Source organism: Bos javanicus, chromosome 21 (assembly GCF_032452875.1).
Source record: "Bos javanicus breed banteng chromosome 21, ARS-OSU_banteng_1.0, whole genome shotgun sequence".
Lineage (NCBI taxonomy): Eukaryota > Metazoa > Chordata > Mammalia > Artiodactyla > Bovidae > Bos > Bos javanicus.
Window position 1 is genome coordinate 5,501,489 of NC_083888.1, and position 121,896 is coordinate 5,623,384.

Below are 121,896 nucleotides of genomic sequence, written 5' to 3' on the forward strand. Positions count from 1 at the left end.
TTTCTCTTTTTCCATCACCCTCTTGGTCTACCCTGAGACTTTCTGAATCAAATCAAGGCAGCGTATTCTGGCTCAGCCTTCTCTGACCGAAAGTTCACTGTGTTTCCTTACAAACCAGGATGCTTCATCTTGAGAATCTCTGAGAAACTCACTCAGCTGATTACAACATTGCTAGACTTTTGGCAGAACATATGTTTATCCATTTAATTATCATTATTAAGTTTCTCTCCCACTCAAATTTTTGGTTTTATGTATTATATCATTTTTGGCTGAGTGTACCTAACTGGGAGGCGTGGGGGGGGGTGTTGGTACATGGAAGGGTAAAAAGATATAATTTGTTCTTCTTGATTATCATGCTGTGTACTTAAACGTTCATTTTCTCCCAAGGACAACTATCTAAGAGCTACCCATGGCACTAAGCAAATATTCCTTTCTTGAAATCAGTTTTCTTTTGTTTCCCTCAAAAAGTCCCTTCTATTGTTTCTGCCCTCCTCAAGTCTTACTCACACTCAATCACTTCCTACTGGGGTTATAAATAGTTTTTGTTTCACCACTGGTCTAAAATGATGTCTTTTGAATATCCCAGAAACCAGACAGAGAGAAGAAAGATTGAATCTCAGCTCTGGAAAGTAAAATATTAGTCATCTGCTTTACTCACTTGTGAAACATGGTGAAGGATTAAAGTCCAACTCGCTTGTCCAGATTTCCAAAGTTTCCATAGTCCCACTTATTCCTGTAATTCAAATCAACTTCACCTGTTACAGACGCCTTCCTTTCTTTGGTGTATTTGCATTTCCGTCGACTGTTTCCAAGCCACTGGCAGGGGAGACGATGGGGAGCTGTGGCTGACTCTCCTTGAGAATGATGGTGTATTTGCATTTCCGTCGACTGTTTCCAAGCCACTGGCAGGGGAGACGATGGGGAGCTGTGGCTGACTCTCCTTGAGAACGATGGGCCAGAGGAGGATCTGTGCTGCTGCCTCCCAGGACTTTCTTGCCTTTGGGGTACCCTGTTCTGAAAGGACCCCCATATTTGATTCTGCTGTAACCTAACACACCCCTTTTTATTTTGCTCACCACCAATCCTCACAATAGCTCAGTTGGTAAAAAATTTGCCAGCAATGCAGGAGACACCAGCTCGATTCCTGGGTCGGGAAGCTCCCCTGGAGAAGGGATAGGCTACCTACTCCAGTGTTCTTGGGCTTCCCTTGTGGCTCAGCTGGTAAAGACTTCGCCTGCAAGGCGGGAGACCTGGGTTTGATCCCTGGGCTGGGAAGGTCCCCTGGAGATCTTGGAAAGGCTACCCACTCCAGTATTCTGGCCTGGAGAATTCCATGGACTGTGTACATCCATGTGGTTACAAAGAGTCGGACATGACTGAGCAACCTTAATCCTCACCAGGGCCCCCTGTTGTAAGTTTGCTCCACAGGATGTAGGTGCCAGTCCAGAAGGCAGCAGCCAGGACACAGTCCACAGTGCCAAGGGCCAATGCTGTTGCCGATGTGGTTGACATGTCTCCCATGTCTGGGATCCTGACGGTTTTCTCTTCTCTTTCTGCTCTATTAAGTTGTCCTCAGGTGGCGCTAGTGGTAAAGAACCCACCTGCCAATGCAGGAGATGTAAGAGATACAGGTTCGATCCCCTCATTGGGAAGAACCCATGGAAGGAGGGCATGGTTACCCACTCCAGTATTCTTGCCTGGAGAATCCCTTGGACAGAGGAGCCTGGAGGTCCCTGGGAGGGGGCTCCAGCCCCAGAGGACCACATTTCCTGTCTCCCTGGCATCCAGGTGAGGCCTTGTGACTGGGTCTTGTGCCAGTGGCATGTGTGCAGCCATGCTATGTGGTCACCTCTAGGTTAGGTTCTTAAGGAGCAGATGTTACTTGCCTGTCCTCCTCTCCATCTGCTGGTTGGACAAAGAGCAAATCTAGGGATTTGTTGTTATTGTTCAGTCACTAGTTCATGTCCAACTCTGTGACCCCTTGGAGTGCAATACACCAGACTTGCCTATCCTTCACTGTCTGGCAGTTTGTTCAGATTCATGTCAATTGCGGAGAAGGCAATGGCAACCCACTCCAGTACTCTTGCCTGGAAAATCCCATGGACGGAGGAGCCTGGTGGGCTACAGTCCATGGGGTCGCTAAGAGTCGGACATGACTGAGCAACTTCACTTCCACTTTTCACTTTCATGCATTGGAGAAGGAAATGGCAACCCACTCCAGTGTTCTTGTCTTGAGAATCCCAGGGACGGGGAGCCTGGTGGGCTGTTATCTATGGGGTCACACAGAGTTGGACACGACTGAAGTGACTTAGCAACAGCAGCATCAGCATGTCAGTTGAATCAGGGATACTAATCTAACCATCCCATCCTCTGCTGCCCTCTTTGCCTTTTGCCTTCAATCTTTCCCAGAATCAGGGTCTTTTCCAATGAGTCAGCTCTTCGCATCAGGTGGCCAAAGTATTGGAGCTTCAGCTTCAGCATCAGTCCTTCCAATGAATATTCAGGGTTGACTTCGTTTAGGATGGACTGGTTTGATCTCCTTGCAGTCCAAGTGACTCTCAAGAGTCTTTTCCAGCACCACAGTTTGAAAGCATCAATTCTTTGGCCCTCAGACTACTTTATGGCCCAACTCTCACATTCATACACAACTACTGGAAAAACCATAGCTTTGACCATATAGATCTTTGTCAGCAAAGTGATGTCTCTGCTTCTTAATAGGCTGTCCATGTTTGTCATAGCTTTCCTTCCAAGGAGCAAGTGTCTGTTAATTTCATGGCTACAGACACTGTCCACAGTGATTTTGGAGCCCAAGAAAATAAAATCTGTCAGTTACCATTTTTTCCCTTTCTATTTGCCATGAAGTGATGGACCAGATGCCTTGACCTTCACTTTTTGGATGTTGAGTTTTAAGCCAGCTTTTTTACTTTCCTCTTCCACTTTCATCAAGGGGCTCTTTAGTTCCTCTTCACTATCTGCCTTTAGAGTTGTATCATTGTATCATCTGCATATTAGAGGTTCTTGATATTTCTCCCAGCAATCTTGATTTCAGCGTGTACTTCATCCAGCCCAGGATGTCACATGATGTACTCTGTGTACAAGTTAAATAAGCAGGGTGACAATATACAGCCTTGACGTATTGCTTTCCCAATTTGGAATCAGTCCAGTTCTAACTGTTGCTTCTTGACCTGCATACAGGTTTCTCAGGATACAGGAAAGGTGGTCTGGTATTCCCATCTCTTTAAGAATTTTCCACAGTTTGTTGTGATTCACACAGTCAAAGGCTTTGGCAGAGTCAATAAAGCAGAAGTGGATGTTTTTCTGGAACTCTGTTGCCTTTTCTATAATCCAGCAGATGTTGACAATTTGATCTCTGGATCCTCTGTCTTTTCTAAACCCAGCTTGAACATCTGGAGTTTCTTAGTTCATGTACTACTGAGGCCTAGCTTGAAGGATTTTGAGCATAATCTTGCTAGCATGTGAAATGAGCACATTGTGTGGTAGTCTGAGCATTCTTTGACATTGCTCTTCTTTGGGATTGGAACGGAAGCTCACTTTTTCCAGTCCTGTGGCCCCTGCTGAGTTTTCCAAAGTTGCTGATATGTTGAGTGTAGCACTTTAACAGCATCATCTTTTAGGATTTTAAATAGTTCAGCTGGAATTCCATCACCTCCACTAGCTTTGTTCATTGTGATCCTTCCTAAGGCCCACTTGACTTCACACTCCAGGATGTCTGACTCTAGGTGAGTGACCATGCCATCACGGGCATCTAGTTCATTAAGACTTTTTAAGATACAAGATGGAAGCGTACTGGCCCCTGGCAAAACACATGGGGGAAACGTTGCCCATTGACCAACAATGGAACTGTTAGGCACTGAGACATGAAGTCTGCTTTGGAAACCCAGCACCAAGTGGTGGATCCTATGTTACAGCAGCCAGTGTTCCCACCCCTCCCCCATCTGTGGCCTCTCTGGAGCTGCCACCCACTCTCCCGTGGGGCCAGCTTCCCACAATGGTTGACACCAGTGCCCCAAGGGCCAGCCACATAGGCAGTCCAGAACCTCCAAATCTTCTGGCCAAGGGACCGCTCCTGTCCCTTGAGGGCTCTTTCCAGCCAGTTCTCTGTCCCCACAGAGATATGCAGGGTGCTTCCATAGCATGGTGAGGCGGGCCCAGCCTGCCTCTGTTTCAGTTCTCACACCTGCTAAACAAGGTAACAGCCTCTAACCCACAGGGAAACTGTGAGGCTTTCAAGGTCCAAGTCCCTCCAAAGTACTGGGAGCAGAGTGAGGGCCTGGGAAGCCTTGACTCTATCCCACCCGCTGTCCACTCCCCTCCCTGAGGAAGAAATTCACACACAAAACTTATGCTGTCTGCTTGAAAATCACCTGGAGAAGCAAAGGGGTCAACCCCGCCTAAAACCCCAAGCTAGCCAAGCCAGACCAGGCAAGTCATCTCCTGCTGTGCTCCTGCTGTGCATCCCCTGCTCCTCCATGCTGTGCATCTCCCTGGTTAGGGAGCCGAGCAAGTTCCAGGAAGGGCAGGGGACTGGGACTTGTCAGGAAGACCATCCAGGCTCATCAAGCTCTCAGCCCCACCAGGAGTCCCGGAAGGGCCACAGGTGCTGCGTGGAGCCTGGGAGCCCCTGGCACCACATCTGGGCTTCCTGGTGACAGGAGGAAGATTTCCAGAGCTCGGCGCCCAGCCCTGCAGGGCTGTGGATGCCTCCGGCCCAGATGCAGAATCAGCATCGCCCCTTTCCTTGTCTCCATGCGGTCTGAGCCTCAGCTCTGGAAACCTACCGCCGCTTCCCCGCAGCTGTGCTAAGGGAACCTGTTGCCTGTCTCCCCAGCCAGGGTCCAGCTCTCGGTCCTCTGGACCCAGCTGTCCCCTCTCCGGCCTCACCCTCCATGCCTCCTGTGCCCCGGGCAGCCCTCTCTCACACCCTGAACTCAGCAAGAACACCCGCCGGGACCCAGGCCCGGGTGCTTGTCACCTGTCATCGTTCCAAGGCGCTGGCCTTTGTGGAAATCTTTCCACCTGAACAATGCTTTCCAGAAGCCCTCCCACTCCTCCAGAAGGTAGGCTCTCAGCAAAACACAGCCATGAAATTTTTTAAAGAATGGGATCAGGGACAGAGGTCCTGATAATGCAGGACCTCTACCCTGCATTAAACCCTGAACTTCTGAATATTAGCCGAGAAAAGCTCCATTTGGAGGAAAGCTGGTTAGGTTCTGACACCGTGGAGCTCATCAGCAGAAACACCGTTTCTTTCTGAGATGTCCCCAGTTAGGAGCAGGAATTCACACCCTGGATGACTGTTCTTGTGTGCAAGGTTTGACTTTATGCCTCCAGTTTCTCAAGTTGCAAATGACACAGAGAGGACACTCTGAAAGGACATGCCGCAGGGTTTGTGAAAGAGCCTGGAAGGAGGGTAGCACTGAGCACACATGGTGTGACGCATGGTAGTTTGGAGGAAATTGCCTTGCAAGCCTTGATCCTAGGACTGCATCCTCACCCTTGCCTCCTGGACAATCTTTTTGTCTCTTTCCCCCTCATCAGAGGATGATGTCTGGAGGCTTCTAGAGGATGGACTGTACTGTCAGGAATTGCCTTTGCAACATTTTAATCACTGTCTCTTCATCAAGTGTTGTAACAGATGGTTACTGAGCATTCATTGTCTTAAAACTGTGTTAAGTGCCAAGTACTGCATAAATAAGGCACAAGGGCCCGTGTCCATGAGGGTTACGGTATGAAGTTGGAGAGTCCCACAAGCAGGAACTAAAGAGCAGATAGGGACCAAAGGGACCCCACCTACTCTGGGGGTCAAAGAAGGCTTCAGGCTTAGGCCGGCAGGATGCCCAGGCGTGGACCAGGGGCAGAGAGTGTGAAGTGGGAGGGGCCAGGTGTGGACCAGGGGCAGAGAGTGTGAAGTGGGGAGGGGGTCTGGTGTGGACCAGGGGCAGAGAATGTGAAGTGGGGAGGGGCTCCAGGTGTGGACCAGGGGCAGAGAGTGTGAAGTGGGGAGGGGGGTCTGGTGTGGACCAGGGGCAGAGAGTGTGAAGTGGGGAGGGGGGTCTGGTATGGACCAGGGGGAGAGAGTGTGAAGTGGGAAGGGCCAGGTGTGGACCAGGGGGAGAGAATGTGAAGTGGGAAGGGGGTCTGGTGTGGACCAGGGGCAGAGAGTGTGAAGTGGGGAGGGGCCAGGTGTGGACCAGGCGCAGAGAGTGTGAAGTGGGGAGGGGCCAGGTGTGGACCAGGGGCAGAGAGTGTGAAGTGGGGAGGGGGGTCTGGTGTGGACCAGGGGCAGAGAGTGTGAAGTGGGAGGGGCCAGGTGTGGACCAGGGGCAGAGAGTGTGAAGTGGGGAGGGGGTCTGGTGTGGACCAGGGGCAGAGAGTGTGAAGTGGGGGAGGCCAGGTGTGGACCAGGGGCAGAGAGTGTGAAGTGGGGAGGGGGTCTGGTGTGGACCAGGGGCAGAGAGTGTGAAGTGGGGAGCGGGGTCTGGTGTGGACCAGGGGCAGAGAGTGTGAAGTGGGGAGGGGGGTCTGGTGTGGACCAGGGGCAGAGAGTGTGAAGTGGGGAGGGGGGTCTGGTGTGGACCAGGGGCAGAGAGTGTGAAGTGGGGAGGGGGTCCAGATGTGGACCAGGGGCAGAGAGTGTGAAGTGGGGAGGGGGGTCTGGTGTGGACCAGGGGCAGAGAGTGTGAAGTGGGGAGGGGGTCCAGATGTGGACCAGGGGCAGAGAGTGTGAAGTGGGGAGGGGGGTCTGGTGTGGACCAGGGGCAGAGAGTGTGAAGTGGGGAGGGGGTCCAGATGTGGACCAGGGGCAGAGAGTGTGAAGTGGGGAGGGGGGTCTGGTGTAGACCAGGGGCAGAGAGTGTGAAGTGGGAGGGGTCTGGTGTGGACCAGGGGCAGAGAGTGTGAAGTGGGGAGGGGGTCCAGGTGTGGACCAGGGGCAGAGAGTGTGAAGTGGGGAGGGGGTCTGGTGTGGACCAGGGGCAGAGAGTGTGAAGTGGGGAGGGCGGTCTGGTGTGGACCAGGGGCAGAGAGTGTGAAGTGGGGAGGGGGTCTGGTGTGGACCAGGGGCAGAGAGTGTGAAGTGGGGAGGGGGTCCAGGTGTGGACCAGGGGCAGAGAGTGTGAAGTGGGGAGGGGGTCTGGTGTGGACCAGGGGCAGAGAGTGTGAAGTGGGAGGGGGTCCAGGCCACGCAAGACCGCAGCAACACTGGACCCAGAGAGGGTTAGCGAGATTGAGTGCTGCACCCCAGGAGGTGACCTGGATGCACGGGGAGAACTCAGCACTGGTCAGTGGGAGTTTGAATGTCACCCCAAGGGCAAAGTCAGGATGCACACCTGGCATTCGAGTGTTGCTGGGTCAGCTATGGATGTCACTAACTCCCAGATGCCATCAATTTAAAGCCATCTCAGAAATGCTGAAGTGTAAAATGCTGTACATATTATGAGAAGTGTAAGTCTCAGAGCCTGACAACTTTTTTGAAGTCCAGAAAGTATCCACAAGAGGGTTTTGAGGACAAAGAGAGCCCATGGGCTTCCTGAGGGGGCTCCACCCCCACCACAGAGCTGCCTTTCTCCCCCAGTCCACAGCACCCCGAAAGTCTCCCCTGCGCCATCTGCCCCCACCCCCCTGACTGTGATGCGGCGGCTCCCCTCAATGCTCAGCACCACTGATAGTCCCTGCTTGCATTTTACCCACATTTTTAAATTTTTATTTATTTTTTATTGAAGGATAATTGCTTTACAGAATTTTGCTGTTTTCTGTCAAACCTCAACATGAATCAGCCATAGGTATACATATGTCCCCTCCCTTCTGAACTTCCCTCCCATCTCCCTTCTCAACCCACCCCTCTAGGGTGATACAGAGCCCCTGTTTGAGTTTCCTGAAACATACAGCAAATGTTTCAAAATCACAGTGCCTCTAACAATCAATGTAGACATTGAAGGTGATGGTGTTTTTCTCCCTGAAAAGCTGTTAAGCTGACGGTGTATCTTATAGTCATTTACAACCCAGCCTTAGACTAGAATATTTGGTAATCCACAGGCCTAACAGATTATGCTGTGCGGACTGTGATTTACTAAAAAAATAAATAAAATAAGGCATTCATGCTTGTTTTTCTTTTTAAATACTGCTGTCTCCAGCTCGTCTCTCCTTTTTGTAAATGTGCATGGGAGCTACTTATAAACAAGTTTCAGCTTATCTTGGGTAATTCCTGTTAAAAAGAAAACAACTGAGGAATATCTGGATGGTTACAGGAATTAGAATCCCAGATATTTTAGAGCATGCATTTTGCACCCACACCAAATGGTCCAGCTTTTGCAGAGAAATGACCACAGCAAAGCAAAGCTGGGCATTTGACCGGCTGCAGTCTGCTCCACTTGCTGCTGGACATTTGATGGTGCTGTGTGACACACAGCAGCTTGTAATCATCACAGTAGTCCCACGACTCCTGCTTGGTTGTGGAGCCTGAGTCTTGGGGACTGAGGGGTCTGCCTGACACCACAGAGGCTTGAAGGCAGAAGCATATAATCATGCAGAAGCACAGAGATCCCAAGGGCACACAGTGTCCTCGGTGATTTAACCCACAGTGCAAATCAGCTTTCCTTAATCCTCTTCCCGAGAGAAACTGGCTTGTACGATTCACCTCCCTGCTGCAGAGTATGTCTGTGTCAAGTGGGTCCCCGGGCGAGGGTCAGCTCGCAGGCCTGTCTGCCTTCTCTCCGTCTCTGCCCCCAGCTCATTGCTGGGAACGCCCCCTTGGCAGGCCTCCTCGCTTTCTGCCCCTTCCGGAAGGTAGTGAGGTCCACGCAGAAAGGTCAGCCTTGTGTGTCCAGCACTTCTCCGCCTGGAGGCAGAGGGCTCAGGAGCAATCTCTTTTCACCCCTGCAGGCTAGGGCCTGGGGCCCATCAGGGTGGTGTTGGGAACACTTCTGTCTGATGCAAGGACCTGGAGTTGGGTAGGGGGGCCCCCACCTTCTCCCCAGCCCGGTGTGATCCCTCAAATCCTCACATGAACCTCAGACAGAAATGGGTGCCAAAAAAAAAAAAAAAAGAAACGGGTGCCAGTGTCTAGGTCAGGTGGGCAGCAGTCTGCTTGTTCCATGCCATGCCCGTTGGGGACCTCAGCCAGCGGCCAGTTGGGCAGTCCTGAACTTGGCCCCTCTCTTGGGCGGCCTGGACTCCAGGGTGATTATCAGTGTCCACCTCCCTTACTTGACTAGGCGAGGCCGGGGGAAGCCACAGAGTCTGCCAGTCCCTCCAGAGCGGCCTGCGCCAACTTAGCCTTTGCCTCCCCGACCCCCAGTCTTCTCTTCCGACTGCTGGGGGGCAGGGCTGCTGGGGATGCAGCACGGGGCACTGATGGGGGTCGGGCAATTCCAGCTGCTCTTAGGAGGCCTTTGGGGTGCGTCCTCTCCGAGCCACACAAGCGTGGCCTTGTGCCAAGCCCAGCCTGGGATGCTAGAAGAGGGTGCTGGGGAGTGGAGCTGACTCTTCTTAGGCAGCAGCTTGTGCGTCCCCCCTCCCATCCTTTCCTCACCGCAAGGAAGCTCAGGCATTGCAGCTCCACTGTTTCACAGCCTCCCGTCACTTTGCTGGGCAAACGTTGAAAGGTGAGAACTCACCTTTCCTGTCTCAATCCAGTGTCCAAAGACACTGGGAGCTCACCTCAACAAAGGAGGCCCCAGGCAGGCGGCTTAACATGGTGAGAGTTATAGGCTGAGTTGCATGTCCCGCTCAAATCCCTATGTTGAGGTTCTAACCCCCAGTACTCCCCAGAATGTAACTTATCAGGAAACAGGGGCTTTGCAGATTGAACCAAGAGGAGGTCATTAGGGTGGGCTCTAATCCAGTATGATTGGTGTCCTTATGCAATGGGAAAACTCGGATGCAGAAAAACACACATTCAAAGGAGGACACCATGAGAAGATAAGAGTGGAAATCAGAGCAGTGTTTCAGACAAAGAAGGACTGCCAGGATGGCCAGCAAACCACCTGAAGCTGCGAGCGGCCTGGAAAGATGCTCTTCACAGACTCCAGAAGGAACCAACCCTCCTGACACCTGGATCTCAGACTTCTGGCCTCCAGAACTGGAAGACAGTACATTTCTATTGTTTATGCACCCAGTCTGTGTAAACTCACACAGTGACCAACATCCAGGATTCTTCAGAAAAGTTGCAATTCCAAATGTTCTGAACCTGAAACCTCATAAGCTGCTAAAATGTTGCAGAAGTTCACATTTCAGTTAGAAAATATTCTTTCTCAAGCTCTGCCTCCCAGATTCCTTTAAAGCATCAAAACCCACTAAGGGACCATACATCTTGATTTAGGGTTCAGAAAATACAAACACCACTGATACAAGCCTGCCTTGTCAGGACTGGCTTTGCCCAGAGGGGAGCAACATGTTCCTCCTGCTCTCCACACACAGGACGGTGTCAGGGCTGGGCCCACCCTGAGGGAGGCCTAGCAAGTCCTTGTGGGGCCCACAGACCACTGACTCTTCTCAGCAGAAGGCTGGAAGCCCTGTCAGAGAGAGCCAGCGTGCTCGGACAGTGATGCTACCAGCTTGAGCTGCCAGGTCGTGCTCTCACAGTCTATGGCGTCAGCCGACAGGCTCCATGTTGTCCGTCACTGCCTGTCTGTGCTTCAGCAGGTCTCAACCCCACTGCTGTGACTCAATGCACCACAGTGACAAGTTAGGGTAATTCTAGTAAAACCAACCTCTGGTTTTCTAGGGGGATGGGGGAGGGGTGCGGCTTTTATGCACCATTAAGTTTCTCAAGCCAGACCGCTATGGGTTTTGGTTGGGTGCTGCTACTTGGCTTAGGTAAGGACATACTTGACTGTCCTTCTCCAGATGGGCTGAGAAGGAACCCAATGCCCTGGCAACATGCACAGCACTGCTGCTGCTGCTCCTAAGTCACATCAGTCGTGTCCGACTCTGTACGACCCCATAGATGGCAGCCCACCAGGCTCTCCCGTTCCTGGGATTCTCTAGGCAAGAACACTGGAGTGGGTTGCCATTTCCTTCTCCAATGCATGAAAGTGAAAAGCGAAAGTTAAGTCGCTCAGTCATGTCCGACTCTTCACGACCCCATGGACTGCAGCCTACCAGGTTCCTCCGTCCATGGGATTTTTTCCAGGCAAGAGTACTGGAGTGGGGTGCCATTGCCTCCTCCAATGAGCAGCACAGAATGTCCAAAAGCCTCAGTGGCCTTCGTCTGAGTGGAGAACACCATTCACTGTGAACTGTGCTCAGGTGGCTTCCATCAAAACCCAACCAGTGGTAGCATGTCATCCAAGTTCCGGGTCAATCGTTAGAAATGCCCCCCGGGGACGTCAGCCAAGGGCTCAGATAGACCAAATGCAGGGCAGTACATTTCTGGGTGGACGTGTGTGTGTGTGTGTGTGTGTGTGTGTGTTTAAACACAAACAAGTCTGAGTCACAGAATTTAAAACCTAAGGAAGAGAATTTTCAGGTAAGTCTCCTCAGCTCTACCTCTATGGGACCAACCAGCTTCAGTCATCCATTCACTTTTTTATTCAGTGTTTGGCCTAAGAGATGAAACACATGATTAGAGAAACAGAGGCAGTGGCGGGTCGGGGAGTGGGAGAAAAAACCACCATGTTTAAAGCAACGAGGAACAAACCCTCCCTCCAAACCCAAACAAACAGGCCTGGCCAGGCCGTCCCTCCACAGGCTGGCCTGCTGCCTCACCTCACTCCAGCTCAGAATAAACAAGTTGGGAAAGGAAATGCGAGTCGGGTGCAGTGCTGAGCATCCCCAAATACTATCTAGTTCCTGGAAGGGACACAAGCCATTCCCAGCCTCCGCTAAATGGCCAGATGTTTTCCTCATTAAGACTTTCCTAGGGTAGAAATGATCCTTGCCTGTTAAATGCAAGATTAGTTGGCTTTCTGTGAGGCCTAGGAGCTGTCTACTTTCAATTGCCTTTAGAGACAAAACTCTTAAAATGTCTTCTGGTACACAGCATCATCTATGAAATATTTACCCTGACTCCAGCCTAGCTGTCAGACTGACCTCCAGCTTACAGGAAATATCAACAGTAGATGATGAACAAGCTAAATGACATAAACAATAAATAGTCACACAAATCCAGATTATGAAGCATTCTCTGAGGCAACTCTTCTAGACTCTTTACTCAATCTCAGGAAACTAAAAATCAATAATAGATAAGGTAGTGTTCTAGACTAAAAGAGACACAGTTAAATGTGATGCATAAACAGTTTAATGCATAGATTAAATTCTGATTAAAAATATCAAAATAGTTACAACAGACATTCTTGTGGTAATTGAGGAAATCAGAATATGGTCTAGATATTACATTTGCTATTGTTCAGTCGCTTAGTTGTGTCTGACTCTCTGCAACTCCATGGACTGCAGCACGCCAGGCTTCCCTGTCCTTCACTATCTCCCAGAATTTGCTCAAACTCATCTCCATTGAATCAGTAACACCATCCAACCATCTCATCCTCTGTCGTCCCCTTCTCCTCCTGCCCTCAATCTTCTCCAGCATCAGGGTCTTTTCTAATGAGCTGGTGCTTCACATTGGGTGGCCAAAGTATTGGAGCTTCAGCATCAGTTCTTCCAATGACTTTCAGGGTTAATTTCTTTTAGGATTGACTGGTTTGATCTCCTTGCAGTCCAAGGACACTCAGAGTCTTCTCTAGCACCACAGTTTGAAAGTATCAATTCTTTGGTGCTCAGCCTTCTTTATGGTCCAACTCTCATATTCATACATGACTACTGAAAAAACAACAGATTTAACTCTACGGACCTTTGTCAGCAAAGTGACATCTCTGCCTTTTAACAGGCTCTCTAGGTTTGTCTTCCTCAGCATCAGGGGTCTTGTCCAGTGAGTCAGTTCTTTGCATCAGGTGGCCAAAGTGTTGTAGCTTCAGCTTCAGTCCTTCCAATGAATATTCAGGACTGATTTCCTTTAGGATTGACTGGTTTGATCTCCTTGCAGTTCAAGGGACTCTCAAGAGTCTTCTCCAAAAAAAAAAAAAAAAAAAAGAGTCTTCTCCAACCTGAACCTGATGCTGGCAAAGATTGAAGGCAGGAGGAGTAGGGGATGACAGAGAATGAGATGGTTGGATGGCATCACCGACTCAATGGACATGAGTTTGAGCAACCTCTTGGAGCTGGTGATGGACAGGGAGGCCTGGCATGCTGCAGTCCATGGGGTCACAGAGTTGGACATGACTGAGCAAGTGAACTGAACTAGGTTTGTCATTGCTTTTCTTTCAAGGAGCAAGCTTCTTTTAATTTCATGGTTGCAGCCACTGTCTGCAGTGATTTTGGAGACCAAGAAAATAAAATCTGTTTTATTTTTTCCTGTTTCCATTGTTTTTCATCTATTTGCCATGAAGTCATGGGACCAGATGCCATGATCTTCATTTTTGAATGTTGAGTTTTACGCCAGTTTTTTCACTCTCCTCTTTCACCTTCATCAAGAGGCTCTTTAGTTCCTCTTCCCTTGCTGCCATAAGGGTGGCATCATCTGCATATCTGAGGTTATTGATATTTCTCCCAACAATTTTGATTTCAGCTTGAGCTTCATCAAGCTTGGCATTTCACATGATGTACTCTGCATAGAAGTTAAATAAGCAGGGTGACAATATACAGCCTTGATGTACTCCTTTTGCAACTTTGAACCAGTCCATTATTCCATGTCTGGTTCTAACTGTTGCTTCTTGACCTGTATACAGGTTTCTCAGTAGGCAGGTAAGATGGTCTGGTATCCCCATCTCTTTAAGAATTTTCCAGTTTGTTGTGATCCATACAGTATTCTAGCACTGTTAAGAAAGTTCTGGGATCCACAACAGACTTCCCAACCTGGGGGTCTGGGAAAGGGGACTGAGAATCCTTAGGGAATCTGACTTTGAAGTCAGTGGGATTTGATTACAGACCTTCCACAGGACTGGGGTAATAGAGACTCTTGGAGGGGACAGAAGGAAAAAAAAAAACAACAACCTTGTATGCACCAGGACCCAGGGGAAAGGAGCAGTGACCGCACAAGAGACTGAGGTAGACCTGCCTGTGTTTGGGAGTCTCTGGCTGAGACTGGGAAGGAACACAGCCCCACCCATCAGCAGAAAATTGGATTAAAGATTTACTGAGCATGGCCTTGCCCACCAGAGTAAGACTCAGTTTTTCCCACAGTCAGCCCCTCCCATCAGGAAGCTTGCACAAGTCTCTCATGAGGGCAGACAGAAGGAAAACCACAGTGACAGAAAACTAACCAAAAAGATCACATGGATATGACATTAGAATACGGATCACCATTATTTTCTTAGGAATGTTGTTGGCATATGTTTATATTGAATAATGTCTTTATTCTTGCAGGGTAGAGTATTTAGAGGTGAATTGTTATGATGTCCACAACTTTTAAATGATATGTGTATACACATAGGGATAAAGCAATGATGTTACAATCTTCACAGTTGTTGGGTATACACGGATGTATTCACCATAGAATTTTTTCTACTATTTTAAGTGAAGACATTGATGTTAAAAAGCTGGTGGGAAAATAAGCAAAATAAAAATACAGAGAAAACCAAGAGAATAAAAATAAATAAAAGGTAAAATATTTTTAAACTAAAATTTTTTTTAAAAGGATGGCGAACTGGCTGTAATTAGAAGACACATTCCACTACTTCCCTTCTGAAAAACAGTGGAGAAAGAATTTCTGCAAGCACATATACAGGATTTCACTACAGCAGTTATCTCTCAGTATCTGTGGGTGACTGGTTCCAAGACTCAGAAGAAAGCAAAATTCAGGAATGCTCACATCCTTTGTATAAAATGGCATAGTATTTGCATATCACTGACTGCACATCTTCCTCTATACTTTATTTATAATATCTAATACAATGTAGATACTAGGTACATAGTCATCAGGACAGTGTCAATGCTATGTACAAAATTGCTGGTGAGTAGCAAATTCAAGTATTGATTTTTGAAACTTTCTGGAATTTTTTTCTTCCAACTGTTTTCCACCCATGATTGGTTGAATCTGAAGATTTGGAATCTGAGGATACAGAGGGCCAACTGTACTAGTGAAACAGGAAAGAGCAGTGTTATAAAATCCCAGGGCAGGTCAGAGGTGACTTCTGAGGATGAGGGACGGGCACAGATGTCAATGAATGCTATTATTGGTGTTCTAGTTCTTCGGTTGTGTGGAGGCTAGTATTTATTAATAAATGCATACATAAAATGGGCCAGGCACAAACCAAAGATGGTAGCTCAAATACCAAGTGAAATCAAATATTGCCCAGTTCCTGTACTTGGTTATGTGAAAATGTTCTCATGTAGGAGTTCAGTCCTCTGGACACTGAAACAAGCTATTATACTCATTATTTGAGTATAATAATAAATAGAAACATTGTTATTATACTCAGTGAGTATAATAATAAATAGAAACATTTCACTTATTTATTCAGTCTACAAATATTTACTAAGGGTCTGCTATATTCCAGGTGTATAATATGTATTATAGTATTTAGTAAGAACTAAAGAGCCTCTTGATGAAAGTAAAAGAGGAGAGTGAAAAAGCTGGCTTAAAATCCAACATTCAAAAAACAAAGATCATGGCATCTGGTCCCATCACTTCATGGCAAATAGATGGGGAAACAATGGAAACACTGAGAGACTTTACTTTTTGGGCTCCAAAATCACTGCAGATGGTGACCACAGCCATGAAATTAAAAGACACTTGCTTCTTGGAAGAAAAGCTATGACCAACCTAGAGAGCATTTTAAAAAGCAGAGACATTACTTTGCCAACAAAGGTCCATCTAGTCAAAGCTGTGGTTTTTCCAGGAGTCATGTATGGATATGAGAGTTGGACTATAAAGAAAGCTGAGTGCCAAACAATTGATGCTTTTGAACTGTGGTGTTGGAGAAGATTCTTGAGAGGCCCTTGGACTGCAAGGGGATCCAACCAGTCCATTCTGAAGGAGATCAGCCCGGAATATTCACTGGAAGTCTGATGCTAAAGCTGAAATTCCAATACTTTGGACAACTAATGCGAAGAACTGACTCGTTGGAAAAGACCCTGATGGTGGGAAAAATTAAAAGCAGGAGGAGAAGGGGATGACAGAGGATGAGATGGTTGGATGGCATCACAGACTCAATGGACAAACTCAGAGTTTGAGCAAGCTCTGGGAGTTGGTGATGGACAGGGAAGTCTGGCATGCTGCAGTTCATGGGGTTGCAAAGAGTTGGACACCACTGAACAACTGAACTGAACTGATAGCATGTGTTATACATATACATATATAAATTACTGCTAATTTATATTCAGTTCAGTTCAGTCACTCAGTCATGTCTGACTGTTTGCGATCCCATGAATTGCAGCACGCCAGGCCTCCCTGTCCATTACCAACTCCCGGAGTTCACTCAAACTCAAATATATAAATTACTGTCTGCTATATTCTAGGTATATTGTATTATGTAGGTAATATATACAAATACTTGATATACATTTACTGAGTTGCTGTTGTTTAGTCACTAAGTTGTGTCCTACTCCTTTGCAATCCCATAGACTGTAACCTGTCAGGCTCCTCTGTCCATGGAGTTCTCCAAGTAAGAATACTGGAGTGGGTTGCCATTTCATGAGGGTCTGCATAAATCAAAGGCTATGGAGATAAAAGAATGGGTAAATACACACCTGTATAAAAATATAATAAATAGAAATAAGACTAAATCTCATCTCTGTCTAAAGTAACTAGGACTATTCTGGAAGTTTAAGGAAGCCCAAGAAAGGGATCAGTGAGCAGTTCTACTTCTTCCTGTGGTTCCTTATTCGTGGGAAACACAAGAATCGTCTATTTACCTATGTGTCCATCAACATGTCCATTCAGCTAGGCAGAGACTCAATAGGTTTTGAGCTGCTGCTGCTGCTGCTAAGTCACTTCAGTCATGTCCGACTCTGTGTGACCCCATAGACGGCAGCCCACCAGGCTCCCCCATCCCTGGGATTCTCCAGGCAAGAACACTGGAGTGAGTTGCCATTTCCTTCTCCAATGCATGAAAGTGAAAGGGAAGTCGCTCAGTCGTGTCCGACCCTTAGCGACCCCATGGACTGCAGCCCACCAGGCTCCTCCGTCCGTGGGATTTTCCAGGCAAGAGTACTGGAGTGGGGTGCCTTCGAGCTGCTAGTATTTGTCAAATACTGTTTTTAGTGCTGGGGCTGTATCAGTAAATAAGATAGGCAATGCCATTGATTTCATGGGGTTCACAGTTTAATGTAGACAATTAAAACACACATTAAGCAAATTTCAGAAAACAAAAGCTCTTGATGATATAGTGATTGAGAAGCAGATTGGATACTTTGGATTCTAGAAAGAAGTTAGCAAGAAACAGACAATACAAAATAGTTTCTGCTATAACCCCAGTCCCTGGAGAAGCACCTGGCACATGGAAGGTGCTTAATATACATAAAAGGAAAAAAATTGAATGCAGAATGTTATTAAGCCATTAACAAGAATTAGGTACATCTATACATCCAAACATGGTAACATGAAAGGGTCTCTATGAGTAGAGATAAACTGCAGAGAGATCATTTTTGTAAAACTAAATTCATAGGGAAAGACCTGTTAGAATTCATACTGCATAGTTACCACTGGGAGGAAAAGAGAAAGGACTTCCAGTTCTTACTTAATACATATTTATTGTTTACATTTTAAGGGTGTACACTCATTTTGAAATACCAAGGACTTTTTGAAACACACACAAAATTATTGTATACATCAGGAGAGACAACCTGGAAATGTAGCATGAAAACTGGTAATTTGATCCAATCATGACAACTTACACCAGATAGTCACTTTACCGGCGAGGACTCTTCAAACTTTTGGGTAAGCAAGCTCACCCACACTCAATGCCACCAGCCAGGCTCCCTGATGCCCCAGGGCCCATTATGTGTTCAAGAAAATACCGGTGTGGAGCATGCTACACTTTCTATACATGCGTATGTGCTATCTCAGAAAAAAGGAGCAGGACGCACAGTGTAAAACTAGAAAATAAAGAAAACCATTTCAAGTTTCTAAGTACAGCGTCTGGGTGGCACTGTTGAAATAAAATTGCCAGGATCTACTGTATTTAAATTATCCAGATTGTCACCTTGAAGGAAGACTAGCGACTTTGACTTGAGCAACTCTCAATCCAGGTGAATTCTCTTACGAGTTTACAACCAAGACAGACGGGAAGGACGAGGCTGTCCTGGTTTCTCCGTATAGAGAGACCTGCCGTGTGGTAGGAATATCAAACACCTGGAAACAAAGGCATCTCGTGCCTTTTTGTGGAAGGATTAAAAACTAACAAGCATGCGCTCCGTAAATTCTCCTGTGCAGTGGTGGCCCAAGAGCCCCACCACGGACAGCTGCACACAAAAACAGGTGGCTGGGATGCAGGCAGGAGAGTGTCCAGGGGTGAGGGCTCCCTGACCCTGGAGGCTGAGCAGGGCAGTCACGGGGCTCCAGCTCCTAAAAGATCCTGTAATTTTCAGTTGACTAATGGAGGGGGGAATCAACATGTGAATCACCTTTCAAGTATTTAATTTAATTAGACAAGGAAAATGAGGCTTCTTTAAAATTCTTCCTTGGTATTAACTTCTGTCACAAAGCAGCCTAGCGTAATTGGTAAAAGTGAAAAAGTGATTACTGAGGCTTAAGCTTATTTATCACAGCTGTTGCACTTTTACAAAGTGAGTTTTATGGTGTTAAACCCTTCGCCAGAGCGGTTTGGACCCGAGCACGGATTCCAGTGTTTTCAGAAAGCACCTCTAAGAAGCTGCAGTAACAGTCTGGGTGGGGACGAGGAAAGGAACACCCACCGCAGGCTGCAGCCCGTGGCCGGGCCCGTGGCCCGGGTGCCTATTTTCCCCCGTCCTGTCTTCTCTGCCATTTTAGAATCAGACGGTCGTGGCAGGTGAAGGAGCTCTCAGCTCGGTTCCTCTATCTTTGGCAAACAACTTGCCCAGCATCATACAACCAGTTACCAGCAAAGCCAGTTAAACCTGGGCCATGTGACGCCCAAGTCACAGACCTTTTCTGTCTCCGGCAAGCTAATCAGAAAGAAAGGGCAGCAGCATCTCGGGAGCTGAAACCAGCAGTGCTCCTCCCCAGAGCTCTGTCTGGGGCTTTCCTGTGGCCTCCCTGCTTTCTCACTGCACTGGTCACTTGCATTTCCCTCTTCTCCCCAGAGCTTTAAACATTGGGAAGGCAGCTTCCTGACCCCTCCCGCTTCGATCACCAGAGGGCTGACTGCAGCGGTAGGAGGCACCAGGTCCAAGTGACTGTGTGTCAAGAGAGACGCCTCTCCACACTAACAACTGAAGAATTTTAGGAGGCACTTTCCTCAACTCAATGGACCAAACTTCTACCTAACAAGTGGTCGTTAGCAACGAGCCAGTCTCTGTGTGGGAATCCAAAAACTGAGGACAAAACAGACCCAGTCTGCAAAGAATCTACCATCAAGGGGGCAAGAAAATGACTTTTCTTTTTGATTATTTGGTAAAATGTTAAATGAAAGCTCAGAGAATAATAGCACAAACACCCATGAACTCATGACCTAGACATCTAGATTTTTGTCATATTCATGTGGCCTCTACCCAAGCCAGATCCCAAATACATAAAACCAATATCACAGCAGGCCAGGGTCTTTGTGACTCTGGACCACCAGGCTGGGGATTCCCCTGCATCATCCTTTAGGAAAAGACTGCTGCTGCTGCTACTGCTGCTAAGTTGCTTCAGTCATGTCCGACTCTGTGCGACCCCAGAGACGGCAGCCCACCAGGCTCCCCGTCCCTGGGATTCTCCAGGCAAGAACACTGGAGTGGGTTGCCATTTCCTTCTCCAATGCATGAAAGTGAAAAGTGAAAGTGAAGTCGCTCAGTCGTGTCCGACTCCTAGCGACCCCATGGACTGCAGCCCACCAGGCTCCTCCGTCCATGGGATTTTCCAGGCAAGAGTACTGGAGTGGGGTGCCATTGCCTTCTCTGAGGAAAAGACTAGATTAGACATATTGGGAGATACAGGGGTTGGAGAATAGGACTGGTAAAATCCTTCCAAGAATTCAAAGGCCCTACATATTTCATGAAGCCTCTTCACCTGGTAAAGGATCTGGCCCTCTAACTCTGCCTCAGCCACTGCACCCTCCTTAGAAGTCCACGTGGCTGGCAGGGCACAGGCTGCCTGCAGTCACCATTCCAAGACCTGCCCAGCCAGGGTTCGGAGCGTGGAGTGGGCTGAGATCCCCTCAGGGAGGTCCTCACTGGGACGCCACTCTGCACTGTCCTTGCCTCGTCGGTTCCAACCTGTCTCTCCCCACGACGGCCGTCCTCTCCTCAGGACTGTAACCTGGGCCGCTCCTTACCTGTCTGTAGGAGGCACTTGGGACATTTCCTTTTCTTCAAGTTCTCTGTTTTTCCACTTTCCAGTGATAACAATCAAACCTATCATGTTGTAAACAATAAAATGTGCAAGTTTTCTATAATAATTACACCTCGTTAAAACTTTTTTTTTTTTTTAAACGTAACTGATTCTTCTTTTTAGCGGGCAGAGGACATCCCAGGATGACTCCATGTTGGTGGCTCTCAGAGTGGCTCCTGGGCCGGGAGCAGCCGCAATGGGTGCAAACCTACACTCATCTCCTAGCTGATTCGTTTGATTTCCTTTTTTAAAGTAGGGAATGACAGCTTAGCCCCAAGAAGCCCAGGCTGCATCCACGGGCTGGGTAAGGGTTCACGGGTGCTGGGTTTCCCTCAGGCCACCCTGGGACCTCAGGCTGCACCCAGCCTGACCACCTGCCATCAGCACTTCGGAAAATGCTGCTTGTCCTTCTCACATCTGTGGGATGCACTGTTGGCCGCCTGCCTTGTAGGCAGTGCCGAGGCACATGCTGGCTGGAGCAGCCAGAGTCAGTGTCCCCCACCCCCGAGCAGGCCAGGGCTGTCATGATTAATGTTTGGCAGACATATTATCTACAAGCTGCTAAACTAGGTTGAAGAATAATAACAGCAGGATAATAGAACTACAGGCTACTGGTTTTGTCTGTGCCCAACTTAAATTAGGCAGTTCAAAAGATAATTAGAGACATAAAGGCCTAGACATACAGTCAGCTTGTCATGTGGTAGGAAAGATTTGTAATCTTTGATCACATAACACATAGAGAGCTATTCAAGGCTACCCATAAACTTGCTTGTTGTTCAGTTGCTAAGTTATGTCTGACTCTTTCTGACCCCATGGACTGTAGCACACCAGGCTCCTCTGTCCTCCACTATCTCCCAGAGTTTGCTCAAATTCATGTTCATTGTCCATTGTTGTTCCATGTCCAGTTTTAATTGTTGCTTCTTGACCCACATACAGGTTTCTTAGGAGACAGGTAAGGTGGTCTGGTACTCCCATCTCTTTAAGAATTTTGTTCATCCATTGAGTCAATAATGTTATCTCATCCTCTGCTGCCCCCTTCTCCTCCTGCCTTCAATCTTTCCAGCATCAGGGTCTTTTCCAATGATTCAGCTCTTCACATCAAGTAGCCAAAGTATTGGAGCTTCAGCTTCAGCATCAGTCCTTCCAATGAATATTCAGGGTTGATTTCCTTTAGGATTGACTGGTTTGATCTCCTTCCAGTCCAAGGGACTCTCAAGAGTCTTCTCCAACACCAGTTTGAAAGCATCAATTCTTTGGTGCTCAGCCCTCTTTATAGTCCAACATTCTTACATCCATACATGACTACTGGAAAAACCATAGCTTTGACTAGACAAACCTTTGTTGGCAGAGTGATATCTCTGCCTCTTAATATGCTGTCTAGGTTGGTCATAGCTTTCCTACCAAGGAGCACGCATCTTTTAATTTCATGGCTGTGGTCACTATCTGCGTGGTTCTGGAGCCAAGATAATAAAGTCTCTCACTGTCTCCACTGTTTCCCCATCTACTTCCCGTGGAGTGATGGGACCAGACGCCATGACCTTAGGTTTTGAGTTTTAAGCCAGCTTTTTCACTCTCTTCACCCTCATCAAGAGGCTCTTTAGTTCCTCTCCACTTTCTGCCATTAAAGTGGTATCCTCTGCCTATCTGAGGTTGTTGCTATTTCTCCCGGCAATCTTGATTCCAGCTTGTGAATCATCCAGTCTAGCCTTTAGCATGATGTACTCTGCATATAAGTTAAATAAGCAGGGTGACAATATCCAGTCTTATTGTTCTCTTTTCCCAGTTTTGAGCCAGTCAGTTGTTCCATGTCTGGTTCTAACTGTAGCTTCTTGACCTGCTACAGGTTTCTCAAGAGGCAGGTCAGATGGTCTGGAATTCCCATCTCTTTAATTTCCCACAGTTTGTTGTGATCCACATAGTCAAAGGCTTTAGTGGAGTCAATGAAGCAGAATTCCCTTGCTTTCTCCATGATCCAGTGGAGGTTGACAGTTTGATCTCTGGTTTCTCTGCCTTTTCTAAACCCAGCTTGTACATCTGGAAGTTCTCAGTCCACGTACTGCTGAAGCCTATAAAACAAGGGGACTCATTTCACATGTGGCTTCTAAGAATCACTAGAACTTCTATACACACAACCATGGACAAGTAGGTAGGCGGTTTCTGTAACATCTCATATTAACTGTTGGATTTTTCTCATTCTCTCCTATTTGCCATGGAAGAGCTTAGATTTAATACTCAAATGCACTGATTCTAAGGGAGTCTCCAAACCAGCAGTATGTACATTATCTGTATTAGAATCGCAGATTCTCAAGCTCCATCCCAGCCCTAAGGCATCAGAAACTGTGGAAGGCTCGGCAATATTTTAACTAGTCCTCCAGGGAATTCTGATGCCCACTCAAGTTTGAGCCCCACGCCCAGTAATGCACACAGTGGCGCCCCAGAATTCCACACCCCGGGAATTGTACACATTTTGAATTTAGAACGTGGAGGTCCTCAGTCACGCACAGCCCTACCCAGTCTCCACACACCTGGGCTTCCCACCGCAGCCCCACTTCTGCTCCCAGGCACACTCCTCATCATCTGGGCTCCCATGCTGGCTGGCTCTGGTGCTGGCATGATGCTGGCCCCTTTCAGATGATCCAAAAATATGTGTTGAATGGGGAAGCAGTCCTCCACTGATCATTTCCAAACTTCACCTGACTTTGTAAACATCTCAGTAAAGAACACGAGGGTGGAGTCTGTGAAGGTTGTGTCAGGAACCTCCCAGCAGCACTAGGCTGGAGTTCGGCTGCATCAGGAAGACCAAAGAATTGCTCTCAGGAGCTTTATTACCGTTACCAGGGTCCAGTCTGACTGGTGGAACAGCTCAACTTATCTATCATGTAATGATGAGCTTCTACTAACCAGGCATTTTATTTCTGTCCATTGAATCCACTGAAACAGGTGATTGAAGAACATTTTAATTTATAAAAATTTTAGATGAAGAAGGTAGTAATGGTATTAGTTAACCTCAGGTCAGATCAGTTTTTTTTTTTTTTCTGGAACCTGCTAATAACTTCCTAAACATCAAGCATTTCCATGAAACTAGGCAGTTAATTATAGGCTTTATGCGTAAGTGCTTCTACAGAATAATATATGGTTTAGATGTTCCATACTGGAGCCTGTGTACTTGCCCTTTTATCTTAATGCACGGAAGTGTCAAGAACAAGGGGTTACATACTTCGGGGACTCAACCTGCTCAAGAGTGGGAACCGAGTTGCCATCCCCTGGTCCTGCTTGCCGTGGGCCCCTGCAGGGCCCATGCTGGCAACAGGGACCCTCTGGGTGGCCTCAGGCAGATGAGTAACATCAAGGCTCACCCCAGGACCCTCCAGGTTGCTCCTGTTCCCACCCCAGCCCTGAGACAACATGGGAGCCCGCAGAGGACTGAGGGCGTGGCGACCGGAGGCTGGCCCAGCCCACACCCCTGCTGCCAGGCCGCAGACAAGGCTGGCAGCCTCTCCTCCCGGGTCTGTGGCATGGGACCTCCAGGTCCCCTCCAGCTTCACAGGTCTCTCTGCCCCTCCTTCTCACTGCAGGCAAACCCTGGTCCAGGACCGATATGGAAACAGTTAAGCAAGGAAATGACAAGGTGGGGGAGAAGGGCGCCCAGGGAGCAGCCCCCAAGCCCTAGCTGTCAGGGCCCGAGAGGGACTCTGCACCCTGGAGGCAGGAGGTCTGCACTACGCTTGTCACTGACCTCAGTGTGGCCCTCGGGCAGGACCCCAAGGTGGTGGGTGAGCTGCCCTTGGCACTGGGCTGGCAGGTAGACAGATGCTCAGAACTGCTCCAGGGGTCAGCCTGTGTGCTGGTTCTGACACTAGGGAGCTACATATCCTTCTGAGGACACGCCGGCCCAGACCCTCCTCCCCAGAAAAGTCGTGTATGCACACACACATCTGCACACCCTGAAGGGGGTTTCCTAGTTCTGCATGAAGAACTTGAGGAGCAGAGGCACAGAGGAAAAACAGCAGCTGGTAGCTGTGATGAGAGGCAGGGAGTCTGGGGAAGGGGAGCCTCCTGTTGGGAGGCTCAGGGAAGCTCCTGTAGCGAGGAGACATGAAAACCTGGGCCCAGCAGAGCTGGGGGGAAGACCGGAGTGGGAGGACTCCAGGTCAGCCTCCTCACTGTGAAAACGACTAAGACACCCACAGAGCAGAGGGGAGGTGAGAACTGAGCGAGAGTAAGTGCAGAGCAGCAGAGCCCATGCAACAAGTCGAGCGTCGGTTCCCTTCCAGCTTTCTTACCTGGCCCCAGGGCTGTGAAGGGGCTATCTACCTGCCTCCTTACTCCCCAAACATCTGGGAACCACTGCCTGCCTCCTCACAGGTCTTGGTCCTGCTGGGCCACAAAGCCTAAGGCAAGGCCAGATCCCTGCCTTCCAGACGCTTCTGGTGTGGCAGATGGACACGCAGACTATGTTCTCCCCTAGAAAGAACTGCAGGGTGACCCCTTCAACTAGGACTGGAAGGGAAGGGCATCCTCACAGCTGGGACAGGAATGTCTTGGAGAAGCCGCCCCAAGGGACACCAGCTTGGGATAGGCTGAGTGCCCAGCAGGGTGGAACCCCTCCTCTCCTCCCACCAACCACAGGACTACCAGCTTCCAGGTACTCACACCTGGTATCAGCCCCCTCCATCACCTCCTTAGCTTCCCATCCCCTCCGGATGTGACCAGCCCAAGTTATTTTAAGTCCACAGGTGGCCCTCAACACAGAAGCCCTGCTACAGCTGACCTCTCTGCAGAGGGGCCACAGGCCCATACTCCTCCCTAGGGAAGAGAGAGCCATACTCTCCTCTCTAACACATTTCTTTCATCAGAACCTCATACTGCCAATCTCAGGCATTCTTTCTAAGCCACACACACATCTCTCTGGGCTAGATGGCATCACACACCTGTTATTTACATGTTATGGAGCAGATATACCTAAGGACGGACTTAACAGGAATCAGGACAAAAGACAAATGTTCTGAACAGGCTCCAGCAAAGTTGCTGCTTCCTAGGCCACGCTGGGTTAGGACACGGTAGCAAAGCTGTGCAGGCTCAGGCAAGGCAGTGTCCCGTAGTTTTTAAAGGGCCCAAGGCAAGGCTGCTACCAGTTCCGCCTGGCTCAGAATCAGGCTCCTGGCGCACCTTGTCTGTCATCAGACTGTGGCCATGGACCTGGTACATTCCTCCCGAGGGGCCCGCTCTACCCACACAGAGAGGCAGGAGGCAAGGGACTTGCATGTCTCCATCACTGGTATCACATCCGAGGGTGGAGGCCCTAACCCCCTCCACCTCACGCTCTAGAAACCCCTGCCAGGGGTGGGGATGTATGGTGACTTTGCCTGGGTTCAACAGGAAGCTGGAAGAGAAATGACTACCTTGATACTGATGTAGCCACTGTAATGTTAACCATAAGACCTCAGAATGTTCTATGGATAGTATATTTGAATCAGTTACCTCAGCCTCAAGGACTGCTAAGTCAGGGTAAACTAACAAATGACGTCCTCCGTCGGCAGGTCCACTTAGCTCACCACATCTAAACAAACAAGTCTTACTTTCTATTTGCTGGAGATCATTATCTGACAGATAAATTGATCAATCAGCTTCTTACAGGAATTTCAGCTGAGGCCTCTAGGTAAGAAACACCTATTTCGAAGTGTACACAACTGCTATGTAACACAAGGATATTATTTATTTCAGTTCCACTTAATTCTAAGTCAAAACGCCCAGGTTCCTCTCTCTACTCCTCTCTCAACAGAAAAATACACTGTGAATGTGAGGGATCATAATATATGATGAAAAGATGGTGGTGGATCAATCTCTTAGCTGCCTGTAATGAAAACTGAAACAAACAAACAAGCTGAGTATAAACACCTCTGGCATCTCTGTGCAGCCTCATCCACGCAGTTACTCAACCTGCCTTGTAAACACAGAATGAATCAGAACCAGAGGCTGGCAATGCTGTTCCTAAGGGTGCCCCGCAAACCTAATTCCTTACAGTCAAGATTATTCAAAAAGGCATAGTGAAGCCCAAGATGGAACTCTCAGCAAGTGTTTTGTAGGAAATTAAGTCTTGTGGATGCATGGGCTTTAAATCCAGAAGGTATAAAGTCATGAGCCCTGCCAACTCTCGCCAAAACGTATCTAATTCCATCACTGCTGTTAACAAGTGACCGAGTTCCGTTCCACAGAAACACCTGACGTGAGTGAGGGCTGAGCCGCCGGCAGGCCAGGATCGCGAGGACCCCGGGGCTGGGGAGCTGGAGCCGAGCCTTCACTGCCCGCCACTGGGGCAGGGCCACAGCTCCCAGCCACCTCAGTCCTCCACCCGTAAGAGAAGGGCTCCCCTGCCTGTAAAAAAAAGGGTTTGGACTGGATTAACTCACGTGAAGAATACTGACTGAGCGCCCACTACGTGAGAGCACCAGGCAAGCACAGCAGAAAGGACCAACGGTGAGCCGCCGTAGCCAGCAGGGCTCCTCCGCTCCCCAGACAGGGAGGGCATCCACGCCGCCCATGGGAGAGGGCGAGGGCACACCCGGGGTGACGGGCCGGGAGCTGCACCTCAGTCCCCACAGGGCCGCCCGGGGACACGAGGGGGTGCAGCCGTGACCCGTGGAGACACCTCAGTGCGCTGGACTTGCAAGGGGAGGCAGGGGAGCCTTCAGTGGCTCAGCGCACTGTGGGGGCCCCGGGAGGGGGGACTCCCGGCGGGAAGAATGTCTCATGACCAGAGTACCGGGGCTTGTTTGGAAGTCTGCCACCCTGGTGCCCGCATGTCACGATCACGGGGGTCCACGGCTCAGGGACCACGTCACCGAGGGGAGGGGAGGGGAGGAGAGGGCTGAAAGGTGGGGGCGCAGGAGAGGAAGGAAAACACAGTCCTGGCAGGAGGTGCCCGAGATCTGGAGCCGAGAAACGCTGATGCTGCCGTCCACAGGGCCCTGGGCTCCTTGGAGGCTCGAGGAAATAAAGTAACTGGCTGATGACCAACTGCCACATGTACCTATGGCTCTTCCAGCAAATACTGTGTGAGATCCAGGCAAATGAGGCCCAGGATCTGTCCTTAAGGAGCTCGCCGAGCAACGGACTTAAAGAAAAGGACTTCTTCAGAACATCGGTGGTAAAAAAAAAAAAAAAAAAAAAGAACGTCGGTAATAAACAAGGAAGAAACGCAATTTGTTCTCTCTGGTGCTACCCAAGATGGAAAACGGATGTAGCCCAGACTTATTAGTCTTCTTAAATGGTATTGCACTATATTTCCTAATGATATTAAACTGCATTCCCATCCATGTAAGGAGAGAACTCAAAAACTTAAAAAATGCAACGGGGTGAGGCCATGCCTTGTGCACGTGTGTGCTTCACTAAAGGGTTAAGGGGACAGAAGCAAGAGAGGAAAACTTAGAAAACCTCTAGAGAAATATAAAATGGTCATGTACAGTAAGTCCACCCCACAAGTGTTTTTTTTTTTTTTTCAGTAAAGAAAAAGAAAATTGAGTGGTGACCTGACCCAGAACTATCAGAGGAAGAAAAGCAGCATTAGTTCAAGACTGAGAAGCAAGAAAAATCTGAGTCTGTTTGCCAGATAAAATAGGAAGTATCTGCAGCTGGATTCCCTCTGTGTCGGTCACAAAGCGTCAGTCTACTCATCACATAACTGAGCTGCTCAGCTTCAACTGATCCCCTTGTCCAAATGCAGCCATCTCACTTCTGATTCATAAAACACTATTTCACAGCAAGTGAGTCACTTAATGACTACATAATGTAACATAAATTACTTTTATGCATTTAAAACAATTTCCTAATTACAAGGAAACATAAAAAAAGGTTCCGAGTGTGATTTTTAAGATGCTGGAACAAACCAAGATTTAATATAAAATATAATGACTACACATGATTACATGATTGTTTTTGAGGCCGCATCTGCAACAGAGGAGAAATATTTTGCTTTAATCTGATCCTTTACTTCTAATGGTTTATGGATCTTCAGAATTGATAAAGCACTTAGCCCGTGGATGCACAACTGAAACGCAGCTCAAGACACTCTGGGCACAGGCGAGTAAGAAATGGAAGCAGCAGCCCTTGGTGGAAGGCACTCACAGGAGGGCTTTATGCACTGCAACACCACCGCCACTTCTGGGTTTTATTCACACGATGATGATCTCTCACAGGACTTCAGTCTTATCAAGTGGATTGAGCATTTTAACTGTCACTCAAACATCAGTTTTTCTGGAAGATAAATATCTACAAAATGTACCATGCTCTTAGAGAAATTTAAGACTTTGATCACTATATATCAGCAGAGCCATATGCTGGTTGACTTTTTGCTTTTTATCTAAGAATTAAGAGACCTTACTATAAACCTTACAGGTAATGACAAAATAATGATAAAATAAAGACAAACTATCTTTGTATCTCAGGAGTCTACATTAACCTAAATAACAGTATCTGGCAGTGGATATTTAAAATCTTTACTGGTATTGAAGCTAATATAAATTCTAACATCAAAATTTGTAAGATGTGTCATGAGAACACAAAGCCACATTGTTACATAAATACAAAGTGATACAAGTCCACTTTCTTTTATCTTTGAAACCCAACTACATGGGACATGGAAATTTTTTTTTATATCAACTAGATAATCTGTTTTATCAATAGCTAGTAAGCTATTTTTGTAAATTGTCTTTCAGCTGAAAAAACAATACACTACTTACATCATATTGGAAAAGGAATGACCTCAAGATTTCCAAGCAACACAGCTATTTTTCACATCTGAACTCCCCTGCTGATCATTAGGAATAGTTTCAAATGTCCCATTCTTGGCTTCCATTTGTGCCAAATCCTGGACAAGTCTGTAACAAGGCCATGGCTGAAAACACTGCGCTTCTGCACCAGCTGCTAAGTCGTCTGCCCTCCCTTCTTAGCACACCGTCACTCATTAGTCTGAGGCCTCTCCTAAGTCAAGCTGTGCTATGGGATACAGAGGAAGTATGAAATCAAAGTCGTTTTGTCATATCTCTTGCAAGCTAATAAACTACTTCAAATTCATTGTTTAACTGAATATACTGTTCTGTGCTTAGAGATGCTGTGGTCCAAACTCTGTCCTCAGTCAGAAGAGGCAGAGGTGAATCTGGCCCCAAAAGGCTCAGTGCCGGATCAACACGCAGAAGGGATAGACAGTCTTTTGTTAGAGGGTATTTGAAGAATGTGTTAAAAGGCAGGGCAGGGGTGGGGGGATTCTTAAACGATCTGAAACAGTGCTGTTTCCTGTATTACATTCTTACCCAATTCTTAATTATCTAAAATGCTGAGGAACAAAAGACAGAGTTCACTTTCTTTTGACCAAATAGCTGGAAGTGTTAAAAAGTTAAGGCAGACTAGAAATAAAACACAGTTCCATTATGTTTTAAACCAGATTTAAGTGTTTTTTTTTTTTTAATTCAAACTGACCCAAAGCAAAACTTACATTACAAAGGAAGAACAAAATACATTATGATATAACACACTAGGAGTTACATGAGAGCTAATCTGTGGGCCAAGGGCCTCATCCCAATGACACTCTGGGCTGCTGAGCAATTCTGCACCAAAGTTAGAACCTCAGTTTTTGTATGGTCCACTGTGGTAATTAAACTACACATTCTCGTCTCGTAGGGTGTGTATCTGACAAATCAAGCTAGACTCCCTCACGCTCCAGATGTGTACTCTTGCTACTGCCAGAACACTGAATTCTCTAGCGGAAATGCTGCTCCAAGCATGACTGATAATGAATTAAAAAAACAAAATTGTCAAGTCCTCCAAACTAACAAGTGTGGATTATTCTGTAGTAAATAGTTTAGAAATATGGAAATTAAATAATCTAAAAAACACCCTTACTCTGCTGTACATTTATAAACACAAATATTTACACACACAAAAAAAATCTTCCGTTTGCAAAAGATGAGGTTTGCAGTTCATTAATGATCATAATCTTTTATGAGCTGGTGTCTTTGGTGTACTTGCCAAATATATTTTTATAAAGGTTTAGTAACAGGCTTAAATAATAAATTTCAAAAGGAACATAGAAGGATCAGTGACAAATTTGATACTATTCTGAACATTTCAGTCAAGATTCTGGAAAAACCAGTTGATTTTCTGAAAACATTTGTTCTCATGTTACTACAGAGTGCTTCTCTGCCAATCAAACTGGAGAGCAGACCTGCACATTCATCCCTGTATTCCACCAGTTACCGACTTTGAGACATTTTAGTTATTGTTAAAGATGATATGTGATTGGGATTCTAGTAACAACAAAAATAAAACATTCTTTTCAAGTTTCCAGAAAAATCAAACCTCAAACAAATAATGGAATTATACACTTCTTCATTAAATAGAAATTCTGATTCCAGGAAGAACTCTCATAATTTTTTTTTTTTTTCCTGAAGTCTAAGCAGCAATATAGAACAAAGAATTTACCTTCATCTTATCTTTTTACTTGGAATTTCCTGACTCTAACTCAGTGGTGAACTTAGTTTTGGAGATCTCTGAATGGCTGGGGAAAGAAAATCATTTTAAACTAACTGAATACATTAATAGACACATGAGGAGATGAGCCCTGTGCGAACATAACAGTAACATCACTGCTCAAAGTACAGGATTCTGCCTGCCCTCCCATGTCCTTGCCTCCCTGGCCCGGGTTCAGTGAGCAGCAATGCCATCCACTTCCGGCCATGCCAGGTCCCCGATGCCAAAAGTGTGTCTTAGCTCTGACCTGGTTATCGGTTTCCAGAGGACACAGCTCAGCTCCTAGCTTCACAAGGACGTTCTCTCAGAAGATGACTTTTTGGAGATATTTTTATGGAAAAAAAGTCAGAACACCCATTTCTATCTATCACATCCCAGTTACAGTTTTTGGATGGTTGCAAAACTGGCCACACTCTGAGTGGTTCCCTGCAGAAGAGGCTACGTACCCCATTCGTGATCCCTCACATCACCCTCTCCCCGAAGCTCCCCACTGTTCAGAAACCTGCTCCCAGCCCAGGCCCAGCAGAGCAGGCATCTGATGCCAGAGCTACTCCACATCCAAGAGAATAAATTTTGTGCTTGAGGAAGTATCACTGTCGGCTCTGAAAAAGGATAAAGCCAGAGGAGATTCCTAATTCTACTTAGTTATACTTTTCAGGTGAAATAACTTTATATTTGATGACTTAAAACTAGAAACTCAGACAACAGAAGCCCTTTATTTTGTAAACTTCTGATAATAAATTTATTACTGGTGTGTAAATATTCTGAAATTTCCCAAAGCACTAAGAACAATACTGGGATAGTTTTAAAGCTTCTTCTGGAACTAATACAATGTCACATCAAGCACAGGGCTCATTTCCAAGGGCATCACCACAGATTCCTAATACCTCTGGAACCACTCTTACTGACACTTTATCATATTTATGTTTATACTGCAAACATATGCCGATCAACCCAGAAAATAACTGTTCTGAAGAGCGTCTCTGTGTATAACTTTAAAATAGATAGGAAATGCTTAATTAGCATATTAGAAATTAACCAGACTTACAAATGTGCACCCATTATAAATTTTACCCTTTAGACATTTTATTTCAACTGGGAAGAAATAAACACCATGAAACCATCCCAAATTATTTATCCATTAAAGCCAAATGATTTAACAGTATTTTGGCTATTTTTAAGGAATACTCTACCACCAGGACATGAAATTTTCTGCTTAAACTGAAGTAAAAGACAAAGCTTAAAATGGAAATTGCAACTGACTCTATGTTCTGCAATTAAAATTAAAGTGGCAGTTCCTGTTCTCACAGGCATGTCAAAGCCAGCTGTGGAATGAGGAACATCAAGTGAAATAATGGATAAAATACACCAGAAAGAGTATTGCACTGGAGGCACTATTTTAAAAACAGAATACACGGGCTTTATAAAGTTATTTTCTTTCCCATTAATTGTTTTAAAAGCACAATTCAACTAGAGACAGAAGTTGAGACTCAACGTCTCCAGGTAGTGTACTACAGCTGTTAAAAAAGTAAGTTAGAAACGAGCACACCAACAAAAAGCAGAGGGACTGGGTTTAAGTCATCCAAAGCTACGTTAATTAGAAAAAGAACAGTTTGAAACAGCCAATTTGTACTCATTAAAATGAATGAGGTGACAGCATTACTTAAAAAATTTCTTAGGGCATTTTCCAGTAGAACCCTGGATGCCCTGGGTGAAACTGTGCCTCCAAACTGTAACAAGTGCTCTGCTGGTTTATAATATTGTGCACGCCAATGAAACTGTAAATTTGGAAAGGGTCAATTCTCCACTCCAAACCTGCTTGTGTCATTTTGGAAAAACAACTGTTTTAAATGCAATATTGTATAGAAAGCTTGGACCTCTTAAACTTGGACCAAGAAACCAAATTAAGACCTTCAAGCATGTGGTGTGTGTGTGTCTGTGTGTGTGTGTGTGTATAAAAAAATCTCTCCCCTACAATGAAAACCAACCAAACAAACAAAAAAAAACCTGTAAGTGTATACCTGCTTTCTGACTTCACAGCAAATCAGAAATTGCATAGGATATACTTTGTGCAAGGCAAAAAGCCTTTTAAGTATCTGGAATATAACTCCTAATCTTGCTCACAGTTCTCTGTGTATCAGATATCATCAAATTTGTGTTTTAAGTAGTCTTTCATGACCTTGGCAATTGGTAGTTCATCAAGTAGTTTTAGGTTTTGAAGGCCTATACACTGTCGAATTTTAATTCGGCACAGGTCCTGCAAGTTTCTGGGCTGTCCTAAAAAGACAGAAAAAAGAAAATGTTACAAAGCTGCAAAACATAACATTTAAGGAGGGCTTTAAGGTTCTGAGAGGAGTATTTTATTTCACTGGGAAGTACCTCTCTGCGGACTTTACATGCAAAGGAGCAGAGAGACGAGCTAGGAGGATGCGTCCTGGGTTCCATTACATGGCATCTCACTGATCCTTTTCACAGCCCTGGATGGTGGGTAGTTTCACTTCCATTTTACAAATAGGGACACTAAGGATCAGTGATTTTAGTCAACTGCTCAACATCAGACGACCAACTGAAGTGTTTGAGACTCAGACTTAAACAGTTCTTCTGATTCTCAGCCTGGTATTCTTACCATTACAAATCGGAATGTCAGTTCTTGTCCCAGGTAGGCCTCTAATATGCGGGTTGAACCTGTGTGAGCAAATCCCTCTTCTGGGCCTCAGTGTCTCCACCTGAAAAGTGAGGGAACTGAGTTCCTCCTATCAGCTCCCTGTCCAGGGCACGGAACCCAACCCCAGGGAGCTCTCTCAGATGAGGTGTGCCCCTCTGTTCCCCATGATTCCAGACACAGCAGAAGCAGAACCCTGCTGTGGGGAAAAGGGAGCAGACTGGGAGGGAGGGCAGGGAGGTAGAAGAGGCACAGCAAGCTATCCTGAATTTCCATGTCTTCAAACAAGCCATCCTGACCATCTGCCAATATAAACCTATGCTATGACTGAACTCAAAAAAGAAAAAAAAAAATTACACATTGCAATTTCTTTCATCTTTGAATACTGTGTTTCACCAAAACAATAAAGATGACCACAAACAAGAGCAAAAATTCTTTGCCACAGAGCCTCAGTGTTCGGATTCACATAAATGTCTACTTTCATATTCAATGGCAATAATGATACAAATCAACATGGTTCAATGTGTACTCTGTGCCATGTAGTCTCATAGGCTCCTGACATACACTAACTTGTTTTTATCCTTTTACAAGGGAAGTACTTTGATCATCACCCCCGTTTTACAGACTGCTTGCATCTCCAACATTAAATAACATGCTTAAAGTCAAGAACAATGCCATACTTCAGCAGTTCTCAAACTTTTTGGTCTCAAAACCTCTTTACACTTTAATTACCATGTAAGAAGTTAAAACAGAAAGTTCAGAAATACATATTAATTCATTTACAAATAATACAGATAAGCCTATTACATGTTAACATAAATAACATTGTTATGAAAGTAACAATATTTTCAAAAATAAATGAGAAGAATGGCATTCTTTCCATTTCTGGAAGTTTGTAAAGGTCTGGATGAATGGATGGTAGCTGAAGTCTCATGTACGCTCTTATATCCAATCTGCTGTGATGAAACCACATCATCCAGTCTCTGGGGAAGTTCACTTATTCTCATAAAGGAAGGAATGTGGAAAACACAAATAATGTCTTAGTATCACAAGGAAAATCATTTTGATCTCGATATCCTGAAAGGGTCTGGTTAATTCCAGGAGTCCCCAGGCCATACGTGGAGGACTACTGCTATACTTAGTACTTATTACTTGGATTTTACCTGTTTACAGGGATCACCATCATTCAAAATTATAACTGAAAAAGGGTCCTTAAAACTCAGACTTCTGCACTGTAGGGCCTGTATGATCATGCGCTTTCCAAGAGGCACTAAATACATGGTCTCTTAACAGAATCACAGCTGAAGCTACTGCTTTCCTAAGAACGGCTGTAAGCCAGACACATGTATCTCCATGGATGTCTGCCTGAGGATCTGTGCCAGGCTGCTGTGCGCACTCGTGACTCTCTTAGTGAGGCTATATCCTCCTCACCATCCAGATCTCTGCTAAAAAGGCCACTTCATTAGAGCAGACGAGGTCAGGTTCCCTATCAGATACTTTCTGAGTTCCGTTTCTCTGGAGTGCTGAACGTGGCTATGATTTCACATTTATTCGGTGATTACCCATTAATGCCCATCTTCTTCCTTACATGTTCCATGAGGTTAAGATGATTTCTGGCTGCCAACGCCTGACACAATCAATACTCAACAAATACTAGCTGGACAAATGAATACTTAATAGGCTTTTCCTAAGAGTATAAAACAGTCAACTAACTCACTGCAAAACACACCCATGTCAACAGCAAATCATTTCTTAATCTGTTTTGAAATATTTTTCATCACCATTCACGGGCTACCTTTAGGAAGAGAATAAATTATCAGTCATTTTTCAACAAATGCTTAAACTATTTGATCTACAAATGCAAACCAGAGTATGAATCATATTTGAATCTTTTTTTAAAGAATTTGATTTTCCTAAAAGATGGTAGGTCTTTTGAAGTACAATATTAATGAAAAGAACCACCACAATGTATTCAAGGCGAAACAGATGAGATAAATTGACATATATAAATATACATGTATACTTAAATGAAAACATATCATCTAACAATGTGGAAAAATTATATTATTATATTATTGGAATTTGCTTAGCTAAGGTAGGAAAAATGGAGACAAAAGGTCTTCTTTTGTGGAAGATTACACTCTCCAAAGATGACGACAGTATCTCCAAAGACCTCACGCTCTTCTTTAACAACGTGACTGGATACACCAGTGTTAAGAGATGGTATCTGGGCTCCCTCTCCTAGAAACTGGGTGGGCTTCTGACTATGGTGAAACTAATAAATCAGAGCTCCCAACTGGCTCTTGAGACATTCACTCTTGGCACACAACTACCACCAGGCCATTAAGTCTACAAAAAGGAGCTGAGGTCACCACCCAATAGTCCAGGCTGAACTCCCAGCCAACTGCCTGCACAACTAGCCAGCCATCAGAGTGAGACATTTTGAAGGTGGAAAGGCCCCAGTCAAGTGGAGTGGCCCCAGCAAGATGACAATGCTTGGCGCAGAGAAATAAAATAATCAACTATTATCATTTTAAGTCACTCAATTCTGCAGCATTAGATAACTGAGATTCTGGAATGTGGAAGTAGGGTGTTACCATTTAAAAAATATATATAAATTAGGTAGCTTTGTTATTGGGACCCAGCAGGGGGAAGAGCTTTGACGAGGCTGATGGTAAGGGCTAAAAGTTTTAAAAATGTTACTAGAAGCTGGAGGAAAGGGAAGATATAGTTTGGCAACATGTCACCTGGGGTAAGGGGAAAACTGGAAATGCCATAACAATCTAGGTAAGAAAATTTCCCAGGCCTAATATTACAAGTGCCACTGGCTCTCCTCATTGGCTGTGATAAATTCCAAGAGGGCCAAGATGAGCCAGCAAGCTGAATTCAAGGGACGCAGCTACAGAAAAGCCACCATCTGCAGGAGCTACCGGTGCGTGAGCCTTTCCAGGGGAAAATGTGCTTCCTATGCCTAAATATCAGAAAGCTTTACTCAATTTGCTACTGAATTCTCTTCTTCTTAAGCAGTGTGTTATAGCAGTCTCAATATTTGGGGGGAATCTAATCTTTTGAAGATTTCTTGACCATATGTAACTCTTGTCTGCAGAAATACCTTGAATGGGAAAAGCCACAGTTAAACCATCAACTGTTAGACCCAGTAGCTCTTGGGTGAGTTACTTAGCCTTCTGCTTTGGTTTCCACATCTACGAACTGAGGATGACCTACACAATAGGCCTTATAAGCATAAGAATTAGTTTTGGTAAAGTGCTTACAACAGGACCAGGCATATAGTAAGAGTTATAGAGTATTTGGTATATGTTAAAACAGTAATTTTAAATACTGGAAGGATATAGTTTTGCTTCTTCTTCTCAAAAAAGTAGAGGGCTCCTTCTTGGAAGGAGCTCTGTTTTCCTGCTGCTAAGATGGTAAGAAAATGAGTTGACAGTTTAATAGTAAAGCAGCATGATGCCAGTTCTGGGCAAACTGATGGAAACTATATTCTGGAAATCACTACATGACTTGGATTAGGCAGAGATGGGGGAACCTTGTAGAAGAAGCTGTGCAGTGATGAAGTGCGGGGTGTCCACAAATACACAGCTATTTCCTCACCTTGGCAGGCAGTAGCACTGGATGAAAAGCAGGCTACATGATAGCAAGTAATAAAGACTACTCACTGTAATGACTGCCATTTCCAAGACTATTTAAGGAGCCATGTTCTCCCAGGAAAATCATTCTAGGAATAGAAGATTGTGACTGAAGAAAGAAGTACAGGCATACCTCATTTTATTGCACTTTGTAGATACTGCATTTTTACAAACTGAAGGCTTGTGGCAACTCTAAGTTGAGCAAGTCTATCAATGCCATTTTTCCAATAGCATTTGCTGACTTCATGTTTTTGCATCACATTTTGGTAATCCTTACAGTATTTCAAATATTTTCAGTATTATTGTACTATTATCTCTTGATTATTATTTTATTATCATGTTATCTGTGATCAGTAATCTTTTTTTTTGAAGTTACTACCACTGGCTAAAGGCTCAGATAATGATTGGCATCTTCTAGTAATAACGTACTTTTTAAGTTAAGGTGAGCACGTTATCATTACTTTTTTTTTTTTTTTTTAAGACAAAATGCTATTGCACACTGGGTACACTACAATATAGTGTAAACATAACTCTTCTATGAGCTGGGAAACCAAACAATTTGCCTGACTCCCTGTACTGCAGTGGCCTGGAACAGAACCGGCAACATCTCCAAGGTGTGCCTGTACTTTCTTGGCAACACATCACTCAGAAGTACTTACTGAGCACCTACTGTGTACTTAAGAATGCACTGTCCCAAAGATTAAAGGGGCAAAGGAAAGAAGGAGACAGAGGAAAAGAAGGCAGAGAAAGAGAATAAAGGGGACAACAACAAAAATCAGTACATGACACACTGGTTACTAGGTGCCTCACTCCTGTGCTGTTAAATAGCAGCTGCCGTGTTCATGGGATTACAACAGGGTGGACCTGGGGGAGATATCTCACACATACACAAACACACACACACACACACATACTACAAGAGGGTGGACCTGGGGGAGACATCTCTCACACACACACACACATTACAAGAGGGTGGACCTGGGGGAGACATCTCTCTCTCACACTCACACACACACACACACACACACACACACACACACATACACACACTACAATAGGGTGGACCTGGGGGAGACATCTCTCTCACACACACACATTACAAGAGGGTGGACCTGGGGGAGACATCTCATATACACACAGACACAAAAAGTATAATTTAAGGAACTATAAACGCTATGGGGGATGCAGAGACACTACCAACTATTATTCATACTAATGAATTACAATGGGATTACATAATACTTCAAAGGGTTTAGTCTTTCCACTTGGTAAAGAAGCCCATCATTAGTAATAATTGGGCTGGTATAAAATAGGAAATCAGCTTTTGAAGGGTCTCGTCTAGAACAAATTACAAAACCAGGGCTGCAGCATAATTTCAAAAATTAAACACCCTAAAGCATTAAATATCTCCTTTTGACATGACCACCTCTGCATGTGCCTTAAGCCAAAGAAAAGCACATATTGCTTTGTAACAAATAACAGAAATCCTTAGAAGGCTACACAAGAAACAGACAGTAATACAAATATGACAGAAATGGTACAGAATAAGGTCATACTTTCTATATCAAAGAACCTTAAAACGTAGTGTAATCTGACTTAGAGCTGTGCACCGCATCATCCAAGCTGATGCTGTGTAATTCTGGATTGCATCCAAGAGTCAAATCAACGTAGCCTTTTACTTTTCAATACCATGATTCTTATTTTGAGGTGAGCTAGCAACTACCTTTGTCCTATAAAATAAGATTTTAACACATTTCATACTAAGCCCTGTGATGGGGGGTTCAGGGACAAGAGCAAAAGAATAAAACGTGCTCATGGTAGGATCTTAAAAGGGAAACAGATAAAATGGAAGTACTGGGAGACCATTGCAGATGTTGACCCAAGATGAAAAGTGCTAAGTATAAAGGTTAGCCCATTATAAATGTAGTGTACTATTTATTTCTAAAAGTAATTTTAATAATTGAGACTAAATAACTTTGCCAACAAAGGTCCGTCTAGTCAAGGCTATGGTTTTTCCAGTGGTCATGTATGGATGCGAGAGTTGGACTGTGAAGAAGGCTGAGCGCCGAAGAATTGATGCTTTGGAACTGTGGTGTTGGAGAAGACTTCAAGGAGATCCAACCAGTCCATTCTGAAGGAGATCAGCCCTGGGATTTCTTTGGAAGGAATGATGCTAAAGCTGAAACTCCAGTACTTTGGCCACCTCATGCGAAGAGCTGACTCGTTGGAAAAGACTCTGATGCTGGGAGGGATTGGGGGCAGGAGGAGAAGGGGACGACAGAGGATGAGATGGCTGGATGGCACTACTGACTCGATGGACGTGGGTCTGAGTGAACTCCGGGAGTTGGTGACAGACAGGCACGCCTGGCGTGCTGCGATACATGGGGTCGCAAAGAGTCGGACACGACTGAGTGACTGAACTGAACTGAAATAACCTAGGAAGACTACAATGCAGAAGTACAGCAAAATCCCCAATTAGAAGAAAAATCAATAATCAAAAATAATCTTAGTTAAAATGTGTTACATAAATTATTTCTCCAAAGAGCTATACTAAGTTATCACTATTTTGGTAAGTCGTACTAAAAAAACAACAACAAAAAAAGTCAAAGAAATTGGTAACAGAAGCATCTGAAAGGAACACAGGAGTAAGGGCCCCCGGTGCAGAGGAGCTGTCATGAGAGCCTGCTTACACACCTGTTGCTGTACTGGACTTAGCTGAGAAAGTCACGGCCTAAATTTCACTTTCTTAGAATTCCTTTAAAAAGTAAATTCAAATTACTTAAAGAAGTACTTGACAGATTGTCATTGCAAAACAATTTATCCAACTCATTCCCATTTACCTAATTGTTTTTCTCTCAAAAACATGAGCCCTTTATTTTTCAAATTCCTTCCGATCAGTGTAATCATTATTCTTATTTAAATAAAAATATTTTAAAATTATGAAGTACTTAAATTATCAAATACATTAAAATTATTTAAAATTTAAATAAATAATTCCTTTTATTAATTCTTTAAAACATACAAATCAAAATACAACCCAGCACTACCTTTTACAAACCACTAAAGCATATTGAGTGGCTGCTTCAAGTACTGGAACAGCAATTACTAGAAACACAGATCATTACATTACCTTTGACTCTTCTGAATATTAAACACAAATCCAACTGGCATATTCTCTGCCTTAAGAATAATTTATGCAAGAACCTGCCATGCTATGTAAAATAAATAGATAGGTAAACAAGGTGTTTAAAAACCAGTTAAGTGGTTAACTTACTCAAGGACTCCTTGGCACCTCTGATATGCTTCTGTGCATGGTGAATCACTGAAACTGCTATCTACAATTCAGGGTACTAGTCTTTTAAACTGACAAATAATGAACCTGTTTTACCCCCAGAGCATCTGATGGAATGATCACTGATCTCTCTCTACAGATCCTAATAAGTATGCTGGCATCGACCAAGCAGTAATTTAAAACATTCCATCTTATTCACAGATTGTAACTGCAACTGGAAATATGCTAGAAGATCATTAAATCCTGAAACACTAGGTTACCAGGGTGTCCTTAAAATTTTGAATGTAGAAATTGAACGTTGCTAGATCTCAACTTTTTTAGTTTGAGGACCTCTGTGCACTCTTAAAGTTGGATGACCACAAAGAATTTTCATTTATGTGTGTTGTTGTTGAACTGCTAAGTTGTGTCTGGCTCTTTGCAACTCCATGGGCTGTCGCCCACCAGGCAAGGACTCTGGAGTTGATTGCCATTTCCTTCTCCATTACATGTGTTGTATCTATCTGTATTTACCAAATCTAGAAATTTTTAAAATACTGATTTCTTAAAATAAGAGTGATAAAATTCATTATCTGTTGAAATAAATTTTTATGGAAAAAAAAAAAAAAGCTGCTTTCCAAAACAAGAAAGATTTCATGAAAAGAGTGGTGCTGTTTTACATCTTTGCAAATTATCTCTTAGGTAGGGCTTCAGAGAAGACAGCTGGAATCAGAGACCTGCTTCTGCATACCATCTGTTGTAAATAATATGCTGTCTTGATTGAAGTAAATGAAGAAAATCCAGACACACTGGTAGTAGGAAAAGGAAGGAATACTTAATGGCCTTTACAGATAAATCATGGTTCTTTGATACTACACCAAAACTCAACAAGATGTGTTTTTTGAAGGTTAGATGCAAAATGGAATCTGACACCAAACCAGTGAACTTTTTTATACCCTTTCATATTAAAATCCACTGGTCTGTTTCGCCCTTTGAAGGGATCTTTTACCCAATGCATGATTGTGTAACACCATGCACTAGTCGTTTGGAAAACACTGATTACCTGAGTTACGCAGATCTTTCCAATGGTGACCCAATTCACTGCATGATAGCAAAAAATGACTTTTGTTAATAGTTCTACTGATTTTGAAAAGTTTGTACATATTGGTAAACTGTCAGTGTCCTACTGGCAAATATAAGCTTTTCAAAATTCTAACTTTCACTTGAAAGCTCAAAATTTGTTGCTCATCATAAATACTTTCAGTTGTTCTCCTTAAGGTGACAAGTGAACTTTATTCATTTTCAAGAAAACGTCTACCAAATACCAAAGCCTAACCAGCTTGGCTGTCCATCTCATATTTTAGGTAAATACGGTATTCCATTAAAAAAAAGTTGCTGGTTCAGATCAAACAAATCACAGATGTACTTTCCCTTAATTCAGTCCCACTTTGTTACAGAGTAAGAACACTTTCAATTTCCATCCCATAGAATATTAAAAAAGGTACATCCTCAAATGGATAAGATTTATTAAAATTAAATCAAAGACATTCCTAAATGGATCTGGAACACTCTCCTCAGGCTGCCTGTGGTGAAGAACACGACTGCTAGCAGCCTCTGGGGCCACTGCCTTCATGAACGCTCAGGTGCCTGCTGTTTCAGCCACCACCGCTCTTACACATCAGTGCAGTCAGAGAGGCCAATGATATCTTAGTACTGTTATGAAATTAGTTTTGATCTCATGTCTTGAGGGCCCCCAAGAGTCCACACTGTTCTGTATGAATCCAAAAACAAAATAAAACCACAAGCAGCAGGATATCATTCCCTTTAAGAGTGGTTATTGGCAAGCATTTTTAAAAGGAGGGACCCCACAGACTCTGATTCCCCCAATTTTCAGAGGAGGCCACAGATCCGTGGGGAGGGTGGGAGGCCAGGCGGCCTGCCCAAGCGCATCAGGTAAGTCAGATGCTAGGGCAAGAGCCCACTGTCTGCTCTCCCCGCCACAGGACGCAGCTGACGCAACAGCAACCAGACACAGGCCCCACTGAGAATCCGCGGGGTGCCGTGAGGGAGACACAGGCCGCTGAACCCAAGAGGGCAAACGCTGCTCAGGCCTAGGGACTGCGTTCACAATGTAAGTGAAAAATGATAAAAACAATGAACAGACTTCTGGTTTCAGCTCCAACACAGAAAAGAACTTGAAGTAATCATAATCACTCCAGTCCCTACAAGAAGAAAAAGCTGAACAAACTCATCAAGGGCGTATCTAGGACCCATCAGTAAATGGATGTATAGGGCAAACCTCCACCATAGAATCTGGAGAAAGAGACAGATCTAGAATCAGAGCTGAAATCGGTGCACTTAGGGCAGAAGCTACTGGAGCCACAAACTAGAGGAACACTTAAATGGTCCTTTAGACAAGCGGCCAAGCTCTGTGTGTGGCCCAGCCTGGGAGGGAGAGCCACAGTCTTAGGAACCGCTCACGTGTTCTGAGGGGTCCTTTCAGGGACCCCTTTTCACAGGGAGAGACCCCTGGTGGCTCTGGCAAGAGGAGGGTGTGAACACTGGCCTGATGGACACTCAGGAAACTCACAACAAACGTTTGCTCACCAAGGGAAAGACCTCACCAGAGTCCTAGCCCACCCGGAGAATAAACATTTCTCTGATCCCCCCACCACGGTCCTCTCACCAAAGTGTGGGTATTTGGGGGGATAAGGCAGGAAACAGCGGAAAGGACAACACTTTTCTCATGGACTTTCTCTTTCCTAAAAGACTTTCACATTCTGAACACCTCTTTGACTAGGGAAATTTACACTGTAGGGCAGGCAGCTGACAAGGGGAAAAGAGCACCAGCTTCCAATCCAATTGCTCAGGGAGGTTTTCATTATTATTAAACCATTTCCTCAAGGGAAGTTTTCCTTACAAAGCAATCTTTCTTGAAGTTTTGGTCTTGTACCTCCTTTAACAGTTTCTTGTGCTTGCCATTTCTTGTGCATAAATGTTAATTTTTTTCTTTTGAATTGGACAAACATTCCTACAATCTCTGGTCTTCAGCTAGAGAATTTCTGCCCCTTCCTATATGCCAGAATTTCCATGATCCTCTTAGCTCTAAATGGTGTTTGTGCAAACTACACATACAAATTACTCTAATTAACGGCATGCACTGGCACGGCCCTCAGAATGAGTGTTCTCAGCAGGCCTCCGTAAGGGTCTCCAGCAGGATGCCTCCTGCTGCCTGTCATCACCGCCACTTCTTCCTGTCACCGGTCACATCTTCACTGATCTCACTTACTGTGTCTTTAGTTTTTGCTCCACTCTCTCTGTGTTTTCTTTTTTTCCTAGTAAAAGAACTAAGAGACCAAAAACTAGCTTCTCTAAGGAGGAAACAGCTTTCCCTCAGCAAGGTGATGCTCATGCTCTAGGTACGATCTTTGGCTCTTTTTGGTATTCATTATTCCCGGGCACAAACAAGCTGCTCCTTCAGTCGACTGGCTTTCTGGAGGAGACCACAATGAGTTCCGGACATTCAAGAAGGCAGAGGTTTCTGGAAGTCTGTCTGTAGAGTAATAGCAGCTTTTTGTGGCTTCTCCCTCTACTGTGATCAACAAGGCACCTGCAGATACTACTCTGTAACTAAGCCACTTGACCTGCCCTGTTTTTATGGAGTGTGTATCAGAGGTTTTATGGCAATTTTTCTAAAAAGCCACAACAGCTTTTAGATTCTAAGATTATGACTGTTCTGAGCTCTTCTGATTTAAATAATGTGCTCTGTAGTCAAAATGGAACAATGAAAACTAATAAGGCCCCGAACAAAGACCACCAAGTGCCTTCGCTGTTCTTACACCTCAGGAGTCTGAGTTTTCAGATCAGAGGCTGAGGACGTGGGGCTGAGGGAGCAGGGGGTCGGCAGCAGCACAGGTGGGAAGGAACTCAGGGATTTAATCTGATGCTCCCTGAACCACCCAACCATCTTTCACTCTGGTTTTCAAGAGAGCCAGTACAGAGCTCCAGTGAGCCATCAGTTACAGTCGGTCCTTCCAGCACACTAGGAAAAAGAAAACCTCATAAATAATGCACAGGTGAAGCAGAAACACTTCATTTGCTTTTGGCAGAAAACACCACTGATGGCAAAGTCAAGAGGTAATGAATTATGTCGCAGCATCTGAAGACAGAGGCTAACTGCAGCCTTCCAAGGACAGGTGTTCCTTTGCTTCTGAAAAGCATCCCAAGTTTGCTAAGCCACCATCCTTATGGTTGCAGTCAGCCAATCTACCTTTTCTGCAGACCTTCTAGGTGCACGGCTTTGCTCCAGGTGCAGCGGAGAACTCAAACACAAAGAGGCAGGCCTGTCAATTTTTCTATCCGCCCTAATTTTAAAGGTACGTGTGAATCTCTTTTTAACTCATCACTTGCTCTCCAGCAGCACTCCATGGTGGAGCTGAGCAGCTCCAAAGGGCCGGCTCCTCCCATCCCCTCTGGCCGCCTGTCTCCACATGCAGACCGCACCACAGTTTAAAGAGCTGAAAACAGGCAAGGTAGAATAAGAATCTAAGGGATTCGATCTGTAGGTAGCAAGTCAGGCCCTGCATCCACCTTCATTTAATACTTTATTTAAAAAAAAAAAAAAACAGAGCACTTATAATGTGCCAAGTATTGTTTTAAGTGCTTTATACGTATTAACTATTCAATCCTCACAACAAGCCTATAAGACAGATATGATTACCCTAATTTTAAGATAAGGACACTGAGGCACAGAGCAGTTAGCAAACACACCCAAGGCCACAAGTAGTCCATGGTAGAGTTAGGGCTGGAGCGAAGTCTAGTCAGTTGAGTCCTGGTCTACGCCATTAACCACTGATCAAAGTATTTAACAGGCTGCAGCATTTATGTGTGTAACATGCCTTCCTGAAGGCAGCCAAGTAATCTAGTATCAAAGTTAAAGCAACAACAACAAGACGACACTCAGAATCTATGTGTAAGATACACTGTATAGGCTATACACCAGGACAGAATTCTAACCTCAAGTCCAAGAGTAATTGTATCTTTCACAACACCAACACCCCTATCAGTCTGTAAATGAAAACTACTGGAATATTTGCTGAAAGAATCAGCAGTGAACTTTTGCTGCAGTCTTTTCCTAAAATACGGCCTGGATCTGAAGCCAGCGGGGAGCAATCAGCACACACACCTCCTGTCTCTGAGTACATCACTGTGTCTCAAAAGCGTTCTGCAAGGGCTCACCTACCAGACAGCCCAAAATACCTCCTCCAAGGCAGGCACATCTGTGCTGAAGAAGTCAACACTTGCGGATATTTAAATAATTTATAAATACAATAAAATCCATTTCCTGTGTGGCACTTGCCACAAAATGAGTGCTCAACAGCCACATGGGGCCAGTGGCTACCACAGTGGCCAGCACAGAGGCCATTCCCGTCATCACTGAACGTTCTATGGACAGCACGGGTTAGATCCTAAGTGTCATTTTTTTTTTTTATGCTTGAGTCTGAATATACTCACTGGTAATAATTTCATCCTGTCTTTATTATGAATAAACAAAATCCAAATTATACCTCATTTCTTCATAAATTTTCTACTCCCAAATTCAGTTCCAAGGAGGACAGTGGATTATTTACAAGTAGGTCAGGTAAGTTCCTAATCCTCTACTACTTGGGACCTAGAACATCTTTCTTCTTCTATAACAATGAATGAAACATAAAAATTAGTTGAGGAAAGGGGAATTCATTAAAAAGTATGGTAGACAAAGGCTGTGTTTACAGACGATAGCTTCATGTTGAATATGGAGCTCTGAGAGTACCCACGAGGAAGTCAGAGAGGAGAGGGTGGCTGCTCCACACAAACCAATTCCTCCATCCGAAAAACAACACACACGCACGATTAACGCAGCGGGCCACACACTTCGTGGCTAAAAAAAAAGCGCCTACAGGAAAACAGGCCGGTTACACGGTCCTGTGTGGGCCAGGGACAGTGGCACCAAATCTCCTACTGGGAACAAACTTTTCCTTACAACCATTTCTAATTTCTAGCATCCTTAATCTACACTCCTAGGATGCCTAACAAATAACACTGCTATTCCATTCCATGTGTGTTCACACTGTAAAGAAGCAGAAACGGAATGATAAAACACGAGCACAGCTTAGGAATAAAGCACACATTCTAAGACACTTCCATAGCGAAGGATGCTAAGATCCAAAATTCTCCTTCTAATTCCTCATTCTCAATTTCATAAAGCCTGGAAAGACTATGTTTATGACTGGTAGGAAATGCCCTGTTCTAGTATTGATCTCGGTTAATTTAAAAAATTCTTCTCTCTGCATCCTTTTGGCCAATTTTTCTCTCATCCTATCTATGCCTATTTACTTTTAGTAACACAATTGATTATTTTTATGAAATCCTGTGATACAGAGCTTTCTTTTTCATTTCAGACGAGTGGAATGAGCAGGGCTAACAAGAATCATTAACATCTGGTCATTTTAAGTTGTAAAAACACCTTAAGCTCCTCCTTAAGATGCAAAAAAATTTTTTTAAATGTAATAATAGCAATAATTAAATTACATACTTGTGACTTCTTGTAAGAAATCCAAACACGGCCGACTACTTCCAGAAATGCTTATTGAAACAGCCAATGGGGTCTGTCCTTCATAGTTCCTTGTGTTCGTGTCCGCTCCGTAATTATATAACATCCGTGCACAGAGCACATCGTCCCTAAGGGCAGACAAATGTAAAGGAGTCTGTCCGTCTTCTAAGCGACCCAAGTTTGTGTCTGCTCCTCTCTGGAGGAACATTCGGCAATAAGAGTGATTGCTTTTAATCACAGCGTATCTCAACAGGAAACCGTTCTGAATGTCGATGTTGGCGTTGTGGTCCAGGAGGATTTTCACACAGCTTGACCGCTCTCGGATAATGGCGAGCTGAAGCGGCGTTGTACCTTTATCACTGAGCGGGTCAACCTCAGCCTTGAACTCCAGTAGGAGTCGGACAAATGAGTCCCTACCATAGTGAGCGGCCACATGAAGGGGAGTCCAGCCATCATTGCTTTTGGCATTAATAATGTCGCTCCTGTATTCAGATTCTAACATCAGGCGTGCAATCCGGGCCCGGCCATGCATGGCTGCATAATGAAGAGCAGTGAAGCCTCCGATTAAGTCCTTAACTGTGGGATCAGCTAGAGTTAAAACCAAAATGAAAATATTAGCAGACTCTGGGAGAAAAAGCAACAACTCTGCCATGGCACAGCACATCTTAGCCAGTTCTCACATAAAATGCGGAATGATTAAACACATAATGAGTATCAAGTCCTTCTTGCTTCAGCTTAATTGAAGTAGTTTTAATGGAAAATAAATTTTAGTAGAAAGCCATCAAACCTGGATTAACAGGATGAGCAAATGACTTACAAAGCATTTAAAAGATAAATACAGCAAACACAGAGCTCTGATCACCACATCCCTTCTCTTTGCTAATCTAACCAGCCGCCCTTGGCCTCCCAACTCCCTCATCTCTGCACTGTTTCATGTTTCTCTTCTGTTTTGAACTTTTTGTTTTATTTTCTCTTGTGCTCCTTCTTGGTCTTAAAAAGAAGCATGTGTAGCAACATCTGCTGCTCTAAATTACGGATATACTGTGGTCTGGCAGACTGTGTTATTTTAGGGTATATTAGGTAAAAAAAAAAAAAAAGTTATTTGTGGTCTATAAAAATTCCAAAGTATGTAAGGTATATGTTAAGAGATCTTGATAAATCATGTTTCTATAAGATAAAAGTCTATTCTGAATTCTTTGTTTTACAAGAACTCTGGAGTTTTTAAGAATTAGGCAGCACACATTGTGTGAAAAATTGGGAGAAACTTCAGCACTGTGTAAATATTATTTTCTAAAACAGTTCCAAACCTCTCTTCTAAATCAACAGATTTCTGGAAGAAAGAAATAAAAGAGAAGACAGAAACTAAAATGACTTATCAGCTATGTGACTCCTCAAGCCAGAGACTTCTGTCCCCTGTCCCCAATCCTTCCTAAAGCTGAGAGTCAGTTCTGCACCGCTCTCATCCCACTGGCCTTCCTGGGCAGGGGGCAGAAGAGGGGAAAGAACCTTTATTCACTGCAGGCAGGTCACTTGCTTCCTGGAGGCTGGCAAGTCCATGCGAAGATAGCTGACTGGACCTAACTGTCTAAGAGTAAAATGCTTTCTTCTTATAAAAGTCACTCTTAATTCTTCGTTTGTTCATGAAAGAGAAAAATTCACAAGTGTTTTTCAAACAAACAAATAAAAAGCCTCCACAGTTACATGATTAAACACTCATGTATTGTTTAGTAAAAATATTTTTTAGTTCTATAACATTTTATGACAGTTTGGGCTCTTAGAAAAACTTATGAGGCAGAAAAGTATATGTAAAATAGTAATAATACTGTGGAAAATACAAATTTCAATTAAGAAATAGTTACAACAAAAGCTATACAATGTTAGCACTTTTTAGCTAAGTTATATCAGTTGAATTTCTAAAATTATTTCATATAAACTGATATTACACAACAGTAATAAGACTTTTATGTGTTTAAAGAAAAAAAGGGTATCGTATCTGCCCTGCTCTTCACTAAAAGAAAACTATATAGTATATATTCAAGTTGCGACTTAAAAAAAAAATAAAAGCAAGAACATTTAAACAAAGCACATTGCTGCCATCTACTGGTAAGATGTGAACAGGGGCTCCTAATGTTCCCATTTTGACAGATGATGCCCTCAAGTTTTTTTTTCAGATACCTTACTTATCTAGAGTAAGTGAGGACAGGCATGAAATCTAAAAGAACCTCTATTATTCAAACAAAACCGTAAATCTTGCCAAGACAGTCATTTCTTAATCTATACCCAACCAATCAACTGCTTCCAAATATTGTCTCCTGTTAGTGAAATTCAAGAATACTTTCTCTTCTCCCACCTTTCATCTACCATGGGCACCTTTAAAGGTGCCAGCAAATAGTCTCATGTGTTATTTTACAGTAAAATTAAAATTATGTTACATGAACCTGCACTTTCATCTTTGGTTTTTCACTTTAGGGTTTTTTTTTTTTTTTTCTTTTTGGTTCTACTTATAACTCAGTGCTATACTGAGCTAGGAAAAACAAATATTAACAAATACAGCAATGATCTGTTTATTCTAAGTAAAAACCATAAAAATGCATGATTTGAGCACATACTGGAAACAAAGCATAGAATGAAGACTGTAGGTTAACAACACGTAAAATCTGTACAGTTACTTTTCTCAAGAAATTAACATGGAAAATATAAGACAAAGATGAAAACAAAAATTATTATTAGCCAATGCAATAAGAAAAAATCTTAAATGGAGTAGTAGAAACTACAAAACATAAAATTCTATAAGAAACAGGCAAGACTTTCTTTGACTTAACTGAATTCACTTCATCAGTGTCTGTTCAAATGTTTCTTCATCAGAAAAGCTTTCCCTGAACACCAAACACAGCAGCCCCATCAACCTTATAACTGTGTTCACTTCAGCAAGCTTTCTCCCCTCACGTGCACGTATTTAATACAAATTCCAGAAGTCTCAAAAAACCCATTTAAACCTATTGAAAAGTTTAGCAATATACATAAATAAAAGCAGAGAAACATTCCCTACCAATGATTTCTTTCCAACAGCTTTACTGCAGTAAAATAAAACTGAGACATTTCAAGTACACAGGTTGATAAACTGATGAATTATATAGTCATGTAACTACCACCACAACCACAATATTCCCATCCTCTTAAAACGCTCCTTCCTGCCCCTTATAGTCAATTCCCTGCCCAGACTCTAGGCCCCAGGCAACTACTAATGCTTTGCCTTTCTAGAATTTCCTAGAGTATTAGGCTTTTGCATTTAACTTACTTCATTCATTGTGATGTTTTTGAAATTCATCCCCATGTTGTTGTTGCTCATCAAAAGTTCATCCCTTTGTACTGCTGAACAATATTCCATACTATGGATATACAGTTCATTTATACAATCATTAGCAAATGGACAAATAGGTTATTCCTAGGCTATAATAAGCAACACTACTGTGAACATTCACATAGTCTGTTTGTGGCTATGTTGTCATTTCATTTGGGAAACTACCTAGGAGAGACGTGCAGGGTCACATGTTAAATGTACATTTGCAGGATTCCATGGACAGGGGAGCCTGGCAGGCTGGTCCATGGGGTCACATAATCAGACACGACTGAGCAACTAGTAGCTCACTTGCATCCAATTCTTTGAGACCCCACTGACTGTAATGTAGCCCACCAGGCTTCTCTGTTCATGGAATTCTCCAAGCAAGAATACTGGAGTGGGTTGCCACTTCCTCCTCCAGGGGACCTTCCCGACTCAGGCATCGAACTTGCGTCTCCCACATCTCCTGCACTGGCAGAAGGATCTTTTTTTTTTTTTTTTTTTAACCACTGAGCCCCTTAAGAATCCCTAAATGTAAATTTAACCTAAAAAGGGCACCAAACTTTTTCTAAATGACTACACAATATTACAGTCCCTCTAGCAATGTATGAGAATTCCGAATGTTCTACATCTTCACTAATACTTGGCATTATTAGCAATGTTAATTTTACCAGTTCTGTTGAGTATAAGGTGGTAACTTACAGGGATTTTAACATACATTTCCCCAATGACTAGTGATATTGGGCTTATTTATATACTTTCTTTTTGTGGAGTGTCCTTGAAATCATTTACCCATTTTTATTATGTACTTTTACTCATGACTGAGTTTAAAACTCAACTGTGTACATATTCTGGATACAAGCCCTTTTGTCTTGTATTTTCTCCTAGTCTACTGCTTGCCTTTTCACTTTATATAATGTGTCTTTGGAAGAGAAAAAATTTTAAATTTTGATGAAGTCTATATTATTTGTTTTCTCTGACGGCTTGTGCATTTTGTGTCCTGTTTAAGAAATCTTTGCCTAACACAAAATCTAACACAAAATCACAGATTTTGTGTTTTCTTCTAGAAGTTTCATAACTTTAACATTTATATTTAGAGCAATGATCCACTGCTAACTGGTTTTGGCGCAGAGTGTAACATCAGATCAAGGTTCATTATTTTCCATATAAGTGTCTATTTGTTCAAGCACCATTTGTTTACATGAAGCAAGAACTTTCAGATGTACAAGTTGAATTTAGAAAAAGCAGAGGAACAAGATATCAAATTGCCAACATCTGCTGTATCAGAAAAAGCAAGAGAATTCCAGAAAAACATTTACCTACTTCTGCTTAATGACTACACTAAAGCCTTTGACTGTGTGGATCACAACAAACTGAGGAAAATGCTTAAAGAGATGGGAATACCAGACCATCTTACCTGTCTATTGAGAACCTGTACGCAGGTCAAGAAGCAACAGTTAGAACCAGTCATGGAACAACAGACTGATTCAAAATTGGGAAAGGAACACGTCAAGGCTATACACTGTAACCCTGCTTATTTAACTTCTATATAGAATATATCATGCAAAATGCCAGGCTGGATGAATCACAAGCTGGAATCAAGATGTTGGGAGAAATATCAACAGCCTCAGATATGCAGATGATACCACTCTAATGGCAAAAAGTGAAGAGGAAGTAGTGAACTAAAGAGCTTCTTGATGAGGGTGAAAGAGGAGAGTGAAAAAGCTGGCTTAAAACTCAACACTGAAAAAACAAAAGATCATGGCATCTGGTCCCATCACTTTATGGCAAATAGAAGGGGAAAAAGTGGAAACAGTGACAGATTTTATTTTCTTGGGCTAAAAACTCACTGCGGACAGTGACTGCAGCCATGAAATTAAAAGATGCTTGCTCATTTCTATGATAAAACTAGACAGTATATTAAAAAGCAGAGACATCACTTTGTTGACAAAGGTTTACATAGTCAAAGCTATGGCTTTTCCAGTTGTCATGTACAGATGTGAGAGTTGGACCACAAGGAAGGTTGAATGCTGAAGAATTGATGGTTTTGAATTGTGGTGTTGGAGAAGACTCTTGAGCGTCCCTTGGACAGCAAGGAGATCAAACTAGTCAATCCTAAAGGAAATCAACCCTGAATATTCACTGGGAGGACTGATGCTGAAGCTCCAATACCCTGATGCTGGGAAAGATAGTGGACAGGAGAAGAAGGGGGCATCAGAGGATGAGATGGTTGGATGGCATCACTGACTCAATGGACCCGAGTTTGAGCAGACTCCAGGAGATAGTGAAGTAAAGGGAAACCTGGGGCACTATAGTTTATGCGGTTGCAAAGAGTCAGACACAACTTAGCAACTGAACAACAAACAAATTTGTCCTGGTGCCTTTGCCACAAAACAGTTTACCATAAGTGTGGATGTATTTCTGAACTCTATTCTGTTTCACCAATCTAAAACTGTATCCACATACCAATACGTGATTATCTTGACACTGGAGCTTTATAGTAAGTTTTGATAGCAGGTAATATCCTCAAACTTTCTTTAAAACTCTTTTGGCCAATAAATTTTAGAACCAACCCATCAATTTCTTCAAACAGGCCTGTAAAAATATTGATTGGAATATGCTAAATATTTCAAAAATGTAAACCTGTTCCAAATTATCTAAATACTATTTATTGTTCTAAACTGTGAATACAGAACACCTTTCTGAATATTCAGGTCTTCTTTAATTTCCCTCAGCGATGTTTTGTACTTTTCAGTGTATTAAGTATTGCACATCTTTCAATACATTTATTACTAAACTTTGTTGCTATTATAATGAATTGTTTTACATTTTATTCTCTAAATGTTATTTGCTGGTATAGAGAAGTAAAACTGATTTTTATGTATTGACCTGTATACTCTGTAATCTAGCTAAATTCACTTTTTAGTTCTAGACATCTTTGTAGATTTCTTACAATTTGCTAAATACACAATTATGTTCTCTGCAAATAAAGACAGCTTTACTTCTTCCTTTCCAATTCCAGGACTTTTATTTGAATAACAAAATGTTGAATAAATGTAGTAAACACATGTACACTTGCCTTGCTCCTGATCTTAGAGGGAAAGCATTCAGCAGTTCATTTACTATGATGTAATTCTGTAGTCTTCGGAAAACTTGTAGCTTTCCACAAGTGCCTCTCTTTAGGGTTTGGAAGTTATGTTCTGCTTTTGGCTTGCTAAGAGTGTTATGATTAATGGGTATACTATACTGTCAACCCCTTCATGGATCACAGCCTTGTTGTGGTGAAGACACTTGCATAACTCAATGAAGCTATGAGCCATGCCGTGCAGGGCTACCCAGGACAGACAGATCATTGTATAGAGTTCTGACAAAACGTAGTCAACCAGAGAAGTGGCAACCGACTCCAATATTCTTGCCTGGAGAACCCCATCTACAGTATGAAAGGCAAAACGAGATGACACTAGAAGACGAACCCCCCAGGCTGGAAGGTGTCCAGTATCCTACTGGGGAAGAGTGGAGGGCGATTACTAACAGCTCCAGAAAGAATGAAGCACCTGGCCCAAAGTGGAAATGACACACAGTTGTGGCCGTATCTGGTGGTGAAAGCAAAGTCTGATACAGTAAAGAACAGTATTGCACAGTACCCCGGAATGTTAGGTCCACTGTTAAGGTAAATTGGATGTGGTCACGCAAGAGATGGCCAAACAGAACACTGACATCTCAGGAATAAGTAAACTAAAATGGACGGGAATGGGAGAATTTAATTCAGATGACCATTACATCTACTACTGTGAGCAAAAATCCCTTAGAAGAAACAGAACAGCCCTCACAGTCAACAAATGAATCTGAAACACAGTACTTGGGTACAATCTCAAAAATGACAGAATGATCTTGGTTCATTTTCAAGGAAATGTGTTCATTTCACATCCAACTTCACAGTAATCCAAGTCTATGCCCCAACCACTGATGCCAAAGAAGCTGAAGTAGACTGTTTCTGTGAAGACCTACAACACCTTCTAGAACTAACACGAAAAAAAGATGCCCTTTTCATCGCAGGAGACTGGAATGCAAAAGTAGGAAGTCAAAAGGTACCTGAAACAACAGGCAAGTTGGGCCTCAGAGTACAAAATGAAGCAAGGCAAAGATTAACAGAGCCAAGAAAACACAGTGGTCATAAAAAACACTTTTTTCCAACAACACGAGAGACAACACTACACATGGACATCACCAGAGTCAATACCAAAACCAGATTTATGTTCTCTGCAGCCAAATATTGAGAAGCTCTATACAGTCAGTAAAAACAACTGGAGCTGACTGTGGTTCATATAATGAGCTCTTTATCGCAAAATTTAGGTTAAACTGAAGAAAGTAGAGAAAACCTCTAGACCATTCAGATATGACCTAAATCAAATCCCTTATGATTACACTGTGGAGGTGATGAATAGATTCAAGGATTGGATATGGTAGACAGAATGCCTGAAGAATTATGGATGTAGGTTCATAACACTGTTCAGGAGTCAGTGACCAAAACCATCCCAAAGAAAAAGAAGTGGTTGTCTGAGAAGGCTTTACAAATAGCTGAGGAAAGAAGAGAAAAATATACCCAGCTGAATGGAGAGTTTCAAAGAACAGCAAGGAGAGATACGAAAGCCTTGTTAAATGAACAATGCCAAGAAATTGAGGAAAACAACAGAATGGGAAAGACTAGAGATCTCTCAGAGAAGGCAATGGCACCCCACTCCAGTACTCTTGCCTGGAAAATCCCATGGACGGAGGAGCCTGGTGGGCTGCAGTCCATGGAGTCGTAAAGAGTTGGACACGACTGAGCGACTTCACTTTCATGCATTGGAGAAGGAAGTGGCAACCCACTCCAGTGTTCTTGCCTGGTGAATCCCAGGGACAGGGGAGCCTGGTGGGCTGCCATCTATGGGGTCGCATAGAGTCGGACACGACTGAAGCGACTTAGCAGCAGCAGTAGCAGCTACAAGAAGCTGCGAGTTTTCTCTACAAGAAAACTAGAGATATCAAGCAAACATTTCATGCAAGGACGGGCACGATAAAGGACAGAAACACTAAGGACCTAACACAAGTAGAAGAGTTTAAGAAGAGGTGGCAAGATTGCAAAGAACTATATAAGGTCTTAACTACCTGGATAACCTCATGGTGTGGTCTGGCTCTAGGTGTGGTCACTCACCTAGAGCCAGACATCCTGGAGTATGAAGTCAAGTGGGCCTTAGAAAGCATAACTATGAACAAAGCTAGTGGAGGTGATGGAATTCCTGCAGAGCTATTTCAAATCCTCCAAGATGATGCTGTTAAAGTGCTGCACTCAATATGCCAGCAAATTTGGAAAACTCAGCAGTGGCCACAGGACCGCTGCGGAAAAGGTCAGTTTTCATCCCAATCCCAAAGAAGGGCAATGCCAAAGAATGTTCCAACTACCATATAATTGTGCTCATTTCACATGCTAGCAAGGTTATGCTTGAAATCCTTCAAGCTAGGCTTCAGTAGTATGTGAACCAAGAACTTCCAGAGGTACAAGCTGGGTTTAGAAAAGGCAGAGGAACCAGAGATCAAACTGTCAACATTTGCTGAATCATTGAGAAAGCAAGGGAACTCCAGAAAAACTTTTGCTTCATTGACTATGCTAAAGCCTTTGACTGTGTGGCTAACAATAAACTGGAAAATTCTTCAAGAGACAGGAATACCAGGCCACTTTACCTGTCTCCCAAGAATCCATAGGGTCAAGAAAACAAAAAAAGCACATAGCCAATAACAACAAGTATCAGGTTTTCACTACAGATCCTATAGACACTAAAAGGACAATAAGGAATATAATGAGCACCCTTGCAGTTCAAGGGTGTTTAACAGTTAGAACCAGACATGGAACAACTGACTGGTTCAAAATTGGGGAAGCACTTCCCTGATGGCTCAGATGATCAAGAATCTGCCTGCAATGCAGGAGATCCAAGTTCAATTCCTGGGTCAGGAAGATCCCCTGGAAAAGGGAATGGCTACCCACACCACTATTCTTGCCTGGGAAATTCCATGGACAGAAGAACCTGGCAGGTTACAGTCCATGGAGTCATAAAGAATCAGACACAAGTTAGCAACTGAAAAACATATTGTCGATTCCATTTTCTGCATCTATTGGAATGATCATTTGGTATTTACTTTTATTCTATTAACAGGGTAAATTACTCAGTACGTTTTCAGATATTAAGGAAAGTTTGCATTCCTGGGATAAACACTCTTTAGCTGTGATATATTCTTTTTTATATAATGGTGAATGAGACTTGATAGTACTTTGTTAAGGGTATTTCTATCTGTTGTCATAACAGATAGTGGTCTGTTGTTTTCATTCCCTGAAATATCTTTACTTGGTTTCAGGGTCCTACACACCTTATACAATTTAAGTTTGGGATCATTTCCTCATTGTTTGTTAATGTTTATGCCTTTATTATTTGAAATAATTCAACAGAAAAGGCAGCCGGGTCTAAGGTTTTTAGTGTAGTTTTAGTTATGAACTAAGTTTCTTTGTTGTAAACTGATTAAATTATTATGTTTTTCCCTTGGGTCAGTTCTGGCTATTTGTGTATTTCAAGTAAACTGTCCATTTCTTCTAAATGGCAGAAGGGTGCTCATTATATTCCTTATTATCATTTTAGTATCTACAGGATCTGTAGTGAAAACCTAATACTTGTTTTTGGTTATGTGCTTTTTTGTTTTCTTCATCAGTCTACCTTTAGGTTTATCAATTTTATTGATCTTTTCGAAGAACCAGCTTTTTCTTGGTTTCATCAATTTTCTCCATGATTTGTCTATTTTCAATTCCACTGATTTCTTTTCTTCTGTTTATTTCATTCCTATTCTTACTTTGAATGTAATTCTAGCAATACAGAGAAACTGTAACCTGAGAGCCACCTTTCCTCTCCCTTCCTTTGCGCTGTTACTGTCATATATATCACATCTTTATATAAGCCCAACAACCGTTTTATAATTGTCTTTTAAGAGATGAAAAGGGGGAAACATATTTACATTGTCTATGGCAGCACCCTCCTAAGGGGGCCCCTCCCATAATCCCTGCCTCTTGATGCTCATGCCCTTGTGTAAATCTCTTCCCACGCATATGAGCAGGACCTGGACTTCCTCTAACCCAAACAACCTAGCAAAGGTGACGGAATGCCACAACTTCGTATGTTATGATACACGAGGCTCCATCTTGCTGGCAGACTCACTGCAACTCTCTGTGCTGCCTTCATGAACTAAGGGGTCTTGCTGGGAAAGCCCACAGGACAAGAATCTGCAGTTTACCTCTAAGAACTACTGGCAACCTTCAGCTATGACCCTCAGTCCTATACAACCAAGGGAATTAATCTGATGACAACCTGAGTGAGCTTAGAAGCAAATTCTTCCCCCGTTAAGCCTACAGATGAGAACGGTCTGGCCAACACCTTAAAACTGGGAGGTAATAATAGCAATAGGAATGAACACCCTGTTTTTTACATGCATAGTTACCTATACCAGTGATTTTTATTTGTCCTGTGAATTTGGATTACACATGGTACTTTTCTTTCAGCTAAAAGGACTTCTTTGCATGTGTTGGTATGCTTAATAATGTTCCACAGGTCTGCAGGGTCGTTGAGTGAGGCTCTGACACTGCTTACAGCAAGTGAGAGAATCACCTCACATGTAACAGGAGACCTGGCAAATAAGACAGCTATATGGGCTTCGATAAGCTGCCACATATTCCTGGAAACGTGGAAGGCTGATGCATGCTTAAGAAAGACCAGAGAGGACCCCAGTTATCTACTCATCTCTGGTTAAACATGAGGCCAGAAAATGAAAGTTGGGGCATACCTGTAAATTATCTGATTACTGATTGTGTCTACTAAACCTAATATACAGATCTCATTGGCAAAGTAAAAGTTTTACTGCCTCAAATTGCTTAAGCACAACCTCTGACCAGTTACTGGTCAAACATAAGTTATTTTGATCATAAGCTATCTTAAATACCTTATTGTCTTTTTCAAAATTCTTTTTTATGTGTGTTCCTCAGACTGGATAATGTTTATTGATCAATTTTCAAAGTCACAAATTCCTTCTTGAGCCAGCTCAAATCTCTGCTAATCACTCTAATGAATTCATTTGTTATTGTACTTTTGATTCTAGAATTTATATAAACATTATATATATATATATATATATATATACATACACACACACTCCCGTATATATATTGTTGTTGTTGTTCAGTTGCTTAGTCTTGTCTGACTCTTTACAATCCCATGGACTGCAGGACGCCAGGCCTCCCTATCCTTCACCATCTCCTAGAGTTTGCTCAAACTCATGTCCATTGAATTGGGGATGCCATCCAACCATTTCGTCCTCTGTCGTCCCCTTCTCCTCCTGTCTTCAATCCTTCCCAGCATCAGGGTCTTTTCTAATGAGTCAGCCCTGCACATCAGGTGGCCACAATATTGGGGCTTCAATTTCTTTATTGATCATCTCTATTTGATGAGTCATGGTCACATGTTGTCATTTCATTCTTTGAACATGGCTTCCTTAGTTCTTTGAACACCTTTATAATAGCTATCCTGAAATTTTGTTAAATGTAGCATCTGCCTCTTCAGAGACATTTTGTATTAGCTAGTTTCATTTCCTATGCATGAGCAATACATTCCGGTTTCTTAGCAAGTCTCTTGATTTTACTGAAAACTGACCATCTTAGACTATCACAGCATCCTTGGATTTTGATCCTTACCTCTTCTAGGTTGGCTGCTGTCACTATTAGTTTTAATGAATTGCCTAAACTAATTCTACATAGTTTGTCTTCCTTAAGAGTATACAGTGTCTCTGCTCAGTTGTTACTATCAAAGCAGGGCTTCTAGGGGCTGCTCCTAGGAATAACTTATATTTGACCAGTAACTGGTTAGAGATTGTGCTTAAGCAATTTGAACCAGTAAAGCTTCCATCCTTTACCAAGGAGGTCTGTGTGTAGGCTGATACACACATTTAATAATCAGACAATTTACAAATATGTCACAGCTTTCATTTTCTGGCTTCAAGTTCAATGAGAGAGGAGTCAATAACTGGGGTCCTCTCTGGTCTTTCTTAAACATGCATCAGCCTTCCAAATTCCCAGGAATACACAGCAGCTTATCAAAGCCCACATGGCTATCTCATTTGTCAGGTCTCTGGTTAAATGTGAGTCTTCTCTGTTGCTTGCCCCAACTGGTATTAGAGCCTCAGTCAAGTAGCTGCGCTGCAAGTCAAACAAGCTTGCAGTTTGTTTACCACCTAGATCAAGACCAGGGTTATTTTCAACAGCAGTCCAGGCATGGGGCATTTCCGTGGGCTCCAAAATCAGGTCAGTCCCTTCCACCATCAAGCAGGATTCCAGCTCTCATGATACTGTGACACAGAGCCTGGTGGAGAGCAGAGAGAGTAAAATGGGAATAGCCACTTTGGGCTCAACTTCTTCTTTTTCAAGTTTAAGTTAAAAAATAACTGATTTAAGATGGTTTGTCTTTCCTATTCAAACATTTAAAGCTATAAATTCCTCTCTAAGCACTGCTCTAGTATATCCCACAAATTCTGGTATGCTGTGCTTTCTCTATCATTCAGCTCAAAATTTGACTTCCAAACGTCTGAGGCTGTCCTAGATATATTGTTGTTGTTGATTTCTAATAGAACTCCACTGCAGTTAGGGAATATACCCTTAAGATTTCAGCCTTTTGGCAGCATATGGTTTATCCCAGTGTCCATAACATGCACACAAAAAGAATGTACATTCTGAAGGTGTTGGATGCTATTTTCGAAAATAGTATGTCAATGTGTTTGATGATGTTTTTAAGATTTTCTCTAGATATTGATATTTTAAATCTAGTTCTATCAATTGCTGAGAAATGTTAGAATATTCAAGATTGTGAAACTGTCCATTTCTCCCTTTGTCAATTTTTTGCCTCATGTATTTTGAAGTTCCCTTTTCGGGCACATTTTATGAGTGTTATTCCTCCTAGTGAAGTGCCCACTTGTCACTATGAAATGTCTCTGTTTAGTTCTGATAGTGGTCTATGTCTTGGAATCTATTTCATATACCACTAATGTGGCCTCTCAGGCTTTCACGTGCTTGCTGTTTGCATGGTGTATTTCCAGGACATACACCATCCATCTACCTACTTTCAACCTGCCTGTACCTTTAAAGCATATCTTTGTAAACAGCATATAATTGAGTTTTGTCTACTTACCTTTCTGATAATTTCTAGATTTTCATCAGAGTGTTCTGTCCATTAATGTTTAATGTAATTATTGATATATTGATTTAACTTACCGTTTTTATTTCCATTTGTCTCCTAGTCTCTCTTCTTTCCTTTATACCTTTTTTTAAATATTATCAGAACAATTTTTAGCATTCCATTTTAATTTCTCCATTGATGTTCTAGCTATACTTCTTTGCATTATCTTTTGTTTTTTTTTAAACTGGTAGCTCTAAGGATTAAAATATATATACTAATTTGGTCAAAAACATTACCAGAATATTTACAGAGGTTATTATATGCTTCCCATCTGTGTTTAAAAGCTCAAATGCTTTTGGACATTATAAAATTCTAAAAGTGGGAAACTTAGTTTTTACAAAATATATGTATAGGCATCGCACCTTAATTTGCTATTTATGTGATTACTCTTCGTAAAAGTTTTAAAAGTACCAACTGCAAAGCTAAGTGGCACAAGAACAGACACTGCTTCAAGGTCTACAAACAGCTATGCAATGTGCCATGAGTGTCATTATAGGAAAAAAAGCACAGTGATGGAGGAAAAAAATCTAAACAAATCCTTAAAACTTGACTAATAATTCACCACAGAACAAAGAACTAGAAAGTCAGGTGGTGTAATGTTCCCAAACGGATTTCCCCAAGAAACATTACTTTTTTGCTAATGAAAAACTGAAAATTTAGAAAAGCAGCAAAGCAAAAACAGCATTCCTCAATAACTACTGTCCACAGTGACAGCAGACTGCTTTCAGCTTTCCTTCTATACATTTAAAATATATATATAACTGTAATCATAGTCTAATCATTTTTCCCTCTATATTTAGGCACTGAAAATGCCTCCATTTTTAAAATTACATATAATAAAGGGTAAAATTTTCATACAGGAAAAAATTCTTGCATTTAAGCTGCTTCCTTGGAATAAATAAATAAAAGTAGTCTCAGGATCTAACACATACTACTAAACTTCTTTCCACAAATGCTTTCCTAAATGTCTACCATCAATGTCCCCATTTCATCACATTTGGGATTACCATTTGTAAGACCTTTCATTTTTGAAAAACAAAAATAACTTCTCATGATCATGCTATGAATTTCTTTGACCAATCCCTTATCTCCCATTTATTTTCTTATGTTTCACCAAGAGGATTTTACCTACTGTACCAAGAGGAGACCTGAGACACTTTTCTCAGTTTACTCTGGGGATCTGCTTTATGAAATTAACTTCTAGAGCTTCAGCTGACTGCCCTCCAGGTCTGTTTGCATAAACACTAAATCTGAAGATAAACACACACACACCGGCTAATATAGGGTCTCTTACTGTTACACTCTTGAAATGTTCAATGTAGCATTAGAATTTTTAGAAAGATTCAAAATGGGAAAATGAATACAATACGGGTTTCTTAAAAATTTGCACTCTTATGGTAAACTCTTCCCCATAATTCAAACAGCACACTAACCTCATCAGAAAGACCACCAGGATGAGGACAAAGATACTACCATATGCATCACATTTGTGGTTGGAAACACTGATATTTTTGGACTTTATAAAATCCTAAGTGTTCATCATTTTGAAGCAGGATGTTTGAAAGTAAAACAGCAAAATATCACTTACTTATATGCACAGGCCAACGTTTTATGTTCTACTAGTCACATGTGGCTACTGAGCACTTTAAACAGGGATAGTGTGACTGAGGAACTGAAGTTTTTAACTTAACTGTAAATACAGGCATATATTTTACTGCACTACACTTTACTGCAGTTAGAGATATCGACTATGTTTTTTAAAAATTGTAAGTTGGCAACATCACCTACAGCAAGTCAATCAGTGCCATTTTCCAACAGTATTTGCTCATTTTGTCTCCCTGTATCATATTAGGATAATTCTTGAAATATTTCGAACTTTTTCATCATTATTATATTTGTTATGGTGATCAATTATCTTAGATGTGACTATGTCAATTATTTAGGGTTGCCACAAAACACACCCATAAGACGACAGTCAACTTAATGAATGTTGTATCTGTCCTGACTGCTCCACCAACCCCAGTCTCTCTCTCTCTTCAGGCCTCCCTATCTCCTGGGACACAAATGATCAGGCCTTTAACTGTTGAAAATGAAGAGTCACATGTCTCTCACTTTAAATCAAAAGCTAGAAATGATTAGGCTTAGTGAGGAAGATGTTGAAAACTGAGACAAGCCAAAAGCTAGCTTCTTGTGCAAAACAGTTAGCTAAGATGTGAATGCAAAGGAAACATTCTTGAAGGAAATTAAAAGGGCTACTCCAGTGAACACAGGAATAATAAAAAAGTGGAGCAGCCTTTTTTATCATATGGAGAAAGTCTGAGTGGGCCAAACAGAAGATCAAAATAGCCACAACATGCCCTAATTTAGCCAAAGCCTAATTTGGAGAAGGCCCTAACTCGCTTCAGTTATATGAAGGCTGCAAGAGGTGAGGAAACTTCAAAAACAAAAAAAAGTCTGAAGCTAGCAGAGGTTGATTCATGAAGTCCCAGGAAAGAGGCTATCTCCATACATCACAATGTAAGACGAAGCAGCACGTGCTGATGGAAAAGTTGCTGCAAATTCTCTAGAAAATAATTAATGAAGATGGCCACACTAAACAACAGTGATTCAATGTTATTGGAGTAAGAGGCTACCTAGGACTTTCATAGTTAGAGAAGTGAAAGCCTGGCTTCAAAGCGTCAAAGGACAGGCTGACTCTTGTTAAAGCAGCTGGTGACTTTAAGTTGAAGCCAGTGCTCATTTACCATTCCAAAATCCGAGGGCACTTAGGAATTGTATCAAACTACCCTGCCTATGCTCTATAAATGGAACAACAGAGCCTGGATGACAGTACATCTGTGTATAATACAGTTTACTGAATGTATAAAGCTCAAAGCCCAGAACTACTGCTCAGAAATAAAGATTCCTCTCAAAATATTACTGCTCATTGACAATGCACCTAGTCATCCAAAAGCTATGATAGAGCTATAAGTAAGATTAATGTTGTTTTCATGCCTAACATAATATCCATTCTGCAGTTCATGGGTTAAGGTGTAATTTCGACTATGAAATTTTATTACTGAAGAAATGCATTTCCTAAGGCTACAGATGCCATAGACAGTGATTCCTCTGATGGATGGGGGAAAAGTAAATTGAAAATTTTTTAGAAAGAATTCACCATTCTAGATGCCATTTAGAACATTCATGATTCATAGGAAGGGGACAAAATATCAATATTAAGAGTTTTGAAGATGTTGATTCCAACTCTCACAGATGACGCTGAGAGGGTCAAGACCAGTGCAGGAAGGAACTGCAGATTACTTAGCAAGAGAATTAGAAATAGAAGTGGAGCCTAAAGACGTGAGTGACTGAATTGCTGCAATCTCATGATGAAATTTTAACAGATGAGGAGTTGCTTCTCAGGGACAAGTAATGAAAGTGATTTCTTAAGATGGAAGCTCAAGTGAAGATGCTGTGGAGGTTGTTGAAATCACAACAAAGACTTCAGAATATTACATAAACTTAGTTGATAAAACAGCAATAGGGTTTGACAGAATTAACTCCAATTTTGAAAGCAGTTCTGCTGTGAATAAAATGCTATCAAACATTTGTGCAGGCTATAGGGAAGTAATTTGTGAAAGGAAGAGTTAATTGATGGTCAAACTTCATTTCTGTCATATTTTAAGAAACTGCCACAGCCACTCCAGCCTTCAGCAGTCTCCACCTTGATGAGTCAGTAGCCATCAACATGAGGCAAGACCCTCCACTGGCAAAAGGATTATAACTCACTGAAGGCTCAGATGATGGCTAGCAATTTTTTAGCAATAAAGCATTTTTTAACTCAAGTTTTCTTTCGACAGTCCCCAGACTACAGTATAGTATAAACATAACTTTTATATACACTGGGAAACCAGAAAATTCGTGTGACTCCCCCTAGTGCAACATTCGTTTCACTGTGATGGTCTGGGATTGAACCCTCAGTATCTCTGAGGTATGCCTGCTGCTACACATGCTGTAGACAGCACAGGTTTAGACTAAAGACAGCCTCTTATTACTTTTTCCCCCTTCTGGAATACAGACAGTATTAGTAATACAAACTTGCTCATAAGCACACGTCACACAGCTGTTCCCCAGCCAGGCTGCCTTCTGCAGTCACATCGCTGTCACCACAGCACAGAGAGGGCAACTTCTGAGCTCTGAGTTTTGATAGATCTGTGTGCTCACTCACTGGCAGTTTCACTGTGCAGGTGTACAGATTTACCTGCAAGATCCAATCCTTTAATGCACTTGAGATTAAACATTTCTGGTAGGGTGAAAGGCTTAAATTAAACATCTATGTCTTCCCCACCCTCAACTCCTCCCAATTGCTCTAACTTTCTCCGGCTCATTCAGTAAATGACAACTCTTTTCTTCCAAACCCTCAGCCCCCAAACCTTAGTTATTCTTGGTTTCTTTTCCTCTCACCTCACAGTCAATCTATCATCACATCGTGTTGTCTCCATTTTCAAAATATATCCAGAATCTGACCACTCACTTCTCAATACACCCACTGCTATCATGTAGCCCAAGCCACAGATCTCTCTCACCTGAACTATTTTAAAGTACTGGAGAGGTTTTCTGATGTTTCCCCTGCTCGTCTACAATCTGTCTTTCTCAGAGCAGCCAGAGTGAGTCTTTCAGGAAGTTCGTATCATTCCTCAGTTGAGAAGTGGTCAATGGCACCCCTCCCTTCTCATTCAGAGCAAAGTTAAAGGTCTAGGAGCTAGAGAACATGTTGGCTGACTCTCTTGAGCCCTGTTTGGTTCCCTCTCCCATCATTCTGCTCCAGCCACCATCTTCCTGGCTTCTTCTTGAAAGTGCTAAGATGTTCCCAACCTAGAGTTTTACTTAACACTTTTCTCCCAGATACCTACATGGTTTGGTCTTCATTTCTTTCAGGCCTCGGCTGACATGTCACGTTAGAGGCCTTCCATGAATACCTAATTTAAAACAGCAGTCTGTCCCTCTTTACCCCTTCTCTGATTCTTTTCTCTTCACGATTCGATATTGTATACTGTCAGTTACTGAAACGTAAGTGTTGCGACAGTAGAGACTTTCCTTTGTTACTGTAGTCCCAGCCCTCGGAACAGTGCCTGGCACAAAGCAGGTGCTCAGGAAACACGTGTGGGGTTCAGGGAGATGAGGCTGCAGTCCTGATCAGGCAGCAGCACCCTTTCACTAATTCACAATGCTACAACCAGTGAGCTTTTCCACAGCACACATCTGTTTCGCCCATTCCTCTCTGTCACACGGCTCACCACTGTCCCCAGAATAAATGACTGGATGCGCTCCAATCACGCTGAATCTCAGCTCCTAAAACCAAACATGCTCCCTTTTTCCTTCAACCCTTCATCAGTGTCCTCTGAGTTTGGAGTAACTCCACAACTCCACCCTTCCAGGACCCTACATGGCCTCACCTTTCAAGACCGCAACAAAACCACGCTTGCTCCAGCAGGCCTTCCCTGCCCCTCCCGCCACCTCCACCCCAACAACAGTGGGTGGTGGTTTATAAACAGTGCTCAGTTCAGTCTCTCGGGACTGCATTGTCTTCTTATAGGTCATACAGAATCAATTTATGAGGTGAATTGACGGTGAACAAATTACTTACCATTCTGTGACTCAGTTTTCTCAGTGGAAAAAACACTTCTTACTTACTTAACCTCATGAACAGTTGTGCAGAATCTAAATGTTCAACAAATGCTGGCTATAAATCCATCCCCCCAGTAGACTGTGGAGTATCAGAAGTGGAACATAATGATTAGGTCCACATCTCAGGGCCTGGCCAGAGCCTAGCATATGTCAGGCACTCAATAAATACCTGCTGAATAAATACCTGAACAAGTGGCCAACTGGCTGCCTCCCCCTCCTCTATCTGTGCGGATTCTCTCTCTTTGCGCAGAGGTTGGGGAGGGAGGAGGGAGAGAGGAAAGCGAACCCTTGTTTCTGTGTATTTCTCCCTGCCCCATATTTGAATTTTTGACTTCATTTCATCCTAATGTCCAGCACAAACTAAGCTTATTAACAGGATGGGGCCAACCTAACTCTAAGTTTAAAAGCTCTTAAAGAAACTGTGGTTTAAGGAAAAGAGCAGGTATGAAGAATTCAGGCACTTTTCTAATCCTACCAGAAGACTGGCCCATTTCAATCAGTATTTTTTAATAGTAATAATTTAAAAAAAAAGGATCAGCCTTGTCTCTGTAAAGTTGGGGAACAATTATCTTAGGTAACTGGTGCTTATTTCTTCTTTCTCTCTCTCACTGAGAACAATACAGACACGGGTTCTGTCCTCACGAAGCCTCAAACTAGAACAGAACTAAATAGAATACTACAAAAATAATTTATTTTATTATATTATTAATAAAATAAATTATTATTTCATTGCTTGTGACAGGAGCTACAATACAAAGGTACAGAGCCTAGCAGTACCATATCACAGAGAGATCTGACCAAGTCCGGATGGTGAGGGAAGGCTTCCCTGAGAAGCGTGGGGAGAGGTGAGTGAGGCAGCATGGGCCAGGGGAAGGGGCGGCTCAGAGACAAACTAGGAGACGCTGCAGACGAGCAGACGCTGCAGGGCCATGAGGTCACATTAGGGACTCAGAACTGCCCCGAGAGAAGGGGGAGGCCACTGATGGACTTTAAGAAGACATACTTTAACTGTCATTTTTAAGAGGTCACTCCATTTGGAGACTGGCTGGGAGGGCGCTGACTGGAAGCAGGGATGAAAGAGACATTTAAGAGTTCTGGTGAGAATAAGGTTTCCTTACCCAGAGGTAGGACAGTGCCTCCAATGAAAGGAAGTGAAATGATCTGACAACTATTTAGAAGGATAGTTTCTAGGTTTCTGGCATAGCTTTGGTGCCATTTACTACAGAAGAACACAGTCAAGGAGCAGCTCATGCTGAACTGTGAGCCATGAGTGTGGAGACGCTGAACAGGCAGCACTGGTCTGGTGATCAGAAGCCAGGCCAAGACGAAATACAGAGCGTGTCTAACATCACACGGGGCCAAGGCGAGCGGAGAGCAGGAGGAGGGCTCCATTCCTATTTATGTTCCCCAACGGACACATAATGTGCTCTTAAAAACTACTCCATGCAGGCTTGTAATACCCTTCACATGGAAGATCAATGAGGGAAATCTTTATATTCTGTATAAAAACAAAATCAAATTTATATACTAAAATCATTTGTCTAAAAATTTAAGTTGTTTTCAAATAAAAATAAAAATGCATTTATGATAAAAAAAAAACAAAACTACTCCATAAAGTTCTTATTCTACTAAGGAAACGTGAAAAAGGAGGAAGTAAAAGGTGCTATACAAGAATAAGTGAGGGATTTCTGCAAAGTATGTAATTTTGTTGTTTTAAAATTGTATATGGAAATGCAAAGTGATAAGATTAGACAGGGCTTCCCAGGTGGCTCAGTGGTAAAGAATCTGCCTGCCAATGCAGGAAATGTGGGTTCAATCCCTGGGTCGGGAAGATCCCCTGCAGAAGGAAATGAAATTCCACTCTTGCCTGGGAAATCCCAGGGACAGAGGAGCCTGGCAGGGTGTAGTCCATGGGGGCCACAAAGAGTCAAATACAATGTAGCAACTGAGACAACAACAACAAAGAGTAGCGAGACATTCCTAAAGAGGGAGAGGAGATCTGCTCTCCGAGATACTAAAGCTTACTAGAGAACAATTTACAACAGTATCATACTCACCTAGGGACATACTGACAACAGAATTAATGGAACCGTGCATGTTGGTAGGGCACAACAATGAGAAAGAAGCGATGATGGAGGCTTCCTTTATGTGTGAAATTGTAACCGTGTGATACACCAAAACCGATTCTGGATAGATTACGGTCCTAAACATCATGAAACTTTCTTGAAAAAAATATAGGCAAATAATGACCCTGTGGTATGATGTACAAGACACAGAAAGCACAACTCATAAGCCAAAAGAAAACACAATTTACTTAAAATGTAAACTTCTGCCCAATAAAAACAAGCATAGCAAGAAAGTGAAAAAGCTACCAACTGGGAGAAGACTGTTACAACATGTAACTACCAGCAGAGAATATATAAACAACTCCTGCAAGCAGTCAGAAAGAGACCCGCAAAGAGCCCAGTCCAGCAAAGGCTTTGCTACTCATGTCACTTTTGCAAGGGGCAGGGGAAGAAGCGAGCAGGTCGCACAGAAGAGCAAACCACCTAGCAACATACTCCCGGCAAAGGCAGGGGCCTGGGCCCTCTCACACCTGCTAGGGACAGCCATTAACAACCTTCCTTGGAGGACAATTTGTCAATATCCATTAAAACAAACTAACTAACTAACATTCCTTTGATTGTACTTCTAGGAATTATCCAAGAGATAAACTTACACATGTAAAAAGATTAGTCAAGGACGTTCTCTGTAATACTGTTCCTAGAAGAAGAAAAATGAAAAATTAGAATGTCCAAAATAGGGAGTAAGTTCAAAGAAATTACATCCATACAATGGAATCAGTGACAAGGGAACAATCACTTAGTGAAACGTTTTATGAAAAAATCAAGATGCAGAACCAACGATTAATAAAAGGGAAGCAGGCGAGAAGGTGGCCAGTGGAAAAATATGCACACACAGATGCACAGACTATCTCTTCAGGGACACAAAAGAATTCAGTAAGCGTGCCTCTGGTCAGCAGAGGGAGATCAGGGCTGAGGGGCAGACGTTTCCCTCTCAACAGTCTGTTCGTTACACCTTTCCTTTAGATGTTAACCATGTATATGGATGCATGTGTTACCTTCTCAACAAATAAAATGTCCTACCGAGAAACTTTCAGCCTCTCTCAAAAAATAAAAAAGGTTGATTTAAACAAATGATAGTATATCCATACTAATAAACACTACCTAACAGTTGAAACAGAAGATGCCAAGAGTGAACGTTGATATTCTAGGAATCAGCAAACTACAATGGACTGGAATGGGTGAATGTAACTCAGATGACCATCATATCTACTACTGCGGGCAGGAATCCCTCAGAAGAAATGGAGTAGCCATCATGGTCAACAAGAGAGTCGAAATGCAGTACTTCCATGCAATCTCAAAAACGACAGAATGACAGTTTGTTTCCAAGGCAAACCATTCAATATCACGGTAATCCAAGTCTATGCCCCAACCAGTAACACTGAAGGAGCTGAAGTTGAACGGTTCTATGAAGACCTACAAGGCCTTTTAGAACTAACACCCAAAAAAGATGTCCTTTTCATTATAGGTGACTGGAATGCAAAAGTAGGAAGTCAAGAAACAGGCAAAGTAACAGGCAAATTTGGCCTTGCAGTATGGAATGAAACAGGGCAAAGGCTAATAGAGTTTTAACAAGAGAACACACTGGCCATAGCAAGCACCCTCTTCCAACAACACAAGAGAAGACTCTACACATGGACATGACCAGATGGTCAACACCGAAATCAGACTGATTATACTCTTTGCAGTCAAAGATGGAGAAGCTCTATACAGTCAGCAAAAACAAGACCGGGAGCTGACTGTGGCTCAGATCATGAACTCCTTACTGCCAAATTCAGACTTAAATTGAAGAAAGTAGGGAAAACCACTAGACCATTCAGGTATGACCTAAATCAAATCCCTTATGATTATACAGTGGAAGTGAGAAATAGATTTAAGGGACTAGATTTGATAGAGTGCCTGATGAACTATGGACGGAGGTTCGTGACACTGTACAGGAAACAGGGATCAAGACCATCCCCATGGAAAAGAAATGCAAAAAAGCAAAATGGCTGTCTGAGGAGGCCTTACAAATAGATGTGAAAAGAAGAGAAGCGAAAAGCAAAGGAGAAAAGGAAAGATATAAGCATCTGAATGCAGAGTTCCAAAGAACAGCAAGAAGAGAACAGAAAGCCTTCCTCAGCAATCAATGCAAAGAAATAGAGGAAAACAACAGAATGGGGAAGACTAGAGATCTCTTCAAGAAAATCAGAGATACCAAGGGAACATTTCATGCAAAGATGGGCTCGATAAAGGACAGAAATAGTATGGACCTAACAGAAGAAGAAGATATTAAGAAGAGATGGCAAGAATACACAGAAGAACTATAGAAAAAAGAGCTTCATGACCCAGATAATCACGATGGTGTGATTACTCACCTAGAGCCAGACATCCTGGAACGTGAAGTCAAGTGGGCCTTAGAAAGTATCACTACGAACAAAGCTAGTGGAGGTGATGGAATTCCAGTTGAGCTATTCCAAATCCTAAAAGATGATGCTGTGAAAGTGCTGCACTCAATATGCCAGTAAATTTGGAAAACTCAGCAGTGGCCACAGGACTGGAAAAGGTCAGTTTTCATTCCAATCCCAAAGAAAGGCAATGCCAAAGAATGCTCAAACTACCACACAATTGCACTCATCTCACATGCTAGTAAAGTAATGCTCAAAATTCTCCAAGCCAGGCTTCAGCAATGCGTGAACCGTGAACTTCTAGACGTTCAAGCTGGTTTTAGAAAGGGCAGAGGAACCAGAGATCAAATTGCCAACATCCGTTGAATCATCAAGAAAGCAAGAGAGTTCCAGAAAAATATCTATTTCTGCTCTATTGACTATGCCAAAGCCTTTGACTGTGTGGACCACAATAAACTGGAAAATTCTGAAAGAGATGGGAATACCAGACCACCTGACCTACCTCTTGAGAAACCTCTATGCCGGTCAGGAAGCAACAGTTAGAACTGGACATGGAACAACAGACTGGTTCCAAATGGGAAAAGGAGTACGTCAAGGCTGCATACGGTCACCCTGCTTATTTAACTTATATGCAGAGTACATCACGAGAAACACTGGGCTGGAAGAAGCACCAGCTGGAATCAAGACTGTTGGGAGAAATATCAATAACCTCAGATATGCAGATGACACCACCCTTATGGCAGAAAGTGAAGAGGAACTCAAAAGCCTCTTGATGAAAGTGAAAGAGAAGAGTGAAAAAGTTGGCTTAAAGCTCAACATTCAGAAAACAAAGATCATGGCATCTGGTCCCATCACTTCATGGGAAACAGATGGGGAAACAGTGTCAGATTTTACTTTTTGGGGCTCCAAAATCACTGCAGATGGTGACTGCAGCCATGAAATTAAAAGACGCTTACTCCTTGGGAGGAAAGTTATGACCAACCTAGATAGCACATTGAAAAGCAGAGACATTACTTTGCCAACAAAGGTCTGTCTAGTCAAGGCTATGGTTTTTCCAGTGGTCATGTATGGATGTGAGAGTTGGACTGTGAAGAAAGCTGAGCACTGAAGAATTGATGCTTTTGAACTGTGGTGTTGGAGAAGACTCTTGAGGGTCCCTTGGAGTGCAAGGAGATCCAACCAGCCCATTCTAAAGGAGATCAGTCCCAGGTGTTCATTGGAAGGACTGATGCTGAGGCTGAAACTCCAATACTTTGGCCACCTCATGCAAAGAGCTGACTCACTGGAAAAGACCCTGATGCTGGGAGAGATTGGGGGCAGGAGGAGAAGGGGACGACAGAGGTTGAGATGGCTGGATGGCATCACCGACTCAAGGCACATGAGTTTAGGTGAACTCCGGGAGTTGGTGATGGACAGGGAGGACTGGTGTGCTGTGATTCATGGGGTCACGAAGAGTTGGACATGACTGAGCAACTGAACTGAACTGAGAAGTTGAAAATAACAGAGTAAACCTATATGTACTTTCCAGGTGGCACAGTGTTAAAGAATCTGCCGACGATGCAGGAGAAACAAGAGATGTGGGTTTGATCCCTGGGCCAGGAAGATCCCTGGAGGAGGAAATGGCAACCCACTCCAGTATTCTTGCCTGAAGACTTCCATGGACAGAGAGAGGAGCCTGGCAGGCTACAGTCCATGGTGTCACAATGAGTTGGATGTAACTGAGTGACTAAACACACACACAAACCTGTATGTATTACTATGGGATAGGTACAAGACTTCTTTTTGGGGACAAGACTTCTTTTCGGGGTAATGGAAATGTTTCAAAGTTGGTCGTGGTGAAAGATGTCCAACTCTATGAATACATTAAAATCTACTCAATTGTACACTTGAAAAGGGCAAATTGTAAGGTTTGTGAATTCTATCTCAATAAAAGCTGTTAAAAAAATATCTATATACACACATACATACAAACAGAGAGGCAGGGTTGGGGGGAGAAATAGAGTTCAGCAAACTGGACCCAGAGGCCAAATCTAGAACACCACTGGTTTTTATACATAAAGTTCAACCAGCACACAGCTACATTCATACTTTCACACTGTATATGACAGCTTTCATGCCATAAAGGCAGAGTTAAGCAGCTAACAACAGAAAAAGGAGGGCTTGAAAAGCCCAAAATATTTACTATCTGGCCTTTTTCAGAAAAAGTCTGCCAACCTAACATTTAAAAAATTCTTAAGTTACATATAGCTGAGCAAAAAATAACAGTTGCAGAATTATAATACAGTCAGTATATCATTTATATTCTAAAACCACACACAACACAATAAGATGTATTTTCTAGAAGTATGTTAGGAAATGATCTAGAAAAATAAGGACCAAACCAAACTTAGAGCCATGAGTTACTTCTGGGCAGGGGTGGGCAGACACGGGTTGGGAGCTGACCAAAGGGGACTCTGGCTTTATTTATAATTTATTTGAAATTGTGTTTTATTTGTTTTAAGGAAACAAGTTCATATATTACCTGAGTAATTGACCTTTCTTTTTTAATTAGTTTTTTAAAGCAAGGCTAACAGACGCAGAAAGTAACACAACTAGGTAGAATTTAAAAATCTGAGATCGGTTCCTTCATTTTACTAAGCAGTACCAGAATTTTAACTATTCTGATTCTACACCCACTTCTTAGTGTTTCCAGACCTTTCTTCTGGCATTCCTCATACAGTAATCCTTCACGGCCTTCTGTGCTGAGGTTTTCAAGTTTGAAGGTGAAATGAGGCATGAGCAAGGGCCACAGGGAGGGGCAGAGGACAGCCACAAAAGAGGCCCAGGCCAGCGAACGGTGGGGTCCTGTGAACGGCCAACTATTTTGGGGACATAATTCTTGTTTCAGAGCCACTAAGACATGTGATGATTCCTAGTCTCAGTTTAGCAGTGCCCTGCAGATAGTCCACGCTCACAGCCTTCATATTCTTATCTTCACATAATTCACAAGATCCTAATGACAGCTGTGCGACTTCTAACATTTTCCGTACTTCAAAATCGTTTCCAAGTTTGACTAGTCAAAGTACAACACAGAAATGGAACTAAATGATTGTTAGGCAATCCAGGCCCTAGAGTAGTACATAATAAATCCTGAGTTCCAACTGAGCTGCTTTACATCATAATTTATGAAAATAATATGAGTACAAAAAAATACATTTGTTCATCTTGTACACTTGTACAAGTGTAAATCTAGGAAAATAAACTAAGTGGAAATCTAATGGGCAAAAAAGTGAGTTTAAGACAATTATTACTAATTATGGGAATGGACAGTTTTTCAAAGCAAAAACATAAAATGGTAAATGTAGCTTCCAACTGCATATAAAATTAGACCTCAGGTAATCTTGTAGGATACCTAGAAACTATGTACAATTCTAGAAAAGGCAAGAGCTAAAACAGTAATAAAAGCATCCAAAAATGCTTTTAGAAGAGGTAAATTCAAAAGATAGGGTATCATGAAGGCCATGGTATTTATAGGGGCCTATGGTATCTGCTTGAGCAATTCTCAACAGGGGGAACTTGAGCAATTCTTAGTTGTTGGGACCACAGCCACTTCTGCTTCTGAAACAAAGCAAGTGGACAACCTGAAGAAGGGTTGCTTTTAGTTGAAATAATCTGGGGAAATCTGGCTATATAGAAACTAGAGTTATAAGGGGGGAAAAAAGCACATTCAACAAACCAATTTTTTAGACAATCTGGTTTTAAACAAAACTCAGCATAATATCTTTACAAAGGAGAGAAGAAGAAGTCGAGTATTAGAAAAAAGAAGCATTAGAAATTATATGCACATGCACACATTACTTTAAACAGAATTTCATTTGTTTCTTCTTGGGGAAAAAAGGTTTACTCCCAGTAAACTCACCTCCATGCTCTAGAAATACTCGAACACATCTTTCCTTTCCTCTTGCTGCTGAGAAATGAAGCAGGGTCCAGCCATTAGCATCCCGGCCATTTGGAGAGTAGCCTTGCTCTAACATCTTCCGCACTGTGTGAACATCCCCAGCAGCCACTGCAGCTTGAATCTGCAACTCTTCCTGGAGTTCAGGGTTCCTTCGACAATGGTGGTGTAACATCCTAGCTGAGTCCACTTTTTTTTTTTTACAAAGGATTCATTAGGTCACAGGGATCAGCCTTGAAGGGTAGGCACAATACATAAAATTTAGAATACCTGACACCTGACAGTGTGTTCATTAAATACCCCAGAATTTTCCATTGCTAACTCATGTAAGCCTCAGTGATGACAATTCATACCATAACAAATTAACATGTATCTGTTTTGACCAGAACTTTCAGTAATTTCCCTAAGATTATAAAAGATTTCAAAAAGAAAGCAAGGCATAGTCCTAAAATGCTGAAACAGGAAATTTCCTCTTACAGCCTTTTGTAAACTCAGAGCAAATATCAGTGAATACAACATAAAAGGGAAGGTGATGCTGGGCAGCTGAAGATGGATACAACAGAGGAAGCAAATGAGCACTTGTTTTAGGATTTCACATTTACCTAAAGCACATGGAAAATTTAATTTATAAACTATTCAAGAAATCTATCACACATCAATAAGTAAACACTGAGTATCAAATGGCAATTCATAGACTAGGAAGACTAAAGACCTTCAACTATGAGAAGCAGTTTAACATTTAAAAGGCGAAGACCTTTAGGCTGGTCTCCCAAAAATATTTCAGTAATATTTTACTTTTAGCCCCAGAAAGAGTGGAAAGCTGGAGGGAGGGGAAGGGGAAGTAGGTGGGGTTAAGCAAATTAGAGGGAAAAAAATGTGCAGATTATATTTACATTCCTTTCATTTCTGTTTCTCTATCTATCCTTTCCACTTTAGGAAACAAGATTTACTACTCCTTGCCATATTTCTTTGGCACTTCTCTAATTTCCATTTTCCAGAAGTTTTATTCTACAAATATTCAAAGTAGCAATGTCATAAAAAATGTTTTAAAAGAAGTCTAAACAATCTGCTGATTAACCACATGAAAAAAGTAAAAAGCAGTATATTGAATTTCTACACTTTCTAATAGGTCAAAAGAGGTGCGTACTCAAACTCAATACAAAATGAGCTTTCCTTCATGCAAATAGGAAAAGTTCAAATTGAATTGATGAAAAGTTATATCCTACATGTGTGCATACAAAAACTTTTTTTAGTGTATTTCTAAGTTTTTAAATATACACAGAAACTTAAACTAACATAATTCTAAGAAGCCATTCCACCTGGGCTAACTTTAAGTACTAGATTAGACTCACTGCCTAATGAGTAGCTTCCATTTCTAAAAAAAAAAAAAAATTATGTGAAAGTCCCTTAAAGACATTCTGGTCTCATACGTAGGTTAGACATCTCGGGACAATCTTGTTACCAATAATAATTTACCTTGGAAGACTCATCCCTGTAGATGGTACAAAGGTCAATTTAAGGTAACTTAAGTCATAACTTTGGTCATGTTATCACCGCTCAATGGTATAATCAAATATCCTCCCTTGTTTATACACAGAAAATGGTTATTATTGATACAAACTCCTAAGTATCGTTACAAAGTAATGTAATTTAAAAAATATCAAACCACTGCTACAAAGAACTGTTTCCTCAAGAAAAACTGGAAAATGAGAAACTTTCTGACAATTTGTTTTCTTAAGAAACATGATTTCCCCTTATCTTTCCACTTAATTATTTTTTCAACTGACATTAAAATTAAGTCTCTTGCCTTAGAAATTTTAAAACCAAGAATCCTTCTGGACTAGGTTTTTGCTTATTTTTAGCATTGTAAGGGAAGGTAAAGACAATTAGAAGAAATTCACAGAAACTACCACCATATACTCAAAACAGTCTCCTTTAACAGATTTTTTTTTTTTTAAACTGGGATGATTACCTTGGCACTTAAGGCAATCTATACAAGGAAAAAGATTTAAACAATATCAAAACAAACCCAGATTTTCTTTCAGCAAGTGTTGTGTTTAGTATACATTAGATAATCTGAATGAGAAATAAAACTAAATGGATTTTCCCCTAGAACAGCACAGACAACCTATGTCACTCAGTCACTTACCTTATGAAAGAATGCCCCTTTTCCTGATATGTGGATTGCCTAATAATCATTGTGCACATACAGCATTGTTGAGTGGGGGCTTAGAGTGTCTCCAGATTCTGGTGTTAATGAACTCTTTCTGAACCTGAAAACAAATGAAATAATAATCATGGAAAATTTTCTAAAAATAATAAAGAACCACAGCTACCTAAATAGTCTACCTTTTGACGAGCTAGCATTTCAGCACATTACAACAACTTACAGAGCAAGGAATGAACTCAAATCAATTCTTAGAAGAAATTATCTCAACATCTACACTAATCTCCAACGTGGTATAGGATATGATTTATCGGGCGGAATTTTTTTTTTTCTAAAAAGGTAGTTTGTTTGTTTTTTTAATAAAGAAAATAATAAATCTCATACTTGGAATTTGGATGCAAACACAAATTTTTTGGGGGGTCTATTCAGAATATATTTTCAGAACTGAATTACTTTTTAAGTGACATCATTAGTTTCTTGCTCTTTCTAAACAATGAAAATACATGTACACTCAATACAGTAGGTAGCCAGGGTCAAAATGGGATCTATGACAACTAAAAGGAGGTTGTCTTTAAATGCTTTTTTTCTGTATATGCAAAAGACATCATGTTACTGAAACTGTTATGCCATTATGCATACACCAAACTAGGCAAAAGATTAACAACAGTCTTGCTGGCTTCTCCATATGAATCCTGAAAAAATTCTCTACAACTAAAAGAAAAGGGATCTTTCTACACATCCATTAAATCCTAGATCTATGAATTCCATTAGGGTTAAGAACACATGCAAAGTGACTTCCACACATTACACTAGAAACCGTCCAGGAATTACTCATTGGGAGAACTGCCATCCCATTCTAGTGGGGTGGGTGAGCCAAGCCCTCTGTCACTTAAACAAGGAAAGTTCACACTGCCCAGCACCTGGATGAGCTATGGGGAAAAGTGGCCGTCACAGGTGGTGGCGGCTGCAGACCAGAATTTTCAACCAACCCAAATTAGTGCAGACTACTTTGACCCTTATCTCTTTTCACAATCTATTTTTCCTTGTCAAATTTCTTCAAGGAAGCCAAAGACTCTGCAAACATGCACTTGGAAATAAATAATATTTGGCTTAAAACTGCCTAACACTTTTAAATAAACAAACTAGGCATGTTCAGGACTCCTACACAGCAAGCTATAAAAACTGCAAAGCCCAGGAGATAGTGAAGGACAGGGAAGCCTGGCATGTTGCAGTCCAGGGGGTCGCAAAGAGTCGGACACAACTTAGAGATTGAACAACAACTTGTATGGATCTGAGAGTTGGACCATAAAGAAGGCTGAGCACCGAAGAACTGATGCTTTCGAACTGGGGTGCTAGAGAAGGCTCTTGAGAGTCCCTTGGATTGCAAGGAAATCAAACCAGTCAATCCTAAAAGAAATCAACTCTGAATATTCATTGGAAGGACTGATGCTGAAGTTCTAATACTTTGGCCACCTGATGCAAAGAGCCAACTTACTGCAAAAGACCCTAATGCTGGGAAAGATGGAAGGTAAAAGGAGAAGAGGGTGGCAGAGGATGAGACGGTTAGACAGCATCACCGACTCAATGGCCATGAATCTGAGCATACTCTGGGAGACGGCGGAGGACAGAGGAGCCTGGCGTGCTGCAGTCCATGGGGTCACAAATAGACACAATTTAGCAACAGAACAGAAGGTGATGGCACCCCACTCCAGCCCTCTTGCCTGGAGAATCCCACGGATGGAGGAGCCTGGTAGGCTGCAGTCCATGGGGTTGCTGAGGGTTGGACATGACTGAGAGACTTTCCTTTTACTTTTCACTTTCATGCACTGGAGAAGGAAATGGCAGCCCACTCCAGTGTTCTTGCCTGGAGAATTCCAGGGACGGGGGAGCCTGGTGGGCTACTGTCTATGGGGTCGCACAGAGTCGGACACGACTGAAGCGACTTAGCAGCAGCAGCAACAGAACAACAATCCTTACAGAAATGGTTGATGCTGGAACTGGGCAGGAAATACAGAAGATGAGCCTAGAGCATCTTACAGTGCCAAAAGAGAAGGAAGTACTCCAAGAAAAACGCAAAGATGTCAAGGAGATACAGGAGCCAACTAGAAGAGCTCTCAATAGCCATGGTGGAACAAATCAAACAAGATAATCAAAGTACTACTAGATACTAACCCAAACTACACCTAAGTATCAGTAAGTCTGTATTGATAATGAACAACTTATTGACTTTAAAAGGGAGAGAAGAAATAAATCTCCTGTTCAAAATTCCGAATAATGTGTGTAGATTCACCCCCTCCCTTCACCCTTAAGGAGGTGGAACACAACTCCCCTTTCTCCTTAAGTGTGCCTTCCTTTCAAAGAGGATGAACCTCTTTTCAAAGAGGATGAACTTTTCAGTGGGAAACCTGAAAGACAGTGCCTCAGCTAGATAATTACGGCCAATATCAAGAGCACCATCAAAATCATGTTGTTAGCATGATATGATGAGAATGGCGATTTACCTGTGCTCTTTCTCCCCAAAACCCACAGCCGCAGTCTAATCACGAGGAAAATACCAGACTAATTCCAACTGAGGGGCTATCTACAAAATATCTGAAACTCTTCAAAATGTCAAGATCATCAAACACAAGGAAACAAAGAAATCTGAGAAACTGTCACAGTCAAGAGGAACCTAAAGAGACAGGACAACTAAAATGGAATGTGGTATCCTGGATGGGATCCTAGAACAGAGAACAGTTATTAGGTAAAAGCTAAAGAAATCAGAACAGAGTATGGATTTTAGTTAATAAAACTATTCAATACTGTTTCAATAATTGTGAGAAATGTGTCTGTTAATGTAAGACGTTAGGGGAAGGTGAGTGTGTAATACATGGGAATTCTGTATCAACATTTTTCTGCACATCTATAAAACTGTACTAAAATAAAAAATGCAAACTAATGTCTTCAATGATGAGCCTGCAGCATTTCCACACAGAATATGTCATTATTCTCCATGTGATCCACACCTCCATTTCAAGAATGAACACCACCGGATGCCTTACTTCTAAGTATTTCCTCGGTAACCCCTGTCCTCCTAAGAAAAGTGAAGATGACTTTTCACAGTCTTGAGCCTTTAAGAGTCCTTGTTTTTGTCATCATTGCCTTCCATACATCCATCACCACTTCCACGAAGGCAGCAGAAATGGTGGGGGATGGCAAGTGAGGTGGAGGTTGAAGAGAATATTAAATGGCATTAATTTATTAATAATATCAAGAAAGGTTTTGTGTTAAAGGTCAAAGTGACTCAATTATTCCTCTCTATATGCAAGATGCACAAACAACTCGTGATAATCCCACACCATCTACTCCAATCAGACAAACGAAAGTCTACTGAGTACCCTATAGTGCCTGGCATACTATGAGTCTTTGGCCACTGGTATTATCCCTGGAGAGAACTTACAGAGTTTTCGCATACTTCAAATGAATCAAATACTTGTAGAATGGTTAGGATCATTTTTCTTTATTCTGACCATACCAAGCTCTAGAAATAAAAAACACAGGTTTAAAGCAAAAAAAGCACTTTGTGCTTCAGTCTTTATGTGAAAACACACACACACACATACCATGCACACACGACTCCTGTCCTCTTAAATTATGAAGGCCAAAGACTTATTACCAAAATATCCTAATAGTCCAAAGCATCAAGCAACTTAATTTCATCGTGGTGTAATTTTATGAAAGTTTGCATTTAATAGAGTATAACCATCCATGTATGTGTAAGTAAAGGGAAAAAGGCTACTGAACTTAGAAAGTTAACGTAATATTCAGTGGTAAAGTTACCATTAAAAACTACAGAGGAAGTCCAGAGATAAGACAGAAAAAAATCTATTTCCCCTCAAAAAGTGCAAGTCTGAAAATCTGATAGCTCATGGAGTCACATATAAAAGAAAATGGTGAAGGAGTCAATTTTCTAAGTAAACATATGTACAATGCAAGTTGACTCAGAATGACTAAAACTCTGAGGATGCAATCTTTAGAAATTCCATTCTAGGTTTCAGTCAGAAAAGGAAAAAAAAACACACTAACAAGGAAGACTTGAGAATTATGTATCAAAATGAACTGCTTCCCAATGTATATCACTTTTATAAAAGATTTTACTGCCCAATGTTAATAGTGTTTAAATTTTACAAATTCATCTTTTCTACTTTACACTTTTCTTAAAAAAGAAAACAATCTAGGCCTCCGAGCTTTCACAATGTTGACCATATTAGAAACTACAAATTTAGGAATTACATGCCATCTAATTTCCATACAGATATCAAGTGAACCTCATTAAGTTAAAACCAAAGCTTCTTGCTTCATATAATTAAAAGAAATCTATACTCATAGAATAAAGAATAAAATAGCTATAAAGCAAAATATATTTAAGATCTGTCTAAAATTATGTAACTTGCACCAAATTTGCCCACATGTCCCCAATTTCCTTTGGCATAAATGATTAGTCATTAATAGCTTTTGCATATTACTTTCACTGAAAGGCCACACATTTTTTGATTAAGGGACACAAATTAGAACTGTGCTTTCAGATTTCACACGAACTGGAAACAAGGTAACAGCTTGCTACTCAAAAAAAGAAATAAGCGTTTCTTTGCAGAATAAACAGAGATACAGGCTGTAAGGAAATAAAATCAGTAACTCCAAGGATACTAGATCTAAGGGGAAAAAAAAAACACCAAAAAACATGAATAGCTCACAAATCCCAAGAGGGAAGATAGATGCAGAAACACTACAATGCCCAAAGCATGTAACATGGCTGAGATGGATGTTGAGGAGGTCGACTCATATAACCAAGAGCCTGGAACCCAAAATGAAGTAGAAGTGTTATTTTAGTATCACTCGGCTGAGTACCACAGTGTTTCTGTTCTAAAACAAGTGAGGGTATTCATATTTCCTCTAAATTACTGGGCCTCCATATAACAAATATTTATTATCATGTACAACTTTTCTACAAGCTTCCTAAGTTCTGACAGAAAGACCAACAATTTTCATGCAATGTGGACAAGGCAACAGAGGAAATTTTGTAGTTCACTTACTTCAACTCAATTTAAAGTGTAAATCACAAGTATTATAAATGATGAAATCTTGTCAACCTTACCTTTTTAACCTATGTCTGGCCTTACCATCTTAGCAGCCTCATATCAGTACCTAAGTTTATGAGAAAGGAGATAAGTCTTCTACATAGGGCATACTTTCTGTTGAAGATGAAGTGAAAAGGCTGAAAGTCAGGTATTAGATATGCTTACAGAAATGACCTGATTTTACAGACTTTTTAGGAATCATATGTACTTCTATATTATCAAAGTTAAATGTGAACAAAATAAAGCGGTATTTGTATGTGTCATAATATAATTGCGAATGGCATCACTTTAGGTATGAAGACAGTCAGTACTGGCCACAGCATACTCAAAATGCATCACTTCAATTAAAATCAGTGATTCTCCCTATGGGGTCATAAATCTTACTTGGTTACCAAAAAATTTGGGTGTTTATCTTTTTTCTTTTCAAAACCATGTGACTGACAATAGAATTAACACAAAGTTAACTACCAGACTGAAGAATATAAATCAGTCAACAGGCTTTTTTGGTAATATAGTATTCACACTAAATGTTTGGCATAATCTAGACCAAATACTCTCAATCATGCTAACATTAGGAACAGATGTTGACAATTTATATATACTCCATAATCTTAGAAAAACCACTAAAAGCTGAGAGGATCAATGAAATAGTTAAGAAATTAGAAAGAACAGAGAGGAAAGCACTGTTCTCTCTTTACCTTACATACTTGACTCAGCACAGGTGATAAAACCCCTCAGAAATGAAAACATGCTAGAGTTCAATCTAAAGCAGAAAAATATTTAACTGAGAAGGCCTGAATAGAAAATACATGTAATTCATCTTTACCCTAAAAACATGCTTCAAGTATTTTAGCAATTTTTTAAAAGGTCTAAAGTAATCATTAGGCATTTCTCTGGCGATTCACATATTTAAATAATGAAAATTGCCTTCTACCTAGCTTTTACTGAAATGCAGTGAACCCTACATGTACAGAGGGAACTTCCCAGGTTCCCAGTTGGTGAAGAATCTGCTTGCCAATACGGGACACACAAGAAATGTGGGCTTGATCCCTGGGTGGGGAAGATCCCCTTGAGGAGGAAATGGCAATCCACTCCAGTATTCTTGCCTGGAAAATTTCATGGACAGAGGAGCCTGGTGGGCTGCAGTCAATCATGTCACAATGAGCCGGACATGGCTGACCATACATGCTCTACGTGTACATACAAAAGGTGCCCTAAATGTTCACTGTGGAATAGTCATTAGTCAATACTGATTCTAAACCCCATTCAGTAGCATACGTTCTCATTTTGGTATCCAGTTCCAGGTCTCAAGAATACGCAAACCCTCAAAGCCCTTTAAAAGTATCTTTAGCTGCACCTTGACAATTAGAAGAATCAGGTAAGAGATTCATTTCTTTATCCGGAAGACAGAAAGTCCAGAGGAAGAGAACAAGTCAAAGATTTCCTAACAACTTTTGCTATTATAAGCACTTCCTTGCATGTAAAATTCCCTAAAAAATCTGTGATATTAAAATAACTCTGAGATTAACAAGAGACTTTATACTCCTGTTATTGGATGTTAGAGAAGTTATTATTTGGCTCATTTCTGAATTAACTCTTACATGATTTCCCTATTTATATCCCCTCTTTAGGACTTACATGAATGCCCTAAACTTACCTTTAGTGCATTTTAAAAGGTGGCAACAAAATACAGATGCTTAAATTTCAATCTAACAAATTCTCTACAAGGGTTTCAAAATGAGAAATCTTATGAAAAGTGCCAAAATAAAACCCTACGTTCTAAACACACCAAAATATTCTTTTGCTTTTAAATTCTTGAGCGTCAAATGATTAACAAAATATTGCATAAAGTTTTATAAGTACTAGAAAATCTGAGATATAACAAATATGATTTATCTTTTTATAAGAGTTTCATAGCCTTTACACATCTGTCACACAGAAACACACAAAAGCCCAGAGTTAATTATACATAAGTGCTTCAGGAGAGTATTGCTTTCATATCATTCACATTATTAAGGTACACAGATTCACTTTTTGCTATAGGAAAAAAAATCACATTATTTTCTGAAACTCACAAATTTCAAGCTATTACTGAACCTTCCTTCACGAACTCTTGTGAGGTAACTCAAAAGATATTCTGATGGAGGTAGAGGAATGATAGCAAAGAAGAGGGGAAAACAGAAAATTGTGGTTTAATTAAAAAGCAGAGTCATCCAGAATTAACAAGCAACTAATAAGGAATTGGGGAATTCCTATGAGAATAAGAGGGGCTGGGGGAGCTACAAAAAGGTCTCAAAGTCTCCGAGCAGGGTAAATGGTGGAGTGTACCAAAAGACAAATGCAACACATGGAAACACACTGTTCAGAGGGAAAGGCGGAAAATAAGGTCCTGGGAAAGAGAAGTTATTAAAATGTTAAAGACTGGGGCACGGGCAGCGTTTTTGTTTTTGCTGGAAAGCTAGAAGCCAGGAAAGGGGTGCATTGCCAGGTAACTATCCAGAAAAGAAAGCACCGATTAATGAGGTAGGGGCCAGGAATAAACAATGGGGGAGGGGAGGGCTGGCTCGTTACCTTGACGGTGGAAGCTGGTCAGAGCTCCGCGGCTGCTCGGGCGGGTGGGTAGACCCTCTCCTGCCGTCGCTCGCCCCCCAGCCAGCTCACACCTGAAAATCAGAGACCCGTGAGCGGGGCAGAGCCCTGGGGCCGGGGCGGAGGGGGCCCCGGGGCAGAGAGCGGGGCGGGCCGGCAGGAAGCGGCAGGCTTCCCCTCCGTCCCGGACCGGCCCCTTCCCCTCAGCGGGGGTAACCGACTTTTACCTGTCTCCTCAGCTGCTGCCTCCCTTCCTTCTTCCAGCCGCCTCCACACTCACCAACTTCTCCATTGAGGAAACAGCCCGGGCAGGGCCGGACCCGGCTGTCCCTGCTCCTCCGCGGCGCCTCCCGGCCCCAGCCTGCCAGCATCCAGATGGCCCGGCCGGGCGGAGGCGGCGGCAGTGGCCGCCGAGCGTCCTGGGGCAGGGGTGCAGGGAGGAAGTCCCGGCGCGGGCGGGGGGCAGCCCCGGTCCGAGCGCTCGGGGCAGGGGGCTGCCGCGCTCCTGGCCGGGGGCGCCCGGCCACTGAGGGGCCCGGGAGGGCTCGGGGCGGCGAGGGCCTGGCTCTCACGGAGCCCGGAGTGCCGGCCGCCGGGGCGCCAGGCAGGGGGCTTTCGGGATGCACTTTGCACCGGGCCACCCCCGCCCCCTCCCTCCAGCACTTTGGGGTCACTGGGATGGGACCAAACCCTCAGCAGCCAATCAGCGGCCGCACTGGAGCCGGAGCCCGGAGCCGTAAACCAGGTCTGAGGTGGATGGGGGGGTAGGGGGTGAGGGGGACTTGGTTGGTTGGTTGCTTCCTTCTCTCCTCCTTACCCCAGCGGCCCCCACCCCTTGCCTGCCGTAAAGCGGCCTGCGTATTCGCGACAGTTAGAGGAGGCGTGCCGAGCGAGGCTAGGAGTCGCCTCTGATTGGCCACATTCACTCCCCCCCTACCCCCCGCACCTCGCGGCTCCCGACGCTCCGCCCCTGGCGGAGGGACTCCACGCGGTTGCTAAGAAACACTATATGCCGAACAGGACCTCTGCGCAAGCGGGTGGAGGCAGCGCCCTGTACGTTCTGTGAACTACGGTGGCCCGGAAGGGGCCGGCGCTTGCTCGAACGGCAATGCGGAGGCGGCGTGGCTTGAGGCAGGTCTCCAGCAGGTAACTGGAAGAGGTCGCTACGCTCGGCGACGGGGGAAGCGGTTGTGCGGCCGATGAGAGGCTGTCTCGAGGCTTAGGACTGAGGAGGTGTCAGTCCCCAGGAAGCGAGGAGAGGCGCTCCTCGTCCTGCCGCCCTCGGTGCTTTTCAGTCGCGAGCGCCGGCTCCTAGGCTGCGCTCCAGGGCCTGAGGCGCCGTTAGCTCCCGGCTGGGCGCGCCTCGCCTCACTCAGAAGAGGACACTGTGCCTTGGCGGTGACGCTTCAAGGGCTTTCCTACGAGGACAGCGGCCCTTGAGAATTCCTGCGAATGAAAGGGAAAAGAGTGGAAAATGTGGGAGATGGCCGTGTTTATTAAGTGCGTTTTTTCACTTACCAGGTATTTACTTTAAGCTGGTCAGTGTCCTAGCCGTCAGGGAGACAAAAGCGAACAAGATATATGTAATCCTTTGCCCTCGTGGAGCTTTACGCTTTAGCAAAGAGACTGACAGATAGAAATTATTTACTAGATAGGGATGGGGTCGAGCTTGGCTTGGACGTGATGGCTCTTTTAGCTAGTAAGGGTCTCTGAGGAAGTGATATTTGACTCGCCATCTGAGTGAGGAACACAGCCATGCTAAGATCAAGGGGCGGGGGGGGGGGGGAGGCGAGGGGCGGGGGCGGGGGCGGGGGTGAATTTTGCAGGCAGAGACATCAAAGTCCAAAGTCTCTGACTGGAATAATCTTTGCCGTTGCTAGGAACTGCAAGAAAGAAGGCCAGCTAGTCAAGCAGGGAAACTGATTGATAATGAAGTTGGTTGTGGGAGTGGAGGGTGTACGACAGGCTGCAGATCTTGCAGGACCCTGTAGCAGGTGGTCGGGAAGATCTATTTATGTTTTGAAAAGATCACTGGCTGCTCAGTGGAGAAGGCTGTAGCTGAGAGTGAGGTTACTGCAGATGTGAAAGACTGTTGTGGTAGTCCAGGCAAGAGTTGACATTATCTTAAACTTAGTCACCCAGTACAGCAGACGTTTGGCTACCACCAGTGTCCTCAAGAAACGCCTATCTAATTGTATAAAGAAAGTATGTATTTCAACATATCAACTACTTTTATGTAATAAAATAAGATGTTTTGTGGCAGATGGGGGTCACTGCAAACATTTCAAATTGATATCCTGCTATTTTATTGTACATTATCATTCATTTATCAAGAATATTCATTTTTCTGCCTTCTACATGAGCTGTTTATTGGCTTAGGTAGGCAAACTGGGCTCAGGCCTACCCAGGGAAGCTCATAGTCAAGTGTGGGGAAACCAAATTAGAAAATTATTGCAGACAATTTAGTGAGACAAATACTATATATAGCCTGAGGGAGCACTTGGCCAAGGCCCTTAATCCTGACTTGGATATGTGGTAGGCTCCCCAAGACTGGAGGTTTCCTCCTTGAAGGTTGAGAGTGGGAGGGGAAAGGCTGAGTATGATTTTAGGGAGAATGGGCCAAGAAAAGTAGTCCTTAAAGTGCACAGAGTTTCTGAGGCCCTCAGAGAAAACCTGGAGCTAAATTTGTGGGGCACAGACCTAACAAGACCCCAACAGTCAGATCTTGAAGGGCATGCTAAGCCATGTTAAGGAATTTGTACTTTATCTGAATCAAAGTGGAGATGTTTTTCAGAAGGAAGTGCGTGTCAGGAAACAACTACTTAGCAAGGACTATGTTGTGGTTGTCCAGGGTAGGAGTGGTGTACTGTAACAGTGGCCATAAGGGTGGAAAGAAGTGAGGTGAGAGAGGGTCTGGAAAGATAGCCAGGTTTCTTGCTTGGGTGACTAGGCGATACAGGTGCCATATACTGAGATGGCAACTTTGAGAGACCATAGAGTGAGTTGAGTTTGTGCTGAAGGTGCTGTGGAAATTCCAAGTGGAGTTCTCCACTGGCATTTAGATATTTGAGAGTGGACCCTAGAAGAGAGCTAAACCTAACTGTGGATTCTGGAGTTGTTAGTGTGGAGATGTTAATTCAAGATATTGAGAGACTGTGAAACATTAAGGAGACTACAATCAGCTCTCTGTTGTATTCATGGGTTCTGCTTCTGTAGTTTCAGCCAACCTCCAGTCAAAAATATTTGTAAAAAGAAAAACGTTCCAGGAAGTTACAAAAAGCAAAACTTGAACTTGCCACCAGCTTAGCAACTATTTACATAGCATTTATGTTGTATAATATATTCTAAGTAAGCCAGAGGTGATTTAAAGTATAGGAGAGGATGTGCATTGTTGTTACTGTTGTTCTTCAGTCGCTAAGTTGTGTCCGACTCTTTGAGACCCTATGGACTGCAACGCACCAGGCTTCCATGTCTTTCACTATTTCCCAGAGTTTGCTCAAATACATGTCCATTGGGTCAGTGATGCTATCTAACCATCTCATCCTCTGCCTCCCTCTTCTTTTGCCTTCCATCTTTCCCATCATCAGGATCCTTTCAAATGAGTCAGCTCTTTGCATCAAGCAGCCAAAGTCTTGAAGCTTTAGCTTCAGTATCAGTCCTTCCAATGAATATTCAGGGTTGATTTCCTTTAGGATTAACTGGTTTGATTTCCTTGTAGTCCAAGGGACTCTGAAGAGTCTTCTCCAGCACCACAGTTCAAAAGCATCAATTCTTCGAAGCTCAGCCTTTATAGTCCAATTCTCACATCCATACATGACTACTGGAAAAACCATAGCTTTGACTAGATGGACCTTTGTTGGCAAAGTGAAGTCTCTGCATTTTAATACTCTGTCTAGGTTTGTCATAGCTTTTCTTCCATGGAGCAAGTGTCTTGTACATTCATGCCTGCAGTTACCATCTGCAGTGATTTTGGATCCCAAGAAAATAAAGTTTGTCACTGCTTCCACTTTTTCCCTTTCTGTGTGCCATGAAGTGATGGGACCGGATGCCATGATCTTAGTTTTTTTCAGTGTTGAGTTTTAAGCCAGCTTTTTCACTCTCCTCTTTCACCCTCATCAAGAGACTCCTTAATTCCTCTTCTCTTTCTGCCATTAGAGTGGTGTCATCTGCATATTCGAGGTTGTTGACATTTCCCTTGGCAATCTTGATTGCAGCCTATGCTTCATCCATCCTGGCATTTTGAATGATGTGCTCTGCATATAAGTTAAATAAGCAGAGTGACAATATACAGCCTTGACATACTCCTTTCCCCAATATTGAAACAGACTGTTGTTCCATGTCCAGTTCTAACTGTTGCTTCTTGACCTGCATACAAGTTTCTCAGGAGACAGGTAAGATGGTCTGGTATTGGCATCCCTTTAAGAATTTTCCACAGTCAAAGGCTTTTGAGTAGTCAGTGAAGCAGAAGTAGGTGTTTTTCTGAAATTCCCTTGTTTTCTCTCTGATCCAACAAATGTTGGATGTGCCTGGATTATATGCAAATAAGGGACTTAAGCGTCTACCGATTTTGGTACCTGTGAGGGGTCCTAGAACCAGTTTCTACCCAGAAGTGACTGTAGCAGGAGAAGAACTGAGCAAGGATGTCTGAGAGAGAATCTCCAGAGAGGGAGAAGGGGCTCCAAGAGAGACTGACTTGTCAGGAATTTGTGTGTGTGTGGTGGTGGTGTTCAGTTGCTAAGTCGTGTCCAACTCTTTGCAACCACGTGAATGCAGCATGCCAGGCTTCCCTGTGTTCAGAAAAAGGCAAATTTATTTATTTATTTATTGTTTTAGCGGCACCGAACGCCACGTGGGATCTTAGTTCCCAGACCAGCAATCAAACTTATGCCCCCTTCAGTGGGAACTCACACTCTTAACCCCTGGCCCACCAGAGAAATCCCAAAGCAAAATATTTTTTAATGGAGGGACTACACAATTATTATCTATGTGAACATGTGCCTATTTTTCCTTTAAAGAATATACCCCTTTGGCCAGCAGTTCTGATGATGTTGTAGTCAGAAACTCCCTTTAGGAAAAAGCCTTAAAGACTTGGCAGAGGTAGGAGAGTGAAAAGATGTATTATAAATTGAGAACCATCATGTATGATAGAGAAGGCACTGAAATAGGGTGGATCAGTGTTAATAGTCACATTGGTAGCCCTAAAGACTTCTTTCTCTTGTTCTGTGTAAGGCTTTTTAGAAAATACAAATTCTTAGAAGAACATTCTTACTAAACATTTGCTTAAATTAGAAAAAAATAGAAGTTTTATACTACTAAGAGCCAGGCTGAAAATTATACAGGATAAGTTTTTAAAAACTTCTGTTTTTTTTAAACCAAACCCACCCAGGAAGTGTAGTATCTAACTGTATATTCAAAGGAATATGTGCAGGACTGCAAGCAGTTTCCAAAGGAATTTCAACAGGAGTGTGGAACAATGGTACTTTACTTGGAATTACTCTTCCTAAAAAAACTACTGTGAAGGCTACTACATATTTTTGTATGTATAATTTCCAATTAAAAAAAATTTAATTTCTCTTTATCCTTAAAATACGTAACTGAATTTTAACTAGAAACCAGTTATATTCAGACATATTAAGTGGTATGATACATTAGCAACTTCTGATCTTTCAATTCTCTCATGATTTCTTCCTGATTTATTATAAAAACAAATAATATCACAGAAAGTTTGGACAACAGCTTATAATACCTAAACTTCAATACAACTACCAACTTTATTTTTGCATACTCTTTTTTTGTCTTCAGACATTTCATACACTTTCCACAATACATGTGCCCTGGGGGATTCCATGGCAGTCAAGGGGTTTGGACTATACATTCTCTGGTCGGAGAACTAAAATCCCATGATCCATATGGCATGGCCAAAATAAAAAAACTTGTGTTATGAGACTTTATTGCTGCCTAAATAATTGCTGCCTCCTTCTTGGAAACCCAGATTGCTACCTGATGTCCACTAGCACTCTTGGGTTCTGGAATTGCAGAGAGGGTTTATGAGTTATCTGGGCCAGTGATTTTCAGGTTTCTTAGCAATGGGACTCCAGTGTGAAAAAAAAAAAAACAACTGTTGACAGGGGTATTTTACCAGTATGAATGTAAATTGTAAGTTCAGTTTTATAAAGTTTACTGACTATAGAATCAGGCAGTTTTGAATTCCAAAAAGAATAAAATAAACGAATAAATCTGTGAAGTTGTGGAGGAAATGTTCAGTCTCACAGCATCGTCAGCCCCATGCAGCTCAGTGTGTTGCTAAATGTTGCTTCAACCAAGACATGAAGGTCTCCTAGCTTAACAGAAGTTGGTATCTGAGTTGTGTCCTAGCTTTTCCTTTTCTCTGGTCATTTGAAATCCTTTGTTCAGGTTGCAACAGTTTGCGAGATTACCGAGGTAATTATATCACAACCAGGGAACATGGCATAGAGAATGTGCTACTAGATAATTCTAAATTGATTTATTGTGTTGGTGATGTCAAATTTGATAATTCTTAAACTATAACTTTTCACTGATTTAGCAGTTTAGATTGCATAATATTTTTAGCAAATTAAACTTGATTAGATTTCACCAGACGTACTTTACTTTGCATTAGGTGATATCAAATTCACACAAATGGAAACACTAATTTTACAACAGATAAATGAAGTAATTCCAGATCAGCATTTATGATGTTTTAGTTCATAAAACCCTGCTGTGCTTAGTCGCTCAGTCGTGTTCGACTCTTCGCAACCCTTTGATCCTGCTAGGCTAGGCCCCTCTGTCCATGGGGATTCTCCAGGCAAGAACACTGGAGTTTGTTGCCATGCCTTCCTTCAGGGGATCTTCCCAGCCCAGGGATCAAACCAGGGTCTCCTGCGTTGCAGGCAGATTCTTTACCAGCTGAGGTACTAGGGAAGCCCCCATAAAACCCTGACTCAGTCTTAATTGAGTTTCTACCCTGTATAGAAGAGTACTTGATCATTGGAAAAATGTTCCAGCCCCACTGCAGCAACTCTGACTTACTTGGTGCCCAGGGCTCAGGCATTTTTCCTCATGCCCCAGTGAGTTCACTCTGTAACTGAAGTCTAGAACCACTGCCCAGGAGACTGTGTCTCAGCCCTTAAATCAGGCGGTGTTGATAATACAGAGAGAGAGCAGGTTATGCCGTGAATGACAGCAGATACCATTTTTGTGACTACAGGGAAATTGAGACCTACATGTTGTTAATACGGCCACCAGACAGTCTGTCATCTGCCTTCCAGCATAACTTTGTTCAGCAGTACTTGGCAGGAAAGGAAGAAGGGGCTGGATATAAAAATTCCTCTTTTTAGACTTTGACCTTACAGTCCCAAGAAAAAAATGCTGAAAGGAAGGAAGCTAACTGCTGGCTCTCGAGCTTCCTTATAGCCCTGATCAGACTTTTTTTTCCCTTCAGGGTAGTTTTAATTCACCCCTTATTGTAACTCAATGTGTGCAGCTCCAGCACATTGAGCACACTGTTAGGTAACATAGTAAAGATTGAATGAGCTCAGAACTCAAGCCCTACTATGGATAGTACTGCTATGTATAACATTTATTTTTTAACATGAAAGTTTTATTGTAGTTTAAAATTCAGAAGTTAAAAGTTACACAGCAGTTGAAAGTTTTTTTGAGATCAAAATAGTACTAAAATGAACTTTGTAGCTGATTTTAGGATTATTTCAGAGATACATATTACTAATGAACACCAAATGAATGAAGTTAATAGATCTCTGAGAACTTGACTGAAACAGTATTCAGCCATCAAAACATTCAATAAATATTTAATGCCTACTGTGTACCTGGCATTGTGCTAGGAGCTGGGGAAGAAGTGATGAACTAGACTCCTCTTTAAAGCAGGAGTCTTAGAAATCATTGCACAGATCATTTAAAGTACAATTGTGACATATTCTGTAAGAGGACAGTAATTCTAGAAGACTGAGTCTAGGTATCTCAGGAGGACTTAACCTTGCTGGAGAAAGTCATATTTGAAGCTGAGCTATGCTTAGTCACTCAGTTGTGTCTGACTCTTTGTGACCCCATGATGGACTGTAGCCCACCAGGCTCCTCTGTCCATGGGATTCTCCAGGCAAGAATACTGGAGTGGGTTGCCATGCCCTTCTCCAGGGGATCTTCCCAATCCAGGGATCAAACTCAGGTCTCCTGCATTGCAGGCAGATTCTTTACCATCTGAACCACCAGGGAAGCCCAAGAATACTGGAGTGGGTAACGGGAATCTTCCCGACCCAGGAATCAAACTGGGTCTCCTGCATTACAGGTTGATTCTTTACCACCTGAGCTAGTAGGGAAGCCCATATTAGTTTCAGGTGAGCAACATAATGATTCAAGATTTGTATATACTGTAAAATGATCATCCCAATAAGTCTAGTTAATATGCATGTCCTCACATAGGTTTTTTGTGTGTGTGATGAGAACTTTGAAGATTATCCCTTAGCAATGGGAACAAAGTACAATACAGTATTGTTAACTATAGTCATTGTACTGTACGTTACATCCCATGAATGTACAGTCACTGTACTGTGCATTCCCCTGTTTTGCCCACACGCCACCCCCTGTTACTGGCAAACACCAGTCTGTTCTCTGTGTCTATGAATTTGTTGTTGTTTTCATATGTGTGTATGCTCAGTCTTTTTCTACTCTTTGCAACCCTATGGACTGTAGCCTGCCTGGCTCCTGTGTCTATGGAATTTTCCAGGCAAGAATACTAGAGTGGGTAGCCATTTCCTACTCCAGGGGATTCCCAGCTCAGGGATCCAACCCACTTTTCTTGATTTCCTGCATTGGCAAGAGGATTCTTTACCACTAGCACCACTGGGAAGCTTTATTTATTTAGATTCTACATGTCAAAGAGATCATATGGTATTTCTCTTTATCTGACTTATTTCACTTAGCATACTACCCTCAAGGTCCATCCACATTGTCACAAGTGACAAGATTTCATCTTTTTTTTTTTTTTAATGACTGAATAATAATATCTGTGTCTATAGAAAAGTCACATTTTCTTTATCCGTTAATCTGTTTAATAGACACTCAGGTTGCTTCCATGTCTTGACTATTGTGAATAATGTTGCATTGAACATAGGGGAGTATATATCTTTTCAAGTTAGTGTTTTTATTTCCATTGGATAAATAGCCAGAAGTGAAACTGCTGTTTCATGTAATAGTTCTAGTTTTAATTTTTTTGAGGCCCTCCATACTGGTTTGTATAGAGACTGCACTCACTTATATTCCTGCCAGCAGTGCACAAGGATTCCATTTTCTCCACATCCTCACTGAGACTTGTTAGTTCTTGTCTTTTTTATAAACAGCCGATATAATAGGTATGAGGTAATATCTCATTGTGGTTTTGACTTGCATTTCCCTGATGACTAATGATGTTGAGCATCTTTTAGTATTACCAGCTGGCCATCTGTATGTCTTTGGAAAAATGTCTGTTCAGATCCTCTGCCCATTTTTTAATCAGCTTTTTGACTTGGGAGGATTCTTTGCTATAGAATTTATGTGAATTCGTTATATGTCTTGGATATCAACCTCTCATCAGATATGTGGCTTTCAAATATTTTCTCCCATTTTGTGGGTTATCTGCATTTTACTACTGGATTCCTTTGCTGTGCGGTTTATAGAAACTAAGTGTGTGTTGATGGATGAATGGATAAAGAAAATAACAAAAACACCAAGCTCATGGATGCAGAAAACAGATTGGTGTTTGTTATAGATTGGAGGGGTGGGTGGAGGTGGAGGGCAAATGAGCGAAGGGGATCTGAAGTTACAAACAGTCAGTTATAAAATAAATAAGACGTGGAGCTGTAATGTACAGCAGAGGTCCCCAACGCCTGGGCCAGGAGCCGTTACTGTCATCAGGCCGTGGTCTGTTAGGAACCAGGCTGCACTGCAGGAGATGAGCAGGGAAGCTTCCTCTGTCTTCCTTCTGTATTTGCAGCCACTCCTCATTTCTCGCGTTGCCACTCATCTCCACTTCCTGTTAGATCACCGGCGGCTTTAGATTCTCACAGAGCAAACCCTACTGTGAATTGCGCATGCAAAGGATCTAGGTTGCACACTGCTTAGGAGAGTCGAGAGTCGTAAGCCTGACAATCTGAGGTAGAGCTGGGTGGTGATGCCTACAACTGGGAAGGGGCTGCAAATACAGATTATCATTAGCAGAGAGGTTTGACTGCACAGAGCCATAATAAGTCAACTGCTTGCAGACTCATCAAAACCCAGCAGTGAGTGGCAAGTGACAATTAAGCTACATCTGGTGGTAGGCTTTCTAGTGATAAGTGAGCTGATGCACTTCAACTGCACAGCTGTATCTGGTGGCAGGATTTAAGTCAGAATCTGATACTTATTTTAGTCTGCGCGTGGCCTGCTCATTATTTTATTTGCCACTTCTGTCTGTGCCCTCTTTCCTGCTCTACACACTTGTCTTAGTCACAGCTTTGGTAAACCCACATGCTAACCCTAGCCAACATGAGTGGAAACCAAACATCACTGGAGAGTTTCTTTGAAAAGAGGGCAAGATTCAGTGATAAGACAGCAGAAAACTCTTAAGACTGTCAGTGAAAAGAAAGCTGCATATAAAAGAAAAACTGAGTTCCACTTAAATTATGGGTTCATTGCATCAGGTGCTTCATATTCTCCAAGCTCGCTTTGTATCATATGTGGAGACACTGGCTATCCAACCAAGCCATGAAACTTTCGAAAATGCTTTGCCACTTGGAGACCAAGCACTGTGCATTAAAAGACATGTCTTTGGAGTTTTCCAAAAGAAAAAATACATGAATACGAAAAACAGAAGCAATTATTGAAGGCCACCACTTCATCAAATGTGTCTGCACTGAGAGCGTCATTCTTAGTGGCTGACAGCACCTCTAAAGCTAAGAAGCCCTTTCCTGTTGGTGAAGAGCTGATCCTGCCCGCTGCTTAAGGACACTGTCCTGAACTTTTAGGAGAGGCTTCAGTTCAAAAGGTGACACGTGTTCCTCTTTTGACTAACACCATAACTAGATGAACTGATGAAACAGCAGAGGATCCTGAGGCACAATTATTAGGGAGGATTAATGAGTCGCTGTGGCATGTAATCCATGTTGACAAGTCTACCGGTGTTGACAACAAGGCAACAAAGCTTGTCTTCATGCAATATTTTCAGGAGGGTGTGCATAACAATGTTATGTGCGCTTTTGTTGCCAGCCAACACCACAGCTGCAGAACTCTTCCAGTCATTGACTACTTCTCGGGAAACTGAATTGGTCATTTTGTGTCAGTATGTGCCCGAATGGAGCGGCTGCCGTGACTGGACAACTGTTTGCCTTCACTAATCAGGTCAAAGAGGTCGCCTCTGACTGTTGAGTCTTCACATGGTGTCATCCATAGAGAAATGCTGGCTAGCCGAAAAATGCCACCTGAGCTTAACAGTGTTTTGTAGGATGTGATTAAAATTGTTAACCACAGTAAGGTACATGCCCTTAACTCACTTCTGTTCACATAGCTGTGTGAGGAGGTGGATGCAGAGCTTATATGTCTTCTCTTATACACAGATAGTTTTCTAAAGGTGGATCACTGGCCAGAGTTTTTGAGTTACAAGAGCTGCTCCAGAGATTTCTTTTAGAAAAACAGTCACCACTGGCAAAACATTTCACTGACACAGAATGGGTTGCAAACCTTGCTTACTTGTGTGACATATTCAACCTTTTCAGTGAACTCAATCTATCACTATAGGGAAAAGGACCAGTGTGTTCAAGCTGACAGAAAAAGTGGCTGCATTCAAAGCCAAACTGGAATTATGGGTCGATGAGTGAACATTGGGATTTTTGACATATTTCAAACATTAGCAGAGATTTTGAAAGAAACTGAGTCGAGGTCTTCTTTCTCCCAGCTGGAGCATGATCACCTGTGTCAGCTTTCAAAAGAGTCAGCATAACTTCCCAACCACAAAAGACCTCTGAACTGGGAAGGAACAGATCCATGACCTATTTGTGAATAAGCCAGGTGAAAAAGTAGAGGATCAACTGCTTGAGATCACAAATTACAGTGGCCTTAAAAGTATGTTTGAGACAACTTCAGATCTCCGTATGTTCTGGATTAAACTCAAGGCAGAATATCCTGAGATTGCCACAGAAGCACTAAAAAGCCTGCCTCCATTTCCAGTGTCTCCTCTCTTTGTAAAGCGGGGTTTTCTGCAATGACAGCAACCACAACGAGATTATGGAGTAGACAGACATAGGCAGCACACTTCGGGCATCACTGTCTCCCATCACCCCCAGATGGGACTGTCCAGTTGCAAGAAACCAAGCTCAGGGCTCCCACTGATCCTGCATTATGGTAGGTTGTGTAATTATTTCATTATATATTATGTAATAATAAAAGAAATAAAGTGCACAGTAAATGAGCTTGAATCCTTCCAAAACCATCCCCCCTCAGCCCCCAGTCTATGGAAAAATTGTCTTCCATGAAACCAGTCCCTGGTGCCAAAACGGTTGGGGACTGCTGATGTACACCTTGGTTAATAGTCAGTACTATTGCCTTTGAAAGTTGCTAAGAGCATATCTTAAAAAGTTCTAACCACACACAAAACTTTTTTGAAATTTTGGTGATGGATGTTAACTGGATATAACATGGTAGTCATTTTGCAATATATAGATGAGAGTGTCATGTTGTACACCCGAAACTAATATAATGTTATATATCAATTATACCTTGATTAAAAAAAAAAAGAATCTGGTAAACAGTGACTTCTATTTGTGCCTTCCTTAACTTGCCACCGCCTTAAAAATGGGGGTGGAGCATTGTTTTTTTCTCCCGTCATGTTCATTCTCTTTTAGCCATTTTACACCATAAATAGAAGTGAAAAGGCTGTAACAGAAAGGAGTCGGCGGACAGGGCCTGGAGTCCGTCCCACTCTGTGTTGTCTTGTTTCCGGCTGGAGCACAGGAAACACTGACAGATGTGCACTGGGGATTACTGTGGAGACAGTCACACTTAACCCTTCCAGTGTCATCACGTCCTGGAACATGGAAGGAGAATGAGGCTTAGTAGCTTGCCCTGTGGTAACCCTGATGTGGTGGAAACATGTGACTGTAGACCCCAGGTTCCAGGCTCTTACCAGTATAGCGCTTTGGGAGAAAAACACTTTCAATCACTTAATAATATATTTTAAGTCTTTATAAGTTAATTATCAGGCTTTTGCTTTATGCGAAAAAAAAAGAAAAAAATCACCTGACCTGTGTCAGAGTTCTGCCAATAAGAATTTAATAGGAGGTCAATTTACAAACATGAGACAGGGTCTAAGGTTCTTAGTGTTTTAGCAGTAACCTGGAAACTTGTTAGAAATAAAAGTTGGGGGGCCCCATCCCAGAACTCCCAGGCATGGTCTGCTCTTATGTGCCTTGCAAGTGATTCTGGGGCAGCTAAAACTTGTTCTAAGGAAATGAGCAAAAGACGGCGTTCCCTGGGGCCCGGTCACTATGTGCTCTCGGCCTGGAGGTAGGTAGAAGGAACAGTTCCTGAACCTGGAAAGAACAGCCTGTCCCCACCCACCGCCACCACAGGTCTCCTTCTGCAGCATGTATGGGCGTGGAGAAAGGGGAAGGGTAGAACCAGTAGCACAAAGGGAAGGTGCCTAGCCCAGGACACGGTGTGGGAACATACCCTTCCTCTCCTTCTGCCTCTGGGTAGGGAGGTGCTCTTGAAATTGGAGTTGACCAGCGGTGATTGCCTTGGCAGTGGACTTGGGTGATGGGAACCTCTGTCCTTTCATTTTCTGGGCCTTCTCAGTCCTTCACCACCTTTTCAGCCTTTCCAAACCTTGGCACTGCCACCCAGGGTCTCCTCCCCCTCCCAACTTTCTGTAGAGTCTAACCAGACCCAGACCCATTTTATTTTTTTGGACAAAGTAAATGCTGTGTTAGTTGGGGGGAAGGGACTGGAATCTCAGAAGCAGCCTTTGTTTAGAGTGCCTCAGCTTCTACTTTAAGAATCACAGCATCCTTGTAAATGGAGAGAGAGAGAAAGTAGCTGTCAGCCTTTGGTCAGATTTGAACCTACTGTTGCGTTGGGCATATTGTTGCCCCATATTGAGAGATTTCAGTCACTTAGGAAACTATTAGCTTCTCATAGAAAAGTTTTTTTTACTTAATATATTGATCATGAAAGTAGTTATTTTCCTGTATTCTGAATTTAATGTAGCAGTTATATATAAAAACTTTATAAAAGAAATAGTCATCTTTTTTTTATTAAAAGACAAGGTGTAAATTACTAACAGCTTCTTTTTTGATAATTTTAAAATTAAGCTGTGGGAGAATGTTGTAAATAGACAACCCTTAAAGGTGCTATTTCTTAGGAATTTTTTAAGAAAATATTTTTAAATAACCATCCTCAGTTTTCAATCTGGAAATAATTAAGATCAGAGTTCTAATATGTTTACATGCATGCATGCTAAGTTGCTTCAGTTCTTTCTGACTCTTCGAGATCAAACCCATGTCTCGCACATCTCTTGCACTGTTGTTGTTCAGTCTCTCAGTTGTATCCGACTGGGAACCCATGGACTGCAGCACGCCAGGCTTCCCTGTCTATCATCAGCTCCCAGAGCTTGCTCAGACTAACATCCATCGAGTTGGTGATGCCATCCAACCATCTGGTCCTCTGTTGTCCCCGTCTCCTCCCGCCTTCAATCTTTCTTAGCATCAGCGTCAGGGTCTTTTCTAACGAGTCAGCTCTTTGCATCAGATGGCCATAGTATTGGAGCTTCAGCTTCAACATCAGTCTTTACAATGAATATTCAGGATTGATTTCCTGTAGGATTGACTGCTTTGATCTTTCAGTCCAAGGGACTCTCAAGAATGTTCTCCAGCACCACAGTTCAAAAGCATCAGTTCTTCAAAGCTCAGGCTTCTTTATGGTCCAACTCTTATATCCATTTATGACTACTGGAAAAACCATAGCTTTGACTGTATAGACCTTTGTTACGAAAATAATGTCTCTGCTTTTTAATACTCTATCCAAGTTTGTCATAGCTTTTCTTCCAAGGAGCAAGCATCTTTTAATTTCATGGCTTCAGTCACCATCGGAAGTGATTTTGGAGCCCAAGAAAATAAAGCCTCACCATTTCCCTTGTTTCCCCATCTATTTACCATGAAGTGATGGAATCAGATGCATGATCTTAGTTATTTGAATGTTGAGTTTTAAGCCAGCTTTTTCACTCTCCTCTTTCACTTTCATCAAGAGGCTCTTTAGTTCTTTGCTTTCTGCTGTAAGGGTGGTGTCATCTTCATATCTGATGTTATTGATATCTCTTTCAGAAATCTGATTCCAGCTTGTGCTTCATCCAGCCCAGCATTTCTCATGATGTACTCTGCATAGAAGTTAAATAAGCAGGGTGACAATATACAGCCTTGATGTACTCTTTTCCCAAGTTTGAACCAATCTATTGTTCCATGTTCAGTTCTAACTATTGCTTCTTGACCTGCATACAGATATCTCAGGAGGCAGATAAGGTGGTCTGGTATTCCCATCTCTTTAATAATTTTCCATAGTTTGTTGTGATCCACACAAAGGCTTTAGCATAGTCAATGAAGCAGATGTTTTTTCTGGAATTCTCTTGCTTTTTCTGTAATCCATTGGATGTTGGCAATTTTATCTCTGGTTCCTCTGCCTTTTCTAAAACCAGCTTGAACATCTGGAAGTTCTCCGTTCACATACTGTTGAAGCCTAGCTTGGAGAATTTGAGCATTACTTTACTGCTGCTAAGTCACTTCAGTCATGTCCGACTCTGTGCGACCCCATAGATGGCAGCCCACCAGGCTCCCCCGTCCCTGGGATTCTCCAGGCAAGAACACTGGAGTGGGTTGCCATTTCCTTCTCCAGTGCATGAAAGTGAAAAGTGAAAGTGAAGTCGCTCAGTTGTGTCCGATTCTTAGTGACCCCATGGACTCCAGCCTACCAGGCTCCTCTGTCCATGGGATTTTCCAGGCAAGAGTACTGGAGTGGGGTGCCATTGCCTTCTCCCATTACTAGCATGTGAAATGAGTGCAATTGTGCAATAGTTTTAACATTCTTTGTCATTACCTTTCTTTGGGATTGGAATGAAAACTGACCTTTTCCAGTCCTGTGGCCACTGCTGAGTTTTCCAAATTTGCTGGCATATTGAGTGCAGCACTTTCACAGCATCATCTTTCAGGATTTGAAATAGCTCAGCTGGAATTCCATCACCTCCACTGTTTTTGTTCATAGTTTTGCTTCCTAAGGCCCACTTGACTTCAGACTCCAGGATGTCTGGCTCTAGGTGAGTGATCAGACCATTGGGTTATCTCTTGCATTGCCAGGCAGGTTCTTCACCACTAGTGCCACCTGAAAAGCTCAAAGTGTTAGTTGCTCAGTCTTGTCTGACTCTTTGCAACCCATGGACTAAAACACACCAGTCTCTTCTGTCCATGGAATTCACCAAACAAGAATACTGGAGTGGGTAGCCATTCCCTTCTCCCGGGGATCTTCCCAGGGATCAGAACCAGGTCTCCTGCATTGCAGGCAGATTCTTTACTATCTGAGCCACCAGGGAAGCCCTAATATGTTTATATTTTAGTATTTATATTAATTATTTCCTTGATATTAATGAAGTCCTATGCATATTGTTGCTAAGGATCAGAAGGCTGATGTCTATACCCAAGTTATTTTTTTTTTAATTTAGCTTTAATCTGAGCTCATTGTAAATTCACTTGAAGTTGTAAGAAATAATGAGAGATCTTGTGTACCCTCCAATGGTAGTGTCTTGCAAAATTGGAACCATACCACAACCAGGATTGATATTGATACAACCAGTGTACTGCTCCTAATTGGACTCTCCTTTTGCCCGTGTTCATTTCTGTGTGTGTATATTTAGTTCAGTGCAGTTTTGTCACACAGATAGATTAGCATGTTCCCCATCAGCTGTTGTCATAGGGCCTTTACAGCCCTGCTCACCAAGTGAAAATGACCCTTCTTGTCCTCTGGCAATCACTGATCTCTCCAGTGCTCTACTTCTGGGCGTTTCAAGATTGAACCGTACAGTATGCAGCCTTTTGACATGGGCTTTTTCCTCAGCATGATCCCCTTAAGGGTCATCCAAATCATTGCATGTGTCTGTAGTTCTTTCCTTCTTATTACTGAGTAGTATGGATATACCATAGTTATTTATTCATCCATTTATAGTTAACTATTCATCGTTCATAGTTAACCGTTCATCCATTGAAGGGCATCTGGATTGTCTCTAGTTTTATGCTGTGAATAAACCTACTATGAACTTTCACATACAGGTATTTGTGGGAATATAGGTCTTTATTTTCCTGGAATAAGTGCCCAAGTGTGTCATTACTGGATGATATGGTAGTTGCATACTTAGTTTTTGTTTTGTTTTAAAGACTGTATATGTTTTAGAACAGTTTTAGGTTCACAGCAAGATTGGGAGAAAGGTACAGGGGTTTCCCGTATATCTTCTGCCTGCACACATATATAGTCTCCCTCATTATCAGCATCCCTCATTCAGATCAGATCAGATCAGTCGCTCAGTCGTGTCCAACTCTTTGCGACCCCATGAATCGCAGCACGCCAGGCCTCCCTGTCCATCACCAACTCCCGGAGTTCACTCAGACTCACGTCCATCGAGTCAGTGATGCCATCCAGCCATCTCATCCTCGGTCGTCCCCTTCTCCTCCTGCCCCCAATCCCTCCCAGCATCAGAGTCTTTTCCAATGAGTCAACTCTTTGCATGAGGTGGCCAAAGTACTGGAGTTTCAGCTTCAGCATCATTCCCTCCAAAGAAATCCCAGGGCTGATCTCCTTCAGAATGGACTGGTTGGATCTCCTTGCAGTCCAAGGGACTCTCAAGAGTCTTCTCCAACACCACAGCTCAAAAGCATCAATTCTTCAGTGCTCAGCTTTCTTCACAGTCCAACTCTCACATCCATACATGACCACAGGAAAAACCATAGCCTTGACTAGACAAACTTTTGTTGGCAAAGTAATGTCTCTGCTTTTCAATATGCTATCTAGGTTGGTCATAACTTTCCTTCCAAGGAGTAAGCGTCTTTTAATTTCATGGCTGCAGTCACCATCTGCAGTGATTTTAGAGCCCCCCAAAATAAAGTCTGACACTGTTTCCACTGTTTCCCCATCTATTTCCCATGAAGTGATGGGACCAGATGCCATGATCTTCGTTTTCTGAATGTTGAGCTTTAAGCCAACTTTTTCACTCTCCACTTTTACCTTCATCAACAGGCTTTTGAGTTCCTCTTCACTTTCTGCCATAAGGGTGGTGTCATCTGCATATCTGAGGTTATTGATATATCTCCCAGCAATCTTGATTCCAGCTTGTGTTTCTTCCAGTCCAGCATTTCTCATGATGTACTCTGCATAGAAGTTAAATAAACAGGGTGACAATATACAGCCTTGACGTACTCCTTTCCCTATTTGGAACCAGTCTGTTGTTCCATGTCCAGTTCTAACTGTTGCTTCCTGACCTGCATACAAATTTCTCAAGAGGCAGATCAGGTGGTCTGGTATTCCCATCTCTTTCAGAATTTCCCACAGTTTATTGTGATCCACACAGTCAAAGGCTTTGGCATAGTCAATAAAGCAGAAATAGATGTTCTTCTGGAACTCTCTTGCTTTTTCCATGATCCAGCAGATGTTGGAAATTTGATCTCTGGTTCCTCTGCCTTTTCTAAAACCAGCTTGAACATCAGGAAGTTCACGGTTCACATATTGCTGAAGCCTGGCTTGGAGAATTTTGAGCATTACTTTGCTAGCGTGTGAGATGAGTGCAATTGTGCAGTAGTTTGAGCATTCTTTGGCATTGCCTTTCTTTGGGATTGGAATGAAAACTGACCTTTTCCAGTCCTATGGCCACTGCTGTTTTCTCCGAATTTGCTGGCATATTGAATGCAGCACTTTCACAGCATCATCTTTCAGGATTTGGAATAGCTCAACTGGAATTCTATCACCTCCGCTAGCTTTGTTCGTAGTGATGCTTTCTAAGGCCCCCTTGACTTCACATTCCAGGATGTCTGGCTCTAGGTGAGTGATCACACCATCGTGATTATCTGGGTCATGAAGATCTTTTTTGTACATTTCTTCTGTGTATTCTTGCCATCTCTTCTTAATATTTTCTGCTTCTGTTAGGTCCATACCATTTCTGTCCTTTATTGACAGAAATGGTATGGACCTAACAGCTGTGGCTGTGGGGGTACAGGAGGGCCTAGAGGAGCTATCCCATGTTGAAGGTCAGGAAGGGCAGCGGTGAGGAGATATCCCTCGTCTAAGGTAAGGAGCATTGGCTGCACTTTGCTGGAGCAGCCTTGAAGAGATACCCCACGCCCAAGGTAAGAGAAACCCAAGTAAGACGGTAGGTGTTGCAAGAGGGCATCAGAGGGTAGACACACTGAAACCATACTCACGGAAAACTAGTCAATCTAATCACACTAGGACCACAGCCTTGTCTAACTCAATGAAACTAAGCCATGCCCGTGGGGCAACCCAAGATGGGCGGGTCATGGTGGAGAGATCTGACAGAATGTGGTCCACTGGAGAAGGGAATGGCAAACCACTTCAGTATTCTTGCCTTGAGAACCCCATGAACAGTGTGAAAAGGCAAAATGGTAAGATACTGAAAGAGAAACTCCCCAGGTCAGTAGGTGCCCAATATGCTACTGGAGGTCAATGGAGAAATAACTCCAGAAAGAATGAAGGGATGGAGCCAAAGCAAAAACAATACCCAGCTGTGGATGTGACTGGTGATAGAAGCAAGGTCTGATGCTATAAAGAGCAATATTGAATAGGAACTTGGAATGTCAGGTCCATGAATCAAGGCAAATTGGAAGTGGTCAAACGAGATGGCAAGAGTGAATGTCGACATTCTAGGAATCAGTGAACGGAAATGGACTGGAATGGGTGAATTTAACTCAGATGACCATTATATCTACTACTGCGGGCAGGAATCCCTCAGAAGAAATGGAGTAGCCATCATGGTCAACAAAAGAGTCCGAAATGCAGTACTTGGATGCAATCTCAAAAACAATAGAATGATCTCTGTTCATTTCCAAGGCAAACCGTTCAATATCACAGTAATCCAAGTCTATGCCCCAACCAGTAACACTGAAGAAGGTGAAGTTGAACGGTTCTATGAAGACCTACAAGACCTTTTAGAACTAACACCCAAAAAAGATGTCCTTTTCATTATAGGGGACTGGAATGCAAAAGTAGGAAGTCAAGAAAAACCTGGAGTAACAGGAAAATTTGGCCTTGGAATACGGAATGAAGCAGGGCAAAGACTAATAGAGTTTTGCCAAGAAAATGCACTGGTCATAACAAACACCCTCTTCCAACAACACAAGAGAAGACTATACATGGACATCACCAAATGGTCAACACCGAAATCAGATTGATTATATTCTTTGCAGCCAAAGATGGGAGAAGCTCTATACAATCAGCAAAAACAAGACCAGGAGCTGACTGTGGCTCAGATCATGAACTCCTTATTGCCAAATTCAGACTGAAATTGAAGAAAGTAGGGAAAACCACTAGACCATTCAGGTATGACCTAAATCAAATCCCTTATGCTTATACAGTGGAAGTGAGAAATAGATTTAAGGGCCTAGATCTGATAGATAGAGTGCCTGATGAACTATGCAATGAGTTTCGTGACATTGTACAGGAGACAGGGATTAAGACCATCCCCATGGGAAAAAAATGCAAAAAAGCAAAATGACTGGGGAGGCCTTACAAACAGCTGTGAAAAGAAGAGAAGCGAAAAGCAAAGGAGAAAAGGAAAGATATAAACATCTGAATGCAGAGTTCCAAAGAATAGTAAGAAGAGATAAGAAAGCCTTCTTCAGCAATCAATGCAAAGAAATAGAGGAAAACAACAGAATGGGAAAGACTAGAGATCTCTTCAAGAAAATCAGAGATACCAAAGGAACATTTCATGCAAAGATGGGCTCGATAAAGGACAGAAATGGTATGGACCTAACAAAAGCAGAAGATATTAAGAAGAGATGGCAAGAATACATAGAAGAAATGTACAAAAAAGATCTTCATGACCCAGATAATCACGATGGTGTGATCACTCACCTAGAGCCAGACATCCTGGAATGTGAAGTCAAGGGGGCCTTAGAAAGCATCACTATGAACAAAGCTAGCGGAGGTGATAGAATTCCAGTTGAGCTATTCCAAATCCTGAAAGATGATGCTGTGAAAGTGCTGCACTCAATATGCCAGCAAATTTGGAGAAAACAGCAGTGGCCATAGGACTGGAAAAGGTCAGTTTTCATTCCAATCCCAAAGAAAGGCAATGCCAAAGAATGCTCAAACTACTGCACAATTGCACTCATCTCACACGCTAGCAAAGTAATGCTCAAAATTCTCCAAGCCAGGCTTCAGCAATATGTGAACCGTGAACTTCCTGATGTTCAAGCTGGTTTTAGAAAAGGCAGAGGAACCAGAGATCAAATTTCCAACATCTGCTGGATCATGGAAAAAGCAAGAGAGTTCCAGAAGAACATCTATTTCTGCTTTATTGACTATGCCAAAGCCTTTGACTGTGTGGATCACAATAAACTGTGGGAAATTCTGAAAGAGATGGGAATACCAGACCACCTGATCTGCCTCTTGAGAAATTTGTATGCAGGTCAGGAAGCAACAGTTAGAACTGGACATGGAACAACAGACTGGTTCCAAATAGGGAAAGGAGTATGTCAAGGCTGTATATTGTCACCCTGCTTATTTAACTTATATGCAGAGTACATCATGAGAAATGCTGGACTGGAAGAAACACAAGCTGGAATCAAGATTGCCAGGAGACATATTAATAACCTCAGATATGCAGATGACACCACCCTTATGGCAGAAAGTGAAGAGGAACTCAAAGGCCTGTTGATGAAGGTGAAAGTGGAGAGTGAAAAAGTTGGCTTAAAGCTCAACATTCAGAAAACGAAGATCATGGCATCCGGTCCCATCACTTCATGGGAAATAGATGGGGAAACAGTAGAAACAGTGTCAGACTTTATTTTGGGGGGCTCTAAAATCACTGCAGATGGTGACTGCAGCCATGAAATTAAAAGACGCTTACTCCTTGGAAGGAAAGTTATGACCAACCTAGATAGCATATTGAAAAGCAGAGACATTACTTTGCCAACAAAAGTTTGTCTAGTCAAGGCTATGGTTTTTCCTGTGGTCATGTATGGATGTGAGAGTTGGACTGTGAAGAAAGCTGAGCACTGAAGAATTGATGCTTTTGAGCTGTGGTGTTGGAGAAGACTCTTGAGAGTCCCTTGGACTGCAAGGAGATCCAACCAGTCCATTCTGAAGGAGATCAGCCCTGGGATTTCTTTGGAGGGAATGATGCTGAAGCTGAAGCTCCAGTACTTTGGCCACCTCATGCGAAAAGTTGACTCATTGGAAAAAACTCTGATGCTGGGAGGGATTGGGGGCAGAAGGAGAAGGGAACGACAGAGGATGAAATAGCTGGGTGGCATCACTGACTCAATGGACGTGAGTCTGAGTGAACTCCGGGAGTTGGTGATGGACAGGGAGGCCTGGCTGGCGTGCTGTGATTCATGGGGTTGCAAAGAGTCGGACACAACTGAGCGACTGATCTGATCTGATCTGATCCCTAAATCATTGATTTTGTGTGAGGATGGGTGGGAACCATCTTTTTTATTTGAAAATTGTGGGGACTGTCTTTTTTATATTAAGACTAACGTAATACTATTAAGATTTGAGTATAAAATTCAAGTAGTTTATAGTATTTAAACAGTACAAGAGAGACTTTAAGCAAATTTTGTGCTTGTAATGGGCATGCCCTTAGCCCCCTAATATGGGAGTTCACGCTCCTCTGCCACGAGGTGTTTTCTGGAGAAAACTCCAAAAAGCACTACTCATTCACTTGTCCTAATTAGGTCCCTCCTAACATTTGTGTCCTTTCAAGACTAGGCAGATCTCTTGTCATTTATCCAGAATAACTGGATCCACAGCCTGTCAGCATTCTAAGCGTCTTTTATCAGACACCTGCTTTATTGGAATCTCTGAAGAGCCTGGTGTTTGAGGGGTATGCCTTTCTCCAGACCAGTATGGTAATGCAGCTTGAGATGTCCCCATCTTGTAACAGCCATTCCAGAAAAAAAAATGTGGTTGCTTAATCCCCTAGCTTGCTTTTTCAGGATTTGTCCTTCCTTGCTGTTAGTGATATAATTGCTTGAAAACAGCTACAATTCTCAATTCTCAATGGGCTACCATAGACATTTGTTTCAATGCAATTTTGTTTGGCCAGTATTAATGTCTTAAAAGACACTAAAATCAGGAAAGGTTTATGAGAGAGTAGAAGCCGCCTAGCACCTACTGTCTTCACTCATTTGTTATCTGCCTGCCATTTGTGACCCCTAGTTTATGCTTTTGTGATTTCTTCTGCCTGTAAAGCATATTTTGACTCTGTGTATCTTCAAGTTTATAATTTTTCAATCTGATTTCTCATAACCACTCCTATCAAGGTCCTAGGTCCCACTGTGATAGAAAACAGCCAGTTATCTCACCCCTAACCCCTGGAAGTGTGTGTTTGTTTACCTAAATTTATTGGCATTCACATTTTAGTTTTGTGTGTTGAAATGATTGAACCTTTCGCAATGGCCCTTTTTATAGGTTGAAAATAGTTGAAATAGCAGTTTTATTCTCACTTGTAAAATTTAAGAACTTAAGATGTATAGAAATATTATCACAGAATATATATAAAAATCTCAATAGTTTTGTTGGGAAGAAATGTTGTAATTAAACTAAAAAGTAAAATAAGCACAATGGAATTCATCTTTGAAGGAGAATGTGAAAACTAATTTCTGCTTTGTGACAGACAAAATATACCAGACAATTAATGAGATGATTTTATTCAAGCTGATGCAACAGCTGCCGCTGCCAAGTTGCTCCAGTCGTGTCCGACTCTGTGTGACCCCATGGACTGCAGCCTACCAGGCTTCTCTGTCCATGGGATGCAACAGGGAGAATGTTTATTAATGGGAACCTCTCAAAGAAGGAGAAAATACAGAATTTATAAAAGTAGGAGGTCAGTAAGGAAAGGTGGAGGTGGGTCCTATCACCAGTGGTCAGCCCTTCCTTGGAACACAGAAGGTGTAGCGCTTCTTAACCATGACTGCTTTCTGGAAGCACAAGGCTCAGGTCAATTTTAACATTGCCGGATGGAACAAGGTTACTGCTATTACCATACTTATGTTTATAAACTGTGTGATATATGCACCATAGAAGTTTGTTTTATTAAAATCTATAGGATTCTTAATATTTCTGCACTAAAGGACTAGAACAGGGCAGCTTTGCCTTATAAGGGTGACCAGGGGTTGGAAGTCCTTTGAAATAAAGCAAGGGGAAGAACCCACTGCAGAGGGAGGGCGGAAGACCAGGGGCAGGCCAGCGGCCCGTGGTCAAAGTGGGACCCAGTGAAGGAGACCGCGCTCCCTCCGAGACTGCTTCTGGTGAGGAGGGAAGGGGTGAAAGATGGGTGTTTGTCAGTGGGCCAGGCTAAAGGAGAGAATTCCATGGGTTTTGTTAAAGGATGCATTTTAAAAGGACAAGATCATGACCCATATAAAATGAAGGTGGAACGAATTTTTTTTAACTAATTAAAGAACTAGCCAAATGTCACAACCATTTTAAAAGTTGATGAACTGTGAATTTATATAGAGAAGGAATATTAAAATGAGTTTACAGATGAAAGCAAAACTGGGTTTTCCCACTACAGGGAGGGTTACCCTTTCACCAGACGATTATGGGCATGTCCATAAACAAGAATTATTTGCATTGCTATTAGTTACCTATAATTTACCAAGGTGTAAAATAGTGTAAAGAATATGCCTGCCAATGCAGGAGACACAGATTAGATCCCAGAGCTGGCAAGAGACCCTGGAAAAGGAAATGGCAACCCACTCCAATATTCTTGCTCTGGAGATCCCATGGACAGAGGAGCCTGGTGGGCTGCAGTCCATGGGGTCACAGAAGAGTCTGACATGACTTAGCGACTAAGCAACAACAACAAAACAGCTCAAAGGCAGTGAAAAGACCAAGCCCCATCGGATCAGGTAATTCCCAGCGGCCCCATTATTCCATTGAAAGGCTATTCAGTAATCTCTCTTGGTCACACCACGGTCTTTAGTTATTCCTAGCCGTGCCTGCTCTGTAGTAACTACATGCTTTCTCTAATAGTCATCTGTCAGTTGTTTACCCATTTTTCTCCTTAAAAGCCATGTCTGATTTTTTCCTTTCTTTCTGGTCTCCATCAGGTCAGAGGAGCCTGAGACATCCAGGATATATAAATTTATAACCAACTACAAATACAAATTAGTTTCCTCATGTTTGGATTGCTTTTGCTTAATATCCTGTCTTTTTCTTGGGATGGCATTAAAATTTTTTAACTTAATGTTATGAAAATTAATATTGAGAGTGCCTTGGACAGCAAGGCGATCAGACCAGTTAATCCTAAAGGAAATCAACCCTGAATATTCATAGGAAGGACTGATGCTGAAGTTCCAGTATTTTGGCCACCTGATGAGAAGAGCCAACTCATTGGAAAAGACCCTGATGCTGGGAAAGATTGAAGGCAGGAGGAAAAGTGGGTGACTGAGGATGAGATGGTTGGATGGCATCATTGATTCAGTGAACATGAGTTTAAGCAAATTCTGAGAGATGGTGAAGGACAGGGAAGCTGGCATACTGCAATCCTGGGGTCCCAAAGAGTCAGACATGACTTAGAGATTGAACAACAATGTTATTAATTTTAAGTTGGGAGTTAATCAGCATAACCATAATAATTTGGCCACATAGCCATAATGATTTGGCCACATAGCATTCTACGGAGAAGGCAATGGCACCCTACTCCAGCACTCTTGCTTGGAAAATCCCATGGATGGAGGAGCCTGTTAGGCTGCAATCCCTGAGGTCGTTAAGAGTCGGACACGACTGAGCGACTTCCTTTCACTTTTCACTTTCATGCATTGGAGAAGGAAATGGCAACCCACTCCAGTGTTCTTGCCTGGAGAATCCCAGGGATGGGGAAGCCTGGTGGGCTGCTGTCTATGGGGTTGCACAGAGTCAGACACGACTGAAGTGACTTAGCATAGCATTCTGACGTTAGATTTTCATCTGTAAGTTGAAGGTGAAAGTTAATGAATTTGTGTTATGGGCCAAGTGGTTCTCAACCTAGACAATTTTGCCCTCCCCCCAACCCCCAGGGCCTGCTACTGACATCTAATCAGTAGAGGCCAGAAATGCTGCTAAACTTCCTACAATGCATAAGACAGCCCACCAAAGCAAAATTACCCAGTTCTTACTGTTAATCACGCCAATGTTGGGAAACCCTAATAGCCCATTGAAGAAGGTTAGAGGAAAGCTGAAGTTTTTGCTATGATAAAACTAAAAATAATTTTATGGTCTTAAATCTACATGAAAAACATACATTTTGTTTTTATACATTAAAAATAATGTTATTACCAATTTCCCATATTTAAAAATTATGCAGTCAGTATTACCTTTAACTTGAGAGACTAAATAAATAGAGATGCTTTTCCATTAGAAGGAGAGGGTGAGAGGAATTGAGAAAGTGGCATTGGAACACCTACATTACCAAATGTAAAATAGCCAGCTAGCAGGAAGTTGCTAGGTAACATGGCCTAGAAGGGTGGCTGGGTTAGGAGGTTCAAGAGGGAGGGGATATTTGTATACTTATGGCTGATTCACATTGTTGTACAGCAGAACCCAACACAACCTTGTAAAGTAATTATCCTCCAATTAAAACAGGTGCCCTTCCTTTGTAATGTGTATAACACTTGCACTTTTAAAATTACTTTTCCTATTTTAGGTTTTACTGAAGAAACGTCTTAGAGATTGATCGCATTTCCAAGGTTAACATTTACAATTGGAGTTGTTGACCTTCTTCTAAGAAAGATTTTGGCCATCAAAATGGAAACTTTCTTTGAAGCTTTAGAACAATTATACAAGAAGGTACTTCTTGGAGCCACACTTGAAAATGACAGCCATGATTACATCTTTTATCTCTACCCAGCATTTTCAGATCAAGATTGTTCTACAACCACCTCCTCAGACTGCTCAAACGCCCCTGATGTTCAGGACAAGCAGGAGCCATCCTCTGTCAGTTTACCTTCCTTTTCTGTAGCACCTATGTGTTTGCAGAGACATTCTCAGATGAGCAGTGCCCGAGAAATAATGCTCCTTCAGTTAACAGTGATCAAAGTGATGATAACCAGAATATTGTCTGTGGAAACTGAATTCCATGCAAAGGAGAAATACAGAGATATAATTAAAATTCTTTTAAAATCATCTGACATCGAATCTCAATTGGTAAGCCCATTTACTTTGTGTGTGTGTGTGTGTGTTTTTTAAGATCTAGATTTTTTTTAAATGTAAGTTTTAAAACAGTCAGCAACAGTAGGTAAATGTATTTGTTTTCCTGTAGACCTGTATGTTCCAAAACTCGGAAAAATTGTTATCTCACATGGCTGCAAAGTGTCTTGCACTAATTCTGTATTTCCAACTGAAGGAAAAGGTAAGATAAGTAGTCAAATTATGTTACTATTACTTTTATATTTTCTTTAAAATTGATCTCTGGCATTCAGTTTTTTTATCAATAAAATATTTGCTCACATAATGTGTAAATCCACAAAAATGTAAGAATAAAATAATATGTTGGTGACTTATTTCAAGGATTAGAGTCTTAAATACATTATAAATCATTACAGATAAGATTCTTAACTCAAAAGATAGACTGCAAGTCAGAGAGTCCATAACTGTTCAGATTCTCAAAGGAGTAGGTGGGCCTCCTTCCTCCCTTCCAAAAACAAGGCTTAGGAGCCCCTGCTTGAGACTAAGAACCATTTTCATAGGTTTAATATAAATTCTAAGAGTGGTCCTCAGCATAGTGAAAAAATATGAACAAATTAATCATTTTTCTCTTATCTCTGAATTAGTTAATAAATATATCTAAACATTTCCTGACTTATTTTAGCTATAATTGCTTCTTCCTTTCTTAAAACAACATTCTTTCCTGAATACAAAAAGGTGGTATGTACAATAGAAAATTTGGAAAAAGAGAAAATGTATAAAGACCAAAATTAAAATTTCATATCATTCCAGCCACCAGAGATAATAACCACCGCTAATATTTCATGTTGCTTCTTGGTTTTCTATTTCTATGGCGTATTAAATTTCTTGACTTAAGGAATACTGGGATATTTATGTCCTTGTTTTAGCAAATATTATACTTCTTTTTTTGGAACAAAGTAAACAATGTTGTGTAGAATTGTGTATTTAATAGATAGTTTGTAATGACAAAGAAAATGTTGTATTACAACTTACTACTTAAAAATTTTTTTCTCACTTATAGATAACATTGAGTAATTCCTGGATTTCTTTTTGCCAAAAAAACATTTCTGAATATTCTGAAAGTAATAAAGTAGTGTACTGCCTCTGGATACTTACCTTTGTAATTAAAGAAATCTTTAAAGATACATCTTCACAAAAAACAGGTATGAACTATGTTCCCCAATAAACAATTGTCATTGTCTTATTCCCAGGGAGCATTATATTTTTATGAGTAAAACTTATTTTACAACCTCTAATTGTTTTGAAGTATGAAAAACTAAAAACCATGCCCCATAGTGTTTGATTGAGGATACCTTTTTAAAAGGAAAAATGTAAAACTTCACTATTACTGGATTTCCCTGGTAGCTTAGACGATAAAGCATCTGCCTACAATGTGGGAGACCTGGGTTCAATCCCTGGGTCAGGAATATCTTCTGGAGAAAGAAATGGCAACCCACTCCAGTATTCTCACCTGGAAAATCCCATGGACGGGGAGGAACCTGGAAAGCTATAGTCCATGGGGTCGCAAAGAGTCGGACAAGACTGCGCGACTTCACTTTCTTTTCACTATTATTAAAAATTCAAATTAAAGCTTTTCATTTTTGTATGTCCTTTGCATAGTCTGATGTTGCTGATGTTTGTAAAATGGATATTAGCCGTGATTATTAGCTGTTGGCATGTTTATCTTCATTTGTTTGTGTTAGAGGTAAATAATCCAATCCATTTTTTCGCCTTACGAAGTGATGATGATTTTAAAAATTGAATTGTAAAATTGTGTTTTAAGAAAACTTTGTTTTTCCTGTTGCTTATAATTACTATTTTTATAATTGCAGAAATTCTAAAACAGTTCCTGACTCCTTTTGACACTCTTTTTGAAGCCTTTTACAAGTCCTTACTTTCTCAGCATTTTGAAAACCACCAAGATGCTTCTAAACTAATAAACAGTTTGATATGTTTCCTGGAATTGCTTGAACTTCTTATAGCCTCCAGAATCTACCTGAAGTTACATTACACTTGCCAGAGGATTTTATTTTTGAAACCTTCTTGTGTGTTTGATGTTATTACCTGGCCTATTCAGGCTTTTGTCAAGAGGAAGTTGATCATCTTCATCAAAAAGTGCCTTCTCTGCAAAGTGGGTGAAGACCTTTGTCGGGGATCTGTCCCTACCTTCATGCCACCAGATAACCCTTTGGATGTGGACCTGTTAGCTTTGGCCAGTGCTGTTCTGCAAGCTGTGGATTTGGGCTTGTTGAGGACATTGTCTGTCCGTGGAAAATGTTCCTGCTTTGGAGGTGGTGAAGTCCTAGCTGGATATGAGCATGACCCTGGTCCAGATCATGTGATTCTTAGAGCATTGAGTTTACTTATCATAAGATCCTTAGAAATCAAGTTTCAAAATTGTTCTTCAGCAAATGAAATGAAAGGTAACTTTCTGAATGCCTTTTGTATGTAAAGTAATGGATAATTATTTACTGAAGTAAAATTATTCATAATTATCAAAGCTCAGGATTGTAATTTCACTAACTTAAGTTGTATCTTATTCTAGTTATAATTTATTAAATTTTCTTCCAATAAAGATAAAAAGCTAGAATTGTCTTTTTAAAAGTTTCAGTTTTGTGTGCTAAACTGAATTTGCATAGCATAGTTAATAACTGTAGTTAAAAGAAAAATATTGTTGAGTCTCTTCAAAGTAAGCAATGTTAGTCAATTCATGTTCAGATATTTGTGGTATATTATTCATATTTTCTTTCACAAAATTGGTATATCTACTAATACAGAGTTTTGATAATTAGGAGTTGAATTAAACTAATGTAGGGTGTAATCCTGTGCAGTTGTCATTTACAACACTAGATGGCGTTGGTTACATAAATCAGGAGTTTTAAATTGCAGTTAAAATGCCTCAAAACCTTTTTGACTTTTGTGCTTAATAGTAGTACTTTCTTTTAATGCTTTAAAAAACTTGAAACAAACAAGAACTTTTTCTGCTGGTATTTTGAAGGCAAATTATTTTTGTTTGGTTGTATTGTTGCCTCTAGTACAAACACTGTGGCATCCAGTGAAGCAATTTCTGTTCTACTGTTTCTTCATTTATGTTTTTAGCAAGAACTCATGTAACTTTTATTTCTCAGAGATACTACCTATTTGACACTGTGGCAAATAGATGATCTGGCTATATATTTTAACTATATCCTACCAAGTGGGTCTTTTTTGTTTTTTTCTCTGAAGCTCAATTTCCTAATATTACAGAGTAGAGATAATCCCTAACTCAAACTTTTGAATGTGTGAATTATGATAATGCATTTTAAAGTGCTCTAGATGTTATAAATATATGTGAATAGGTAAGTTATTATAAATGCATTCATAAACTGTTGTTTTCTCTTTAAATTTTTCATTTTTTGAAGTTGATTACCAGAGGTTCATGTCTGAGTTACTGACCTTCTTAAAGCCTCACCTTCAGCCCTCTCTGCAATCACACAATCTCTGTGAGTGGTTGTCTAGGGTCTTCATAGAACAAGACGATGACATGTTGGAGGCTGCCAAAGCATTGCTGGGCATCTACCTGAAGTTGACCAGGTTTGTATATTTTAAAGTAATTATACTAACTAACATGGCCAGGAAAGCAGAAAACATTTTTAATAATGTATTGGACATACAATTTACTTTCCATCATTAGGGGAAAAAATCCCTAACAATCTTGTGGTTTCCTTATAAGTTCCAATTCCTTTAACACTGCCCTACATGAAAATAGATTACAATTGAGTTCTCATTATGAAAACTTGAATGGCTAAACAGATCTAGGAATTAGAACTAAACTGAGATTAGACAATATGGATTCTGGCTGAGTCTCCATCTTTGCTTTACCTGTGTGATCAAGAATAAGTTAATACCATTGTCTAAGTCATAATTTAACTGACATTTGAAACTCTTTTCACCCTTAAGACTAACTTGTCTGTATTGAACTTCTGTAAGGTGATTTTTGCCTTTGTAAAGCTGAATTCAAACTTGTAAGTAATCAAAGGAACTTTTAATATACAGTTGAATTGGTACTGATATCATCTTGAGGCAGATATCTGAAATTGATTATGAAGTTATGTTACTGATGACATTTTATACTGATCCTATTTCTGTTTATTAAAAGATCTGTACTTGGGTCATTCTTATGGCAAATGTCTGTAATTGGTTATGAAGTTAATAACTGATGACCTTTTACAGTATTTCTGCTTCTGCTTTATTAAAACCGTAAAGTATTTGCTTTATTTCCATTTCTTTCCTGGCTTCAGAGAAAGGGATTTCTTACTAATGGTTGTCGGTGTGGTGTTGTGCTGCCAGTTCTTACTTGTGTTATGACACTTCTGGCAATGACTGCTTTCAGACTGTAAGTGTTTGGGGCCAATTTTCAAAAGGTTCTAATCAAGAACACAGAATGCATGCATGTGATTTGAATTAGGCTCAGAAACGGTCAAATACAAATTCAGTCTGAATACACATGCCTTGAAGAATATATAGTCATATTCAAAGCTGACTTCTTATGCCTCAGGAAAGAGGAAGCTTCTGAAGTAAATTCATTTTGCATGTGAATTTCTAATTTTCTTGAATTTTGTGTGATCATAGAGGCCTGTGCTCATGTCATATATATATTTTTTAATGTAACTGAATTGGTTAAGATTAGTTGTAAATGATAGAAATCAATATAAACTAGTCTAAGCCAAAAAAGGAATTTACTTCCTGGGAATTCCAAGGAATCAAGTTGGCATCAGGTACAACTGTGCATGACTTAAATCATGTCACTGATTATTTCTCTTTGTTTCTGTCTCATAGCTTTGAATTCATTTTCAGGCAGGGCCACCAGCAGTGCCAGACTTACAGCAACCTTACAGTTAAGATCTTTAATAGGCCAGCAGAAATCCCAGAGGAGGTCTGATTAACCTGCATGGGTCACAGATTCATGTTGGAATCATGGTGGCTAGGACCATGGGTACGCTGATTAGTTAGCCTGGGTCGCCTGCCCACCCGTGCTGAGACAAGTGTGGAAGGAAAGGAAGGAGGTTAATTCCCACCTTACCATGTGGAATTAGTTACTTGTAGGAATAAGAGACTCTGATGTCAATAGACAGGAAGATGGAGGGCATTTGTTGGACAGATAAAAACTAGAACTACCAAAGTCAAAGGATATCATTTATTTTATTGGATCAGGTTTGTATAGAGTTTGTAGAGATTGTTTTGAATTTTTTTCTTTTTAAAATAATGCGTAGATTAAAAACTAATCTGGCAGAATTTATGGTATGTGAATCATATCTGTCAAAACTTATATTTATAAAGAGTCATTAATCTGGAGTGTCTGTTATTTTCAGAGAATGTGAAGCTACTGAAAGCTTGACCCAAGAAAAAGAAATGTGGAACCATCACACACATGAAAATGGCTATAATCCACACTGTATTTTTTTATTTTTATTAAAAAATATAGGATTTGATTCTACCGTTCTTCTTGATTTTTTGATTTCATCAGAAACTTGTTTTCTTGAATATTTTGTTAGATACTTAAAATTATTGCAAAAAGACTGGGATAATTTTTTAACCATTTGCAACTATTTTGATGTAACTGAATCTAAAGATAACATACATATTTGTTGTATCTCCTCACTTGTCCAAGGTAGAAACAGCAACTCAGCAGAAGCTAGTCCTTTGGCTCTTGTTGGTAGTCACACAGATGCTCATTCTTGGGTCTCCTGGGCTTCTGCTGCTTCTTCTGAACCACTGAACCATGGTGTAACGTTGGAGAAGGCCCACACCAAGCTCCAGGCTAATTGTCTTTCTACCCCAGGAGCTTCTCAAAGTCTGGTAGATTATGACAGCTCTGATGATTCTGAAGAAGGATCCACAAGCCTGTGTTTAGTAAACAGCAGACTAACGTCTTCACACCAAGAAGCAATGAAGAAAACTCAGGACACATTTGGAGCAAGCGGGGATAAAAAAGAACTTAGCTCAGAGTCTCAGTCAAGGCCTCTGGTTACTGAAGAATCTAATACCCTGTTCTCTGTTTATTGTGACATAGCCCCAAATAACACTGCTTCTGAAGTGGGAATATCTTACAGAACAGTAAAGTGCTTTGAAGAGCTACAAGGTGCCATTTACCGTTTGCAGAAGAAAAATCTGTTCCCGTATAATCCAACAGCACTTTTAAAGTTGTTAAAACATATTGAGACAATATATAATAAAAGTATGACCCCTTCGTAAAACAGTGACATTTTATTTCCAGGAACTGTTTTTCCCCTTAATATAGTTGTGCCTTAATGAGATAACAGTATTAAAAATAATAAATAAACCTCAAAAGAGTTTTCTAAACCATGCTTTTTTGCCTTTTGGGAGCAGCCTAGTGACTGAAAAAGATATATCAGATAACAAGTCACTTGATACAGTTGTACAACATTTGAAATCTATGGTGGTTCAAACTTGCTCAAATTTGGGATAGTTACTGTATTAATTTCTTACTGATACTGTAACAAATTCTGACAAACTTGGCTTCAAAGAACAGAGATTTATTCTTTCTCAGTTTTGGAGGCTAGAAGTTCAAAATCAAGGTGTCCACAGGACTGCACTCTCTTAAGGCTCTAGGGGAGAATCTTTCTGGCCATTGCTGTCAATCCTGGGTATTCCTTCACTTCAGTCTCCTCTGTTATCACATGACGTTTTCCCTGTGTGTCTGCTGGTGCTGCTGCTGCTGCTAAGTCGCTTCAGTCGTGTCCAACTCTGTGCAACCCCATAGACGCAGCCCACCAGGCTCCCCAGTCCCTGGGATTCTCCAGGCAAGAACACTGGAGTGGATTGCCATTTCCTTCTCCATCCCTATATGTCTATGGGTATCCAGTTTCCCTCTTTTTAAGTATACCAGTCACTGGATTAGGGCCCAGTCTCATCCAGTATGACCTCTTGTTGTCTGTTGTTTAGTCACTAAGTCATATCCCATTCTTTGTGACTCCATGGACTGTAGCCCGCCAGGCTCCTCTGTCCGTGGGGGTTCTCCAGGCAAGAATCCTGGAGTGGGTTGCCATTTCCTCCTCCAGGGTATCTTCCCAACCCAGGGGTCACAACTTAGCCTCCTGCATTGCCAGGTGGAGTGTTTATCGCTGAGCCACCAGGGAAGCCCCAGTATGAGCTCATCTTAGCTTAATTATATCAGCAGGGACCCTATCTGCAAATAAGGTTACATTCACAGGTCTGGGTAGGCCTGAAATTTGGGGAGGGACACTAAGCCAGTACATTTATTATTTCCCTTTGAGGTGTTTACATGTAATGTGATATGTAAAAAACTTAAATCTTAGTGGTTGTTTAAAGAGAAGTGATTAGCTTCATGTGTGTGTATATATATATATATGTAATCTATGAGAACACAAGTATATTCTTAAGATTTTTTAAAGATACTTTAAAAAGAAATTTTTTCCTGTTTAAAATAGTTGTGATATGAATAATTCTGTCTTTTAGAGAGGAAGCAGTAAATTCAAGTTTTCATGTCATTACAAGCATGCCTCATTTTATTGTGCTTCACTTTGTATTTTGCAGATGCTGCATTTTTTACAGGTTCAAGGTTTGTGGCAACCCTGTGTCATCCAAGTCTTTTGGTGCCATTTTTCCAAAAATATTTGCTCACTTTGTAACATTTTGGTAATTGCAATATATTGGTAATTGCAATATTTCACACTTTCTCATTATTATATTTGTTACAAATATAAAACTTCTAACAGATAAGGAGTTGCTGCTTATGGATGAGCAAAGAAAGTGGTTTCTTAAGATAAAATCTGCTCCCAGTGAAGATTCTCTTAGGATTGTTGAAATAACAACAAAGGATTTAAAAATATTTTATAAGCTTAGTTGATAAAGCAGTGGCTTTAACATTTTCAGCATTGCTGAAGGCTCAGATGATGGTTATTATTTTTTTAGCAATAAATATTTCTTTATTATAGTATGTAGGCATAATGCCATCGCACACTTACTAGACTACAGTATAGTGTAAACTTAACTAGTTTATATGCACTGAGAAGCCAAAAAGTCCGTGTGATTCCCCTTACTGTGATACTTGATTTACTGTGATAATTTGGAACTGAGTCCAGAGTATCTCCAAGGTCTGCCTGTGAGGGATTTGTATACTGAGAGTGTAACTGTATTCTGCTGGTGAGTCTGTCATTAAGGCAGTCTAAAATGTTATCCTTAAAACATTTTTAAATGACCTTTTTATAGATAAATATAAGGAGACTGAACCTACCAAACATTAAAATATATTTTAGTGTTAGTCACTCAGTCATATCTGACTCTTTGCAACCCCATGGGCTGTAGCCTGCCAGGCTCATCTCTCCATGGGATTCTCCAGGCAAGAATACTGCAGTGGTTTGCCATTTCCTCCTCCAGGGTGTCTTCCCAACCCAGGGATAGATCCAGGGTCTATTGCAAGCAGTTTCACCACCATCTAAGCCACCAGGAATGCCTAAAATATATTTTAAAGGCTGTGTTAATAAAACAGATTAATACTCATTGAAGTAGAAAAAGGAAAATCAGTGGAACTAAATAGAGGATGGCTAATCATTATAAAAATGAGATGCTAATATTAACCAAAGAGAAATGCAGAGGTCAAAAAGTTTGGTAACAAAGTTGGGGGTATACATTGGGACGGCTTCTTCTATGTGAAAAAATGTATCTTCTGCTTATAAAAGCAAAAGACTAGAAATACCTGGTTAAATGTAAAAATATATATACTCATAGTATATATGTTGTTATATATATACTTATGGAAAGAATGGGCTATATTCATGTTAAATGAAGCACCTACAATAAAAAACAAAAGTAAATATACCAGAGTCCCATTTGTTTAAGGAGAGAAGGCAGGGAAGGAGTAATGCACACACTTAACATATTTATATATGCCTTTCTGTGTCTATAGAAAGCTTGACTTCTCATTGTATATCTTGTTTTACTTTTTAACTGAATACTTTTTTTTAATTAAAATTACTTTTTTAAAAGAAACCTGATTCTTTTGTTTTTAGGGGTACATAAATGCTAAATGCACTAAAGCCATGCTTATATAGATGTGTTTTTTACCTGTGTTTCTCTATAAGATTAATAAGGAACTGTCAACCCCTTGTTATATGTAAAATGAGAAAAAGGCAATCTCATGTGTATGCTGAGTGTTGGGATTTCAGAGATGCTACATGTATAACTAACCTTTAGGTGTAAGTCAGTTTGTCCTGCCCTCACTGAAGCCCTAGTATTAGTGAGGATGACTGGCACTAGCAGTGTGATAACTTTCCTGGCTGTTCAGAGTATCCAGAGCTGTCCTGAGTTAGTCTATAAGGGAAAACACAAAGCTAGTGATACACAATGAGTTCCTAGTCTGTAACTCCACCTCTTCTCCAAGTAAATACATATGCGCATTCAAGTGAGCACAATTTATTTAATCGAAATTTACAAATCAAATTATGAATCTATTGTTTTAACTTAAAATAGAGACAGCAAAATACACACATGCTGCTGCTGCTAAGTCGCTTCAGTCGTGTCCGACTCTGTGCGACCCCATAGACGGCAGCCTACCAGGCTCCCCCATCCCTGGGATTCTCCAGGCAAGAACACTGGAGTGGGTTGCCATTTCCTTCTCCAATGCATGAAAGTG

The 121,896-nt window shown here is 41.9% G+C and overlaps 2 protein-coding genes and 1 long non-coding RNA gene across 10 annotated transcripts; 2 read left to right on the forward strand and 1 right to left on the reverse strand.

Moving 5' to 3' along the window:
* Positions 1 to 27,328: 27,328 nt before the first annotated feature.
* Positions 27,329 to 29,547, forward strand: LOC133234087 (uncharacterized). Its single transcript, XR_009732003.1, has 2 exons — positions 27,329 to 27,737; positions 27,970 to 29,547. It is a non-coding gene; the product is annotated as an uncharacterized LOC133234087 (long non-coding RNA).
* Positions 29,548 to 29,890: 343 nt separating this feature from the next.
* Positions 29,891 to 85,722, reverse strand: ASB7 (ankyrin repeat and SOCS box containing 7). Of its 4 annotated transcripts, XM_061394234.1 has the most exons (7): positions 85,007 to 85,722; positions 84,762 to 84,853; positions 77,056 to 77,179; positions 74,871 to 75,139; positions 47,140 to 47,745; positions 33,618 to 33,717; positions 33,182 to 33,268 (listed from the first exon to the last, which is right to left on the reverse strand). In XM_061394234.1, exons 4-6 carry the CDS (start codon positions 75,079 to 75,081, stop codon positions 33,659 to 33,661), a joined length of 876 nt encoding a protein of 291 aa, XP_061250218.1. In that variant the 5' UTR covers positions 75,082 to 75,139; positions 77,056 to 77,179; positions 84,762 to 84,853; positions 85,007 to 85,722; the 3' UTR covers positions 33,182 to 33,268; positions 33,618 to 33,658. The 4 variants fall into 4 exon arrangements, with proteins under 4 accessions (XP_061250216.1, XP_061250215.1, XP_061250217.1 ...); XM_061394232.1 differs by lacking the exon at positions 33,618 to 33,717 and having other exon boundaries at positions 29,891 to 33,268; positions 85,060 to 85,713; XM_061394231.1 differs by lacking the exon at positions 33,618 to 33,717 and having other exon boundaries at positions 29,891 to 33,268; positions 85,007 to 85,713.
* Positions 85,723 to 85,780: 58 nt separating this feature from the next.
* Positions 85,781 to 118,588, forward strand: LINS1 (lines homolog 1). Of its 5 annotated transcripts, none has more exons than XM_061394225.1 (7): positions 85,781 to 86,300; positions 111,721 to 112,220; positions 112,336 to 112,425; positions 113,263 to 113,404; positions 114,074 to 114,664; positions 115,643 to 115,814; positions 117,593 to 118,588. In XM_061394225.1, the coding sequence occupies exons 2-7, from the start codon at positions 111,822 to 111,824 to the stop codon at positions 118,473 to 118,475; spliced, it is 2,277 nt and encodes a 758-aa protein (XP_061250209.1). In that variant the 5' UTR covers positions 85,781 to 86,300; positions 111,721 to 111,821; the 3' UTR covers positions 118,476 to 118,588. The 5 variants fall into 5 exon arrangements, with proteins under 5 accessions (XP_061250209.1, XP_061250210.1, XP_061250211.1 ...); XM_061394226.1 differs by having other exon boundaries at positions 85,781 to 86,279; XM_061394227.1 differs by having other exon boundaries at positions 85,781 to 85,925.
* The last annotated feature ends 3,308 nt before the right edge of the window (positions 118,589 to 121,896 follow it).

Coding starts and splice junctions, on each gene's coding strand:
- ASB7 (XM_061394232.1), bottom strand. CDS start 75,081: ATGTTACACCACCATTGTCGAAGGAACCCTGAACTCCAGGAAGAGTTG. Junction 47,746..74,870: donor AGTATTTCTAGAGCATGGAG/GTGAGTTTACTG, acceptor TTTTAACTCTAG/CTGATCCCACAGTTAAGGAC. Junction 33,269..47,139: donor TTTCTTACAAGAAGTCACAA/GTATGTAATTTA, acceptor CTGTCTTTTTAG/GACAGCCCAGAAACTTGCAG.
- LINS1 (XM_061394225.1), top strand. CDS start 111,822: ATGGAAACTTTCTTTGAAGCTTTAGAACAATTATACAAGAAGGTACTT. Junction 112,221..112,335: donor CTGACATCGAATCTCAATTG/GTAAGCCCATTT, acceptor GTTTTCCTGTAG/ACCTGTATGTTCCAAAACTC. Junction 115,815..117,592: donor ATCTACCTGAAGTTGACCAG/GTTTGTATATTT, acceptor TGTTATTTTCAG/AGAATGTGAAGCTACTGAAA.